The following is a 139,540-nucleotide window of genomic DNA, read 5'->3' on the forward strand; positions in this document are numbered from 1 at the left end:
GAAACTGAGCCCTATCTTGTCCATCTCTGGCATCATCAGATATGGACACATATTTCTCTGTGCCTTAAAATAATGGAGATTTTAGTGTAAGGGTAAATGCAGGATAATAGTTGAAAATAGATACATAATTGAAATGAATAAACTACTTGGCAACTCAGAGGAAATGCTTGAGCTATGCTGTCAATACAGCAGCCACTAGTCACATATGGATATCAAGTACTCCAAGTGTGGCTACTCCAAGTTGTGACATGCCATACGTATGAAAAATGCACACTGGATTTTGAAAACTGAGTGCAAAATAAAATGTAAATACTCATCAATACACTGTATTTTGATTATATGTTGAAATGATAATATTTTAGATACCCTGGAGTAAATACAGTCTTAAAATTAATTTTACTTAGTTTTTTTTAAACTTTTTTCTCATGGCTATTAGAAATGTAAGGATTATGTGATTTTTATTTATTCCATTGCTATTGGACAGTGCTGTGTTAGACTATTCCTTGTCCTCTACCTTAGCAATGTGAACAGCGTGGGCCAATAGGAATCTTAGGGCTGATCCTGTAGGTTTAAACTAAATGGTGCTAACTGTTACACAACAGATGAAAACTTTAATTCACTTGAAGGCTTTTAAATAGACCACAAGTTTCTTGAGAGCAAAGTTTCATGTACTGTCATAACCTTTTCTTTTCCCTAGTGACACACGCAGTCCCTCAGTTAGCTCAATGATTTTTACCAGTTGAATGAATTTTAAGGAAATCTAGAAAAAAAGAAATATTGCAAGTGTAGTGGTTCAGTATATGAAGAGATTGTACGTGTTAATTCTGAACAAGATGCCCGTGTACCGTTTTTCTTAGCAGTCATTTATATTCTTCATTTAAGAATGCAGTCTCACTGTGCAATTTATCTTCCAATAGGTCTCACTGCCTCTCTAGAGATCTAGGCTGGAAATGCTTATTTTTCCAACACATATCTTCTTCATTTAGAACACACAGAGCAGTCATGGGGGTTAATCAAAGAGGGAATCACTTGTGCACAGCTGAGTAAGTCGGTAGATACATAGGCCATGGAGTTTTCAAATTATCTGGAGATCATGGCCTTAAAAAAGCATTCAATATTTTGTGTGTGCAGAGACAAAGAAAGTCCTAATAGAAAGGACAGAGCCAGCAGAATCTCCACAATGTCTGTGCAGTCTCCACATTATCACTTCATCGGATGGTAGGGAGTGTGATACAGTGAACAGGGAGAGATGTCCCCAGAACGTAAGGTCCATGACCATTATTAGCACTCATGCCTGTTGCAGCAGAAATGAATCACTGGTATATGAAACTGACAGGAATAAAGGAACCAGCAGTATTCTAAGACATACAAAGGATGCTTCGTGTGTATTTTATTAGGTACAATTAATATTGATGCCGATAGATGAAGGATGATTGCCACATATTGCTCACATTATAACTAATAATATAGTGTACTTACCCTGTGTTAGGTAATTTTTATTGTAAATTACAGAAACTTTGAAGGGGAGGTGTTATCTTTGTTTTATAATTTCAAATAAACTAAGTTTGAGAGAGTTGCCTAGGGATAACATAATGCTCGTCAGTGGAAGAGCCAGAACTTGAACCCAAGTGTAGTCTAACTCCAAAATCCACCTCTTTCTATTAAACCAATGCCACCTTCTCTCCAATGTAACAGTGGCATTAGGATGATAATGAGAGAGGAAGAACAGAGGTTTAGCAGCCTTGTCCTTACTATCCTTCTGTCTTTCCTGCCTTCCTCCATCTCTCCTTATTTCTTCATCCTTCCTTTACTTCTATTGTGCCCCCATCCGCCTTCCCCTCACTCTTTTCTTTCTTTCTCTCTGTTACAGCTCTTCCTTTCTTTTCTTAGTTCTACTTATTTTTCCTCTCCTCTTGTCCAGTTTATTACCTAAGCTGCAGTCCTGCCAATGCCCTCGGAGAAAACTGCTACGTGATAAAGTCTGGCTATTGGAGAAATGTAAAGGCAACTGCAATAGCTGAAGAGCCAAACCAAGCCCAAAGTTTCTTTAGACTCGAAGATAATTCTTCAACCAAATACCACAAATATTCCACTAGCTTAGAATATCAGAATGGTGGAGCTGGAAGGAAACCTAATGCTTCCCTAGCCTGACAGCCTCATTGTGTGCTGAAGGGAACTCTAGCCAAGAGCAGCTAAGGGGCTTCCCAAAGTGACCAAGATTAGTGGGGAAGCCAGAACTGGGATCCTGGAATTCTTTCTTTAGTTTCTAGGAGGGTGCGTGGAAAATGAAGTAGGAATGTGAAAGTGCAAACCTATTGACTCACATTGAGTGAGTTCTGAAAAGGTGAAGTTCATTTCCTCTACACAAAGTTGTTGAGAAGATACGTGAGACAATGCCTGTAAAAGTGCTCAGAGCTCTGAAAGAGAAAGGACTGACTTAAATGTGAGGCAACACTTATTGGCTGAATACTAAAGAACAACCTTTCATAGCGTAAAGCAAAGCCTGAAGAAAGGGATTGTTGGACCATAGACCATTTTATGCTGCTGAACCCAATATGACAAGATCTTTCTTTATAAGTAAGCAAGTACTGAATGGATGCCAAAGAGTTGTGTGTCTTACCATTGTTCCTGTTAAAAACAGAAACAAAGCCAAAAAAAAACCTCTTCTAGGTAAGTATATAGGGTAGTACCTGGTTCCCTGCAAATACAGTAGACAGACGCATTATTTCTCTTCCTCTATCTGGTTCCGCAGCTGGCCCTAAAATAAAGCTTATTGCTGCAATCTAATTGGACTCACTTTAGGTTCATCTTTTTATTCCCATGTGCACTTTGCTTGAGGGAGTAGCTCATTTCAGAAGAAAGAAGTCTGGACTAAGAGACTCCTGTCTCTTCGCAGATCTTATACTTGGTTGTAACTCTAACTAGCCAAGTGATTTGTACAAAATGTAGAACCATTTGCTTCTCCACTTTCTCATCTGTAAGATGAGGATTTTTATTATAAATGAGAGAAACTTTGGAGGGGAGAAGTTATCGATCTTCAGAAGTAACTATTATCTGAGATAATACACATGTATTAGTTTGCTCAGAGTCTGGAACATTGTGAGGTTCTATAAATAGCAGCTATTATTATTTTTATTTGGATAAAAGTTTGTCTTGAGGTGTTAGGATTTAGACTGTCAATATTTCTGCCTTTTAAAAAGAAGCCTCAGAAAATTGTGTTTATCACTCAGCAGATCAAAGCTCTGTGAACTGGAATTGTGTTTCACAAGAACAGATTGATGCCTCACACACAGATGTCTTTCCCCATCCCCAAACCAACAGGGTAAAATGTTTTACAGATTGGATGTTTGGCACAGAGCAGAATTCTGAAATAAAACTACTTTTGTTTTCCCTTTTTTTTTTTTTAAAGTATTTAAAGAGAATTGCAACCTTGGTTATTTATTTTCTTCCATGTGAAGAAAAAAAAAGAGCACATCTGTTTGCAATAGTGGACTGAAAGGTTTAAAAATAAATATGCTTTAAAGAAAAGAAATGAAACTTTGTTGGCACTCTAAATCCAATCGACAGAGGGAAAATGTTTGTTCTAGAGATGTTTGGCTTCTTTTAAAAAAGGAAAAAAAGAGCAAATAATGTAGAATTATACAGTTCCAGTTAAGTGGTTCACCACATAAAAATGTGTTATTTTTACTCATCTGGTAAATAGTTTTAACCGTGACATAATGTCTTAACATTTACATTTCAATTCTGAATATACCCTGCATCTGTCATTTTCTCTAAGAAGAGGCTGATGAGATATAAAAATGATTTCCGTACTTTCATAATCTGTAATTAGAAAGCAAAAAGCCAAAGTACAAGTAAAATATCTGTAATTTGTGTTGGCTGTGATCTTAGGAAATTCAGTTGCCCACTATGGTGAAAAGTACTATATTTAGATAGATGTTTTGGATTGTGTTGTCCATTTTTTCACTTCATATAAAAAATAAAAATCATCCATCATGCTTATAAATACTGCTGTGACCATTTCATAGAGAAAGGAACAATCCTGCCAAAAGACTTACATGGCAGTTGTCTGTTGGGAAGCCCAGATAAACTAAGACTAGGGAGGGGACAGTGGCAGGGGAGTGATTAGGGTTGACAAGTAAAAAGGAGCTTAGAAGAACTGGAATAGAAAACAGAAGGAGTTGATAAATATGGAAGGGCTGCTGGGGTATCTTGAAAGACAAACATTGGTTGCTCAGAAGCAGTTGAGCCAGAAAATCCTTGAAAATGAGCTACTGAAAGGAATTTGTTTAGGCCAAAAGGAGCCCCTGTTAAGAGAGTTAGGTTAAGGAGGATTTGTATAGGTGAGAACACTGGCTTGCTAGTTACAATCCATCCCAAAAAAGGACATTCACAGGAAAAAAAGCAGTGTCTGGCCTCCTGGGTGAGTCCAGGAAGTCAGACAGACTATTCTATGGGAATCAAAGGCGTACCTTAAATGTTGACTTGGGGTTAAATCTAAATAACTGATTACTATGTTAAACAAATGACTACTGAATGTAGTTTGAACCTGAGATTTTTATATACTTAGTTAAACAGATAGTATTCACGCTGGAAATGGTGTTTTGAGTAATGTCAGTATGAAATGTCAGTAAGATAAATATAAAAATTGAGCCATTGAGTAGTGGACTTAAGTCAGACTTTATACTTTCATTTTACCTATCTGGAAATGGGCAAACGCATTATATTTCATACACATTGCATATATAAATATGCCTGAGAATACAAAGCCTTTGTCTTACAGAGTACCTGAGGAAGTCTTATAAATAGCTCTTGGCATTGCCTGATATTCCACTTTTCTACTTTCTTCACTAATTGAAATTTACAGGTGTCATATTCCCTTGATCTTGCAATATGATAAACAAGATACTTAAAAATATTATTTGTGAAACTGTGTCCCATAGGGTTATCAGAAGCTCATAACAAACTGAAATTATTAAACTTGCCTTAAAGAACAACAGATAAGGGAACAGTTTGTTAAAATCACTTTGCTTGTAAACTGCCCTCACCGATTAAAGTTTGCTTTTTTTGCTTTCTTTTTCCCTCTCTTTAAGTACATACCTTCCCAGCTTCATGCAACCCAGTTGTTTCACAGGAACATGGAGTCAGCTCCAGCTCAGAACCGATGGCTAAGGCTGGTTGGGACCAAGGAATAAGCCGGTTGACATCAGAGGTGCGGAAGACTTCACCCTCAGATTACGCCAAGTGCCTCCGTTTCCAACGTGCAGAAATGTAACCAAGATGTACCTGAGCAGAACACAAATTACCTCACCTTTTTCCCTCCTTCCAATCACTTTCCCTGCGCCTAAGACACCCTGCTTACCCCATAAATATCCTAACCCCCTTGCCTTCCAGGAGGAAGATCTGAGTCTTGTTCTTTCTTGGCTGCATTGTGAATGAACTCCTTTTTGGCTGTAAACCTTGGCATCTCAGGGTTTGGCCTGCTGTGCATCAAATGGACCTGGCTCGGTAATGTTTGGAGTAGGTCAGTGCCCTCCCTCAAGGCCATGAGTTTCTTCCTTTTGATTCTGGAAATCAATCTTTATTTGTTTCACTTCTACCCCTTTGATTCCTTCTTCTCAGTATGTTCTGGGGAGAATCTACTCAGCTGTAACATATCTACTCTAATTAAATGGTCGAATAGCGTTCTGTCTGATTCCCACCTGGGAAATGGCACCAGCGTTAGCTGCTTGCTCCTGCCAGACACCTGGGTGCCAGCTTTGTAACCCCTTTCTTCTCCATATTTACCCAATCACCAAAGCCTGTTAAGGATCTTCCAGTATAGACCCTGAATCTGTCAATTTTTCCTTTTTATCTGCTGCTGCTTCCTTAATCTAAGCTACCAAGATTTCTTATCCTGATTTCTTCAAGAACCTCCTAATGGTATAACTTCACTTTTTTTCTGCTTCTAGTCTATTCCCCAAAAGTAGAAAACTTTCTTAAAAAGACAAATCTAATCTGATTAGTCTGTCACTTAAAACTCTTCTATATTTCCCCCGGCTCTTAGATGACAGTTCTATTGGATTTACTATAAAACTAACAGTCCTTATTGTGGTTCTAAAGCCCTGAGTGACCTCTTCCTAGTTTACCTTGCAGCCCTCATATCCAGAATCTCCCACTTTCTCACTAGTGTTTCATCCTTAGGGATCAATTTTTGATTGTTCAAATCTCCAGGTTCTTCTTGCATTATACGAATGACTCATGTTTAACCCTCTGCTTCTACCTGTTTGCCCTTAACATGACAAATTCCTCCCCTTTCTTTATAGTTAATTTTAAAGATAACTTTCTCAGAGAAACTTCACTGTCCATCCACACCAATTTAAGGTTTTATTTTTTCAGTATAGCTAAGTAGTTAGCATCATTCCTTATATAATAATTATATTGAAATAATTAACTGGAATAATTTGTTTAATTTCTGTCTCCCTCACTAGAGTCTGCATTAAGAATTTAGTCCCCGATTTCCTAAATTCTGTATCTCTCTTTATCTCTACTATATACTCAGTATTCCATTTTCATTACTATATCTGGCATCATAGCTTTTTGTAGAAGGTCTCAATAAACGACTTTTAAATTAGTAGATGAATGTATAAATGAATGCATGAATGAGTAAAACTATCCTCAGAATGCCTAAAAACACGATAGGCTGAGAGTTTCAAAACACAGAGTCTTACTCATTCCTAAGTGTGAATAACCAGGGTAATGGAATCACATTCATTGTATTGTTTGGTTACCTGTAAGATCAAAAAAAGTCTTTGACATTTCTCCAAAGAAGACATACCAATGGCTGATAGGCACATGAAAAAGTGCTCAGTATCACTAATTATCAGAGAAATGCAAATCAAAACTGCAATGAGGTATCACCTCACACCAGTCAGAATGGTCATCATTAAAAAGTCCACAAAAGACAAATGTTGGAGAGGGTATGGAGCAAAGGGAACCCTCCTACACTCTTGGTGGGAATGTAATTTGGTGCAGTCACTATGGGAAATAGTATGGAGATTCCTTAAAAAATTAAAAATAAAGTTACCATAACATCCAGCAATCCCACTCCTGGGCATACATCCAGAAAAAACTCTAATTGGAAAAGATACATGCCCCTAATGTTCACAGCAGCACTATTTACAATAGCGAAGACATGGAAACAACCTAAGTGTCCATCGACAGATGGCTGGATAAAGAAGTTGTGATATACACACACACACACACAAACAATGGAATACTTCTCAGCTGTAAAGAAAATGAAATAAAGCCACTTGTAGCAACATAGATGGACCTAGAGATTATACTAAGTTACATAATTCAGAAAAATACCACATGATATTACTTACATGTGAAATCTAACAAAAAATGATACAAATGAACTTATTTACAAATCAGAAAGAGATTCACAGACATAAAAATCAAACTTATGGTCACCGAGGGGTGGGGAGGGATAAATAAGCAGTGTGGGATTAGCAGATACAAACTACTATATATAAAATAGATAAAACAACAAGGTCCTACTGTATAGCACAGGAAACTATACTCAGTATCTTGTAATAACCTATAAAGAAAAAGAATATGAAAAAGAATATATATGTATAACTCAATCACTACACTGTACACAGGAAACTAAATCAGCTATACTTCAAAAAAAATTTTTGATTATCAACTAAATTAGTACTCTCTTACTTTATCAGCAACAGAGGAACACAACCTTTGGAAAGTAATTTGGCAATAAGTATTAAGAAATGTGCAAATAAAACACAGGCACAATAACCCTACTGATAAGCCTCCTTATAAGAATGAAATAGATCATGGCACATTTATCAATCCCATGAAATGAAAATAAATAATTCAAACACATGTATATATACACACACATGTGCTGTGATTATAAATTTAGAAAATATGCATATAAAACATGCACAAATATGTTTACACAAAGAATTATAGTTGATTGATTAAGATGGCGAAGAGGTTATGGGAAATTATTTCATCCCATTTGCTGAACTGCAATATTATTTTATTTCTACAATTAGGTCTCTTTTCTAATTTTTTGTTTACCTTTTCACTTGGTAGTTCAGTATTATCTGTCTTCAACTTTAATTTCTTTCAACTTCTTAAGTCACATGGCAGAAAAGGGAATTTATTAATTGGTCTCTATTCTAACAAGCATCATCTACTGCAATTCACTGATACCACAGCACGCACTACCCTACAGTGTAGTAAATTCTTGTGAAAGCATGTGGAGACACACTAAAAAGGAATGTTTTGTGCCCTCTACATAATAAGAATAAAAAAAAATTGTCAGATAGGAAACTTTTTTACAAGGATTAAGGATCTTGGCTAAGATGGCAGAAGATTTTCTAAGGAATTTTGAGTATCTTCATTTTACATTTTCTTTTTTCTTAATATCAACGCTTTTCAGGATATTTTTTGAAAAAGTTGAGAATTTGATGAGTCCATACAATGTGATGGATTAGGACTGACATAATAAGGACACATGAGACAGAACTGCCCAGAACTTTTCATTTCCCTTTAAGTGGGAAATTTTTTTCCTCCAAACTCAGAAATACTCTTGTCCCCCTTTAACAGAAAATTGAAGCCAACTCTGAGATTTAAATCCAAATGCTTATACTAACACAGGAACCAGGAAAAAAAGCATTTAAAAATTCAAGACAGAGGAATGTCTTTCACTTGCTTCCTAGACATTGATGACTCAGGCAGAATTTTGCATTAAGAAAATTTAAAGGTCATGTTTAGCATTCTGATTTAACAGGGCAGTTTCTCTTTAGAGATACTTTTTAACAAACATTTGAATCGAAACTTCTTGCTTAAAATCTTCTATTAAATTCTGATGGCAATTTTCACAAAAGTGAGAGATTGATAACTATTTTGGTTTTGCTTTTTATGGTTTGCTTTTTCACTGACATAATTTCCAGGAAATATCAGGCTCTTGTCCTTCTCATTTTTCAGTCTGCCCCAAGGTAGATTTTTGTTGTTGTTGTTCTTTAAGTATTCATCAGCTTAAAATGTTAAGAAAATTATTCATAGCTTCTTGGAAATTTTTTTCTCTTCTTATTCTCATCAGATACAGCCAGGAATTCTTGGGAAGTGCCTGCTGCAGCCAGATTGGCTCTAAAGGGGGCACATTTGCTGCTGTGGTGGGCCTCCAGTCTCCCGAATAGTTTGTTTAGGACAAGTTTATCCACTCTCAGCCCAACAGCTGTTACCAAGAGGAGGAGCGTAACATTTATGTACTTAGCGTATGTAAGAGCAGGAGCTCGCTGGTGTATGTGAGACTTTAATGGAACACATTTATTTGGATTTACAGTGACATATTTTCTTAAACGGCCGGTTCAGCACACTCAGTAGAGTCCTAGTTCTGCAGTGCACAGCACAGGTTCCATCCTCCAGCACAGTGCCTGGAGCACACGGGGCTCTTACTGACACTCCTAAGGTGAACAGCGGGATTTTATAAAATTCAGAGCTGACACTTCTCAAGCAGAGGCACAATGATTCTTTACACGGAGAGAGTCTATGATTACCCACAGCGGTGAAATTTCTGGATTTAGATTAGAAATTGTATTATGAACTGCCTCCAGACAGGTGAAGCAGCTTTAATCAGTCAGGCCAGATGCTTCCCTCCCAGGGGAATAGCTGCTGAACAAGTGACAAAAAGTTCATTTCCCAGGCTAGCGTCTTCTGTGTCATATGAACCTCAATATATGTTTTTTCATTATCTAGTTGTGTAGCGAACAAGAGTGCTACTGAGGGAATATACCAAAGCTAAGCCCAAGAACAAAAGGTTATTTGGCAGCATTCGGTATCATAAACATAAATTCTTTATCAAAAAAAAAAAGTTTAAAAATAATTTCTGTGAGAAAATTTGTGAATTCAAATGACTTTATAATTACTTTTCAACATAAAAAAATAACTTTTTAGCATGACAATTGAATCTGTCCTTAAACCAGTGACATATTTTATATATTTTCTTGAGACATTTTACAAATTTTCAGACTTTTTCTTATATAGTCAGAACTCTAATAAAAACACAAACACTCCAGGTGTCCCAGTATTTGCTTACAAATTATAAATGGGGAAAAATTATAAACAAAAGAACAATGAGGCTAACTGGTACTTGCATAAAATAGTTTCACATGACAAAGGCCTCAGAAGATTTCAAAGCCTGCTTTCTGTGCTTATATGTGAACATTTTGAAACAAAACTTTCTAAATAAAGTAGAAATGTTTTTCTTTTTAAAAATGTTAAGTTACAGTTTTGTGTGAGGAAAATCACTATATATTTTTCCAACTCACAGGCAAAACATCAAAGTTAAGTTTTGTTTTTCCCCTTGACCCTTAAACATGTGGGTATAGTTTTGGGGTATGAAATTTCTCATCCTCAAAGTCAGATACAAGGTCTCCTAAGATGGAAGGAAAGGAATAACCAATGTTGGTGTATATTTTATGACCTTAATGTAGGGTTTTGTTTGTTTATTGTATTTTACTTTGTTTTTCCAATTTTATCACTAGAGTATACATTTGCAGTAAGGAGGTATCTGAACTCTGAACCACTCTGGTAGTATATGTTAACCACTTGTTAATTATACAGAAAATTGAAAGGAACAGTTGAGAAATATGTTTTAAATTAATGCTTAGAATTTAGAATAATACATCCTTTACTTCATCTCTCAATAGCTAGCACACACTCTTAAATGTACAGATTTCTTTCTCACCCTTTTCTCAAGATTTTCCACCACTAGACAAGGACACACTCAGAAGGAACAATAGCTTGTACATTTAGCAAGCTAACCCAATGAGGTTAAAACTGCTTTAAACACAATTCTGAGAAAAACAAAAAGTTGTCAGTTTTGATCTACTGTTCATATTCTGCCATCAAGTAGCTGTGTCATTTTAGGCAAGCTACTTAGATGTTCTGGGACTTAGTTTTTTCATCTGCGAGTAGGGTGCTGGACTAAATAACTTTTTTCAAAACTTCATATTTTCAGGGAAGGAAGTAGAGTTATACAATATACAACTGGCCAAATCAGGATTTTCACCATTGGAAGGATTCCATGGGTTGGGAGGTATAAAATGCAGCTTTTTAAATCTTTCAGTTCTCCAGTCACTGTGACTTGAGGGATTTCTTTGGATTCTAATTTGAAAAATACTGGACCAGACAGTCTCCAAGACCCTTTGTACCTCTAATATTTTGTCATTATAGATGCTGTTCTGGAGGGATTTAAGAATTTAGAATTTTGAGCTCAAGTAGATTTTAGGATTTATTTAGTTCAATGTCCTCATTTTGAAGATATTAAAACTAAGAGACATCTTACCAAGTTTCCAGAAGGTATACTGCTAACCTGGGCATCTTCAAACTACACGGCACTCATATGAACCACAACTGGTTCCCTAGGAAAACTGGACTGTGGCTGAAAGTGACTGTGCTCACTTACCTACAGAAACCGTTCAAGCTGGTTTCCCTAGGCTTGCATTTAGAATTATGTTGAGGTCTTTAACATGGAGGGTAAGTCTGAGAGATCTGATCAGGACAGGGGTATCCCCCCTGAAAAACTTGAAGAAAGATTTATCCTGTGGCTCCTCTGAGATTTTGGCTCAGTTTATTAGACAGGCTGGGACCTGGGAGCCGGGACTCTTTGCTGCAGTGCTTACACCTGGACAAATGTCTCCTCCAACAGTAGAATACAAAGAAACTATAAGGGACTAAAAATAACAGTGTGTATGCAGTTGAGGCAAATTATGAACAACAAGATACAAAAAGACTGAAACCAAACTGCCACTTCTGAGGTGTTGGGAACAAAAGCAAGGTACTGGGGGGTAAGTTACAGCTCAGTGGTAGAGTGTGTGCTTAGCATGCACAAGGTCCTGGGTTCAATCCCCACGACCTCCATTAAAAATAAATAAATAAATGAACAAAACAAACAAACAAACCTAGTTACCTCCTCCCCTCAAAAAAAACCCAACCAACCAACAAACCAAAAACCCGAAAACAAAAGCAGGGTACTAAGCATGACCCCTGCACACAGCACTACCAAGGGGGTGGGCAGACCACCGATGCCACCCCTCCAGCCTGGCCCATGGATCCGCCCCTACCCTCACCCCTTTAAGGGACCAGCTCGCCCCCACCCCCTGGGAGAGAGCAAGGGTACTTGTTACAGCACGAACCCCAGTTTAGCACTGGCCGAATTTCTTGTTTAGGGGTAAAGGGTTAGGTCTCCAGACTGAACTGGGACCCAGAATAATCTTGAGGCTTTATTATCCAAATCACATTCTATACACATTTGAATCCTTCCTAACAAAGGTCATTATTGAAATCATTATTTTTAATTAAGAGCAGTGATCTTCTTATTCCAGAATATTCTATATGTCTAACAGGTACATTTCCCTTTTAGACTTTCTAAATATGGCACTATTTTCTTGGAAAGAACAAAATCTGAGACTTTACAGATAAAGAAGTACCTGTGAGAATTTCTATTCTGAGGAGCTACAGCAAAAAACAGAAAGCAGTTATATTGGTGGATTTCCTAGAAAGTTGTCCAGTGCTTGAGATAGTTCTGCAGCCCATGTACTACTTGTAAACTATGTATGTGTGAGGTCTTCGTTCTAGTACACAATGCTTTAAACTGGAAGCTAAAAAACAAGGTTCTAATCTCAGTCCTAACCTACACATGGTGTGTGGCCCTAGGCAAATCAATTAACTTTTGTCAGCTTATTTACACTTAAAATCAATATGCTAAAACCCACTATCTGCTAGCCCTAAAATAATTCTGCGAGAATAAAAATAGATGGACATTTTAAAGAGATTTGAACACAATAGCCAAAAAAAGACATTACTTTAGAGAAATCATATGTGTAAAGAATTTCATGATTACTGGCAAGAAATGATGAATTTCATTTGTCATGACTGCCAGTAAGCAGGCATTTTCTGTTTTTATTTTTTGGGAGGACATGATAAGATGTAACAATAAACATGGCCCCAGGGAAAAAACTGCATTGACAATAGCTCCTTCTGGACTCGCTAACGATAAGCAAATATTATTTCAGTGGAGACTGACTAAAAACCTAGAGGGAATTTGAAAAACATTTAACCCTCAAGAAGGATAAATTTATTACATTTCTTGGAGTGTTCTAGGAAATTCTGTAATCAAAATACTGAAAGGCTGGTATCCCTTTTCTCTTTGTCCCACTATGCTTATGTCTTACTAGGTCTCTTTAAGAAAAAGGACTCAGTCATCTTCATCCTGCAGATTCTTTTTATACATAGACCATGCCAAGCACTTAACAGGTACTCAATCCATGCTAACTCATTGGAATTCTGACATATTATATTAACTCGATTGTGGTGAGGTAGTGAGGGGAAGAACAGAGCCATTTGCTATGTTTGGGAAGAGCATGGGTTAGAAAGTAGAGCTCTGCTCTTTGAGCAATAATAGAATTATCTAGTCCTTCAGAAAGGGAAAAGGGAAGGAAGAAAATGTATCCTTGGGCTATTACAAACATTATTTTCTTAGGTAATTTATTATAAAAGCTTCTTTCTCAAGTCATAATGTACAAGAATTCTACTGTTGCAAATCTATAGAGGGACTAGTACTTATTTTACTTATTTCTAGCCTCTTTGAGAATCAGCCATATTTCTAACACTCTGGTTACCACTTTATATCCTTACAATAAATACAATCCCCTTCGTTAACCCTGTCATTTTCTCAAATTACCATGTTTGTTCATTAAAATCAATTTTCAAATCTAAGGATTCTAAAATTTTTGCTCGTTTATTAGTGTCAGTCCTCGTAGAATTTAAGTTCCAAGAGATCAGAGACCTAGCTTATCTTATACTGATATGTATGCATGTATAGATGTGTATACATGACATGTATACATAAATGTGTGCTTTTTGAATAAATAAAAGAAGAAAGGGGAAATTGGAGTAATTAGCTGATTTCCTCAATTATACATAGCAAGCCAGTATAACAGCTAGACCTAGAACCATGTTCCCTAGTTTGTAGTCCTGTGCTCTTTCTACTATATTATATACTGCTTCTCTTTTGGATGTCTGTATCTATCTATGTTTAGACCTGAATATCAATATCTACATTTATGTATTTGTTTCTATGTCTATCAGGTAAGAGGCCAAAAACATACGTTTCCTTCTCAATGAAGCTCTGAAACAGTACATTCAAGGCTGGCCACCTCTTATTTAAAACAAAACAATTTTAAAAGAAAGAAAGAAACAAATCTGGAGTGAACTCAGAAGAGAAACAAGAGCCTCTGGAGGCTGGAGAGAATGATTTACGAGAAGAGGCCAAAAGAACAAAAAAGAGCAGAGGAATAGAGTATAGTTCCTCAATGATTATCTCAGAACGCAGACAAAACACAGAGGAGAACAGGAAAAAAAGAGGAAGGAAGGAAAGAAAGAAAGAAAGGAAGGAAGAAAACCAAAAACAGTATAACATGAAATAGAACAGTAGAACACTATTAATCCACATATATAAACACAAAATCCTTGCAATATTAGAGATTTCTTAGCACCAAATTCATAGTAAATATGAATATTTATGCTGAAGTTGACCACCACCATTGAGACAAAGGAAAATAACAATGACTAAAAATAATTTCTGGTATAATGGTTTTTATTTCCATGTTGAATTTTTTCAAATAGTATTTAATTTTCACAGCACTTCCCATTCCCTATAGGGTGCCTCACAAAATAAAAAAGAGCTACTGTAACTAAATCCAATACAAATGGGGGAAAAAAAAAAAAAAACGCGAACTAGGCTTAACACCAAGACAATTTTTCTGGAGTGAATTTACCAAGTTGTGAAATAATCCTCCAAATGAAGTAATTTTGCTTAATTTTCAAAAGAACAAAGCTGACCCTTAGTGACTTCAGAACATTTTACTTCTTTGAAAATTTTCAAAAATTTTCAAACTAATGTCTTCTTTGAACCAATGAATTCTAATGAGAACTTTTACCTTTCTTAATTTCAAGGATAAAAGAATTTGAAGAGGAAATAATGAAGCAAAGAGCTGGTTTCAAAAATCATTTCCTCTCTTCTAGCAGAGAAGGCCATTGATCTTTTGGGAAGGGAGTTTTTAAGTGAAAAAGACATGTATCTTTGATTTAAAAGGTTTAGTCACATTTAAGATTTAAAAAATATTATTCATTTTTATTGTTTACTTAGAAAAATGAAATTAGGGAGCTGTATATATACTACAGTGGGAGAATCAGGATTGCTAATTTTATGTACATTATTTTCACTGTACTCCTTATAGAAAGGTACTAAGCAATGTAGAACCTGATTTGTAGATAATTTTCAAAAGTATTTATGACAGCCATTTTAAAACTATTTTAATTTCAGCAGTCCCTGCTTATATTTTGTCAAACATTTTTAGATGAGAGAACTAAAAAGTTATAATATTTGAAAATCTTAAGAGATTTATTTAAATTATTATTTCATTCACAACTGTTCATTTAAAAAATATTTATTACAAAGAAAAAGTAAAATAATGTCCTATGTGAGTAATTTGGAAAATTTTCGTGTGACAATGAATATATGTATCTTCATGTATAATTGAAAAATTGTGCTCTACACTGGAATTTGACACAACATTGCAGAATGCCTGTAACTTGGTAGAAAAATGTTAAAGAAAAATAAAAAAATTAAAAAATAAAAAATAAAAAGGAGAAAACATTTCTCAAAAAAAAAAAAAAAAGAAAAGAAAAAATTTTCTTCTTTGTTTACAGAACATGGAGACAAGCTGGTGCTCATTCAAGTATCTTCAGCCCTTTTGGACATTCCAATTTCTGCTTCTCATTTTCTCACTTTATCAAAAAAATTATCCACTAATGTTTTTTTGCACATCTACTCCATCCTAGTCATTGTCCCAGCTTGTTGCTACGTGGCAACCAGCCTCCAGGATAGTTCCCAATGATTCCTGCCTCCTAGCATTCATGCCCTAGATAGTCCTTCCCACATTTTGTCAGTCTGTTTCTGTGAACGATGGAGTATGGCAGAGCGAAAGTGTGTGACTTCCAAGCTTAGGTCATGAAATACATTGTGATTTCTGCCTTATTCTCTCTTGGGCCATTTGTTCAGTGTAAGGGCAACAACTACCTAAGGAGGATACTCAAGGCATCCAGTGGAGAGGTCCACGTAGTGAAGAACTAAGTCTTCCTGCAGACAGCCAGCACCGACTTGCCAGCTATGAGAGTCGGGTATCTTGGCTTGAAGCCTTCCTTGCCTAGTTAAATGTACAGATGACTACAATCCCAGCCAACACCTTGGCTGCAACCTCTTAAGAGCGACCTCAAAATAGAATCTCCCATCTATGTTGCTCCCAAAGTCCTGACCCAGAAAAACTATCAGAGAAGAAACGTTTATTCTTGTCTTAAGCTATTAAATTATAATTTTTTGACACAGCAACAGATAATGGACACAGCCTATGTTATCACATGAGAAAAAAATTAATGTGTTAAATAATTAGTGTTTTGAAAGATAACAAAGAAAAGTATGTACTAGAAGGACCTTAGCCTATCACCTTGTGTTTAGATCCAGGAAAAAAAAAATGGATTCTCAAACTTTGCAACATTCTCATCAGAAAACAATAAAGTTTTCATTGTTTAGTTACTGTAAACAATTATCAAAATGAAGAATTTTACTGTTGTTTTGCTATTATTAATAATTTGCTTTGAACAATATTAAGACCTTAAACTGCCTGTATGTTTTCAAAGTACTGAAATATATCTCTTAGATAGTCTAAGAAAGGAATGAACCCAAACTGACAGCAATATTACTTCCCCTAAGAGTTGCAACTGATTGCAGCCAGACTCTATGAGGAGGGTATCAAGGTCTGATTTCTACTCAGTTATTTTCTGTGGAAGGGGATGTGCTAGCAGTAAAATGGATGCAAAAAAAAAAAAAAAAAGAGGCAGACTTTCTTAATCAAACCTATACTTGTTACCTGTTCTGCAAGAGTCTATGAAAAATCCCCAAATGGGGCCTGAGTCTCTGTATCAGCAACAAACTTTGTTGCTCATTAAGTGACGGTTCTACAAAATTCCTGTCTCCTTCTGAGATAGGCTCGGTGTCTGCACTAAGACAGAATATGTAATATCTATACATCCTCTGCTTAAAAAAGCTCTTTGTTTAGAAATCACATTGGCTAATTGTTTAACGTTTCTGTAAATGAGTAAGAAGACACTCCTCCTCAGTGTCTCAAATGAGTAATAAAGCTGTCACAGAATGTCCTGTGGAAAGTGTTAAAAGGGTCAGAACACCCACTTAGAGTGGCCACCTGGTCTGGCTGTCAGATCTCAGCTACATCATAGTCAATCCCTTCGGCATGCACATTCATCTCTGTAACTCTTCATGTCAGGCCTATTTATAAAGAGTCCCACCTTGTGGAGGAGGGGAGGCAGGGAGAGGCACATCTGGTAATAATGGCTATTGCTAAGTTTTTCATCTTAGTCATAAATTTAGAGAGAATCAAGACCCTCCTAAATGGTCTCTTTATCATTGCATTCTTTAATTTCTTCCTCAGTTAAATAAAAAACAGTACTGTTTTCCCCAGAGCTAACAAGTCACACAACATTTAATTCATTTGTTAGGCTTTTCTTTAAAGTGCAAATACTGACTTCATCGGTTAGGTCCATCAATAACTTACATTCTGGGTAAATTACTATGACCAGAATATGAATATGTGTTCTAACAAGTTAGAAGAGGATAGATATTCTGCCCCCCGGGGAGACTTAGAGGAGCACTGTGTCGCACCGTGGGAGGAGAGGCGAGTGTGCGCTGTCTCTGTGGAAGCTTCAGGACAGTCACAAACCACATGAGGACAGTGAACATTTGGGTGTGGGAGGTGAGAGGAGAGAAGGCCCCAAGCTGTGAGAGAAGTAGGCAGAACAAAGTTAGTTAAGGAAAGGTAAATTGCACCAGCTTGAAAACTGTGCCCAAGATTCAGGTGGTGGTAATTGCTATAAAAAGGTTTTAAATGACAGAGGAGAAATTCTAACTGAATCTTGCTTTGGGCATCAAGAGTACAAGAAAGGGACTGTACTATCTTCACTTTGTCATTTCCCTGTTACCTCTCTGAACCATCAGAATGTGGATACTCAGAACCAAAGGCATTCTAGCAGTCTTCCACTTGTTCAGGCATACCTGGGTGGAGTTTTAATGAAATATGAAATAGTCATTCTACCTGCCCTTGGGAGTGTCCTCAGGAATCAGAGGAATAAAGAGATGAGAAGCCAGAAAACAGGGCCTTAAAGTTGGAATTTGTTCAAATCCAGGCCACCCTCTGGGCTAATATGCCTATCAAAGCAAATTTTCTCACTAATATGGTTTCAAAACTAGTCTTAAAAGCCCTTGTTAGGGACCTGGTCATTGTTTTACTAGGTCCTCAGTCAGTGTGAAGCGCTGAGGTTGACATGTCAGCAATGCATGAAGAATGGAGAAAATTCACTCCTGGTGCATCCCGAGTATTGTTAAGCATTCCTGCTTGCATTCTGGCTTACTTAGCGATAAAAATTTATTTACTCTATCCATAAAACTTGTCTCTGGCTACCCAGGGAAGTCTCCATTCAGGCTGGCTCTGTGAGAGGAATACTGAAGGAATACTTGATGAGCAGTGCCTTTCCCTTTTCTGGAGAGCTACTTCAGTGGGCAATGAAGTCATTTTGTTCAATTGCCCTCTGCTTCCTTCACATGAAGAAATCTCCCCAAATCCCAGGGGAAAAATAACCTTTAAAAAGCATTTGTCTAGATTTACATTCAATTCATATTCATACATTCATTTCAGAAATGCTTATGGAGTACCTCCTAGGTACCAGACACCATTCTAGCACTGCGGATATAATACTGAATAAAATCTATGGTATTAAGGAGGATAAATTCTAATGAGAGAAACAGAATGTATGTGTGTATATACACACATGTTATTTATGTAAATGCAAGTATATGTACAGAAAAACACATATACTCCTAAGTAGTAAGTAGGCTCTACAGGAAAAAAGTAAAGAAAAATGGAATTAGGAGTGCTGATGGTATGATGAGAAAAGAGTTTTATTTTAATTTCTTTAGACTGGTCACAGAAGGCTGGCATTTGAGCTAAAAGAAGTAAGAGAACATGTAAGAAAGGTATCTAGTGGAAGAAACTTCTAGGTAGAAGAAAGAAAAACGAAGACCCTAAGAGGAGAGCACACTTGGTTTGTTTCAGCAACAGCAAGGAACCCAGTGTGGCTGACAGTGCGTAGGGAAGAGAGAAGTCAGGAGCGGAAGAAGGCAGATCTTATAGGACCTTACAGGCCGTCGTGGACTCTGGCTTTTCCTTTGATTGAATTGGGAGAGTTCTTAGTGGGAGAGTTCATGATCTGACTTACACCCGAAAACATCTCTCTGGCTACTGCGGAGATCGCAATTTGAGTACGTGTGAAAGAAGAAGGGAGGGGAGGACTGAAGCAGGGAGACAGTTTTAATTATCTGAAGGAGAGATGGTGAACTAGGACTGTGATGGTGGAGAGGGTGAGAACTCATTGGTTCTAGATGTATCTTGGAGGCAGAGCTAATAGAATTTGCTGACATACTGGCTGTAGGGTTGGAGAAAAAGTGAGTAAAGGATGACTCTTTAGTATTTATCCTGAGCAACAGCAGGATTAACAATCTATTAACAAGATGGAGAATACTGAGCACTTACCGTGTGCCAGGCATACTGTGAAACTAGTGAATGATTGAGGTAGAACTGAAACCATTGTAACAGACACTTTTTTTGGTGCCCAACAGGCACTAACTGCTCTCACCTCTAATTACAAGGAAAGAATATGTGATGCTTGGGGCAAAATGGACTATTTTGTGACGATGAGGTGACGTATCAGTCAGAGTTTAGGCAAGTATCATATGGCACATGCAAATGTGGTAATTGAAAGTTGAATAAAATATGAGCAAGATAAAAGAGAATTGTAAGGAATAGCTAGCATCTTGGGCTTGCGGTTGCTGGGCGCCATTACCATTAGTGGGCTTGAAGATGCAAGAGGAGGACGTGTTCATCAGAACACAAAGGGGTTGTTAACGATAGCCTGAGGGGAGAAGGTACCCTACAGGAGCTGTCATCAGGGACATGGGTGGAGGAACTCAGGCTCTTACAAAGCTTAGCCTAAAATGGAAAGACCCAGGTGAATAAAAACCATAACCTCCCACTCTTCTTGCACTTAGAACTCCTGCTGGCATTACTCAACTGGAAGCCAAAGGGCAGGGAGATCCAGTTGGTGTCATCCATAGAAAGTATCTTGCCCAGGAACAGAACAGGAAGGAAATATGTTGATATGAGGTGCAGTAGAGAATACCCAATACTAAGCTTAGAGAAAAGAAGAGAACATGGAAGATTACGAACGGAAAAGTAGAAACAAATCTTAAGTCCTTGATGATGTTCTTGTGCTACCACACAGCATCTGAACAGGTGAACTACATCTCTGGCACCTTTTTTCTTTTGATATAATTTTATATTTATAGAGAAATTACAAAAATAGCAGAGAGTTCCTGTGTACCCTTCACCCAGCTCTTCCCAATGTTAACATCTTGCATACCCATAATAAAGTTACCAAATTAAGAATTAATGTTGGTATAATACTATTAATTACACTGTAGATTGTATTTAGATTTTTCCAGTTTTTCTGCAATTGTCTTTCTTTTTTTTTCCAGGATCCACTGCAAGTTACTATATTGAATTTAATTATTATGTCTCTTAGTCTCCTTCAATGTGTGACAATTTCTCAAGTCTTTCCTTGCTTTTTGTAACCTTCACACTTTGGAAGACTACGAGTCAACTATTTAGTAGAATGTCCTACAATTTAAATTTATTGGATGTTTTCTCATAATTAGACTATACATTTTTGGCCAGAAAAACCGAGTCCCTTACAGTGTATTATATCAGAGGGTACAAGATGTTAATGTTTTACTACCTAATTACTAATATGTCAATGCATATTATAGTGACTTTGATCTCTTAGTTTGCACAGTCTCAGACAGGTATAGACTTCTTTTATGTGAAATGATTAAATATTTGTATTATTTAAACCCCTGTCAGTTGTTAATATCTTACTTGCAGATGGATACATCCTAACAAATACACCAATCCTCCTACCTATTTTCGTATTCCCAAGGGTACTTCATCTACTGACTGACAAAGTGAGTAACAATCAAGAGTCCTTGAATTATATGTTTAAGACCTGTGCATACAGTCAATTTATGGAAAACCAAAGTAGCAGAATTGCCTTTTCATCTCCTTGACTTTAAATTTCTTAAAACTAAATGGTAAATGTATGATTTATACACGAAAATATTTAATGATGAAATTAAAAAACCAAAAGTTAGGAAGAATTCGAGTAATTATTAATCTAATAGAGTAATTAACCTCGTGTATAATTACAGAATTTTCTTTGCCAATTTTAATGATGACTATCTGTTACTTCAACACTTTGTAGCGAGCACAGTACATTGCAAGTAACTCTGTTTGGGCAGCTATCTCTATTTCATTTTTAACTCTTCTTCATGCTGAGCTAAAATCTGTCTCACTATTATTTGTTCCAATAACTCTATCCACTTGGACCTTTGGGAAAAAAAATCCAAAACTACTCTTCCAAAGGCAGCCTTAAAACATTTTAAATAGCTAACTGTGTCTCATAAAACTAGTTATTAGGATGAGACCAAGGAAAGAACTCTGTGGTACTACACCTCTTCCACTCATGTTGGCATCAACTGATTAACCAACCCTGTTTCTGTACAGTTATCTCTAAATCCACTTAAGTATTGTTATGCATACCCACCGCCTTATCTTTTTCAAGAAGACATCTTAAGAGTGAATTAGAGAACCACTAAAGAACAAATTCCCCAAGTTTCAGTAATGTAAAATAGAATTTTACTTTTTACTGAAAAAAGAAATCTAAAACTGGTGTTTTCTGTAGGCAGATGACTCCCTTCCATCTGCAATCCAGGGATCCAGGGTACTTATATTTTGTGGCTCTGTCATCCGCTAGGGCCTGCTGGGTAAAGTGCATAGAAGAAAGAATTCCTGCTTCTTAAAAGCTCTCTCTGGAAATTATATATAAATATAAATATATACAATTTTCAGTCATATGTCATTGACAAAAACTTGTCACATGGCCACATCAAGAAGAAAGGAGCATGGGAAATAAAATCACAGTGGGCAGGCACCTCCTAGGGATATGTCCAGAATATAGAGGCAAAGTTCTTATGTTTGTCCAAGCGTTAGCTGCCTTTCACAGGTGGCTTTGTTAAGCATTTTCTGAAATACAGATATACTGTATCTGGGGTATTTCTCTGACCTAATGTTCTAATGCAGGGGTCTGCAAACTTTTTTTGTAAAGAGCCCAACAGAAAACATTTTAGCTGCAGCTCATGTGATCTCTATTGCAACTAGTCAACCATGTCACCTTGGGAAAGCTGCCTTAGACATAACGCAATGTGGCTGTGTCTCAATTAAATTTTATTTATGGACATGGAAATTTGATTTTATATAATTTTCAGAGGGTATAAAATATCTTTTTTGATTTTTTTCCAACCATTTAAAAATGTAAAAATTTTCTTGGTTCTCAGGGCATGTACAACAATGGGCTACAGGCAGATGTAACCCATAAGCTTTAGATGGCTGACCCTCAATCTAGCATTACTCTTTATAAAGAAAGTGACTTTGACATATTATGATTTGATTTTAGTGAATACTTGCTAAGTCTTAATACTCACTTATTTTCCCCCAAAGTTCTGATAAATCATTTACTCATCAGAATGTATTCTGGAAATCACATGGTATTTAATTCAACTCAGCAAGGGGATTTCATACTGTATTACTTGTAGCTGCAATTTATGAAGCACCTATGAAGTACAATCACTTTACATATATTATTTTAGCTCTTCAAAAATACCCCACTACACAGCAGTCACCACTCCCACTTTATCATTGAAGATATCAAGGCTCAAAATAGCTAAGAAGTATTTTGATCGTATTTCACACAACAAGAAATGGAAAAGCCAGGTTTCAAACCCAAGCTGGATAACCAACCTGTGTTCTTCTCATCACACCAAATTCTCCTGGCCTGACAGGTGTCAGCTCATTAAAAGCTGATAGCTTTTTTTTTTTAATTCTCTCTTCACCTTTATTTGGGCTCTATTGCACCTTTTTATGTATATTTTATTTTTTGAACTTGAAAATATTTTTCCTTCAATGGAGCCAAATAGCACAGCTAATGTCAAATGACAGTAACTAGTTCAGTATGAGGAAAGTTTCTTATTGTGAGAATGGCTCTGAACTCACAGTGCCCACTATTGACAGGGTGAGCGGGAGAAAAGGCTCACAAGAAAGAACACACTCTCTGAAGAGGATAACAGCAAGAAGGGCTTTAGTCGTTCTGCCCCTGAGCCCTGCAGAAGTGCAATAAGCCTTGCTCTATTACGAACTAGTATGTATGACCTTAGCTAATACACTTAACCTCTCAGTTTCCTAATCTCAAAATTGCTTATTGAATTTTATACTCCGACCTTTTTACAGAGGGACTTGAGGTAACATTAGTGAATCAGATTTAACACTCACTTTGAAAAACTCACAAGGTTGCTAATCGGCATAAATTACAAGTTAGGGTGTGTGAAAATGCTTTTCAAATTGCACGTACCTGACAAATAAAAGCTATTGTTATGACTGTTCTACATTTCATGACTGGTTATTTTCATTTAAGGTGACACTATACTGATGCTCATTCTATCGAATACAGAATTTTTAGCGGGAGTAATGCTATTTGCCCTTTCCTTCAATATATAGATTGTAAACTGATGAATCCATTAATCTCTGTTTATATTTGCCCTTTGGATGAAATTTTTCCTTAATAAAAGTATATGCCTTCCCTAAGTGCAAAGATTACATTTCATAATAAATCTATGTCCTTGAAATACTGTATGAGTTTCTAAACATAGACATTAGTGAAATATTATTTTGGAGGATAAAAGTAACCATTTTACAGCTCATTGACCCTTCAATGATGTTTTCATGGGGATGTTACAGGCAAGATGAGACGGTGCAGCATCAGCAGAATAGATGAAATCAATATCTGTCTACCATAGCCTCTCCCCCATCTCATGCAGCAAAACTCAGTAAAAAGAAAATTGATATGCACAGTATTAAATAACTTAACAACAAAGAGCTGGAGAAATTCTCTGTAGCAACACATCCTGCAATACACAAGTCTCTCCTTGGCAGACTATTTCCTTTTAACTATTTGAGGCCTCTCACATTTCCGCTGCAGCTGGAGCCCATCCCAAGGCACTTCCTGCCTCTTAGGATTTTTGGCACAGGGCCTCGCTTCTGTTCCACTTGGCTCTCCTCAAGGCATCTGATTTGTGGCATTGAAGATCAGTTCTGTCTCTATTGTCTTCATCATAAGTGAAAGACGTCTGGACTACTTTTCAGAGACAGCCCTATCCCACCTTTGATGTGTGCGGGGGCAAAGGGAGCAGCAGATGCCATTCTTCTTTATCTTTTGACAGTAAACAGTTTAACTTTGCACTTAGGGAGAACATAACCAAAGCCAATTTTCTTATTAAGTAAAAATGCCACATTACATTTAGGGAGACTTCACAAGATCTAATCATATCTACACTTCACCTAAATATCAGAGGGAAGCCATTAGCATTTAGCAATGTTAAAGCAGTAACAATAATTGACTTAGTGTTCAGCTGCACCAATCAGAAGTTAAAATGCACATTTATTTTGACCCAGGAGTACAACGTCTAGGAATGTATCCCACAGACTGACAAATGTGCACCAAGAAGCACACACAAAGATTCACAATGCTTGCTCACAATGGCCCTATGGCAGCAACAGCCTGAGGCTAAGGAACACTTACTCACTTTAGATAGAGAACCTGTTCTTTCCACATCAGTCTCGGCTCAGCCCTCTTTATTCACTGCTGATACCTTCTTGTTCCCTACAGGTCCTTATATGTGTGACACACATATATGCTTTTCAAAAGGCACCCGTCTCTACAACTACAGGAGCACATGGAAATGAAGGAAAATGCAGACTACCAAAGAAGCAAGAAATTCTGCCAAGATTACTCCAAGATTTCGTGTCATTGACCTGTTTAATTTTAATAAAGCAAGTACTACAAAATATATATAGAAATATGAAGAAAGAATACATAGAATGATAAAATTAGAAATCCTCTTTTATCTCTGCCACAAATTCTCCATCCCCACATTTCCCAGCTGCAAGTATTAGCAGTTTCATAAATATCTTTCCAGTGTACATTTCTAAGTGTGTGTGTGCAGGTGCACGTGCATGTGTGCACAGTTCTCATAAACGCAGCAAAATACACATCGCGATCCATGACTTTTTGTTTTTTGACATAAAAATAGAGCCTTCTCCATATAAGTACATATAGGTCTACCTCACCATTTTGATTGCATCATAACATCCAGAATACAAATTACATTATTTAATCATTCCATCATTGGTACACATTTAGGCTACTTGAGGAATAAGAAACTGGAAACAGCCTCAATGATTAAAACTGTCAATCTTAACTTCATAAAGTTTGTATTATATAACAATAGCTATACTGAATGTATTTTTCATTTCTGTCTCTCACTTGCCCTCTCCCTAAGATTCAGAATTGCCATATAGTGAAGTGTGCTTTGTTCTATTGAAAATCTTCTCTATTAAGACAAACAACAATTTTCAGTAGCAGAAAATATCCTCATAGATAAATAAAGGGATTTATTTGTTTCTGCTGAGTTTCAGGAATTCCAGATCTTTCTCTCCCTCCACACCCTTCACCAAACTCTCCCTTCCTCCCATCACTCAGTTTTGTTTTTCTCTTTATATTAGCCTCATTCTGTTGAAAACATTACCTAAAAAGGTTTCAGGTTTACACTGTCTCCCTGTGGTGATCCACGAAGAAAGTGAGAAATCCTCTCTACTAGTTTTAATATATAAAATCCTCCAGGAATCTGATTGGCTAACGTTGGAACCCGAAGGCTGAGTACTGTGCTTGGTCATCCCACTGTACTGCGTTGAACAGTGTCTCCCAAGAATTTAGGTCTTCCTGGAACCTCAGCATGTGTTATTATTTCGGAAAAAAGATCATGGTAGATATAATTAGTTAAGATGAGGTCACACTGAAGTAGGGTAGGCCCTTAATCCAATACGACTGGTATCCTTATGAGAAGAAGGGAAGAGACACAGAGACAGATACACAGAAAGGAAAGGCAATGTGAAGGTACACCGGGAGGACACCATATGATGATGGAGGCAGAGGCTGGGTTAACGTATCTACAAGCCAAGAATCGCCAGCAACTACTGGGCTTCAGGAGGAAGGCCTACAGGAGACCCATAGGAGAACTAGATACTGTAGTTATCAGAAATCCTAAAATAACTGTGCTTAATAGGCTTCAAGATACTAATAACCAGATGGAGAGTTTCAGGTAAACACAACAGTTAGACCTTTAGAAATTTACAAAAAAAAAAAAAAAAGGAAACTCAGGGTAGTGATTGTACCTTTTCAGAAGGAGGATGGAGTCCAGGTGGGATTGCAATGGAGCGTGTCAGAGGTGCTGGTATTGTTCACTTTCCTGAACTAGCTGATGAGTCCATGCATGTGTTTTCTTTTTGAAAAATTAATAGAGTGGTGCATCTTCTGTGTGTGTATGTGTCTATGTGTGTGTGTGTGTATGTGTATATGTGTGTGTATATATATCCTCAATTAGAATTTTTTAAAAAAATATACAAACTGGTGAAGGTCTGAAATAAAAGGACAGAAGGAATTAAGCCTATAGTTGTCAGTGATTTCTAGCTGTGAATGATTTAAGGAGGGAAGCTCAGTGTTTTGCTCAAGGATAAATTCAGAATTGGTAAAAAAGGCAGAGATTACAGCCTAGAGCAGTAACTCAATAAATATTAAAAGAACAAATGAACTGCCTATTCATTTTGCCTACTGAAAAAGATGGTATAAATACAGGATTGAATAAAGAAATATAAACATTTATTTTTCAGATCTCTTTAGGGTGGCCAGTTGTTTTACACATGGGGACAGAACAAATTATTATATTTAAATTAGAAGAAAAGAAGTAATTTTTCTATATTAGGCCCTGTCTTTGGTTTACTAATTTACTATGTGATTTTTTTTTTTGAAAATGTTTGTCTTGCTTCTCTGAAAAGAGTGCTATTATTATACACATTCCCTGGCTTCTAGCTACATAGAGATCAGCTAACAGGAATATTCTATTTAGGATCATGCAGACAGTGAACCTGTCGGCATGTTGAGCATTGTTCTCAACATTCCATGTTAATGTCTAAACCAGTTAACACTAAATGTGTGATTTAACAGATTTTCAAGAGTGAACAGGTTCTATTTATATTGTTTTTTTAAGGCAAGCCAGAACAATCTCTTACTCTGATAGAGCGACATAAATATTGACAGAAGGAAAGTCTAATGGCCTATTTGAGAACCACAGAGTTGGGTGAAATTTCCCTTTCACCATTTTAAATGAAGGACTCCTTTTAGAGTTTAACGTACATTTCCAGTGTGGTTAAAGTGAGTATTTCGATAACATTTTAAAGGAAAAATCAACACTCTGTTATTCCACTTCATAAAGAATTCACACAAAGGGGTCAGAATTAGAGAAAATAGAGATTAAATAATTGTGGCTGGGTTGTATGCCAGGAAAATGGGTCACTTATGCATACACGAACAATCATTCATTCAACAAATGTAAGGAGTCCCTGCTGTTTGTATGGCTTTCCCTACTGCTTAGTTTAATGGGATAGGAAGATTCAGACAGCACTAAGCTAGTAACAGTACAGAGGCCTGTAGAAAAAATACTAGAGGAAATCACAAAGTGTATGTTTAAAAGTACCAACTGGATGCTAACAGGGGAAGTTTATGGAGGAGGCCCACTCTCGCCATTTTTATTCAACATAGTTTTGGAAGTCCTAGCCACAGCAATCAATGAAGAAAAGGAAATAAAATAAATCCAAATAGGAAAGGAAGAAATAAAACCGTCACTTGTGCAGATGACATGATGCTATACATAAAAAAGCCTAAAGACGCCACCAGAAAACTTCTAGTGCTCATCAATGGATTTGGTAAAGTTGTAGGGTACAATATTAACATACAGAAATCTGTTGCATTTCTATATATTTCAATGAAATAAAATGCCAGAAAGAGAAATTAAGGGAATAATCCCATTTACCATTGTGTCAAAGAGAATAAATGAAACACCTAGGAATAAATCTACCTAAGGAAGCAAAAGACCTGTACTCTGAAAACTATCAGATGCTGATGAAAGAAACTGAAGATGACATAAACAGATGGAAAAATATACTGTGTTCTTGGATTGGAAAAATCAATATTGTTAAAATGGCTGTAATACTCAAGGCAATCTACAGATTCAATGGAATCCCTAACAAATTACCAGGGGTATTTTTCACAGAATTGGAACCAATTTTTTTTTTTTAAATTTACATGGCAACACAAATGACTCTGAATAGCCCAAACAATCTTGAGAAAGAAGAATGAAGCTGGAGAAATCATGCTCCCTGACTTCAGACTATAGTACAAAGCTACAGTAATCAAAATAGTATCATACTGGCACAAAACAGACACAGAATCTTAAAAAAATGATACAAATGGACTTATTTACAAAACTGAAATAGATTCACAGACATAGAAAACAAATTTATGATTATCAAAGGGGAAAGGTTGGGGATAAATTTGGAATTTGGGATTAATAGATACACATTACTGTATATAAAACAGATAAACAACAAGGACCTATTATATAGCACAGGGAACTATATTTAATATCTTGTAATTATGGGGAAGAATCTGAAAAAAGAATATATATATATATATATATATATATATACATACACACACACACACACACACACACACACACGTATACATGTTAACTGAATTACTTTGCTGTACATCTGGAACATTGTAAATTAACTGCACATCAGTTTAAAAAAAGAAAGAAAGAAAAAAAGGACCTTGGAAGATGGCAAGGAGCTGGATAGGAAGAGTAAAGACCTTTGATTTTTCTTTCTTTTTCTTAGGTAAGGAGGCAACAAAAGAAAATGTACGTGCATGGGAAGTTTTGGGGTGAATAAAAAAATAACTCCAGCTGGAACAGTGCCTATAAAAAGAGAGTCATGGAAGACAAAAAGTCAAGCAGATATACCAGAAAAATAGTGTTAGAAACCTGGAAAAGAGAATTTGAAGAAAAGGCTGTCAATTGTGTCAAATGCAGCAGGGAAGTCACCTGAAATGAGGAAGTCATTGCGCATTAGTCATTTTCCTAAACAGATCTTTAAAGTAATGTTACAATGTTAAGGTTGTATGTAAAGATGTTTAGATTGTGTTCTAGAAAAGGTTTCGTGCAGAATCTTTTCTACCTTAGAAAGCCCTTCAAGAGATCAATAATCATCATAAATGTGAATCCCTTAGGCAGTTCATTTATTTTATGTGCTTTGTACTCTCCTCATCACAGTAGACTGCGATTCAAATCTTAGAATCTGACAATCTCATCCAGTTCAGACTAGATTAGAGGTTGAAGATCGCCAAGAATTGAATAATTTATAATCTCAAAACTTAGCGCTTTAGGGATAATGATGAGACAAATCAATTTTTGTTGTTACAGAAGCAGCTTAAATACTCAGAGCTGTTACCCACCCTTCTGCTTTAGTCAAACTGAAACAACAAAATTTTAAAAAATAACCTCCAGAAAATCGATTATTATAATTGTTGGGTTAAAAAAACAATGCATATTACTCTCATTTTTTTTTAAACTACTAAAACTTCAAACATACGGTAAAGCCACTGCGTCAGAAGGAAGTACTTATAATATAGTCACTCTGCCTGACTCTCATGCCATTTTTCAAACAGGTAAATTTCATGAACAGTCAGCAGGAGGTCTAGGGGAAGGAAGCAAGCACTAAACTAGAATTCAGGTCTGCTTCCACTGCTTTTCCTTTGTGACTTGTGTAAGTGATCTCCGTTCTATGCATCTCAGTTGGTCTGTCTGTAAAGAGGTATGGACAGCATCTCCCCAACCCAGTCTGCCACTCTGGGCTTCAGTGTGATAATTTATGATAAGTAGGCAAGTGTATCTTTCTTTGCAAACTTAATGTGAGGATTATACTTGATAGCACCTACACTATGCGCTTAGCATGCGGTAGGCATTCAACGGGATCAGTTGGAGTTCTTTCCATCATTGTCTTCTACCATAGGGATCTTTTGGAACAATCAAATATGTAAGCCGCTATGTAGTACTTTAGGCATTCATATGCAATAAATGAGAGGACGGGAGAGATGAAGGAGAGATAAAGAGATACGTCTTATTAGGAGGTCGTATTGAAAGCCTACAGAGAGGCCTGGGCTTAATAGCAGATGATGAATAGAAAAAAAGTTTGCCAACTCTGCAGCTCCAGAAATGGATATTAGATTTAGAGGGTTGAATTTCATATGTGAAAGGACCACACAGTCTTTAAGACTGAGATAGCCACAGCGGGGATATACCTATCTTGTCCAAAACTATCTTCCACAGAAATGATAAACAAAAATGGCAGTAAAAGTGACATTTAACTATTTAAAATATCCTGATTTTCTAATAAGTAAGGCTAAATTTTCCCTTTAGATAAGATTATAAGGGGATATATATGCCAGAGAACACTTTTTTTTGGGGCCAGGCAGTCTACTACAGTGGTTTTCAAATGTTTCTGAGTCTGATTCACATATTTAAAGAGCATAAAATAATGAGCCATTTTATGTGCAATACACTGATATTTTCTATTCTAAATGGCTTTCTCAACCTGCTAATGAGTCATGATCTGTACTTTTAAACAAAACAAGAAACCCAACTTCTTTAGCAGTTACTTCTACATATCAACACTAAATGGAATGTATCAGAAATGAATCCTAGTTTTTTAAAATCTGTGAATAAGTAGACATTTATGAATGATGATCCATTTTAGATGGTACTTTGGTATCTATTCTATTCAAGTCATACAACCAGGTATGGATTTCTTACTGAGGCTGGATGGTATCAGTGTAATCATAATCCCTGCAGCAACCCAGACTCAACATTCTACCAAGGTAGGTCATTTGTTATGAAAGGTATCAGGTGAGAGTGATGGGTATGTGTCAAAGATTATACCTCCACTCAGGAAAAACAAAGAAACAAACAAATAAACAAATACCCCCAAACCTCAAAGTGTATGAATTCTGATTTTGTTTACTAAAAGAGAGGCCATCACATGAGGCTCTACTTTGGAGTCCCCTTAAACTCCAGTGTTCTATGTCAATTTTGTTAATTTAGTTTGTGGTAACGAATAGAAGTGTATTTGAAATGAATTTAAATTGGAGGTGCTTTATTATTATCAAGGATTCTTAGTTTGTAAAGCTCTCTTTAGAGAAGCTTTGATCTAATCTAGAGATTCTGATACTAATGTGTGAAAGATGTAAACCACTAAACACAAAAAATAATACCAGTGAGTGGCATTAATAAAAGGAAAGTACAATCATCCCTTGGTATCCATGGATTTTGGTACCCACAGGGGCTCAAATTCCTTATATAAAATGATATAGTACAAGTACTGTAAGCCCCTTGTACCAATGGATGTGAAACCTACGGATATGCGGCATTGACTGTAGTACCATATAATCAAATGAAGGAACACACTGCATCGCGTGCTCATAAAGGAATTGGAATTACGGGCTGAATGAGCATCTCAGATTTTCCTGAACATCATTTCCAATATTCTGTCCATTTGTCAGATGATTCTCAGAGTGCATACCCTGAATTTTGATTCAAGAAAATTGGCATGATGTTTGTGGGTTTACAGGAGTAGGAACTCGTGCCTATTCTTTTCCGTTTCACCAAACCTGTGGAGTAGACTAAGCAAAGAGTGATACTGAATTTAAGAAAGGAGAAAGCTTGGAGTGCAGGACTACAGCCCTAACCAAAACGATGAAGTAAGGGGATTCTGTCCGGTGAGTAACTTCCTTTCCTTTTCTGTACCTCTTGCCCACTTTATAGGGAAGTTTGAACCCAAAATTCCCACCAGTACAGAATCTGAGGTGATAAGCCAGTGTTTGAGTTCAAAGTTGATCATTTACTAGCTACTCGAACTTGAACGAACTACAAATTCTCCTCAAGTTTGTAAGTTCTGATTGAAGGAGTATATACACACACACTAATATATGCATATGTATGTCTATATATTAAATCTCCTAGTATAGAGTTGCTAGACTTTATATGTAATATACATTATGTATATATTATATATAATCCCCTAGACAGATACTATGATATATATATATATATATATATATATACGCATATATCCTAGCATAGAGTTGCCAGATGAAATACAATGCACCCATTTATTTTATACATCTATGTCCCAATTACTGCATGAGACATGCCTATACTAAACAATTATTTATTATTTATCTGAAATTCAAATTTAACTGGGCATCCTGTATTTTTATTTGCTAAATCTGGCCAACTCCTCACCAAGCATGATACATGGCGTATCAGAGGAGCTGTAAAATACCTCCAGGAGCAGAAAGTGGTGGCACAGAGCAAAGACATTTGTAGATAAATCTGGATTCAAATTCTGCTTCTATCAGGATTTTTATTTTGGAAAAGGTTTTCATGAGCTCTTAGTCTGACCTCCCCAAGGCAGTATCACGTGCTCTGAATCTCTGCTTTTTCTTCACCATCAATATTACTCTGCTCTCAACTGGTCTTGCTTTAGAAATGAACACATTTACATTATAACAGGAGACACTAAGATCCCTGTATTTAAACTCTTAGAAGGGAAGGGCTTTCAATTCTCACTTTTTTGAGAGCTTCTTATCTACTCTGCCTCTTGCCCTAGATAAAGACAACTAAGAGAAGGCTCATCTCCACAACACCTGCCTTTTTTTAACGTGTAGAAGGGAAAATCCCCTGGAGCATGGATGGTGACAGGCAAAAACTCAATAAACTACCATTAGTACTAACATGCCTACCATGTACATTTATGCTGGGTAGACAGAAATCTGAACACGAAGGAAACTTACATACTAACTTTTGCTTATGGTTTGATCAATGATTTTGCATGGTATGTTCCACAGGTGCTCCCTCATTAGCAATGCATAGGTCTACATGCTGTGTGAAATTGCAACAAAGCTAGAGCTTTTACACAGCATTTCCAACCTCCAGAAAATAGTCTGATACACTGCCATGATGATATATATCTCAAATCTATTCTAAACAAATCTGTACCTTTAGCATACCCCAGAAAAAGTAATTAAGGGAGTTAAAATCTGGTGAGTGTATAACCCATTCCACATGGCCACATTTGCCAATGCAGATTTGAAATTATTATCCAATTAGTCTCTCTCCACTTTAGAATAATGGGGTGGTACACCATCCTATGAGAACTCTTTTAAGTGCCCTTCCCCTAGCTTATCAAATGTAGGCATTAATTGATCACTTAACATGTTGGTTTTGTATGGTAAACATTCATTTATGTTTTCAGACTTTATGACCAAATTGTAGCTATTTATTATTAATCTATAAAAATACGCTTTGTCATTTAAACTTTAAACAATCCCACAAGATATCACTATTATCTCCATTTTACAGATGAGAAAACTGGAGAAGAGGTTATATAACTTGTCCAGGATTGCGCAGTTAGTAATTGATGGAGTCTGCAATTCATCTCAGGCAAACTGAATTTAGAGTCCATATTCTGAACTCCTAAGCAATGTTGCTGGGTAATATTAGAGTAATACATGGTAGTAATGAAACCATTTCCTAGTGCAAGTATCACTTCCATAGAATGAAGTCATCATATACAGAGAGTTGTATCTTTATTTGTAATGGAATCTAAGCCAGAGAATTTCATTTTCAGACACACAATTCATCACCTCAGGCTAAGAGTTAGCTGGATACCTCTGCCAAATGTCAGCGATTCAATTATATTCCAACTGAGGTTTTATTCAGCCATTATTTTCGATTTGTTTTCAAAGCTGTACTCCTACTTGCAAGCTATCTTAGTTTTTGTTGTTGTCGTTGTTGTTACAAAGGTCCTAACACAGTGGATACTTCAAAGTTAAAATCTTAAGACTAACCACAGAAACTTGATTTGGAAGCTAAGATCAAACATCCCTCAAAAACTTTCTTTATAAGATTTAAACCCTCAAATTCTCACTTCAATTTGCAAAAAAGAAGCTATTTAGTAAGAAGGCTTTACTGATTTTTAACCGAGTTTTTAAAAATTATATGCTACCAAAAAAAAAAAAACAAAGAAAGAAGAAAAATTGTTCTTGCTGTTGTACATTATGTGGTCAAAGGGGCAACTCCCTTAACTGACAGGAGGAAGTTAGCTGTTGGTTTCAAAATCACTCTTTCCAGAGAAGTAAGGTGTGTGACTCAGATTTCCACAACAAGGTGGTCCTTGAGAGAAGACTTTAGATGCAGAAGGGTTATGTTAAATTCTTTGGTATAACTTATTATTTCCTTCATGCAAACCACATGTCAGAGAATCTCATCTGAAAATGACACAAATTACATGTGCTTCTTCCTTTTCATTTTAAAATGGTTTTTATGTCTTTGGGTTTTCATGTGTTCTCTTGATAGGTATCTTTCTATAAATAAATGTACTTAGAATGAAAAAGTCATTCCAATCCTCAGTTGGGAGATCTTTTATATCCAACTCCCAGAGAGATGAGATGAGATGTGATTTGAAACTGAACATATACAAACTGGCATATGGATTTCCACACTTTTCGAAGGTCTTGAACTGGTCAAAATGATAAAAAAAAAAAAAAAATGAGGACGAAAAATAAGAGAACAAGAATTATCATTATCTGGGAACCCAGTGTACCCCTCATTCCACGGCAGGTATCTGTCACACAGTATTAGTCTTACTCCATTTTATTGATGAGGCATGTGATGTGTGGAGATTGAAAATAACTCTTCCCAAATTATGTATATATTGTAAGTACAGACACCAGGATTCAAAGGTAAAATAAAAGCTCAGGATCTGTGTTGTTTCTATGGCTCTACTTTTAGGAATTTAGACCTAGAGTAGAGTGCTAACACTCTGAGGGTGGTTAATGCAGTGCAGACACCCCCCTCCACCTCCAGAAAGTTGAAATTTTAAAAAATCTTAATTAAAAAAATGTTTTCAAAGTTAATGTTCCAACAGTAGTTTGGGTACCCACAAAAGACAAATTTAATTGGGAAAGTACATCATTGACCTTTGATACGTGAGATTTCTGAAGAATTTCACACGTATTTAGGGTCAAGTGTCAAGCACTTTGTTTCAAATATAAGATATATGCTTGGAAATTAGTTTGCCTGACCCTGGAACTTAGGTATTATATTAGCCCAGGGACTTTTGGATTGTAATCCATTTGGCATTATGCCATCTTTCATAATTGTGTTTTTTTTTCCCCTTCATCAGTATCATAGTTTCCTATTAAACAGGAAGTGACTGATTACTGTAATCCATATAGAAGCTACCTGTCAGTATGATGCTTTTTCATTAGCATTTACTGCAATACAGAAGCCTTAGGTGTGCCCTAATCATGGGATTTCTTTTTAATGTTTCATATACATGAGAACTGAGCCTCTTGATTAGTTAATTCACTCAATTAATATTTACTTTATTGAGTGCTTTATCAAGATCTAGTCTTGTACACAGCATCAAAGATATAATGGTGAACAAACGCAGTCCAGTGGGGGAGATACCAATCAAATAATCAGCAGTGACTGTAAAACTGCAGTTGTGTAAGTGCTAAAATGTATGGTGCTCTGAGATGGAGTAGTAAGGAAATTAACCCATGCAGAGAGATTGGGAAAGGTTTCCCTAGGGAAGTGAAAATTAATCTGAAATCTGAAGGACAAATATAAGTAAATTAGGACTGAGGGGAAGGAAAAAGAGTTCTTTCTTTTGAATCCTGGTTGCGGGGGTGGGTGCTGAGGAAGCAAGCCCAGGGGCACACTGGGCTGCAGCTGGGTAAGCAAGGGTAAGCAAGGCAGGGCAATGGGGAGCGAGAGTGAGGGCCAGTAAAAGAGGCTGAGTGGAAGATGAAAGGATTACAAGGCAGGGAAGAAAGGGAATTCAGGAAGGAGTGACAAAACCAGATCTGCGATGAAATGATTGCACAGGCTTCTGTAGATGCACTGGGGAAAACGCATGAGAGGGGATAAGAATGGATGTCAGCAGACTGCTTAAGAGGTGTCTGTAGCAGTCCAGTCTAGGGGAGTTGGCAGCCTGGCTAGGGTGGTAGTGAGGATGGAGGTATAGATAGAGAGCACATTGGAGAGGTGTGTCTAGATTATCTATGAGCAGACACTGGTACTGAATCAGGAATAAAAAGACAGGAGGTGAAGAAGAGTACTTGTTTAAAATGACTTGAATTTCTCACTCTCTGTGCTCCCAAACTGCGATGGCAGTAAAGAAAGATACTGAATCCAGTTTTGTACATACTGAGACTGGGGTAGCTTACAGGTTTGTGTAAACCGTTTTTTGGTTTTTTTTTTTTTTTTTGTAATTAAATTTGTATTTTATCAAATACTTATACATTCCTAATTGACTTGGCAAAATAGCTGTATCTTTAATTTGCGTGCCTTAGACATTATATTTCCTAAATGAAGTCACTGCTTTTAAATGCTTCCCAGAAAACAAGTTAACTTAAGAAAATGAGTAACTTGTATTATTAAGAAATACAGATTGCAGGTGACAGAGGAAATGCAGCCTGTTCAGAGTTCTTAAGGCCATGAAACTTTGGAATGTTAATTAGAAAGCAAATCACAGATCCCCTTAAATTAGGGTCTATCTGTATTGTGATGAGGGGAAGTCACCTCAAATTCAGGTATCTGTTTCCTTTCTGTATTTCTCCTCTATGTACCTTTTATGGAAAACAACAAAACTGCAACACAATTCTCTAGCAGTTTTTCTCCTGTAGGTTTTGCTTCCTTTTCATTAAGTAAAGACAACAATTCAATGTCAAATGAATTTTGTCATCATGAACTTTTATTCAATGAGCAGTCACTTGCCACTGGGTACAGTGGAGGTAGAGCGATTTAACCATCTCTCCTTCTTTTATTTGTATAATTAAAAGAAACTTTATCTTTTCCAAGTCTGAGTACCTCTATGTATCTCCCTCCTCTGAGTTTAAGGTTCACAGTTGGTGTTTCTTCCCTATGTGTCTAGAGGTATATCAGTGAACTAACCTGATCCTCCCACCTATGAACTGCGGTAGACAAATATGAAAACAAAAATTAAAAATTTAGCTGGAACAGCACTTGTGGGAAATCTCAAGTAATCACCAACTGCTGTACAAAACAAAATTCATATATATATTTGTTTAGATGAATCCAGATGTATTTAACTGTATTTAGGCAATCTTGCAGATATTACAACTTATTCTACTTTGCAGAAGAAAAGCAAAAGTTTAGGAATGGGGAATATTTATATTGCAGGTGATAGGGTGAGATAAAATCACTACTTATCCAAAAGTTGAAAGAAAAGAAAAAAATAGACTTTTATGTTCGGGAGGAAAGTCTGAAGAGTGCTGTAGATAAAGTTTGAGATTTTGTGACGACTTCTTGTTAGATGTCATGTTTGAATTTTCTTGAAATCTACAAATGTAGTCAAATCTATCTTTCTTTAGGATATTCATATGCATCCAGCTTTTAAAAGAAGGATCATTTAATAATGCAGTAAATAAAAGCAACACTTTTCAGCCTCAAAATGGTATGGTCAGTAAGATAAGTCTATAAAGTTAAGACAACATGAAAGATAGATTTTTCCCCCCTTTTAAAAAAATGCCAATGACTGCCAAGGGCCACATCCCCAGAGGTCATGGTTCAATTACTAGGGAACGGGGCCTGGGAATCAATATTTTTAATGCTGTCAGGTGATAGTGGTATGTAGTCTAGCTTGAGAATCACCTATGTCAGAGATAGTTATGCTAGCTATAAGCCACATGTAAAATGAATCAAACATCTCTGTATGGCTATCAGTCTATTGCTAAAGCTTCCTGGATATGGTGGGGCTATACAGAGTCTTTGTTTTGATGAAACTGGATAGCATATTTGAAAATTGATTTGACAAAAATGTTTTTTGTTTTTGGCTTTTTTTGTTGTTGTTGTTGTTTATTTGCATGGGGGCAGTAAGTAGGTCTACCTTTTAATTATTTTTTTAATGGAGGTACTGGGGATTGGACCCAGGACCTCATGCATGCTAAGCATGCACTCTACCACTTGAGCTATACCCTCCCCTCAAGAGTTTTTTGTTTTAAATTCCTCCTATTATAATAACCTTAAAAATAAGCCTATGACATTGGTATTAGTATTCTCCCTGTTGTAAAGATAATAGGCAAAAGGCTAGAGGACAGAGATAAGGCAAAAGAGCCTATCTAATTTTCAGATTCATGTACCTCAAAAGTGGTGGGTTTGGGACCAATCTCCCTGCTGCTGATGGCCAGACCTGCAAGTTTTCCTATAAGGTTATGCTGTCTGCCCTTTGCAGGTACATCTTAAAGCACTATTCTTGTCTCAAAATGACAGCACTCTTCTAGAGAGAAGAGAAATAGAAACCAAGAGAAAAACAAAGATTGGGAGGATTCAGAAACTGATATATTTGTAGAGTACAGTGTTCCACATTTTCAAAGCAATTTTTCTTTGTAATTGCCAAGGGAGAGAGGGCAACTGCAATTTTCTTCCATAAAGTCAAAGGGTAGTCTTTATAGAAGAAAAGAACACTTATGAGAAACTTCAAGAAGAGGTAGATTTGAAGGCCTCTCCCATGTGATTTCTTTTATTCAACATGTGAACCTATTAATTTAAATAAAAGGCACATAAATCTGATATTCTTACATATGGACTAAAGTCTGGACTTGGAGTTTGGTATCAGAAGAATTTAGTTGCCTTTCGGTTTATGATCCCAGCCATTAAAACTAAGTCTCAAGTCCCTTATTCCCATAAAAAGATTCAAAGATTGAGACTAATTAGTTAATAACCACATTTAAAAACTTGAAAAATGCTGCTTATGCTTTGTATCATCATTAATGTTGTACTGTAGCACCCAGCACGATGTGATGCCCACACAGGCACTTCACAAATGTTCGCAGGAGGTTTGATGATTTTGTATGACTAAAAACCTTAGCACAAAAATTGGCTTTTATTACCTGGAATTTAGGGGAATATAATATCTTGCAAATAAAAGGCATATCTTCTTACTCTCCTTAAGTGTTTTAACTTTCATAGAACATGGTTTGTTTCCTTTTTAATCATTTTAAAACCATGCAGAATCTAAAGACAGGCTAAAATTTACCATCATGCTCAATTCCAAATGGAATAAGAAATAACACTCGCAGCATCACAATTGCTAAAACTTACTGAGAACATAAAATGCTACAGTATATAATCCATCTGATTGCATGAGTTCTCTTAAAGGCCACGACGACTCATGAGGTAAGTACAACTATCACTTACACATACCCAATAAGGAAGTGGAAGATTTAAGAGACATGTCCAGGGTCACACATTTAGTTAAATGGCAAGGCTGGAATTCAACTGGCTTCGGTAGTTTTCATCTGTTTATACAGAAGGCAGACAGACACAATTACAAGAATGGTTTGAAATAACTCCAGGTTTTTCCTACTCACTGACCATGCAGAATTCAAATCCTTAATGTGCATAATGGAGCCATTACTTCACTCTGCTTTATAATTTCTCCTTAAACGTAGACAAATAAACTATTAGTTCATTCAAAACAGTCTGAGATAGAAATAGCAACTGATGTTTAAATCTTATAACCAAGCCAGAAAACTATCTGTGTAAAAGGCTATACTGCCTTATTACTGTCTTATTTTGATTATATCAGCAAGTGAGAATCAATAGGTCAAGCAAGACCTGTGAATTAACGTTTATTTGTACACATGCTTTCTAATTGAAAGCAGTAATGTTGTGACTACTGGGAATGATACTTGTCATTAAGTAATTGATAACAGAAGCTAAAATGTTTTGAATTCTCACTAAGTACTGATTACTAGTTAACATGTTCCATATGGATTATCTCACAGGAACCCTACGGGAAGGGAGAGGTTATTGATCCCATTTTACAGGTGAGCTAATACATCTTGCCCAGTGGTGCATAGCTAGCAATTGACATTCTTACTTCAGAGCTCACTCTGAACTTTTAAATGATCTTGGTATGAAATTCTATTAATTTTGGAAGTCAAATGGAATGATTACATTATCAGCAATCTGATTTTGATTTGATTGTTTTAAAACCGGAAGTCCTGCATTCTACTTCTCATGCTACCACTCATTGACTGGTATCCTTAGATCAGTTAATTACCTCAAACTTAAGATAACAGCAATACCTCCCTCATACGATGGTGTAAGGTTTAGATAAACTAATCCATATAAGTCCTTTTAGCACAGAGGTAGGAAAATAGTGAGGGCCTATATTTATTATTTAATTTATCTGAATTCTGGTTCCATGAGTTGATTCAGGCTCTGAAAATAAGCAACAAATGCATTAGGCACCTTTGACTGCTTTCTTTGACTTTAGACTTAGCATCTTCACATTATGGAACAATCTAGTATAATTTGGCATTTGTAGAGTTCCCTATCTCACAGGATAATTAATATCACCAATAATCAGTCAACTTGTAAGCTGGCACAAAATTAGAAAACCCACAAGTTTCACATGAAGAAACAGGCAAGCAAGTGGCAAGTCTTGCTGCAGGATACACTAGGACGCACTGAAATCAAGACGGACTGAGGACTAGCACTGAGGCATGCTACCTAACCAGAGGAACCACTTATCTTCCCTGAAAGTTCTTGACAACCTGACTACTCAAAGAAGCAAAGACTCAATGACTCTAGGAAGATAGAAAAGACATCTAAGAAAGGAAATCTGACTACTCTTAGAGCCTGATACAGACCCTTGTTTGGTTCTGGATATTTTCTAACCACATTAAAGTTCTCTACACTGGACTTCTTCAGTTGTCTTGGCAAACTCTGCCTTAGATGAAACAGCAAGTAAGCTCTGCACAGGGGAGAGGAGAAAAAAAGTAACTGGCTGTGTTTCATTAACCCAATGTCTTCAAGAAAAAGCAAAGTTTTTCTTGGTTTGTGTGATGATCTAAAAACTTCAGAAAGGAAAATTTCTTCATTGGCTTATTTTTTACCAAGGCCATTATAGTATGTAAGCTGATAGCCATACTTGCATAAAAATAAATCCATATATACGTTTCTGTGGTACAGAGGCCTCACTGCAAGATGCTTTGTTTGATTACTAAAAGTATTCATCACATTAGGCCTGGCCTTTCCCCCATCCCCCTCATCTCTAACCTCTCCTTACACACACTAAAAACACTTGCTCTTATCACTTCACTGGGAATAAAAACAGAATGATTTCAGTCTCATGAGTTAATTAAGATGAATAAAGTGGAAAAAAATTTAATACAATCCAAAGGTATGTATACACACATATATTCTTTCCTATACTTTGGAGGAAGCTAGAAAGTAAGAGGTAATCAAATATATAAACTTGGTCATTTGATTTCACTTAAAATGCGACTAAAAGCCATTTGCACTAATCAAGACATTCATTGAGGTTAGGATCTGGGGATAGACAGTATACTACATGTTCTGATGGGATTTCAAATCACATTTTCTAGTCCAACTCTAAGATTTCCCTGATTTTTAAGGCAGAATGTTCTTTCTAAAGGGCATGGAGTAAATGAACTCTTAGTAAAAATGTTCTAGTAAAATTACAAATGTAAAGGCTTTGGGCAGAATGTTTGTGTCCCTCCAAAATTCATACCTTGATGCCCTAACCCCTAAAATGACAGTATTTGGAAGTGAGGCCTCTAGGATTAATTAGGGTTAGAATGACTCATCAGGGTGGGGTCTTCATTATGGGATGAGTGCCATTACAAAAAGAGTAACAGACAGTAAGCGACAGGAAATCTCTTTCTCGAGTGCATGTGAGGATGTAATGAGAAGATGGCCATTTGCAAACGAAGAGAGCATAACTAGACACCAAATCTGTCTCCTTGATCTTAGACTTCAGAACTGTGAGAAATAAATGTTTATTGTTTCAGCCATCCAGTCTATGGTATTTTGTTATAGCAGCTTAACAGGAAGTATGGCCTGTCTTAGGCAACATAATAACCAAAGTAAAGTTTCTCTTTGCTAGGTGCCCATTTACTGTTCTCAGGACAGCTGCTCCCTTCTCATATTCCCCTCTTCCTTCCTACCTTCCCTAATTCTTGTCAAAGGTTTAACTGAGAGAGAAAATGTTAGGCAGACAAACTTAAGGTTTTTGCTTTTCAAAAGATATTTCCTCAAATTTACAGAAAATAAAGAGTTTCAGAGGGGGCCATTGAGATCTGAAACTTTACATAGCTCAGGGTCAGTAATTTAGGTTTTGAAATAAAATCATGTTTAAATCCCAGTTTTGATACTTCTTAGTTTTATTAACATGGGCAAATAATTTAAACTTCTGTTGAGCTTAGTTTCCTCATGTGCGTAAAAAAAAAAAAAAAAGAACAGCAATAGCTGTTACCTCAAGTTGAGAATTATGTGAGAATACCACAAAGCTCTGATTATAATGTCTAGTCCCTAACAAGAAATTAACAGCCAGCAAGGTGGATACTTTGCAGAAAATATAAGTAGTACCCCTTCAAATAATATCTATGACCAAAAACACAGCTTTCTGGCGGGACCGCTTACCATTGCTAGTCACAGATTGTCAGAACTTGATGGCATCTTAGAGATCATCCACTTGAAGCCACCTGGGGACAGAGATGCAGAAGGATGTACCAGTTTGTCTTGGCTCAGGGGCTTTTGCTGCAGTTCTAGTTCTGTCCACTTTTAATTCTCTTCATGTCACTGAGAATTCTTGAGTCTCCAGGGAGCTGAAGATAGGAAATTTCATTTTGAACTAAAATATGTATGATCATTAAATATGTGTATTTTGCATAAGATTTAAGATTGAGACTTAAATTCTCCATTTCCTTTAACCATTCATTGCTCATTAAGCAACATTTCTGTTAATATCAAAATATCATTTATAGTAAACAAAATAAGTTTATGAAATGATTTTCTGTCTTCTTTAAGCCCGCAAGGTGAGGTTCAATTCTATAGACACACCAACCTCCCCACCCCCCCACCCCCACAACAGCACACAGATATCCCAATGCTAAAAGGCATGCCAAGTTGTATATTGCTACATAACTTCAGAAAACAGAGCAATATAAATTTTTATGATTGTTGTTGTTTTTAAACATCCTGAAGTACATTCTGAAGTCCAAGCAGAAAACCTCTTTTGAGTGAAACCAACCTCTGGACAGGGAACTGGCAAACATTTTCTATAAAGGAACAGATATAAATAGTCAAAGCTTTGTGAACCAAAGCCTTCTATTATGTTCTTTTGCTTTTAGAATATATATTCATTATCATCCAAATTTTCCCTTTAATCCAGGATTAAAAAGGACTTCCAAACTAACAACATAATAAAGTTTCTGGAAGCAATTATGTTACAAGGTCAAGCTTGAAAAAGAATGTTATCTAAGTTTAATATTTGGGGACCGAGAAGATCCGTCAGAAAACATAACTGTTTTTAAACTTCATGTGGTAGCTTGTGTATGAAGAGGATCAGAATACGGCGTTCTAAAATATGCACCTTTGTCATACGGATTATTTTGAGCTAAAGGCAATTAAGAACAAACAGACCCAGGAAGAGCTCTCTGACCTCCCCCATCTCCCTAAAAGCAGGGAGTAAATTCCCCTGGTGAAGGGGTGAAGGTGTGAAGGTGTCATAACTTCCCACTTCAAACTACCAAAAAGAGGAAAACAACACCATCACCAGAAATGGAGACGGAACCAAGATGAGTTGAATAAAATAACTTTACTGTATAACCCTGATCTAGCATTAGCTCCCCTCATATGTTTACTTTCCCCTAATCTACCATTACTAGAAGACCTAAAACTTTCTCCTTTGGTCATTTTTCCATAATTTATTGCCCTTTATTAAATAAAATGGTACATAAGCCCCCAGATCAAACTGCTTTTTGGGACTTTTTTTTTCCTTCCCTGTGCAGCCCCTGTGCACATAACATTAAAAATAAAATTTGTGTTTCTTTTCTCCTGTTAAACTGTCCTTTGTTAAGTTTAATTTGTAGGCTTCAGTAACAGAATATAAGAAGACAGAGGAAAGGTTTTTTCCCTCTCTACATATACTTGTAAGTAATACACAAAACAGAGCAGAATCAAGGATAATACCTATGAAAAACCTCTTGCACTACTGGAACATGAAGGCTGAGGGCAAAGAGCCATCTCTGCAGGATGAGGATCAAATTTTTAAGAGATGACCATGAAACACCTTGATTTTGCCACAGATTGAATCGTCTAGTCTCTTGGTTGTCTGCACGTTCCTTTCCTAGCTTTCTTTTCCATCAACTTTTTTTGTTAATCTGAGTAACTAAAACCATTTTGTGTCCCCTAACACTAAATTTTTAAGCAAAGTGTTTCCAACTACAGTCTCATTAAGACAGTATGATTCCCAAATATACATATGTCATATTTTTCACTTTTTTAAAATGTATCATCATGTAGTGATCAAGCCTTGGATCTTTTTCTACACAAAGCTGGTTGTGAATCTTGGATTCATCACTGATTTGCTGAGTATCCTTTAACAACTTTTTCAACTTCTTTCTGATTTAAAAAGAGAAAAAAAAAACTAATGTGAGGTCTTAACTTCTAGGGTTATTGTAATTAAACAAGATCAGGTGTGTAATATATAATAAAATTGAATGTACAGGCAATTTTGAAGATAAGAAAAATGTAATTTTCATTTTATACAATGGATTATTGTTTTACATAAATTATAACACTGTAAAATAAAGACATTCTAAAATCAAATATTAAAAATTAGAGTCATTCTGATACAGGACTATGGCAGTCATTTGCTCAAAAATATCCTAGATTTAATTTATTTTTCCATTGAATCTGCCACATAAGAAATACTGACAATTCCAAGAGCCTCTCTGTCTATTACTTCATAAAGAGAAAATTAATTATCTCTGGTGGCATATATACAGTTTTTGTTAAAGGGAAAAGTCATAAAGTAAAATTTGTTCTCACTAATTCTACTATTTAATTAATTATACAAAGCAATGACATAACTATAAGAAAGAGGAAAAAACTGGAGAAATTACACTCTTTAATTTCAAACTATATTACAAAGCTATAGTAATCAAAATAGTAAGTAGTTGGCATAAAAACAAACAAATCAAGGAAACAGAATAGAGATCCCAGAAATAAACCCATGCATATATGGTTAATTAATTTATTATGAAGGTGCCCAGAAGGGAAAAGGATAGTCTCTTCAATAAATGGTGGTGGGAAAACTGGAAAAGCCGCATGCAAAAGAATGATACTGGACCTCTATCTTATACCATACACAAAAATCAACTCAAAATGTACTGAAGATTTGAATATAATACCTGAAACTATAAAACTTCTAGAATAAAATATAGAGGGTAAACTCCTTGTTGATGATTTTTTTTTTTTTTTTTGCATTTGACTCCAAAAGCAAAGGCAACAAAAGCAAAATAAACAAGTGGGATTACATTGATCTAAAATGCTTATGCACAGCAAAGGAAATGATTAACAACATGAAAAGACAATCTACAGAATGGGAGAACATCTCTGCAAATTATATATCTGATAAGGGGTTAATATCTAAAATATATAGAGAACTCATACAACTCAATAGCAAAAAAAAAAAAAAAATTGATTTAAAAATGGGCAGAAGAACTGAATAGACATTTTTCCAAAGAAGACATACAAATGGCCAACAGATACTAGAAAACATACTCAACATCACTTAATCATCAAGGAAATGCAAATCAAAACCACAATGAGATAATACCTCACACCTGTTAAATGGCTGTCGTCAAAAAGAGATAAAAAGTGTTGGCAAGGATGTAGAGAAAAGAGAACTCTATAGCACTATTGGTGGGAATGTAAATTGTTACAGCCAGCATGGAAAACAGTACGGAAGTTCTTCAAAATATTAAAAATAGAACTACTGTATGATTCAGAAATTCTGTTTCTGGGTATATATCCCAAGGAAACAAAATCACAATCTTGAACAGATATCTGCACTCCCATGTTTATCACAGCATTATGTACAATAGCCAAGGTTTGGAAATATACAGTTAAGTATCCACTGGCTGATGAATGGATGAAGAAAATGTGATACATCTATCATATATATACACAATGGACTATTATTCAGCCATCAAAAGATAGAAATCCTGCCATTTGTGTCAACATAAATGGACTTTGAGGGCATTATGCTAAGTAAAAAAACTTAAACAGAGAAAGACAAATACTGTATGACTCACTTATATGCAGAATCTTAAAAAAGCAAACTCACGTAAACAGAGAACAGAGTAGGGGCTGGGGGTGGGAGAAATGAGTATAGGTGGTCAAAAGGCACAAACTTCCAGTTAAAAGATAAATAAGTTCTGGGGATGTAATGTACAGCATGGTTATTCTAGTTAACAATACTCTGTTGTACATTTGAAAGTTGCTGAAAGAATAGATCTTAAAAGTTCTCATCACACACAAAAAATGTGCAATTATGTCCAGTGATGGATATTATCTAAACTTACTGTGCTAGTCATTTCCTAGTATATGCATATATCAAATCATTATGTTGTATACCTTAAATTAATACAAGTTTATATACCAATTATATCTTAATAAAACTGGAAAGAGCATAATATAATTAGTGAAGAAGGAAGAACAGTTATTTGGGTGATCATTCTTAAACTACTGTTCGCATTTGATCTATTAGTGCTAGTTTAAAAGGTGGAAGTGAGTACAAGAAAATCCACGGTACATTGGAATGTGCAATTCATATTTCCACTTTTATTTCACAGTTGTGGTTGGCCTTGCATAATTTGTGTTGCTAAATGGTTACTTTAGAGTGAGAAAAACACTGACCACCTCCTAACATCTCTAGAACTTTTGTGCACTTGGGAGATGATGGTCAAGATCAGAGTTACTATGTAGATTCTAAGCATCAACATTATGAAAGACAGGACTTTCTTCTCTCTTTCCTTTCAATCAGCCATTTAAAACTAAAAAAAAAAAAAAAAAAAAAAAAAAAAATTCTTACCTTGCTAACTACCAAGTTCCTTTCAAATTATTTAGCAGTTCTTATTACTTACTATTTCTTTGTTCGGTGTTTGTTTTTATTTTAACATAACAATTTAATAAAGCTTTATTTCCTCCAGGCACTATTAAAAATTTGCCTATTTTTCCCTGCAAATCTTTGAATTCACTTAGGTGGAGTGAGCTTTTTATGAGCTCTATTAAATCTAAGAGAAAAAAATCCTTGCCCCAAATATATAGCAGCATTGGCAAGGGTTGGTAAACACTAAAGGAAACAAACTAACTCTAAAGTTTATTCTGTTATAACAAACGTAGATACAGAAGCTCATGGGACGTGTGCACTGAAGGTTGCCCTGGTTGTGGTGGGTGTGGGGAAGTGATGAAAAACTAAACTTTTTTCAGACTAAAATTCTCTATTCAGATATGGACCAAAAGATCCTTTAAGGCAGACCAAAAGATCTTAAGGCAGAACTATCTGTAATTTTAGCTTCAAATAGAAATTCTGTGTGTTTCTTTATTTCCCGAAAATAACATGAAGTTAACTCAAGATAATATGGGAGATACAACAGAGAGGGAAGTGTTTTATCCTTAATGACAAGTCTATGCAGTCCTGAAATATCAGAGCTCTTTTCACCCTGGGTCTTGGTTCACACGGTCCCCTCCGTCTAGGCTTCATCTCACGTCTCACCTCTCCCTCAACATTGCTTCTATAGAGCGAGTAGAAGGCTAATCAGGCAAAATTCTGGAAAGCTTTCTCAGGTTTCTTCTCCTACCTCGACTTCAACCTCCTTCTGTCCTTTACGACTATCATCTCTTATTTCCGCAGGTACCTGTGTAACTGCATAGTGACTGCATCATGTGAACCCATAGAATCAGGCATTTCTTTATGTAGCAAATAGTTATTAAGTGCCTGCTAGGTGTAAGTAATTAGCAGAACTTGAATATTCTGACAACATTAACTATGTTTTTTCCATAGGAACAAAAGGCTACTACTAATACTCAATGGGACCAGTGCTCGAGGTTTTGATTGAAATCATGTGGGACCAACAAACATTTTTGCCCCATCACCTCATACTTACAAGATGGCAAGCTGAAGTCAGAGGAGTGTCTGCAAAACAGGTTTTCTACTCTTCGTGCAAAACTTAGTCACCCATACAAATATCACACCAGCAACCTTTGATGCATTACCACAGAGGTCTCATCAGTTGATTCAACTAGCACAGATATTTTTATACATTAATCTGTCAATCTGAAGCCCTTAGCTTCATTTAGACCATCCATCTCCCATTTTCTTATTTCTCTGCTATTCTCCTCATCAAATATATTTACATGAAAATAGGATTTATATCCTCTGGAATCTTGGCTTTGCTCCTGACAGAATTTCTCCCTTGTGAAGCAATAATTCTCTTCTAGTATGTTGATATAATTTTAAAGACATTGTCTGAAACAACTGAAATTCCATGACGATGGAAATAATGATTTAAGCCAATGCACTGGAGAATTCAAGCTTGGATTAATAAACAGTAAAGTCATTTTATCATTACCAAAAATTCAGTGTATTTTTTCCATGTTGTGCCATTTAGACTAAAGGAGTAGCAGCAAAAGTTTAACAGTACAATACTAACAGATCAAGTAATTTACCAGTGCAAAAAATGCTTTATAATCACCCAGATTTTAAAAAAGAAACCATGGATGAGAGAACACTCTAAAATGAATACAAAATAGCTTACGTCTTATTTTTAAAATTTCATAGTTTTTCACACTTCAGAAGCTGAGCTTAGCAAAGTAATTGTGGTATGAGTTACATTCTGTTAGCAATAACTGTACTCAGTTCTTTTCATGGGGAAAAATGGGGACTACGACTACTAAAAGTCTACGCCAGTGACTAACGTGCATGTTTCTGCTGAATTACCACACTTAAGCACATTTTATTAGGGGCACTTACTCCCCAGTTATTGTAACATGAAAGGTAAAGATTTACCAGAGAGAAAACAGGAAAGAAATGATGTTTTTATGTTACTTATCCCACTGGAACAGGAGGCAGTTAAAATGTACAAATGTGAAGCACTGCTTTGAAGCCAGTGATCAGTAATTGCTCCTGTCTTTAAGTAACGGACTATTTAAAGTGCAACAGTCATGTACTCACTGGTCTAATTTGTGCTGCGAGGTATTATAAATACATTAGTCTCCTAGAGTCGAAAATTCAGTCAGTAGGCCTTGAGGATCTAATGCAGAGAGAGAGGTTATGGGGCAATTGCCCAAGGTGGGGATGCACACTTGCCCCCCACATTTGCTCTAATGGACTGAGATTCAAGACAGCGATTATATGAAAAAGGGTGGGAAACATGTTTGTTAATAGTCTAGCAGAAACATACATTTACAACCTCAGTCACAGGTACAGGCACAGGAGGAGACAAGAACCAAAAACTCCATCTGAAAAACACTAAAATTCTCTTTGCTATAGGGATGCTACAAATCCGTTGGTGGGGCAGGGGGGAAACACCTCCTCAGATACCCCCAACAGGGCAAAAGCAAGTGAATGGTTACAGGGTAGACTGGCTTTAATGCTGCTGAAAATGTACATACTCCAAACCTGTCTTGAGTTTTAAAAATGTACATACTCCAAACCTGTCTTGAGTTTTAAGTTGTATTAAAGAAAAATAAGTAAAGCAGCTAATAAAGGAAAGCAGAAAGAATTGTTTTGTTGTTAGTGGTTCTTTTCGTTTGTAAAGCATAGGCAGCTTCAGTTACCTCTGAGAACAGGGTTTTATGGTAAAAAGCACAAGAAATAGAGGAAACAAATCTGTCAGAAGATGGGGAGATGTGGACACTGTTCATGTTCCCCGAGCTGCCTTACCATCAGCAACTTGGGAGTTCAACGTTTTCTACATTCAGATTTGTACTGCCTCCGCCTCCCTCCACTTCTGCTTATTTTTCAACTTTGTGTTTCTCCACTGCTCCACCTCTGCTTTATTATTAGTGCTGCTGCCTCCTGGCCTCTGCCGGGTCCCCCTCAACCATCCTGCTCTACTCAATCTTCTTTGTGTGTGCTGTGGTTAGACTCTCCCTTAGAAGACCTGCTTGGGTGGGTCAGTCCCATCCTAGTATAGAACATCTCCACTCTGCAGAATTTTCCTGTAAAGACACTCATCAAATATATTTTTGGTTCAGGCAATAATTTCTGACCCCAAGAGTTTTGCCTGAGATGGCAGCGTGACGTGGTACAGAGCGCCCTTACCTCAATGTAAAGGAATCTTTGTATTGTGATTCATTTTGCCTAGAGAGCTTTCCAGATACTCGTGTGGCTCACTCCTTCATGCCCTTCCGGTCTTTGCTCAACTACCCCCTTCTCAGTGAGATCTTCCCTGCCTATCTTGCTTAAAATGTACCTGTCTACCTTTCCAACACTTCTCCATTCATAGGCAATCCCTACCCTTCCTGTCTTTCTTCTATTTCTTTGTTTTCTTTCTAAATATCTATCAACATCAAACTATATAGTCTTCTCATTTACTTTGTATATTGTCTGTCTCCCTCTACTAGAATATAAGTTTCACAACTACAGGGATTTTTGCTTTTATTTTTCACTACTGGATACCAAGAGCTTAGGACACTCCCTGCCACATGGTAGCCACCCAACAAATACTTATTGACTAAACATAACTAGACTGAAGAGGTGATGTGACAAAAATTAAAGATGGAACGTAGAAAAATAGTGAATAAAAATCCTAGAATGTTATCCCAAACCTAGAGACTGACTAATCCAAATAGGAGCAGGAGGTAGAAGGTCCCCAAGAAGACGATCTCTGGAAAGAAAAACTCAATGCAATATTTGATTGGATATCACTTTTTCAGGTGAAGAACGAGTTTATGATAAAGATAGATGGTACCTCCCCCAAAAAGAAAAAAATTAGAAACTTTGGGAAAAGTTATAAAAGAAAAGGACATAATCAAATACATTAGTAGGCTCTGCAAAGAACAGTAATTATATAATCTGTGGTGGAAAAACTCTAAGAGGGTCCACAATTATCCTTGCCTCCTGGTACTCTTGATCTTGTGTAATCATATCCCATTAAATCAAGAATTATGAATTGCTTCTAACCAGTGTAAAAGGATGTCATTTCATTGATTACATGAATTTGTAATTATGTTTGCTAACCTACCCTCTCCCACCTTGGCTTTGGGTGATGTAAGCTGCTATGATGTGAGGTACTCTATGAAGAGTCTCCTACGGTACAGAATTAAGGTTAGTCACTGCCCAGACCCTGGCAAGAAACTGAAACTCCTGATTCCTAGCAGCCTTCAAGGAACTGAATTCTGCCAACAACCATGTGAACCTGGAAGCTGATTCTTCCACAGCCCTGGCCAATGCCTTGACTGCAGTCATGTGAGACAGTGACGCAGAGAGCCCAGCTAATCTGTCCCAAACTCCTGGCCCACAGAAACTGTGAGTTAACAGTGTATGTCACTGGAAATTGACACAACATTGTAAATGACTATAACTCAATAGAAAAATGTTAAAAAAAAAAAAACAGTGTATGTTATTGTAAACCACTAAGTCTGTGGTAATTTGTTATGAAGCAATAGATTACTGATGCATAGTTACAACAACTTAAACATTTTTCATTTATTTCTGTATTTGAGTCAGCCTAAAGACAAAGCATAAAAAAGAATGGATGTGATTTCCAACAGCATTTAAATCTTTTCAAGCTTGACATTGTAAAATTAAGAGACTGGGATGTGGAATAGATGTGGAACAGGGAAAATGGTAGTTAAGAGTATTCATAATTTCATCCTACGAGAAGCCTGATTTATAAAACAAGGAATAAAGGTTTAAACATGTTACATAAATTTACAAAAAAAAACTAAATAGGGAAATGAAAATATTATTATAATAATATTGGCCAGATGAAAAAGAGAATACGAGATTCTCTGAGTGACTTAAATTCTAATTTATCCTGGGAAGATCTCTACAGGATAAATAAATCAGTATAGTAAAAGCATATTATTTAGATATCTGATGGTAACTAATAGTAGAAACAACTAAAAGAGCAGAAAGTAGTTACTTCTTGCCATAACAGTGAAGCAATGGAATGTTGATTTTTATTTTCCCTCCAAATTATTTCATTTAAAACTCTTTGTGTTTTTAGTTGAAAAAATATACAATGAAAGATAAATACATAGAATATGAGTGATATTCTTTAAATCATAATAATGAGCATTTAAAAATTCTTTTCTAAATATCAACTCTTGCTCACTAAAACCTTCAGAAGTTTCCACTTCTTTCTAAAATTTTGTTTTGATTTGTTATCCAATTTTGCTGATAATAGAAGTGATGCATGTCTATCTTAAATAATTTGAATAAGTATAAAAGTATTGTAACTAATAGAGTATCTGAAATTCTACCACCCTGGGGTAACTACCATTGGTATTTTGGTGAATCGTTTACTTCTCTTTCTGCATAATTAAAACACACATACTTACCTTCCTCCCTCACTTATAGCCTTAACATTTCTTAAATGGGATTATATCATAAAATTTCTCTTAATATTAGATGGGATATTCCTCCATAGTCTGTATTTTCCCTCTTTGCTTGTATTTTTATTTTACTTTGTTGAGAAAAGTAGACATAGACATACTGTGTGTGTGTGTTTCTCTATTAAATGTTTCATGTCTTCTTGAGTTTGTAACTGAGATAATACATAAGGATAGTTTTATGGATGTGAAAAATTTATTAAACGAGTGAATTAAACTAAATACATAACACATATATCTACATATAATTCCATGTAAATTGAATTCGTGGTTAAGAGAAATTACTCAAAATATGTATGTGCATTAACATATACAGGCCTTCTTACATATATACCATCTGGCAATCTCAACAACCTGAAAGATAGCAAACAATCAGGAAGGAAGCAATTATGATTCCTCATCTATCTCAATAAATGTCATAAAACCCATGTGCTTTTTCCAGAGTCAATTAAGTTGTGTTTTATCTACATTCATTTTAGTCACAATTCTAATAAACTTGGTTATCTGATTTTAAGCAGATTAAAAGCAAAATCTTAGGGGTGGTCATGACAGAATCCTATAATGAGCAGCTAAAATCAGATTAGAAATTTGACTCTAATTAGAATTATGGCTTAAATATTTCACCTCTGAAAATATGAGAGCCCATTAAAAAGAAATGATGTTCAAATGATGACCCTAAGTCATCAGTGAAAAATCATTTTCAGCTTCCTTTGCTTAAAAAAAAATTATGACATGTCTAAAAAGTTTTCAGAAGGATTTTAATTCAAAGGACTAGCACTTTAACCAAAGTTCTTGTTGCTTTAATGTGTAACTATCTGGTCAGTGGAAATAAAATCACCACCACCACCACCAGTCCCCATCAGCAGCATCCCTATTTCTACCACTTATTAAACTTTCAGTTGCAAGACACATGGAAGCTACTTCACATGGTGACTTAATTAATCCAACAACCACCCTAGGAAGACATGCTCATTTTCAAATAAGGAAAATAAAGTTTAGAAAAGAACAAAACTAAAAAAGAAAGAGAGAGAGGTGACTTGCCCACGTTCTCACTATCTTAAAACCCATGGTAAGTTTCCAAGGTATGTTTCCCTTCCAAGCCTAGGCTTGATCCTCTTCTCACTCTTCATGCTTTCACAGCTGTAGGTTCAGTGAGCATCTTTATTCAGATAATTTAGGCATTTAAATTTTTATGTAAGACTGCTCCTCTAAACTCTAGATTCATAAATCTAATGCCTATGGAAATCTCTTGAATATCTGTTTAAGACATCTCGAACTCACTGTATCCTAAACCAAACTTACCATCTTTCACTGGTTTCTGGTCCTCTTTTAGTGTCCATTACCTCAGTGACTGACTTCACTATCCACCCTGTACACAAGCCAGGAGACCAGGAGTCGGTCTGACAGTCCTAACAGGTCCCTCTCCCTCAGATTTCTTATTCAGCCTACCACCTAGTTCCATCTGATATTACCTTCTTAGTACATTCTCTCCATCTCCACCATCACTGGTCACTAAAACTACCATAATAAATTCCTTGCTCAATTACAATCACCTTTTAACTAGTGTTACCTTATTATCTTTTACTACTCTAGATACTCTTGAATTAACTCTTGAGATTTTACCAGAATGATCTTTTTCTTTTTCTTTTTTTAAAGTGTTATTTAATCATGTCATATCTCTGAATAAGCAAAGCTGTCCATTGCTCTTTGGATAAAGACAAAGCTTGTCCTCACAGTCTATCAGGCCCTGCATCGTGTTGGCCCTGTCTATATCTCTAGTCTTAACTTCCTCTTTGTTCTCCAGGCATGTGGCTCTCTCTGTACCATTTCTTTATCTCTCTTTCTTTCACCACAGGATATTTTCCCTTCGAGGTGGCAAAAATCTCTCTTCTTTTCTTATCTAGTTAACTCTTCTCCTTTTTCAATTTCAGCACAATAAGTTTTTCTTCATGGAAGCCTTTCTTGATCTTTCTAAACAGGATAAATTCCTCTTTCATAGAAATTCATAATACCACATACCTCTCCTTTGTTCCTCCTGCCCATTTGAATTTTTACATTTATTTGTATTATTATTTTATGTTTGTCATCTCTTCTAGGCTGTGAATCTATGAAAGAGGAATACTATTTTTACTCACCATTTACTATGGTCTGAATGTTTGTGCCCAACTCCCACCCTCAAACTTACATGTTGTAATTCTAATGCCATGTACGATAGTATTAGAAACTGGAGCTTCGGGGAGGCAATTAAGTCATGAGGGGAGAGTCCTCGTGAATGAAATTAATGCTCTAATAATAAAGGCTCCGGAGAGCTAGCTCACCCCTTCCACAGAGAGGGCACAGAGAGGTCAGCAGTCTGCAACTTGGAGGAGGGTCTTCACCAGAATCTGAACTTTCCAGCACCATAATCTTGGACTGTCCAGCCTTCAAGACTGTGAGAAATAAATTTCTGCTGTTTATAAGCCTCAAAGTCTATGGTGTTTTGTCATAAGCAGCTTCAATGGACTACTAAGACATCATTGCCTCCTCAGTGCCTTTTTAACAGTACCTAGCACAAAGAAGGTGCTTAATAATGACTCAAGTGCTGTTGAAAGAATCAAACTTTGACAAGGCTACACTGCTTATTATAAACCCTTTGTTCCCTGAGTATTTCAAGACGACAGGTTAAGTGAAAGTATACACCTGATTACAGATACAGGTAATACTGATGAATTTTTATGAGGACTGCCCACATCAAAGAAGTACTGAAAAAAATTTGACCATAGAGAAGGCAGGAAATGAGAATCTCATCTCCTAGGATTATACATGTCCTTCTTTCTTTACTTTTTTTTACAAATTCTTAGTCTATTTTTAAGATCAGTTTCCAAGTCAGATACTCAGAAGAACATGTGCCTTTCTTGGCTGCTTCCTCAAAACATCATGTTTCAATTGGGAATCAGGGAAATTAAAGGCATCTGAAGGTTTTGATTTGATTATTCCTAATTGTTTTATAAATAGTTGTATAAAATCATAACAAGCAAACAAAAATAAATAAAAATAAAACATAAATCTTTGGAAGCATAGTGTTTGTTTATCCAAACTAGGTTGGTTGAAGAGAAAACTTTACAAGAATTTGACTCAACTCTACAAAGTTCTTGTAAAAGCATGTGTGACTTATTTTTGTCCAAGGACATAAACAAAAATATCTACTTTGATTTAAAATAAAGTTTACAACCAGTCTGTCTTTTTTCACATTTGCTATCAAATGCTACAAATGTTACTGATTCATGAGCTCTGACTTGAGCAAATGTTAAAGGAGGTGGATTGACCTAAATTTAATAACACAAAGATGCTCATGTTAGTTTAGAATATCCAGCTCGTGATTAAAGAAAACTTATAAGCTGTAGTCAAAGTGGAAAAAAATAATGTAAGTTTGATAAATTGCTTTAATTTACTAGAAACAAAAACGAAAACAAAACTTCCTCTCTTTTTGAGATGACTTTTAAATCTTCAGATGATTTTGGCAAACATGAAAAACATAACAATTCATGTCTCCTGCATGTCCCAAACAATGCAGTTGTCAAAGTCTCAGTTCTAAACTGTCTCTATGCAACTGAAAGTTGGCCCAGTAGGCCTGGAACACTCATCAATTAAAATTCATCCATACATTCTGTGTCTTAGAGTACTGTAATGGACACTCTTGCAGAGTGTCTAGGCAGATCCTCTAGACTGGTGAGAACAACTTAATCTCTAACTTGTGAACTTGAAAAGTTAGAAAAAGAGTACATTTATCATTGCATGAATGAGCAGATTAAATAATAAATCACTTTGAGAAAATATCTGGCATCCATTAGAAATTCAATAAAAATCAGTTTCTTTTTTCTCAGTCTTTGAAGGATGATGGTATTAAAATGTGGGTTAGATAACAACTTCTTTCACGTATGATTATGAGTCAAAATTAGAAACAACACTTCATAGAAGTTAACCAAAAGATCTTTTCCAAATAAATATATACAAAGTATTACTGCTGTAATCAATTAATTCCTGTTACACTAAGAAAAATGCTATTTTTTTAAAGCATTATGAAGAACTAAAATTAGAGCAATCATTTTCTCAATCTGGATTCATATTTTTTACAGCCAAACCAGTAGTTCTCCTGGAGATTAAGGAAAAAAAAATTGTATAGTAGGCATAAAGGAAGGAAGAAAGAAAGGAAAGAGATATGAGATGTTAAGCGGTTTTATTCACAGTTCATCCACTCGTTTTCTCAGTGACATCATAGCACTCATTTCCTAATTTAAAGTCAGTGATATCCTGTATTTCATAACATTTGTGAGGTGAAAAAGAAAAAACAAAATTATTTCTACAGTATTAAAGGTGTCCTCAAAATAAAAAAGACCGTTGTTACATTCTCCTTGCTGCTCATTTTATTTCATAAGAAAGTAATCATTGTTATATGAAGTTTTCTGTTAGCCTTTGCTTTAAGACTTCAAGTTGAGTATCTATGTGCATCACTCGGTACATGTGAGAGTTCTAAACTCCTCTCTCAATATAATTCAGTATCAACACTATTACATTTTGTTATGTGAATTTCAAAGTTAAGAATGAAACATTCTGTTTAGCATCTCTCTCTGATTCTCTTTTATCTGTAAAAGAAGGCCATCAAAGAGATAAAGAAAACAAGAGAAGAAAAATTTAAAAAATAGTATGTTAAACTAGAGACTGAGATACATAGTCAGAATTTGATTTGGCTATAATGAGAATGAAAGAACTGTGAATATAGAAAGAAACAAAACTTCAAGAGACATCCAGACAGAAATCAAAACACATGCACCAAAGGTAACACAGAAACTGCACCTGTATACTGAGAAAATAATTTTTATTAAAAAACAAAACAAAAATTTAGGAACATACTTACATCTCTAACTAGAGAAGATTTGACCTTGTAAACTTTTAGAATGTAATTCACATTTTAAACTGCAATTCTGCAAATAGAAGCTTATCTTCTTTTGTACTTGTTTGTTCTGATGTCAAACAGAATTTGATCAAGGGTCAAATCTACCTGGTAGATCCCCACATTTCCAACCCAAGCTTATAAATGCAGTCTTATATTTAAACATCAGTATTAAAAATGGATTTCTGTTGAATTTTAGCATAAGTATGTGCTTATTTTAAGTAAAATGAAATCAGATATATTCACGTGTTTTTCCACCCATGACAGGAAACTACTGTGGCTTACTCTCTGGCCCTTTACCATCCTTACTAGTTATATAACTCTACGGTTTAACTAGTTAAATGCTCTTGGGTTGTAAGGAACAGCTGCTTTCTCAGGCGATCTGTGATGATATGAGTTGCTTTATCAGTTACTCAGGGCACTACTTATCTCACTGCTTAAGTCATCCAGTCTCAGGGAAAAGTGGAATTTTATTACAGCCCCTACAGCAGCTCTAAGAGGCCTAACAGTCTCTATAGAACCCTGCCATTCTGGACACTTAGCTTTTCTCTGCCTCTGCTTCTGTGTTTGCATCTATTTCCTTTCCATCTTGTGGCTTCTGTCTAATCATGGCTTTTACTGTCTTGTAGCACCACATGCTCTCTTTTTCTTGTGTATTTTTTAATTTCTATGATATCCATAATAGGCCTTCACGTGTGTGTGTGTGTGTGTGTGTGTGTGTGTGTGTCTGTGTGTGTAATTTGTAACTTACAAAGTTAGAAGAAATGTTTTTATCAATCAATCATCATCTTGATAGGACGTGTACCAGCATCTAAAAATAGCTGCCTATAGCTCAGGCTCTCCTCTCAATTCCACTTGAGCCCATGATGACCAGGTTACTTGGTATCAGACATGGAGACGTGTGTGTGAAGAGTGATCTGCAGTTGTTTTACCAGAATGAATCTGAGCTTGTGGTTAGTGCTCGTGTTATGGCCTATTTAATATGGTAGCATTTATATATTTCACGAGGTCTAAACATTTTACAAGTTCATGTAACGATGCTATGTAAACTACATAATTCATGAAAAATTCTGCTTTGTCTCCTGGATGTCCTTGAAGTTAAAAGCACTTATGAAAGTGCTAGGTTGAATGCATTGCTAGTATTACCCTGAGAGGTGAGCTGTTACATACCTACTGATCCCATTCATATGAGTTAATGCAGCTTTCACTGGAAACTGAGTTCCTGATTAAGTTTGTTGCACTTGACATCATATTACACTGCCTTTGACCATTTTATTTAAGTACCGAATTAATGTGAAGAACTTTTTGTGCTTTGTGGAAAAAATAATAATAATACATTACACTGTGGTTAGTTCATTTACATCCTGAGGGAAAAAGTAAACAACTGAGCATATAAACAAAACACAATTATTTATAAAGCTTTAGTGAGCCTACAGTTTTAATTCTATATTTACCTGTGATTATAAATCTATAAATGTGATCTAAAGATTTTTAAAAAGTCCAGTAACAAAAAGACAAGCTTCTACAAGAGAAATACTGGATAATACAATTTTTTAAACCTGGAAAAGTAAAGGTTATGTTCATAAAAATAAGGCAGGGCAAACATAATGAATATGGACTAATTTGCCAAATCATAGCAATAGAACTAGTTCAAATGATGTTACTCAAATAAGAAATATAGAATAGAAAATATACATAAGTTTAAGGAAGTTTTAGTAATTTCCTGGAAAGTAAAATGTTTAGAGAAAATCTTAGATAATCTAAATATTTGTGTATATATATTTATATATGTATATGTATATATATGAAATGTATTACTAATCTTGATTGAAAATTTTTTTCCTAAGTATAAAAATAATATATTATCATTGTAAGAAATGTAGAAAATGTGGGAAACAGAAGAAAGAAAAATTGAAACAACTTACTCTCAAATCAGAAAGAGAAAAAAAATACCATATGATATCACTTATATGTGGAATCTAAAATATGATAAAAATGAACTTATTTACAAAATAGAAATAGACTCACAGACATAAAAAACAAACTTATGGTTATCAAAGAGGAAAGAAGGTGGGGAAGTGATAAATTAGGAGTTTGGGACTAGCAGATATAAACTAATATATACAAAGCAGGTAAGCAACAAGGTCCTACTGTATTGCACAGGGAACTGTATTCAATATCCTGTAAAAACCATAATGGAAAAGAATATGAAAAATAATATATATATTTAACTGAATCACTTTGCTGTATACAAAAAATTAATATAACATTGTAAATCAACTATACTTTTAAAAAAAAGGACAAAACACAATCTACTCTCAGGTGCAATCACTTCCAGATTGTGTGTTGTGCACGTGCATATATATGAACATATAAAAGAATATATATACACACACATACATATATATATAACATGGACATTTATTTCAGTGACCAATATTTAGGCAAGGGAAAAAAAATGAAACTTTCTGCCTCACTACTGTGCTCAGGCTGTGTTGGGCAATCATCAAAACACTCTTTAGTGTCAATTTCCTTCCTGGTCATTTTAGCAGAAGCTGATGGTGCCCTGTCCATATTTTCTTATCTCTCTAGAGCTTCCATAAACACTATCAGTTTTTGTGTCTCTCTCTGTATGAGGACTTCTCTCACATAAAATGATGCGGATTCAGATCCATTAATTCCTAATGAGCAACCAACCCTCAGCCAACAAGAGATAAGAGTCAGTGTGCAATGTCCCCGCTTCCTTTCCCTTAGTGATACAATTCTGTTTTGCTCCATATATTCTCTAGAAGATCCTACCATGGGGATCCACATATGGACCAAGGCTAACCCCATTCATTAATGCATTCTTTATTGGTCCTCTTTCCTTCTCTGTCTCACTTCTCTGCCCTCTCACTGTACTTCCCTCTCCAATAAATCACTAGCTCTGAAAACCTTGTCTAGGAGTCTTGCTTTTGTAGAAACCAAACTATTATGATAGAAAACAACAAAAGACAGTGGGTTTTCAGAATAGGTCTTCAGAGAGAATTGGAAGTTTTAGATCACTAAATTTAATGCAAAAAGAAAACTATATGCAGCTTTATTATTGTTTTGTCAGCTGTTTTAGCCAGGACTTCTTTTTCACTGTTTATCCCACCTTGGGTTCTGATGTAGTGGGACAGCCTGGTGTTCAGGGAAGAGCCTTAGAAGAGACACACGCATATATATACTCATGCCTTGGCTCCACCACTAGTCAGTCAACTAACCTCTCAGAGCCTCAGTTTCTCCACCTGTAAAATTGGGGTAAAACACTTGCTTTTCCAACCTCATAGGCTTTTTACAAGCCTTTAATGAGATTCTTTGGAGCAGAGTGTTTTCTGTGTAATAGTGTAGGAAATAACAAGAACTGGGTATCTAATTCATGCCAGAGCTTTGATCTCCACCTTGCACTTCCTTTGCTGTTACTATGTTTCTGTACTTGATAACTTTGCCTGACAAGGTCTTCAGAGTTCCATGTGCTGACTTCAGGACTTGAACCTTATGAATGTTACTTATTCAGCACTGGATGCACAAAGGCTGACACTTAACAGTCATTTGTGGTGCTGAGGGAAAAATAAAGTTAGTATTTTCCTCATAGAGATGTCTGCAGCGGCAAAAGCCCCAGCTACCGTTCCCCCCCAAAGGAACCTGCCCCAATGCCAGACGTCCTCTCATAATTCCTGATCATTCAGGAAGTTCAAAGCATACAGTTCTCCCACTTAAGAGCATTTGTGGGGAGGTCTCTGTTATCACATCATTTTGGAGTTAGAAAGTCTTGCCTCCTCTAGAAGCAGCCATCTGGAATCTCTATTAGTAAAGCAGAGAGATCCAATTACAAGCATCTATTTGTAGGGGAAACTCCTGTCAGCTCTTAAAGGAAACTATTCTATGGTGCCAAGGCCTGGCTGGTTCACCTATGGGAAATAAACTCAGGCACAAAGATGGGCTCTCTAGCAGAGAAAAATGAAAAGGAAGGAGAAATGGAAACAAATCAAGCCTTGCAATTTTTTTCATGATTCAAAACATTTTAAAATGAGATTTTTATAACTTCTTTTTTAAAGATTACAGAATACGGTTTTCTTCCACAGCAGAAAGGGAGCAATCAAGCTCAAGTTACAAAGCGAGCAAAAAGATGAAAGTTTAGAAAGCCTTAGAACTTTGCTGACTTACAGGCAGAAGGCAGGGGAAAGGCTGAAAGACAGGAAATAATGATTACTATTTGTGCTCTATTTCAGTTTCCACTTTGGTTAAGCTAACTGGAAGGAAACGAGTGATTAGGTTACTTGTGTCATCACTTACATCAGTAGCTTTATTTTTGAAAAAAAACATCATTACCCTTTCTTATTCAAGGAGAATGAGAATCATTGCCCGATCTTACGCTAATGTCTCAAGCTAAACATTTTTTGTTACAAAGATAGGAGAATATTGAAATCTGCATTGGTACATTCGGTACTTTGATCACAGAGGTGGCTGTAAATGTAGCATTACAGACCAGAGGTTACAGATCACAGTAAACAAAATATCATCTGTGGAAATCTATCTTCATGCAGGGTTTTAACCATTTCTGTTCTCCTGCATGAACTTTAACAGAATATCTTTACCAATACAAAATCTCTCATACAGAACTTTCCTTTTTCCCCTATGTAAATTTAATTCTGTGTCCCTTTAAAAAGTGCTCTGATCAGGTTCCTTTTTAAAAACAATAAAACAAAGTGGTGAGCTCCTGCCACTGTGCTCACCATTGGACTGAATGTCATACATTAACTCACATGCATGTATAGCAGAGGTGATTACCTGGTTATGCAGATGAAGAAACCATTTTCTCTCCCCTTGAATTCCTCCACCACTTAAACAGTTGGCCACAAAAAAAGCTGGCAGTTAACTGTAGCATCTGTATTGTTTAATCATTGTTTTTAATGGATTTATCTTTGAACCCAAACAGGGTATTTAAGTCTTTTGCAGACTGAGACATTGTAGAATATTGAGTAGACACTCAATAAATGCTTCTAGATGGTTACATCTCAGGTTTATCCCATAATTCAACGGGACTTCAGTCTGCTCTTAAGATCAAGGAAGCTTGATTTTCAGTGACTAGAAAGTAAAAAAGCCATAGACTAACATAAAACCTCAATGTCAGCTGTATGACTTCAGTGTAAAATATAATCTCATTGCTTACCTGTCCAGTATTATTAGACCAATGGAAAGGAAAGGTTGTGGCATACAAATGAAAGAAATTCTGTGTCACAGCTGTGTAAAGAAGCAAACTATGGAATTACTCTTAAAGATACCTATGTAAGGTATAATCCAGTGTGTCTCAAACCATCTGTAGTGAAAGGCTAGCCCTGCCCTGGCACCCCCAGTCTATTCTGGAGTATTAATTTTATAAGAACACATTAAAAATGAATTAGCAAAAAATGAATCACTAAATAAGAGAAACAAAATATAAGTACCTTTTTTTAACTCTCAGATTTATTAGATAAAAATGATCTTGCCCAATTGTCATGAATGTTTACTTTAAATTTCTAAATGACAGTCACTGATCAGTATGTAGCGTTTGTGAACCAACCACATTCTGCAGACCCACATTTAGAGAAGGACTGCTATAAATTGTAATCCTATCTAAGGGTCAACTTGCTTCTTAAATACAAGCAATAAAAAAAATCCCAAAACAACAAACAAAGAAAGAAAAACTACATTAGTTTTACTTGGGAAACTTTCTTGCTGGTCAGAGACATAGACTTTGGGCAGCATGCCGGTGCAGACTTGAACAACTGATTCTCTCTGCTCTTCCTTTTTGTTTTTTCTTCACATGTTTTGTACAATATTAGTGATCCTCTTTTTCCCTTACATCCCACTTTGTCAATGATATTCAAAACTTGTGAATATAAGTATCACAAAACTTTTTCATAGTTCTCTGTGGTATTCTTTAAAAAATTTTTTTTTTACTTAAGTGTAGTTGATTTACAATGTTAGTTTCAGGTGCACAGCAAAGTGATTCAGTTATACATATATACATATATTTTCTTTTCAGATTCTTTTCCATTATATGTTATTACAAGAAATTGAATATAGTTCCCTGTGCTGTATAGTAGGTCCTCGTTGTTTATCTATTTTGTATATACTGGTAATGTGTATGTTAGTCCCCCTCCCTAGAAGTCAAAGAGAGACAAATGTCATATGATATCACTTCTATGTGGAATCTAAAAAATAAATGATACAAATTCTATTTATAAACCCAAAACAGACTCACAGACATAGAAAACAAACTATGTTTCTGGTATCCTTAATAAGCAATTTCTAATTAGCTTCCATGTTTTGATTTTCCTAAGTATTGTAAGACAGCAGGTAAATCTTATTTTATATTCAGCATTTCATAATGTTTTCAAGAATTAGTTTAAAAGAGCTTTATGACTACCAGTAACAATGAAATTAAGTTATTTCCTTAGTATAACAAATATCACTTTCTTTGAAATTAATGCCAAACTTAATTTTAAAAATGATATAAACGTGTGAATTCAACAAAGGGAGACTGAAATAAATGTTATTAATAAATACTTGAAGTTTGTTTAGAAATCATTTCTCTGATACATATGCACATCTACAATCAATCAAATAATAACTTAAATCTTCACATTGCCATCTGGTGGGAATATCAGTGCAATGATTATAGTAGAGGTAATACATGATGACTTAACAGCAGCCAGCATCACAGAGAAGAATATGTTTTACATAATTTTTTTTCACTATATAACACCTAGTTTGATCAACTCATTTTCTTTCAAAAAAGTCTGAACTAAAGGAGAAGAAAGGTAATAAAATTTTGTTCAATTATTTCTAGGTATTATAGACATATTTATATATAGTCTGTCACCTTGGTTTCATTCTTTTGAGACTGATACAGAATTTTTCTTCATGCATTACTTAAGAGGAACTAAGTTCAGATAGGTTGCCTTACCTTCTCAGATGCTACAGGAAGATGTGAACAGTGCAGAAAAAAGTCAAGAGTTGTCTTTGCATGTGATTCCGACTAAATATTTTATTACTACTCATATATATTAACAGTTAAGAATTTATTATGATAAGGACTCTAATATTTCCTGGCAAGTGTTAACTGCCTAAGGAGAATATGGAACATGCAGTCCGTAACAGTAAGCAATTAAAATTGTAAAGGTAGTTGTTTCACTATTGTCAGGCGATAAAAATAATCACACCTTTGACTTTTATTGGATTTGTAAACATGCAAGATTTCAAAGTCATAAAACAAACCAAATGTATTGAAATTTACATATATTGAATGAATGTACTGCCCTAGGACAGGCTTTAGAGATCACTGGAGATAGTCAAAGACTTGTACAAGGGACAAAGAAACTGGGGATATGGAAAATCTAACAACGTTAACAATACTCCTGAATTCATGACTTTAGAATTCAATTGTGAGCATTCAATTCATATCTTACTGAATATTAACCCTTATATAAGCCTTGTTATTCAGTGATCGAAGATCACATTGCATTTTGTTAGAAGGTTAGCAAGTGGGAACCAGGTATCTTAAAAAAAAAAAAAAAAAAAAAAAGCCTGTCCCTTCAGTCAGGTAGAAAGGCAAGCAGAGTGGGGAACTGCTCTTTTGTTTTCTTCTCATGCTTTGAGCGTCAGCAGGAGCAAGGCCTTTCAACGACTGAGAAATGTCAATTAGTCAACAGGGGATGAACAGAAACAAGAACGTAAAAGAAAGTTATAACAACATGAATTTCAGATGTCTCTGGTGAAGCATTTAAACATACTGCAATATGCTGGGAATTTCCAATTTGCTAATATTTTCCCTAGTTTAACCATTTTCTTCTATAACACCACATCAATAAGAATTTAGTGTCGATTAACAAAGAGAGTCAAAAACAATAAAATTCAGAGGTGAGTACAACTGACATTTATCTTCCCATGAGAGATATAGTGAGAATTCTCTTGTGGTGATACTAAGAGTCATCTTTGTGCTCTTTATATGAAGATTAAGATTACATCAGAGTAGAAGTTATTTCCTCTCTACCAATATTCTCTGTAGTCTTGTACTTACCAAAGATTTTTGGGGAAAAGAGGCTACTGCTACTGGTATAGATCTTCAGTTTTGAAGACCATCTTGTCACAATTTGGAACACAAAAGCTGTTCTAGTTGACTTTTTAAGGATATTTCTGACTTTGGTTCTAGAAATAAAAGCTATAAATTAGTTTTTCTTCTATAACAAACAAACATACAAATCACAATCCAAATATCTTACTCAATTTCCAGGAATGATTCTTGTTACAAATATTTAGTTGTTGAAAGTAAGCATGTTTTTTGAAACCTTTGTAAAATCAGAGTTTGAAAAAGAAGCTACCTTTACAAAGGAAAAGTAACACAGACATATGATTTATATATGTAAATGGTTAACAACTGTTTTGAGTATAGTGTGCTAGTTACAATGACAAATTCATAATTTTCTACATGATATATGCCATTCTGAGTAGTGTCATTTCAATATATATGTTAAAGCTGTGTCAAAGAAAGAGAAAGGACAATATTGAATACCTTTGCCTTTCAAAATTGAGACTGGAGGGTAGGTTCATATGGATTATAAAGTTATATGTGGCTTTTCAACTGTGAGGGGTTGCCACCTCTAGCCCTTGCATTGTTCAAGGGGCAACTGTACTGTTTCTCCAATTAAAATTCTCTTTGTTTTGAGCTGGTATTTGGGATACATATACATTTCCACTATATTTATGCCTCAAATACTCAGGGTTAATGAGTATTTCTGTCTTTCATGCCTGCATTTATTCTGGAGGATAGAACATTAAATCCAAGGAAAAGAAATATTTCATATCCTCTTCAGAAAAATGGTACTGCCCCTTTATAGAAAAGACCTATTAAACATTGCTTTATAAGTTTCTTAAGAATTAGAACTTGTAGTGATAAATCCAATTATCTTTTCCTAGGTGAAGAAGAAAAAAGAAAGAACCAAAATCGAGGGTAGAAAGGAGAGGAAGAAATAGAACTGAAGTACAATTTCCTCATTACTTTGTCCAGGGGAGAGACTTCTAGAACTCACAGATATATCTCCCTTTGTTGAGATACAAAAGGGATTTTTTTTTTCAATTTATAAGCCAATCAACTTTAAGTATACCTAATAGCACCTTGTAAAATCTAAGCAGTTTAAACAGCAGGCCCTGTTCTGATGTGACTGGTTTTCTAAGTCATTGCTTCTTTAAAAGGCTGAATTGATCTTTTCTATCTTGACTCTGGCTGAAATCTGAGCGGTATTTTTTGACCAAATAACAAGTCATCTGCCTATTAAACTATTTTCTTTGATTTCTGAGGATAGAGAGGGCCTTCTCCTTTGTCTTTTACATTGAAGTTTGAAAAATATATTGAAATTTTTTTCAAGAATGATTCATATCAAAACCTTTAAAGATAGCCATTAAATTTTATTGTACTGCTAGTCCTGCCATAAAATGAATTTGAATTTGATTCTCTTCTGCCTTCATGTTAATACATAGTATTAAACCTGAGACACTCACAGAAGAAGAATTTACAAATGAGAGGCCATCAAACTTCTTGACCAATTTTTAACCTTAAATTTTACTTGTTTTCAGTGGATTTTGTCTTCTTAATCAATGATTATAAGCACTGGATGGAAAGAGAAGTTCTCTGTGTAAGAAGTATGTAATAGTTGGGACTTAAAGAGAAATTACAACAATAGTTTTATTTTCTGTTTTTCCCACTACCAAAGTAATGAAACCAATAAAGAGTTTCTCAGTAGTATGTGGTATTGCTCTCAAATTATTTCTATGTACAAATTATTTAGTTTCTGACTTATTTCTTGTCTATTTATGAGAGAAATTTTATAGAGCAAGTAACCAAAAAAATTTATTAAACTCTAAAAAGATCAGGAATTTAGCTGGAGAAGGTGCTGGGAAGGGTCAATGAGAAGACACAATGCTTCTGAATTTAACATGTACTCAGATCAGCAATGCTATTCATTAATGCTATTCTTAAATCTGTAGAAGATTAATCTATAGATTTCCCAATTATTGTATAATATAAAGATGAGAAAACATGACATTGCTATGGCTAATATACCTTCTCTTTCATTTTATGCTTATTTTTAGCAGCTATCATGGGGATGAGTAAAAAATAGTGATTTTTTTTCATTGCACTTAGAGTCATGGGTGACATAGTAACTTTAAGGTGAGTTCTACCTAGATATACGTGCATGCACAAATATCTTCTTTAAAAAAAATCTCCTTTGCTTTGTCATTCAATTTAATGTATTTGTATCATAGTCACTATGTGTGAAGGAATTCAAAGTAACAAGGCTTCAGAAAAGGAAGCTCAAAGAGTTTAACTAAAGTAGGGTGAGGAATTAAAATGCTATTGTTGCAGAAAGAGGCAAACTTCCTATTTGTCCATCTTCATCCCTGGTGAAGATGAGGTCTGTTGTATAAGAAAACAGTAAGATGATGCTATGAGAGGTGTTAAGTTAATGAAGCAAGGAGGCCATTAGACTGATGTGACTCTAATGCCAAGATGGTCTATGCAAGCAAACTGATACTCCAGCCTATAATTGCCTCAAGTTTACAAAATAAAAAAATGCTAAGGAGAACCAACCACAACCAGCCAACTAGCCTTCAAACTACAGCCAATCAAATAATTTCCTTTCTTTGCTTCACACTTTTTTTCTATTTATCTTTTCCCTAGGCTCCTAACTACTTTGGGTTTGGTGCTGCCCTATTCCAATGGACAGATGCTCAAATAAACTGTTAAACTGTTTCATATGCCTCAGTTTACCTTTAAACAGAGGTAATCAGCTTTAGAAAAATTGAGATTTATCTTCTTTGTACTCAACATTGAAGAATGGAACCCTTCTTATTATTTTTTTTTTTTTTTTTTACTTTTTAAAGGATATATTCTTTTTTTTCTTTTTCATTTTATTAGGTAGAATTATTATAGTTTGACTGCACATATACATCATATTGCATGTAAATACATATATACAGTACACTGCACTTTTTTTTAGTTTACATATATGTACTGATCATTGTTTCTAAGAACAGATTAGAGCTTTAGCTTCTTAAACTTACATAGTTATCAAAGGAATAAAGCCAACTACAAAGTAAGAATCAACAGAATGCGGTAACCCAATCATAAAGTACAGTCAAATGTGATTACGCTTTTCAAGAAATCAACCATCTAAGTTATAAATAATAAGTAGTTCATTTGTGTCATTATTATTATTATATTATTATTATTTAGATTCCTCATATAAGTGATGTCATATGAGCCCTTCTAAAATAGAGTGAGAGTCTGACAGCCCCAAGGTTCAAGCAGAGGTTTAAGAGATTCCACAAGGTGGGATACCGGGGGCTGAACCAGGATGAAGCCTGGAAGCTGCACAGAAAGTAGGCAGAAAGGGAAGGAGGGAGGCAGACCATGTGAGAAAGACTTCTGGTTTTCCATTCTAGATGATTCTGAATGGACAAAAAAATCAATGTAAAGAGAAAGTAAAGAAAGGCATTCTCTGAATCTAGTCTTTGGATTCCAAGTGTGTCCATGATCAGCAGTTGCTACCCTTGAATGTTCTTCAGAATTTGCATCTTGTAACTACTGTTTTACAGTGGTATTTTATGCAGCATTCTGTACTAAGACCCAGAAAGTGACCTATCATGAGGCAAATGTATAATACACTCAACTAATAGCACTTTATAAGATATGGTCTGAATGGAACTTTGTTGTTTTCTGCATTTTTTTTTTCTATTGGACCTGTGTTGTAGCTCTGTTCTGATTCTCCCATTTCCCATCTGCTACAGAGTATCTTTAGCCTCAACACCCAAGCAAACTCTTTCTTCGGCCACTTATGGCTCAGTTCCATGGTTGAGTGTTTGTATCCTCCTTGCTGGTGGAGCATCTGCTCCCTGAGCTCTTTGGTTTCTCTTCAGGGACCGCATCTGTTAAGTACCCTTGTGATGACCCAGGTCCTGTTGTGCCCGTGGCTCTGACAGAAAGAGTTCTTTGAAGCCATACAGCTAACAAAATTCTTCACGAGGAAGATATTTGAATAGCACTAAATGAGATAAATTCAAAAGGGAGTATATAAATATGAAAGCTCTATTATTCATTCTCTCTCAACTTGTCCAAGGAATGGGAACCCAGATAATTCAATACACTGGGTTCTGATCTCCCAGGATCAGCATAATGGAACTGGCTCCACAGGAGAACACAATGTCTAAAAACTCTCATCTTACCAATTGAGTTTGAGCTCCAAAGCTTGCATGGGCAAGTTCTTTCAAATCCTTGAAGACCCAATATTGCTTATATGTCTAGAACACTGAGAACAAAATAAAGGTCTCACCAGAACTAAGGAATTGTGCTGAACCTGTTAAGAAATCACAGAAACAGCAAATTATAAAATAAAAATGTGAAAGAACTAAAAAATACATTGCCAGACTTAATCTTACAGAATATTGATAGAATAATAGCAAATGGGATTTATTCAGGAATGTAGGGATGAACAACCAAACAATCAATTAAAATAATACAACATAGTAATTCACCAAAAAGAAAAAAATCAAGAGATTTTGCAATAAATGCCGTAAAGCATTGGATAAAATTCAATATGTATTTCTGGTTTTCTAATCTTAGCAAAATAGGGAGAAAGAGCACCCTTTAACAAGACAAACATACATTTTAAACTAGCCAGCATCATATTTCAGTGCTAAATACTGGAAGAATTCTCACTCAAGTAAGAAAAATGAGTAGGGCATATGACAGCATCACTATCATTTATCGTATTTATAAAATTTTGAGATAACGCAATTGACTTTTGAAAGGCAAGAAACATAAACATTAGAAAAAAGCCAACAAAATTATTACTTACCTTTAATTTGATAGTCTACATGCAGATCATAAAAAAATCTAGTGGAAAAGATTAAAAATAGACAATTAAGAAAGATGTTTCATTTACCAAATTACTTTTTTTTAATCCATTAGCTTTTCATATGCCAAATAAATTAGAGAAATATAATGAAAATCATCCCATTAAAACATCAGCAAAAAACATAAAATAAATTGTTTGGAATGATCTTAAGAAAAACGTATAAGAACTATTAAAAAAAAACTTTAAAATCCTATTAAGGGACAAACAGTAGCATTTAAAAACACAAATCACTCTAATAAAATAAAAAATATATATTGGAAAAACCATAAGGGTGCAGTTTAAAGAATTTTCACACAATGTACACATTTACATAAGCGCCAAAGAAATAAAGAAATCGAACATTACATTTAAGAGTTATAACTACAACTTGAATGAAACTGATTATTATATACAGGGTACCATTGGGGCCAAGATACTGTTTAAAGTATTGTAACCACCACTGTGGTCATGATATAAAATATTTCCATCACTTTGAAAAGTTCCCTCAATCATCTTTACAGAAAAATACCTTTCCTTCATTTTTAGCTCCTGCCAACTAATGATCTATTTTCTGTGAACAGAATTCATGCAAATGGAATCATACAATGCTAATCTTTTTGTCTCTGACTTATTTTATATAGTGCAATGCCTTTGGGATTTGGTAATTTGTTCCATGTATCAATAATTAATTCCTGGTTTTGCTAATTGGTAATATTACATTGAGTGGATGTATATTCTTTATTCTTTCTACTTATTTATTCTACTTATTTATTTTTTCATGGTAGATGGAAATTTGGGTTGTTTCCAGTTTTTGGCCATTTTAAATACAGCTGCTATGAAAATTCCTATAAAGTCTTGTGTGGATACTTTTTAAATTTTCTTGAGTACAAAGTAATTTTGAAACTAACTACCCAGAGTCAGATCAAACTTTACAGGCTAAAAGCATGTCTTCCACAAGACTGCCCTTATACCAGCAGCAAATTGAGGGGTCCCAGGCCACATACACTTTTGACCAACTGACGACAAATTCAGGTTTCTGGTGCCCCTGCAGGGTAATTTTTTATAACAACTCACAGAACTCAGGAAAGTGCTATACTTTTATTACAGCAAAAAGATACAAGTCAAAATCAAAAGAAGAGACACACAGGGAGCGGTATGGGAGGGTCCCAAACAAAGCTTCCATGTCCTCAAGATGCATCACCTTTCCAGTACATCGATATATTTCACTAGCTAGAGAAACTCACCCGAGCTTCAGGTGTCCAGTGTTTTTGCTGGGGTTTCACTATGTACGCTTATTGACTGAATCACTGGCTACATGCTTAAACTCAATCTTCAGCCTCCCTCCCCTCCCTGGAGTTTGGGAAGCTGGGCTGCTATCACGTGGCTCTCAAACCCCAACGCTTTAATTACATCATTGGTCTTTCTGACAAGGTTAGCCTCTATTCTGATATCATCTAGGGACCCACAATGAGTCACCTCATTAGCATGATCTTAGAAGGTGTAATAATAGGAGGGGCCCATCATGAATAACAAAGACACTCCTCTTACCACGGAAACCCAATATTTAGAGGATCTGTCCCTGAAACCAAGGACAAGGGCCAAGTAATTTCTTTATTATACAATGTTTAAAATCTAGGAGAGGAGTTGTATGTTTCGCTACAAATGAAACTGACAAAAATTTTTCCAAAGTGGCTATAAAATTTTTCCTCTGATAAGCAGTACATGAGACTGCCAGTTACTCTTCATCTTTGCTGCAACTTGGTACTGTCAGTCTTTAAACTTCAGCAATTTTACTTTGTGTACAGTGGTATCACATAATAAATTTGACTTAAAATCTTCCTAATAATGGTTTTTATTCATTTCTCATTTTAATCTTTTATAGAATCACTCTGAAGTGTACAACTGAATGATTTTCAGAATAGTCAATGGTATGCAACCATCACTACTGTTAACAAGTTGAATTGCGTTCCTGCTCTGCAATTCATGTTTCAGTCCTAACTGCTAGCATCTCAGAATGTGACTTCATTTAGATATAGGGCCTTTACAGAGATAATTAAGTTGAAGTGAGGCACTTGTTGTAGGCTCTAATCCAGTATGACTTATGTCCTTATAAAAAGTGGAATTTTGAACACAGAGATATGCATAGAGGGAAAATGATGTGAAGAGACCAAAAGGGAAGATGACCATCTATAAACCAAGGATAGAGGCCTGAAACAGATCCTTCCTTCACAACCCTCAGAAGGAACCAAGGCTGCTGACACCTTGATCTCAGAATTGTCAAAAAATAAATTTCTTGTTTTAGCCATTCAGTGTGTGGTACTTTGTTACAGGAACCCTAGCAAACTAACACAACTACAATACATTGTATTACCCTCAAAAGAAACCATGTAGCCATTAGCAGTCACTCCAGATTTCCTACAAAAACCCTTGTCTCCAAGCATAGGCAACTGCTTTCTGTCTACTTTCTGTCTCTACAGATTTGTCAATACTGAATATTTCTATATTTAATGTATTGAGGAACTGGCTGTTTTCCACACTGTTTGCACACATTCCTCCCAGTAGTGTATGAGGGTTCCAATTCTCCACATCGTTACCAACATTTGCTATTATGTCTTTTTGATTACAATTATCTTTGTGAGTGTGAAGTAATGTCTCATTGTGATTTGCATTTTCTTGATAGCTATTACTGTTGATTATCTCTTCAAGTGCTTATTGGTTGTTTATATATTGTTATTGAAGAACTGTCTATTGTACATTAACTTGCCTTCTTATCTTTGTTGAAAATCCATTGATCACTAATACATGGCGTTATTTTTCTACTCTCTATTCTGTCCTATTAATATACTTGTGTCTTTCAATGCAGTAACTGCACTGCCTTTATCTATCTGTTGATATTGTTGTCAATTCTACACTGTTTTGATCAGGGCTGGGACTGAGGTAAAGCACGATGCCTAAATTTAAGGCATAAAATTTAAGGGGTAACTCACTCTCAGCTTTGTTCAAGTATCATCCTTGGATTTGTATGATGCCAAGAGTGGATGGTTCTTTAAATTTTTTTTCATAAGCACCTTCCCTGCCTCACTTGATCTGGGTTCTGTCTTGATTACTATAGACTCATAGAAAGCCTTAAAGCAAAATAGTGTAAGTCCTCAAACTCTGTTCTTCTTTTTCAAAGTAGCTTAATAGATTTTTCCTCTGTACTTCTTAAGATGATCATATGGTTTTTATTTTTGCTTTAAAAAAATTTTAATAGGATGAATCACACAGATTTATTTTTGAATGTTAGACCATATTTGCATTCTTTAGTTAATTCCTTTGATCAAGATGTGTTATCCTTTTAAATATTTTTTGGACATGATTTACTAAAAGTCTGCAAGGTATTCTTGCATCAGTATTCATAGGGATATTTGTATGTAAATTTTCTTTTTTTTTTTTATGGCAATGCTGGCTTTTAAAATGAGTTGGAATGTATTCATTTTCCCCTATTTTTTCATGTAATAGAAGATTTTCTGTAGACTTTATATTATTTCTCCTTAAATGTTTGGCAAATTTCATAGGCAAACCCATTCGGGTCTAGTGCCTTACGTGGCCAACAAGTTTTTTAACAAAAATTTAACGTATCTAAGAGCTATCTACTTAGGCACTGATTTTTTTTAATATAATGAGCTTTGACTCTTGGTATATTTTAAGGAATTTGTCCATTTCACTTAAGCTGTAGAACTTGTTGGCATAAGTTGTCCTGACCCTGGCCTCAGACAGCTTTCTCACACACATACACTGATCAGTACTCGGCTGAAAATTCCAGAGGGACCCCCTCTGAAGATCACTAGAGTCCTCTTTATGTATAGCTCTTTTCTCCAGGTCTCTTCTCTAGAACACTGCCCGGAGAACTCTAGCTGCCCTGGCTGCTCAGTACCATCACTTCATCGACCCTAGCAGCTCCCGGATTCCACCAGGGTTCCTTTTCCCTGCTGTCTGCTTTGAGCTTTCCTCCGCCCAGGAAGATCAGCATCATAGTGCTTGCATTGCTTGTTTACTTTCTCTCATGCATCACTGCCCCTACTTGTCTGAAGTCTATACTGTAAAGAACTGTTATTTCATCTATATTGTCTGATATTTGGTTTCAGAAATAAAGGTTTTTTTAGGTCCTTGTTTCTTCTTTTTGTCTGAAAGCAGAAATATTCTCCAATATACTATTAAGTTAAAAAAAAGCAGCATTCGAAGTACATATATAGTATGACATGTATAGCACAGTATGACATACAATTTGTGAACATGTAGAGAAAAAAGCTAAAAAGACCAGTACCAAAATATTTATGATACATAGTTTCAAGTATTTATATTGCAGATTTCTCCATTTTTTTCTATTTTCTAAATTTTTCCATAGAGACCATATATTGATTATATAATAAAAATAAAGCATTGATATTATAACAATAGAAAAACAGAACTAAATTGGGGGCTTAGAAATGAACACAACTTCAAACACGGAATTTTCAATGCAGGTAGTGTAGGACATTTTCCCCCCTGTTTATTCATCATATTTCTATGAATGAAAGCCTGAGATTGCATTTGTTCTTTTTGCAGAAACAGTATCTCATTATTGACTTACTTTGAGCTTACAGTCAACAAAAACTCCCAGGTCTTTTCTCAGGAATTGCTTTCCAGCCCCAATTTTCTGCTTCCATTCCTTTTTATTATTTGAGGAAAGTTTAAGCTCCTTCTGTACAATAAGAACCGTATTATAATTACTTGACAAAAATAAAAACCAATTAAAATAATACAACAGATGCATCACATAGTTTAAAAAGCTAAACAGTTACAAAAAGACTCCTGCTCCATGTACTACTCTTTAGTGGCAATCACTTTCACGTATTTTAGCTGATCTTAAGATTTTGTCTCCATATTAAAACATGTGCACACATACTGCTATTTCTTGATTTTTCAGTTTTAAGAATTGTCTACAATGGAAAGTAAGATTCTAATAAGACATCCCTGAACCCTGTCTCCTGGCGTCCACACCTCTGTGTGACCATGCCCCTCCCCACTTTTGAATTTCAGTTTAGGAAGGATGTACAATTTGCTTCTAATCAATAGAACATGGCAAAGTTCAAAGAATACTACTCCTGTGATTATATTACATTATATGGCAAAAGTATAGGGTGCTTTTTTTTTTTTTTTTGTAATTAAGCCCCCTAATAGTTGGTTTTAAGTTCTCCAAAAAGGAAATTATCCTGTGTGGGCCTGATCTAATCAGGAAAGTCTTAAAAGACAGTCTTGAGGCATGTGACTGGAACATTTCTTCCCCACCACCGCACGCGCGTGCGTGTGTGTGTTGCTAGATTTGAAGAACCAAGCTGCCATGACTCTGCAGCTGCAAGAAAATGAATTCTGCTAACAACCTGAGGGAACTGGGCTGTGGATCTTTTGATAGTTGAGCCTCCAGATGAGAATGCAGCACAGCCACCAACTTGATTTCAGCCCTGGAGACCGTTAGCACTGGACCCACCCAGCCAAGGGGTGCCCTGACTTCTAACTTTCAGAAACTGTATGCTAATAAAAAGCACTATGGTAATGTTTTATTACAGTGCAGAAATTGGGTAAATGATGCAGAAATGATCAGTGTGTGGTAATTTCATACACAGCAATTAAAAAAACTAATGTATCTACTTACTTCCTGTTAGGAAATAGCTATCTTTCACCATTCATTCTCCCAACTATATCTTTGCTCCCACCACTACATATGTGCATACCTCTCATCTTTCTATCCTTTGAATATAAATGTATAACAATTTGGGAAAGGTAGGTATTTAGTGTTTATATAATACAGATTATACTACTCACAACTGAGCCATGAAACATATTGTTTCTCTGAATAATTGTCATTTTTTTTTTTGCTGTTTTGTGTTCTTCACAACTTTGAATATTGACTTAAAATTTTTTATGTTTATAGGCTGATTTTGCTGAAGTTCCAGAATTCTAATCACTTACCCCAAAAGACTACTTTTCATACTCCATCCATTCCCTCCCTTTAGGATTAGAATTGTATCATATGTCACCTCACAGGTGTTCTCCTAGAAAGAGGATGATCAGCGGACCTGCTGGCATTTAGAGGGACCACAGCTTGATTCTTTTCTTTCATGACTTGCTCATAGGATGACATGGTACAAATTATCTTCAAAATCGGAAAAACTGCTTCACTCAGGGTAACTGTGACTAATTTTTCCTCACAACACAACCCCTCCCAGATTAGTGGGTCTCTGCTTATTTCTAGATTTAACTCTCTTCACTGGACTATGTTGCTGGCAGTACTAGTATATCTTGATTCAAAGTCTGGCTTTGCTAAGACGAGGGTCAAAGTCGGATCTCTGCAGAATATCCAATGACTTTTCTTTAAAAAGAGAGTTATTTCTTCAAACATTTTTGGACATGGCTGTGCCTGTTAGTTGATTTAAAATCACAGTCTTTAGGTCTTTAAACACGTCTAAAATTAAAATAAAATAATAGTGAACTCAAAGAGGGCAGATAACTGTCAAGTTGTAGTCTCTCACCCATTACTGGGAAAAGGCTTTTTAAGGCAGAATGTCTCTGAGGGGCCACATATCTGAATTTCCTTTTTCTTTGCTTCTTGGCTGGTTGAGTTCAAATACCTACATAAAACACACACAGGTCTCTGGATTCCTTTTGTATAAAAGGCATGAAATTATTTTAAAGGAAATATAAATTTAGGAGGATTGAGATTTTAATGGAGTGCCAAGATGTAAAAACATTTATTCGCCAATGCTGCAGGGTCAGATGTTGAAGATCACAAAGATGAGATGGGTATAGGGTTCATGCATACAAGACAGGTTGTGGTTGAAAATTATGGTAATATAGTGGGAGAAGAATGGAACTGGTGGGAGGGATTTTTTTTTTTTTTTTTTCTTTTTTTGGATCTTGAAGTATCTTTGCGAAAGCCTCTTTCTGAGTTAGGCTTGGCCTGAGTCATTGCCAGTCAATGGGTCTCTACGCTAATGAGTTAGCTGATTATCTGAGAGTCCACAAATACAAAGTGAGGTTGGTATCAGTACATGGTTACCTGTATTAGTAGCAAACATCTGAAAATCCTACCCAATTGTAAACTTTAAGCATCTTACACTTTAATTTTTTCTCCCGATTTTATCAATTAAGAGTATGCTCTTTTGCTAACAGGTTAAACCATCCATATTGTAACTGAAGAGAAACCTAGTCTCTACAAAATCATTTTCCCATTATTTTTAAAGCAAATTTTCTATTGCCTAGGCATGAGATCTCAGATAGAACTTTATTTCATAAATATATATGGTAATTAAGAATCCTAAAATGTATTAATAGGTGCTGTGTTAACATAAATACAACCACTGTTCTTACTATTACTACTTTTGGCTAACATTTTTTGTGCTTTTATGTGCTATTTACGATTAGTGCCATTTTACAAATTATCTCATTTTATAGTCTCAACAAACCTCTCTGGTATTCTTATCCACACATTTTTACAGAAAGGAGACTGATGCTAATGGAGGTAGCTTAACTTCAATGAATGAATAAATGGTGGAGCTGAGATTTTGATCCAGTTTTGATTGTGCTCTTCCTACCTCTATGCCAGGAGATATGGGAATATTTCTAACTTTCATTCCAGATTCATGCTATCTGGCAAGCTGGGGGAGTTATATAGAGAAGTTAAATCTTTGACAGACTTGACAAAATTCAGAGTGGAAGTGTACAGGGGTTTCATGCTATAGGACTAAGTCCTTGGGAATGCTTCCCAAGGACAGAGGAGGCAAAACGAGACATCACCTCTAAATGAGGCAGAAATTAGCATCTGTTTGCCCATATGCACACATCATCATGAATAAATATGGTAGCAAGACAAACATATACAGCAAGGGGAAGACATTAGCAAACTAATGAAATGGAGCTTAGTTTTCATTCTATTGTGAAGAACAATCATTTGTTGTCTAGTCTCATGATCAAAGTCACTCACTTCTGTCCCCACACAAGATCCCATTTCCTCTATGAACTACACTTGATTATTCTCTGTATTGAAATTCCAGTGGGTGTCCCTCTCCTAAAATTCTTCCTCCAAATCCATTCTTCACACTGTCACCAAAATAATCTTCCTGTGACTTAGATTTGATACCACTATCCAGTTTGGAAACAGGAATTTTTTTTTCATTATTCATTAACAGACTAATCCTCATCTTTTATAAGGATATCCAGCCTCCTTTAGAAACTCCTGACCTTTTTTTTTTTTTTCATCTTTTTTTCTCATTAAAAATCTGCCCTCCCCCAAGACCATATCTATATTTTCAGGGCTCAACGGGGAAACTGTGGTAATTATCAGCTCTCAGATTCAAGCAGCCTGTCTACAGACTTACGAATCATCTCTCCAGAGACTGTTATCAAGTTGGCTCTGGATTTGTTCATTTCATGGGCGCTGACTACAGCTTTAGACTGAGAAAGGCTTCATTAAACGGAATGATGGGGGGGCTTATTAATGAACAGATACAAAGCGATGAAGGACCTAATTATAAAGAGAACATGCAATGCTCTTAAGATTGAAGAAGAGAAAAATTCAATAAATTTATTGTAAACTCAAAGATTGAAAAAGCAATTTAAAAGGTCTAGAATTAAAACACATTATTTAGGAATCAAGCTTGCTCAGAAAATCAAGGAGATTTGGGATTGTTTTTTTTAAAGACCCTTTATTATTACTTTCAAATTAGAAGGAAGAGATTTTTTTTAAAGAAAAGAAAGATCCACTGACTTAGCTGCAAGAAAAGACAAGGGGGAAAAAAAAAAAGCCTGCAAGATAAGGCTTAATGTATTAGAGAACAGCTAGTTAGAAAGTTATGAAAGGGAAAGATGTCCCCAAGTTAGCCTGCTGCTTTTTCCTTTATCTCCGCCTCTCCCATTCTTTTACTTTTAAATATTTTAACTATTTATTTTATTGTTATTTTGAAATAATTTCAGACTTACAGAGAAGTTTCAAAAATAGGACAATTCTCAGATACCCATTACTCAGATCCCTAAAGTATTATTTTACCACATTAACATTCACTCTCTCTCTGAATCATTTAAGAGCAAGTTGCTGCTATGATGCCTTTTTAATTATAAGTTCCATATTATTTCTTCAAAACAGACATCTTTTTTCATGCCACAATAGAATTATTAAAATCATGAAGATGACATTGATAAAATCATTGTGATTTAGATACCTTATTCAAATTTCACCAATTGTCCTATGAATGTCCATTATAGCAAAAGAAAAAGACATTTTTTTTTTCTGGCCCAGTATTACCTTTTGCATTTATTTATTTTATATTTTTAATCTACTTTAATCCCAACCCATCTTTCTTGACCGTGACATTTTTGAAGAGTATAAGCTCCTTACTTTGCAAAATGTCCTCATTCTCTCTTGAAACCATCCTAATGGCTTTTGCCTCCACCTAAACTGTTCTTCTCAAGCCCACCAGTGACCTCCATGCTATATCTAATGGTCCATTCTTCGTTCTATTTTTGTGTGACCTAAATTCAACATTTTACACAGTAGATCACTCACTAGCTCTCATTAGCTCTTTTCTTCTCTTGTCTTCTATGACACCACATTCTCCTAGATTTCCTTCTCCCTCACTGGACAATCCTCAGCCTCCTTTTCTGCTTTCCTTTCACTATACCTATTCCTTTCACCTTAAATACCACGTATACTTTACAACAACCAATTTTTATCTTCAATTTGGATCTCTCCTCTGAACCCCAGAACTGTTACATTCCCACTCTGCTGGCCAATTGGCATTTCAGACTTAAAAATATTTAAAATCAAATTTGTGATGTTCCCTGTCTTCACTTCAAAACATGCTCTCTCTTCAGTCTTCCCAATAGTAGGAAATAGTGCCTTATTTTCCCAGTAAATAGATTAAATCTTTGTCATTTTTCCAGTTAATCAAAAAAAAAAAAAATCTGGGTCATAGTTGACCTCTCTCTTTCTTTCACACTCTTCACAAAAGTGGTCAAATTTCTCATTTGCCTGACCATTAAAATATACCTAGAATCTCATGATTGTTGTTCACCTCAGTTCCAAGTATAATGTTCTCTTATCTAGATAATGGAGGCAGCTTCTGAAGTTGTCTCCCTGTTTCTGCCATTGTCCCCTAAGATCTATTTCCAATAAGGCAACAAAAGTCCTCCTTTTAAAGTGTAAACCACATCATGTCACTCCTGCTCAAATCTCTCCAATATTTCCCCTTCTCCTTCAGAGTAAGAGCCAAAAAATTATCAGTGCTCTATGGAGACTACTATAATTTCAATTCACTTTCTCGCCCTTACTTTTCATGTCTGTCCTCATCTTCTATTATTTCTTTTTCTCCTTTTGCTCCATGGACATTGGCTTCTTTGTTGCTCCTTAACACACCAGTTGCTCTGTCATCAACTGTATAGCAACTGCGGTGTTCATCTACCTGGCTGGCTCCTCCCTGATGTCTGCTCGGTCTACCACCGTGTCTCCTTCAGGTCTTCATTTAAATGCCAACAATGAGGCACTAAAATTAGCACTGAGGCTGGCCCTGACACACAATTTAAAATTACAGGTACTAACCACTAGCCATCTGTACTTTATTTTATTCTACAGGATTTACTGCCATCTACCATACTATATATTATACTTCTTTATTATTGTTGGTCTCTTTCTACTAGGATATTAACTCTAATTTTTAATCTTTTGTTTACTGCTATACTCCCAATGTCTGATGAAGATTAGGTATTTGATAAATATTTGAGGAAAGAAAAGATAGACAAAATATGTCTGTGTTTCTCCTGGTTTTCTTGCTTCTTCCTTCACCACTGGCATTTAGTTTAATCTTCACTTTGCAGCCAGTATGGCCATTTAAAATTGTTTAAATTGAAGACCAGATCTCTTAAAAAGTAAATCTAATCATCCACTTTTCTTCTCAGAATTTTCCCTCTGGCTTCAGGGTAAAATTCAAAGTTATCAAGATCTGTAAGGCCCAGCAGGGTCTATTCTTTCATCCTGTCCTTCCCTGCCTGGTTTTGCTGTTTCTAGAGCACAATAAGCACATGCTCCATTAAAAAAGAAAGAAAGAAAGAGAGAAAGGGAGAAAGAGAGGAACAGAGAGTGGGAGAGAGGAAGAGAGAGGGGGAGAGAGAAGAAAGGAATGAAAGAAAAAGTCTTCTCAATGCCAGTACATGCCACAGACTCTAATATGTTTTTTCTGGTTCTATTTTCACTTATCACCACTTAGCTCTATATCTCTATCTATGTATCTATCTGAACATGCATGTATGTAATATGTATGCATGTAACTCTCTTTCTTTATGTATAATCTATCAATCATGTAACTAAACTCTATTCATCTAGTTATCTACCATTTATTGCCTGTCTTCTACTAGAAATGTAAACTCTTGTGAGGATAAAAAAATTCTAGGAGCATTCCAGGTACATACTAGATACTCACTAATAATCACTGTTTAAAGTAAATAAATATTTTATAAAAATACTTTATTTTCCTTTAATAGTATTTTTTAAGAGCATTAACTGTTCTCTTTCAATTTAATTTTAAAATTCATATAGTCATTCATTTTTTGGATAAATCATTTACTCAAGCAAGTTGCTATTCTTGGACATTAGAGTTTTCTTCTCCCCCTCCATTTTTTTGATATCACAGCAGTGGCATAGAAATGTAAATAGCCAAATCTCTGTACATATCTATGCTATTTCATTAGAACAAATCCTCATAATAATCAAACTATTGGGTCAATGGGTTTTGCACATTTTAAAGCTTTCCTAGTCCTTGAGAAATTGAATTGATCTAAAAAAAATTACATCCCTACCAGCAGGGTTGATAATGATCTTTATGCCACATCCTCACCAGTACTGTTATATCATTTAAAATTTTTTTTATTTTTCTCATTTTAAAATATTTGTGTCATTAATATTATTTTTCCATGTTTCCTGATAATTTTTGCATAAGAGTGCCTTTTTTAGGAATGATCTATCCCCGTTCTTTCCATATTTTTAAAACAGTAAGCATGATTTTTCTCATTAACCTTTCAATTTATACTTTTAAAAGCAATAATAATTTCATTTATATATTTAACTTTTTCCACAATTAGTGGAATTTAAATTTGTTGTTATTTGATGTAACAATTTAATTTTTATGCAGTCAAATATTTTTTCTATTAATCCCATATATAGAAAATATTTTTCTTACTCAATAATATGGAAACACTTAAGAATATTTTTATTCATTTTTTTCCTACTATGACACTGTTTTAATGGCTGTATTCTATTTTGTCCTGTTTATGTGCTATGAAGTTTCAACAAATGTAGGGTTTAATTTGTAAAGTCAGCAATTTAGAAAGTAAGACAAAAATCACTAAGGGTCAAATTTACATCTGATTGCTGTTTCTTTGAATGAACACCAGATGAATTAGTTGGATTAAGTTTAGAATGTTCATACGCCAGTTATCATTTAAGATGATCCCACCAAGTGGTGAAGTGAAGGGATGAGTGGCAGAATTGTCTCCCAAATATTTTTTCTGGGACCTAAACTTCTGAGGGAAGGCTTTGTGTTGGGTTACATGGACATCACTATTTAAATAATTTCTCTTTCTGTCGTAAAAGCACTTAGTCTAAATAAATGTGCATACAATGGCATTAGAAATTAAGATGACTTATTTCTGTGTTGTATTTAAGTTATTTTCAATTTTCCATTGTCATATATAATATTGTGACTTACAATGTTGTGCACGTTTCTCTTTACACCTTTACCATTTTCTAAAAGTGGATCAAAATTTACAAATATTTTTTAGGATCTTAAATGCTGTATGCTGGCCAATAGGTTTCTGGAAAGATTGTAACAATTTACATTTATATGAGATGTTTGGCAATTTGTCTTAAGACAGGTAGGAGTTTTATCATTACAAATGGAAGAAAAAGCACTTTATGCTTAATGAGTAGCATAAACAAAGACAATGAAATATGATAATGCAGGAATAGTTAGTGAAAGGCAAGCTATCTGATCCATGGAAAGGGCTTTAACTCGTGATTGAATCTGGATTCATGTGAAAAATTGATAGATGTTTTACTGTCATAATTCTCCAAGACTAGATTGGTTACTTACTGCAGTTATAGTAGTTTACATATTATATTGTAAAACCATAGGCAAATTCATATTATATTAATATTTGTGCTATAATAATAGTTGTTTCCAAATTACCTATTATAAGCTTGGAACATAAGTGATGCTCAAAAATAATTATTGAATGAAAAAGTTGGTATTGCATAAAAATGGGGGAAAATTAAATGTTAACTGTCTTTTGCTTTTGATACTGAATTCCTGGTTGCCTGTATAATTGATTTGGTAATTAGTAATAAGTACAATGTCTTTTGGCATTTTAAAATGTTTTGAATTATTTCTGTAACATTATTTAACGTTTTAGGTAATTGGTTTTTTTTTTTCCATATCTTAATTGCAAATATTTTGAGATCAAGAATGATGTTTAATTTATTTCAGCATCACTGCTTTCCATTATAACCTAAATATATTCCTAAAATGTATAAAGGGAATATTCAAATGAAGGCAAGAGATCACATAAACAGTTTACATGACAATACTAACCTGTCTGTATTTTTCTCTGTGTTTAGAATCACAAAAAAATAAAAGGTTACCAAACTCACTGGCTCTGGCCATAGTTTGCTCTGTGACTTTGGATCTGTTATTTTTATCTATTGCTGTATGTGAAAAATTGGGGTAGTAGTATCTATTTTTATGACTACTGTAAATATTAAATGAAATATTAAGTGTTATATAGCACCTAGTAATAACTGAAATTTATTAAAACTCTAAAAATAAGATGGAAGCTTTCTACCCCCATCCACACCTCTGGAATTTCCAGTGTTCCTAGGGTCTGGGATGGACTTATCCTGACCTGTAGATCTTGAGGCCATAAGAGTATCTTCTTCAGAGTGACTTCCACCAGTAGAGTCACAGTACCTACTGTCTACATACATACATTTAACTTTCCTTTAATTTTGTATATTTCATGGTGGCAGGGATCTATGAAGGAAAGTGGTTTCTCCTTGGCAGGCTGTCCTGAAAGAAAGCAAATGGATTTTGTTTTTTGAAAAATTAAGTGGTGTGTGTATGTGTCTATCTCCCACATAATACTGAAGACCACAAAATAAAATACCAAAAGGAACCTAGATGACCTTAAGGCTAAGTTGTAATTCTTTAGATTCTGAGTTCCTCAATTCTACAATTGAGTGTGTCTTGTTCATAAGCTTGTGAAACATTTAGATTAAGCGTAGTGGTTGAACAGATCTTAGAGGAATGAGGTAAATGGAAATGCAGTGGCTTGAATTCACAGAAGAGTTAATATGCAGGTTATTTTTTAAGAAAAATGAAGACAGATTTTTATAGTGAGGATGTGGGCAGTGGGTGAATAAACTGGATGAAAAGGTGCCCTCTACACCTTTTAAATTGCTTTTTCTCAACTCTTTAAGTAAATACCTCCGGAAATGGGTATCAATCTTTGCTTACTGAATAGAGCCAAAGACATTCATCAAAGAGGCAGATAGAAGACTAATTTTTTATTGTTATATAAACAAGGAGAATTAGGAGTAGAGGGCTTATTTCCATGTTCTTAGTGTTTGCCCATGTATTTAGCATTAAGAAAACAGAAAAACATTTCCACTTTTCATTGTATTTAAAATGATATATCCTTGCACTTGAAAAGCCATTTTTCAAGGAGATATATATATATATATATATATATATATGTGTGTGTGTGTGTGTGTGTGTGTATATATACACACACACACACATCTATACACACACACAACGTGCATACAGATTATGATTATGTATGGGCGAGTATGTGTGTATATGTATGGATACTGTGTTTATCATGTTAGTATTATGTATTTTACTAAGAGAAAAATACAGAAAAGGATAACTGCAATATTTTTTAGCTATCTTTCTGGGTCAGGTATTGTTCTATTACGTTCTTCTTTAATACTTTTTTTAAGCTTTATTTGACTTAGGTTGCTGGGGTTCTAGCTAGAATAAATTATAGTGTAAGAAATTCTTGCTTCACACCTTTACCCAATAAACCAACAGCTTTGTGAGTTTCCTTCCTCCAAGTTACCATTGTCCTGGGAACTGAGACCTTTTGTGTATCTCCCTGTCTCCCTGGCTGGTGTCAAGTCAAGACTGCCTCAGAAGGTTAAAAAACAAAAACAAAAAAAACAATGTGGAAGTAAACCACAGATTGCCGGTTGTAGATTTATATGCCCGATGATGCCAGCAAATTAAAAGAATTAGCAATAAATCTACAATAAACACACTAAGTACCCAAATGCTTTTGCATTTAGCATTCATTCTAGAAAGGTGTCACATACTTTTCCAAGACTCCTCATTAAATAAGCAGCAAGAAAGGTAAAAGAAACAAGTCACAGCAGGGGCTCACTTAACTAGAAGACTTCACACTGGGAAAAGTGTTTAAATTCAGGGCACTAGCATACTATTTATGCTGCACTTAAATTCCCATTTTCCAAATATATCATGATTTCTATGTCTTACATCCTTATTTAAACTGTTCAGATTACCTGGCACCCTTCCCCTTTAGGACTTAAGCAATCTACACACATCTCACATCTGACAGGGTTTGTATGCCCTTCTCCACCCATCTGACCTTTTGTATTCTTCAGCAAAGTAGTTTGTCGTCATAATCATAATACATAATAAAGAATATGATAGAGATCTGAATTGGGAGAGAGGATGTCCCTTAATCTCTATACCTTCCATAGTTGCTGTAATAACATGACTGTTAACATGACTCAGATTACTCTTAGGTGAAAAGCTTTGTCTAGGTTTTAATTATGACTCCACCAAGGTCCCTCCCAAACATGTGAGGGAAGGAAGAATTGGGAAAGGTAAGGATTCTTTTTTATAAAAAAAAAAAAAAAGCTTATTAATTGTCTGTCACAAAGTATTACATATTTAGTATAGAAAATGTTGAGTTATACAAAAAGGAAAAAAAGTCATATAGAATAGACCACTGATTTTTAATGCATTTTTTGTTGTCTTTTCCTCAATATATCAAATACAGTAATTTTTAGTTATAATGACAATTTTTCTTCACTAACTTTATATTATAGCACCTTATCCTACTATGATGAGTTCTCTGTAAGCGTTATTTGAGTCACTGGCATGTTAAGCAGATGTTCTCATGTCTGTAGATCTTCAAATTTTCTACTTTTTTTCAGTCTTCATATCTCTCAAGTATTCATCAAAGTTTTCTATTTCCTTGTGTTTCATTTCCACAAGTGCTCTCTGTATGGCTATCACATCAGTAGCAACATAACAGAGGGTAGGCTTGGTTTGGACCATTTCTCTTGCCATCAAATACACAGATACCATGGCATGGTCTGTTGGAAACAATGCTCTAATGCAGTTCTTTAGAATCCTGTGGTTTACAGAGGTGCCCCCTGGGCAGCTGGGGAGGGAGTAGGAGTTGGTGTGGATCATTTGCAAATAAGTGTAAGAAAGGATGGGTCTGACCGACTCACCTCAGTTTGATTTATCTTACATATTAGAGTTCATGTCATATCACTACCCTAACTAAAAGCAGTAAATCAAATACTGGAGTTTAAAGCGATAGCAGGATAGGATAGCTGCTTTTCTGGAGGTAAGAATGTTACGGTCTCTTAAAATACATTGGATACCATCTACTCTTATAGGGGACAAACATGTCTTCCACTGCACACGGAGATACTGTCATCCTAAGTTTAAAACTAGGTTTTAGCTAAACTTGGAATTAAAAAAGAAATGACTTAGTAAACTAAACTATCCTAACCATGATTGGTACTCATATGGCCTCAGACTGTTTTTAATAACAGGCCTGCTATGAATACACAATGACATGAAGCTGAATGTGCAGGGAAGTGGCATTTTCAAAAAGCTGTTTTAAATGACATCATCTTTGGTGCAGATGCTGGAGACAGTTATGAAACACTTCAAGCTGCAAGCACATTCCCCTAACATATTTGCCTGTCCAATCATTTTCATCTCATCTTACTTCAATTCCAGATCAAGGATATTTTGTTTGCCTGTGATATAAAATGTACTAGTGTCACGTTAAACGTCACTCCCAAAAAAGGCAATATGCAAAACTGAAAAGGATATGGGAAAATTTCAGAGTATACTTACTTGTACTGTCACATCAAATAAAAAAGGAAAATAAAAGACTATGGTTCTTTTTAATTTTAAAAATATACATAGATCTGTACAAAAGAATTGTTTTTAGAATCTGGTTGGTATCCTTATAAATCTGAATGGTAGTATTATTCAGACTTCTATGCCTAATTCTTATCCTTCTCCCTAAGCTTTATAATACAAAGATTCTAAGAATAATTTAAAAGTATATTTAAGGACATAACGAAACAGAGAGGCAAATAATAGAAGAAAACAGTTTTTAAATTAATGGGAAGGTAATTGCATATTTTCATAATTTGCTACAAATTTGATAAATTTTAATCCAACACATAAAGGAAAGCTCTCAAATTATATAATAGTATGTGTATAACCATGTGTGTTGAGGGTACACACACGTGCAGTGAACTCAGCTTGTCTATAGATTGAACTAATTACCATAATTGAAGCTCTAGGGAAGCTGGAGTCTGTGATTTCCATCAATAGGCATGGATATAATTAACCAATAACTATGGAGGATGTGGTTCTACAAAGTAACAGTTTTTTTTAGCATCTGCCAGAAGCACATCTGTTGTGTTATATTTTATTGGCACACTATGATTAACAATCCAATACATTTTAAAATATTCACATGATTTAACTTTTATATGTTTACATTCTTATAAAATCACCATGATTTTCCCTCCCTTGCTTCGGGAAGTATTTCCTTTGCTCTAACCTATCCAGTTGCTTATATCACTTTATCTACACACAGGCATACTCTCGTCTCTCTCCCCCAACTGTACATCATCACTCATTAATAATAAACATCAGGCTAGATTTTATAGACTTTGGGATCCCTCAGATTTGTGAGGGCTTACATGTATATACAAAACTCTCTTGTGAACATCATCAGTCATTATCTATGTTCAGTATACCTGTCATACATATTCTTAGCCCTAAACAAAACTTTCATGTCTGAGCCTAATATTCCGTATCCTGATCCTGTAGGAATCTGGGTGAAGTGGGTGGTCTGACTCTTCTCCCTTCCCTTCCCCCTCCCAGACCTGAAACATGCACTGCTGCTGCTCTGGGTGCTACTACTACAACTAAGCTAAGAAGCTGAGTGTTAGAGTCAGTTCTGTCCTTTCCCAGTGCTAAGTGAATGAACAAAGTTCCTCCGCCCAAGACACAGCACACCAAATGTTGAGATGTAGAGGTCTGTGGCAGAGAAGAGGTTTATTCACAAGGCAGCCAAGTGAGGAGATGGGAGAACAAATCTCAAATTCACCTTCCCTAAGGCGGGGGTCTCTGGATATTTGTGGGCTAAATCTGAGGTGTGGGGAGCTTGGGGGAAGGTGACAGCAGGTAAGAAAATGCTGAGGTAACTGTCATTCTGCTCAGGCACAACTAAGCTTCTTCCTGGGGTGCTTGTTTCAAAATGGCATCTCTGAGGGTGGCGTTTTTGACCCTCTGATGTCACCGATTGGACACATGCGTGTGCCCTGATAGAGAGTCAGTGGCCCCAACCAGTCTTAACTGGCTTGAGCTCACACCGGACACAGCCGACTCCAAGTTGTTTGACTTGGGCAAACAACTTATTGGTTAGGCCACGTGATGCTCGGAGGACATGCAAGTTTTTGTAAAAAAAAAAAAAAAAAAAAAACAAAGTGAGCTTGAGTAATGAAGCCAGGTTACAGTTTATTATTTATTAAGCAAGTTATAGTTTAATGGATCTAACTAGAGATTACCCTTGATTTCACCAGTAATAAGGAAAATTATTTTAATACTTATTAAATTTTAATATTTTAACATTTTTATTTCTTAGATTCCAAATTATTCTGAACATCAGTGTAATTTTACTGAGCCAAATCTATTTAGACAAGTATATTTCCTTTCCAGATCAAAGTTAAGAACTGGTTGGAAAAATAAGAGGAAAAAGGCATAATTTCATGCATACACAGTTAAATTTTTGGTATGTAGATATGATCAAGACTAAGTTCATGGATTTTTGATTGGATGGAAGCCTATGATAAAATAATAATTATCAGTAGCTCAATGTATTATGCTTTTTACAGTCAATAATAAAATTGTCAATGTGGATGAGGAGATCAAAAGAATATTCTTATTGAATTACTGATAAAATCACGTTGAGGAGGATGTTTGGAACCTTAAAGGTTTAATCTGTGGGGATGTGGTCATAAATGATTTAATAATTAGACAAATTTAAATGTATATAGATATAAATAAATAAATAGGATAATATTGCCTTTATTTTATTAATTGAGGGAAAGCATATTTACGAAAAACTCTTAAGAAGAGTGGATGCCTCTGGGAAGGAAAAAGTCCCTTTTAGGACTGAAACTTGAATGCCCTCCTAGTTCAATGGGATGGAAGGTGAGAGTTGAATTTAAGTAGCTATAATGCAAATAAAGAAAGTAATAATTTTTACATTTCTTACATGACTGAGTTTGAGGACTGAGACTAACATTAATTTTAATTTTAATTTATTAAACGAGCTTCAGTGGGGCAAACCACAGGAGGAAAGAGAGAGAGAATACAGCCATGCATCAAGAGATTTCCAAAACTACTGAGTGAAAGCAAACTTTTAAAATATCATTTCTACAGCTCCTGTTCTTAAGGTAAAAATTCTTAATCAGGTGAAGATTAATAAGCATAGAGTGAGGGATTTCTCTCACCATACAAAGGGCTCTTTCAGAAAAATATGTCTATCATTTTACTAAAAGTTTAAGATTAATAATAACATGAAACACATAGAGAATGATCAGCTCAATCTGGTATTTCAAGAATAAAGATGTTATGAGTAAAGATCATACCATCCTATGTAAAAGATTTCTTTTACCATGACTCTTTAAGGAATTTTCATTGGTTTTTTTAGTGAGGTCCACTTAGAAAAACTTGCACTTTACCATACAGAAATTAATATAAATACTATTATGTTTCTACCTTGTGGTATGGATTTAGTGATTCTAATTATTATTACTACCATTAAACAACTATCTTTACAAAATCCTGTCATAAAGAAGGTTATTTCTATTCCACTGCATCATATTTCACATTCTTTTCTAAAGCCAATCTCTCTACCTGGTTAAGTCCAATCTCCTCTCACCCAAAAAAACACTGCTCCAACAATTCTCCCTTTCTCTCTTACATCATTCACTTTCTCCCTTCTCCACTGGATTATTGAGTTAAGAAACCAGCCTTAAAAAACCAAACAAATAAACAAAAAGCAAAATGAAAAAATTCTCCTGAGCTTACATCCCCCTATTTCTCCCCATGAACTGTATTAATTTTCACTTTCTACCTGCTGCAAAATTCCTTGAATTTGTCATCTCCGCTGTTTTTAATTACTTTTCTCCCACTCTCTCTTAAACCCACTCCAACTTAATTTTTGCCCCTACAACTCTTTGCTCCTGCAAGATCACCAAGAATTTATGTAATGCTAAATTTATTGATCAATTCTCAGTCTTTATTTCACTTGGCCAGCTTATAGGCCAAGGATTTGACACAGATGATCACTTCTCCCTCTTTTTTTTTCTTTTTGCTTTTGCCTCTTTGCTTCCGGGATACCACCTTCTCAGTCTCTCTTCCTATCTCATTGCCATTCCTTCTCAGTCCTCTGCCTTTTTTTTTTTTTTTTTTTTTGTCTTTTTTTTAAACATGCCAGGCATTGTCTTATTTTAAGACTTTCGTGGTGTCTTTCCACCTAATCAGATTGTTCTTGCCCCAGATATTCACACAGCACTAATACCCTTAACTTCTTGGTCTCCTAGTCTAAATCTTATCTCAATGAAGGAAACTGACTACCTTTTTAAAAATTGTGATCCCTTGTACTGCATTCTCAATCTACTTAACCTCCTCTGTTTTCTGTTCCATATCTGTTACTACCTAACTGTATAATTTACCTAATTATCATTTTTATTTTCTCTTATCTGCGTCCCTTCATCAGAACGTAAGTTCTATAAGGGCAAAATCCGGTGCCTTGCATACTCTTCTGGCCCTGCTGGTACACGTGGGCCAACTCTTGCAGCTCATTTGGAGATAAACTTCTTTTCCTCTCATATTAGACTGCATTTGTCAGGGTTTTTCAGACAGACAGAACCAAGAGTATATATAATATGTATATTATACCTATAGAAGAGAGATATTATATCCATAGATATATATTATACATATAGATAGATATACATGTAGATAGATATAAATGTTATAAACAGACTTATTATAAGAGATTGGATCATGTGATTATGGAAGCTGAGAAGTCCCACTCAGGAAAGCTGGTGATGTATTTCCATCTAAGCCTGAAGGCCTGAGAACCAGGCAAATCGATGGTGTAAGTTCGTCTGAGGACAGAAGACTGATGTCCCAGCTTAATCAATCAGGCAGAGAGACAGAGTACACTCTCCTTTTCTTTGCCTTCTTGTTCTATTCAGGCCCTCAACAGATTGTCTGAAGCCTGCCCACCAATTGGGGAGGGCAATCTGCTTTACTCAGTCTACTGATTCAGATTCTAATCTCATTCAGAAAAATTCTTTAGTCAACTGTCTGGGCAAATGTCTTTCCTGCAATGCAGGGAACTTGACACATAAAATTAACCATCTCATAAACTAACACTTCTCCAGTCAGGTTATGTTGGCCTACATGGCAGGGTTGAGGGCAGATTCCAAGGGGGAGAGGGTGCTTGTTGTTTTGCAAGGAAAAATGAGGCTTCCATATTTTCAGGTGCATCAACCTAGGTGTAACCATTCTACACGTCAAGTTCGCAACTTTCTCAGCCGTTAGCGCAGACGTGCCTTGGCCACAAGTTTGACTTTCCTAGGAGTTCTGGTATTTTTATGTTTAAGCTCTTGGTCTCATACTAGCTTTCCCTACCCACCATGTATAACAGATGAGAGCCTTTTTATATGCCACAAAGGAGGCACTGTAGCTTTCACAATTAACTCTCAGTCTTTTGTTATCTTTTCCAAAGGTTAACTGAGTTTAGCAACAGCCACTCAATTTGACAGCCATTATATTTTCTATTTTCTTCATATTTTCGATTATCTGAATAGTGGGCAGTGAAAATTCATGTTCTCTGGCCTAGCATCCCATTTGACCTTTAATAAAAAATTAATAATCATATTGCTACCAGTGCCAAAGGTTATCTGAGCTCCACTTACCAATGACGGGATACTCACTGCCACTAGGTGGTAGATGACTTAAGTTACAAAATCCTACCATCATCTCTGTTTTCTCAGACCATGTCCAGTGCCAACTGTTACAGCTTGTGGGTTATGGGAGGATGTCCCTTGGAAGCAGGTGAGTTGAAAACGAGCATGCAGGAGCATTATTAGGCAGTGCTCCTGGAATCACCATCTGAAAAAGGGAAGAGAAAGAAGGAGGCTTGAACTGAGGGAGAAGTTAGGTTGCATGCAGTCTCAAAGGCCTTAGTCAATGTTACAAAGAGTTCTGAAACTGGAATAGTACTGTTAATATCACTAACTAGGATGAGGGGGCCTAGCTTTATGTCCCTTTGTCAGGGAGTCACTGGACGAGGATTATCCCACGAAGAGGACATGACCTTGGGTGATACTAGCTAAAGCAACTGAGAGGAAAAGTGATGTTTGGGAGCCGTCTGCTGACTGCACTCTGAGAAACTGGAGGAATGAATCATTTGATCTTGAAGATGGATCTGTAATACCTTCTATTTCAGTTTTTCTGAGGGTTAATAGATATTGACCAAACAGTCCTGCATGGTATGTCTGGTATATTGCATTTCCTCAATGACTTGCTGTTGAATATGTGAATAATGATATATATGTTTTAGGAATTCAGTATTTGGCTAAACTCAGTCAGTGTGCTCGTCCGAGTTAGATCAGCATATCCTCTATAAAATGATAACTTGCAACTAGTGCACACCTTGAAAATAGTATAAAGAATAGAAACATGATCAGTGTTTTGATGGCCAAAGAAAAAGCTGAAGCAAATTCCTAATACTTAGTGGGATTACACACTAACTAAAATCTTGAATTATAGAATTAGTATCAATTTTGGCAAAAGGTATAGTATTATTAGAAAAAAAAAACCAGCTAAAATTAGAGTTTTTAATGATACCAAGAAACTACCTAATAATTCCATTAAGACAAAGTTCAACAAACAGCAGGGTGCAGGAGTATGGATCTGAAATACAATTGAAGAGTTCTATTAAGAGATTAAGAAGACACAAGACAGGAAGAGAAAGTTGATCACAGCCAAGAAAGTTGACCCTAAGAGAGGGTTCAGTAAATTAGAATGACAGATTTAACATGTTCTACTAGTTCCATGATATGACAATTGTTGTTCTATAAGAAAAGAATTCTACGTTTAGGAAAATTAAAACTAAACTGATTTAAATAAAAGTGATTTTCTTAACTATAGAGTGCTCAGGATCAAAGATTTTAATGTACTTGTGTTAGTTTGAGGTCTTTGAGAAACAGATGCCGAGATGGGATTAAATTATAAAACAGATAATTCCGGTTAAAAAAATAAAGAGCTGTAAAAGCTAAATAGAGGGAGGGACCAGGATAAAAGTGGGAAGTGCCTTCATGTCAGGGTGGAGGTATGTTGCCTATGAGAGGTGAGAGGGAAGGAAGCAGGACTGGGTAGGAAGAGCTTCAGACTATAGCACAGTTCAGAGAAAATCTTCACCTGACAACAGAACGGTCCTGGAGCAAGACCGTCGCTCAGAAGAGTCTTACACGGGGTCACAATGGCCTGTCTCTAGAACTCCTGCCATGCTCAGCCACTGGCTGGGTCCAGCCCCGGGGGAAGTGCGACTTTGATGTGAACACTGCAACGGATATGAAGGTGTGGTAGCTGGGAGCTGTCAGTTGATTGTTTTTGCTATTGCTGGTTCTACTGAAAGGAGATCTGAGTGGCCACACTTCCGTGACCACCACACATGCTAATAATATGTGAATATGTTGTGAATTTAAAACAAAGGGATATAGAAAGCTGTTTCCAAATTTTTGTTTGGCAGCATAGCCCTTATAAAACCAGTGTTCTGTGACTTGGGCATCTGGTGTAGAGAAGATAAAAGTGAATTATTTCTCTTTAAAATAACATATAAGAAAATTTACTAGTCTGATTTTTACTGGCAACAGAACAAAATAAAAAGTGATTTTGTCAACAAAGTAAAAATTTATATTATGGATCAGGAATATCATCTGATATAATATGTGGTGAAAAGGCAAAAAGATTTACCAAATGTATTTTAGAATTTCAAATCCTGCATAAGATGACTACATCTATCTTCCTAAAACTCTTTTTCTCCCCAAATTTTCAAATGCATCCCTTTCTCTTACTGTCTTTTTCTTCTCAGAATCTTTGATTCCCTAGTCTGTCACTGTGGCAGCCACAAAAATGCACTCTCAGATCTCCTGCTGTGGAGTGGATGGTTGGCTGAAAGCCCCAGCTGCTCCCTCTGCTTACTCTCTAGCCCTCCCACCCCTGCCTGACTGATTCCCTCCCCCAACCCCCTTGATAAACAGGACCCATTATTCTAGCAGGATTCTTTGTCTCAGGGATTTTCCATCACCTTAGAACAGAACTATAGTCTGAAACTCTGACTACTAATCCTGCTTTCCCCTTTATCCTTCAAAGGCATTTGTCCCAATACGTTTCTGGCATATCTAATCCCATACTGGTGTCTGCTTCTCAGAGGATCCAAAATAATAGTCACTTATATATTTCTATTCTCTAGCATTTTGTCATGGGTTCTCTACATTTCTCATTCTGTTATTTCATTATTTTCTCATTATTTTATACCAAAGAATTCCAAACCTATTGTTTAGGATCCTTGGGAGCTAATTCTGTCTTTGTCTCTGTTTCTATCTGTTAACTCGGTTTAAAAATAACCTGGGGAAATACTTCAGTAGCTCAGAGATGCTCTCTGACATGTGCCTCCATTCTCAATCCTGCTGCTTTGGCACAGTGTGCTTGTACTTGGATTCAGCCCCTCTGCTGGGCCCCTTGGATTGATGTCTTGGTTGGACTGCATGCTTACATTTTGATATTTTTATTCTTTTTTTTTTTTTTTTCATTCCTAGGCACTAACCCTTTGATAGCCCTGAGCTCCAAACTTCAGAATTAGTGGTCCAGTTTCTCTCACCCACACACACCCTGAATACCTAAGACCCAGCCAGGATCAAAAGCTCAGACATACTCATGGGTGGAAGAGGAAGACTAAAACAAACTCCAAACTCTGTCCTGAACTAAAGCCCTGTATATCTAATAACGTATTAAATTGCTCCACCTAAATATTCCACTGGACCAAATTCTCTAGCTCTAAAAATGAACTTGTCATTGCTTTTGACACAAATATGCCTCATCATTATCTTGAGCAATGTCAATGACAGTGATGCCATTAACTAAGTAAGAAATCTGGGAGTTCCTATGACTCCTTCTACAAGCTTGTTTCTCATTTCCCATCACTCACCATTTCTGTCAATGACCTTTGCATTCATTATTTAGTTTTCTCTTATCTGTCCCCACAACCAGTGCCTCAGGTCCAGTCTTCATCGTTACTCACCTGTACCATTGTAAGAGCCTCCTTGTTTGTGCAATGGCCTGCATTTGTTTCCTTCCATCTACTGTCTACATTTCTGCAAGACTGATTTTTTTTTTCAGGATACAAATTGAAACTGTTTATTCTTGGGTTTAAAAATCTTTTGATGGCTTTCCTTTACCTAATGACATGGTCCAAACCCTTTGTTACAGCATTTAAACTCATTATAACCAAACTGTTATGAATTTTTCTGCTTTATTATTTATCCTTCCTCCATTCACTTTACGCTTGAGTGGTCTAGCTGAACTCTGGTCACCCATGGAACATGACCTGGTCTGTCATGCTACTGAACTTTTCTGGGCATGATGTTCCTTAAGTGTGAAGTGCCTTTCTCCTTCCTACGTCCTGGAAAAGTATTAAGAATTCAAGGCTCAATTAAACATTATCACCTTTTTGAAGCATTTTTATACTCTCTCTTATCCATTAAATTTACAACCACCTCTCTCCCTCTTTGCTCACTTCACAGAGCTAGGCACTTCTACTGCACCCTGTTCTTGCCTCTATATAAAGCCCTTTATAATGTACACTTATTCACTAGTCTGCTTTCTTTACTAGGCTGTGAGTTTTTTGAAGGTAAGCTCAAGATACTTATTTTGGCATCAAAAATGTCAAGGGCTATGTCTGGCACTTAGAAGATGCTTTAAAAAGTGTGTTGAGTAGACTACCCCTTCCATTGGATCGTTATGCCAAGCAAGACAATGTTTTTAATTCAAGAAAGTTCAGTGTCCAACATGAGAAGAAGAGCACAATGCTTACTGATGAGTCTTAATGAGAAGAAAAGAAGAAAGAAAAGAAAAGAAAAGTCTAACAAAAAGAACAAACAGTTCTGAAAAAATAGGGAATTATAGACATTAACTTTTAACTAATGTTGAATCAAATTACAGAATGCCCCTGGGGAGTAATGCCTGTAAGATTTTCAACTTCATTTCCCATAAAGTCAAAGCATTCTTATTTATTCTCAAATAATGGGAAACCTAAAGGATGTGGCTTGTTTTAAAATACATTTCCATGCTTTGATGAGAGGTCTAGCTTTGGCAGGCTGACCTGTGTAATAAATTTTCCACAAGTAGTTGTGGGTCTACTCATAGCAACCCAATAATAACTAACCAGAAAGTATTCGATTACAATGGATTTTCAAAGGGAAAAAATGAGCATACTAATTTTCCCCTGGAATGTTCACTGAATACAAAGTTAGAACAAAGATACATTAGAAAATAAACTTAGTAGAGGTGTTTCAGAGCATGTAAGTCAAAAGTAAATAGTGGAAAAATGAGTGTAAATAGGACAGTAAATAGGATATAGGTGGGTGAAGACAAATGTATAACAACAGTGTTAGCATTAAAGAACTGTGAGAATATGGCCTCTGCATTCAGGATGGGGGATGGGGGTAGGGAGAGGTCCATGGATGATCAGAGTTAGGACTGAAGCAAGCATTCCTTCCCACATTTTTTTTTCATGGGTAAGAAGAGTTTCGAGATTCCCATTATGAGAATGTCTTAGGTTTCTATTTTTTCTTAATTGAAGTAAAATTCACATAACATAAAATTAACTATTCTAAAGTGAACAATTCAGTGGCATTTAGTACATTCACAACACTCCACAACTTTATCTATTTCCAAAACATTTTTATCACCCTTAAAGAAATCCTGTATCATTAGGCAGTTCTCCCATTTCTCCCTTTCCCCCACACCTAGCAACCACCGATTTGGGTGTGTCTCTGTGGATTCTTCTCATTCTGGATATTTCTTATAAATTGTAGCATGTGACTTTTTGTGTTTGACTTCTTTCACTTAGGATATGTTTTCTAGATCCAATCATGTTGCAGCAGTATTTCATTCCTTTTTTATGGGTGAATACTATTTTATTGTATTTATATACAGTAACACAGTTTGTTTATCCCTTCATATGTTGATGGACATTTGGGCTGTTTTAACCTTTTGACTTTTGTGAACTACACTGCTATGAACATGTTTGTACATGCACTTCTTAGATTTGACCATTACTTTTCATTTATTTACTCATTCGACACATATTTTTAAGACTTTAATTATGTGCTGGGATCTGTGTTAGACCCCAGGTATAAAATGATGAATGAGACATGGTTCCTGCCTTGAAGGAATTCATTGTCTAGTGGTGGGAATGGCCATGAAAGTTGGCAAATTTCAACACCATTGGTTATCTCTACAAATGGAAAATAAATGATATCCTTCAGGGAGCTATGGGATACAGAGAGAACTGTTTGGGGCTTACTTCCTTCATACTCTTCCATTTTGGTACCTGTCTGCTTTCACAGCCACTTTTATATAAATTCCATCAGAGTTTTCCTATCACTCAAATATAAGTGATCTCTTTCTTTCATTTTTGAGAAGCAAGTTATATCAGTACCTTAATGTTTGATTTATATATTAACTACTAGAAACTAAGGCATTTCTTTTTCTGGAATAATCAGGAGGATCATGGAAATAGAGGCTCTGAAGAGTATTTTCAGTCAAGATGCCAACAGGAAGGAGAAGGTACTCTTGAAGATAAGTCAATGAAGGGACTGTTTACAGAGGTGTGGGCATGATTAAAGTAATCAAAAAAGAATGTGAGGTACCCACGAACTAGCAAAACAAAAAGAAACTAACCACCTGCAGGAGGAAAAGAAATTACCAGGATGTAGTGCGAGTCAGAGCCATGGGAGGATAGCCTTCTAAAAAGAGTTGTGTGAACGCGATGTAGCCTCTGCCCAAACCACAAAGCTGAGGCAGAGGAATCAGAGATTGACATTCTTCAATCTCTCACTTTTTGAACTCTCCCACATGTTAATATTGGTCAACTCTAATCAGAATCCAGGAAGGGTGGATAATTCTAAGGGCACCAGTAGGGCAGAGAGGGGTAGAAACAGATGAAGGCAGGCAGAGGGTAGGAGAACAGCCATCACAGAAACACACTGGTAGGGAACAATGGAAGCCAATTGTGCCACTACTCAAAGCCATCTAGAGTCTTGTTCCCAAAAGAAAGACACATGGCTTTATTCAAGAGACTAGCCAAACTAGTTCCTAAGGAAAAGAGAATAAAGATCAACCTTAGGAGTATAGTAAGGGCATAATCATACAAACAGCAGCAAAGGCAGTGGCATGAAATTTAGGCAAAACTGGAACAACTGCAAAGGATATGACAGTCCAGTAGTTTAACACCCAGTCATAAATTGGAAGTGTGCTTATCACAGTCTGTTGTATGTGGCGGAATGTGAAAAAGCTTTCCTATAAATGCTACTAACATAGGATGGTCAGGAAGTTAAGAACAGCTATGTTCAACCAACATCTCGGGCATCACTAGATGAATCCTTAAACTGGCTAAGGGTGATCTCTCAGTGTGGAAGCCAATACTCTTCACCTTTGCAAGCCACACTAACTGGGAAGAAACATGTCAAGCTCATTGTTTATGTTCTCTGGGAGGAGGGTAGAAGTAGTGTAACCATTTCATAGGACAGGATCACCCATAAGATAACGTGATAGAACCGATTTTCTAGAAGTCTGTATAGGAATCACAGCAGATTCCAAGGCTATTTTCAATATTTCTAATATATTTATGTGTAGTGCCCACTATCTTAGTAAAAAGAAAGCGTAGTTACCTTAATATCAATTTGTATTTTGGGAGTTTCTCAACTGAAGTCCTTTCTTCTCTGTAATTCTGTGTTCCATTTTTTCTTGCAAATAAATTAGCAGTGTGGCTCTCAACCTCCTCTTGTTACTTGGCATTGGGATGCCCAGAGGAAGGATATAAGGATATAAAAGCCTTGCATACAAGAGCCTTTGGAGGTCATGCAATCCCCACTCACCAACTCAGGAATAATTTATTTCATGTCCTCCTTGTCCATTGCATATTCGGCTTGTTTGAAAGTTTCTTCTAACAGAACATCCACCATCTAATGTAGCAACCTCTTGAATAGCTTTAATGTTCTTATTCAGTTCCTCCTTATATTTTTATTGAGGTAAACCTGATGTACAATATTATATAAGTTACAGGTGTAATACATAATGTTTCACAATTTTGAAAGGTTATATACTCTGTTTATAGTTATTATAAAATGCTGACTGCATTCCCTTGGTTGTACAATATCTGTTGATGGACATTTAGGTTGCTTCCATACCTTGGTAATTGTAAATAGTGTTACTATGAACATTGCGTAGCATGTATCTTTTCAAATTAGTGTTTTTGTTTTCTTTGGATATATACCCAGGAGTGGAATTGCTGGATCATGTGATAGTTCTATTTTTAGTTTATTGAGGAACCTCCTTACTGTTCTCCCTAGTGGCTGCATCAGCTTACATTCTTACCAACAGTGCACAAGGGCTCCCTTTTCTCTACATTCTTGCCAACATTTGTTATTTGTGGTCTTTTTGGTGACAGGCATTCTGCCAAGTGTGAGGTGATATTTCATTCTGATTTTCATTTACATTCATTGGTGAGTGTTTGGCAGTGTTGAGTGTTTTCAAGTACCTGTTGTCTGTCTGTTTCTTTTTTGAAAAAATGTCTATTCCAGTCTTCTTCCCATTTTTAATGGGGTTTGTTTTTTGATATTGAATTGTATAAGCTGTTCATGTAACCTGAATAAATATACACAAAAAAAAGAGAAAGGAATCCTAACATAACGTTAAAGGTAGTCATCAAATCAGAAAGGCAGATGGCAATAGAAGAAGAAAGGAACAAAAAAGAACCACAAAAAAATTCAAAACAATTAATAAAAGAATATAAGTGATTACCCTACTTCTACCATCCTCCCAGAGAACATAAGAAATAATTACTTTACACATAAATGAACTAAATGCTCCAATCAAAAGATGTAGAGTGGCTGAACACAAAAATAAGACCCATATATACCCTGCCTACAAAAGACTCCCTTAAGATCTAAAGATACACACAGACTGAAAATGAGAGGATGGAAAAAAGGATTCCATGCAAATAGAAATTAAAAGAAAGCTGGAGTAGCAATACTTATATTAGACAAAACAGAATTTAAAATAAAAACTAATGAGACAAAGAAGGACATTACACAATGATCAAGAAATCAATCCAAGAAGATATAACAACTGTAAATATATATGCTTCCAACATAGAAGCACCTAAATACATACATAAATAAATGTTAACAGACATAAAAGGAGAAATTGTCAGTAACAATACTTGTGGTGGACTTTAACACCCCACTTACATCAATGGATAGATCATTCAGACAGAAAATCAATTAAAAAAACACTGTCCATAAATGACATATTAGATCAGATGAAGTTAATAGATATATAGAGAACATTCCACTCAAAAGCAGCAGAATACATATTCTTTTCAAGTGCGTGTGGAACATTCTCCAAAGTAGATCACATGATAGGCCAGAAAACAAGTCTTGGTAAATTACAGAAAATTGAAATTATATCAAGCATCTTTTCCAACTACAGTGCTATGAGACTAGAAAACAACTACAGGAAAAAAAAACTGCAAAAAACACAAACACATGGAGGCTGAACAATATGCTACAAACAACCAATGGGATCACTAAAGTAATTGAAGAAGAAATAAAAAAAAAAAAACTGAAGACAAATTAAAAAAACACAACTATCAAAAGTCTATGGGATGCAGCAAAAGCAGTTGTAACAGGGAAATTTACAGGAAAGAAACAAACAAAAATCTTAAATTAACAACCTAACCTTACACCTAAACAAACAAAACCCCTTAATAGAAGGAAATAAATCAAAAAGTTCAAAACAGAAATAAATGAAATAGAGGCTAAAAAAAAGAAAAAAGAAAAAACAATGAAACTAAGAGCTGGTTCTTTGAAAAGATAAAATTAATAAACTTTTCACTAGACTCATTAAGAAAAAAAGAGACAGGACCCAAATCAGTAAAATTAGAAATTAAAAAGGAGATGTTAAAACTGACATCATGGAAATACAAAGGATAATAAGATATGTATTTTTAAAATATCAAAGCACATGTTTGGCTTGTTTTATTTGTTTTTTTTTTTTTAATAAGGGGGTGGTAATTGGGTTTATTTCTATTTGGAGGAGGTGCTGGAGATTGAACCTGGGACCTCGTGCATGTCAAGCATGCGCTCTTACCACTCAAGCTATACCCTCCCCCCCAAGGATAGTAAGATATTACTACAAACAACCATATATTAATAAAATGGACAACCTAGAAGAAATGGACAAATTCCTATAATCTTCCAAGACTGAATTATAATAGACAGAAAATATGAGCAGAAAAATTACCAGTAATAAAATTAAATCAGTAACTTAAAAAACCTCCCAATAAACAAAAGTCCAGGACCAGACAGCTTCACAGGAGAATTCTATCCCACGTTTAAAGAATAAAAACCATATGCTCATCTCAACAGATGCAGAAAAAGCTTTTGACAAAATTAAATATTGATTTATGATAAAAACTCGCCACAAAGTAGATAAAGAGGAAGCATAGCTCAACATAATAAAGGCTGTATCTGATAAGCCCATAGCTTTCATCATACTCAATAGTGAAAAGCTGAAAGCATTTCCTCTGAGATCAGGAACAAGACAAGGATGCCCACTCTTGTCACTTTTATTCAATATAGTATTGGAAGTCCTAGCCACAGCAATCAGACCAGAAAAAGAAAGAAAAGACATCCAAATTAGAATGGAAGAGGTAAAATAGTCACTGTTTGCAGATGACATGATACTCTATATAGAATATCCTTAAAATGTCACCAAAAAAATGATTACAGCTTATGAATGAATTTGGTAAAGTTGCAGGATACAAAATTGATATTCAGAAATCTATTGCATTTCTGTACACTAAGAACAAAATATCACAAAGAGAAATTTAGGAAACAATCCCATTTACCATCACATCAGAAATAATAAAATACCTAGGAATAAATCTAATTAAGGAGGTAGAAGACTTATATTCAGAAACTAATGACACTGATGAAATAAATTGAAAATGACATTAATGGTTGGAAAGATATACCATGTTCTTGGATTGTAAGAATTAAGAATTAATATTGTTAAAATGACCATACTATCCAAGGCAATTTATAGAGTCAATGCAATCTCTATCAAAATACCAATGGCATTTTTCATACAACTAGCATAAATAATTTTAAAATTTGTAGAAACCCAAAAAACCCCAAGCAGTCAAAATAATCTTGAGAAAGAAGAACTGAGCAGGAAGTTTCATGCTCCCTGACTTCAGACTATTCTACAAAGCCACAATCATCAAAACAGCATGGCACTGGCACAAAAACAGACACATAGATCAATGGAACAGAATAGAGTATCTAGAAATAAACCCACGCACTTATGGTCAATTACTATACAACAAAGGAGGCAAGAATATACAATGGAGAAAAGACAGTCTCTTCAATAAGTGGTGCTGGGAAAACTGGACAGCTACAAGTAAAATAACAAAATTAGAATATTTCACTTCACATTTCACACCACACACAAAAATAAATGCAAAGTTGATCACAAATCTAAAAGTAACATCAGAAACCATAAAACTCCTAGAAGAAAACATAAGCAGAACACTCTGACATAAATTGTAGCAGGATTATTTTGGATCTCTCTCCTAAGGCAAAGGAAACAAATGCAAAAATAAACAAATGGGACCTAACTAAATTTACAAGCTGTTGCACAGCAAAGGAAACCATATGCAAAACAAAAAGGCAACCTACTGAATGGGAGAAAATAATTTGCAAATTATGTGATCATGTGACAAATAAAGAGTTAATATCCTCTCTATAATTATTTCTAAAAACAAATAAATATACAAAAATATTATAGAACCTAAGGCTATTAAAACCTTAAGGGAAGAGAAAGTTCAGGTTTTGTTTGTTTGTTTGTTTTTTACTCTTTAGGGTAGCTCTTTTTCTGGAGTTTTCTTTTGTTCTTTTTTTAAAGCATCTAGTAGTTACAGGATGCATCCTCTGCTTGGAAAGTGAGCCTTATGCAGCTTGGAGCAGGAGGAGAGCTGTCTCCTGATGCTGGGCTCACCAGGTTGTCTTGTTTTCACCAATCAACCTGCAGTGCCCAGAGGCAGATATCTGCATATGTTTATGCCCTCTCACTCAGACAAACCAACTCTTAAATATTTGGATCAAATCCATCTTCTTTAAATTTGGAGATTTTGATTCATTTAAGCAAATATTAAAACATCAGATTAGGGATAAAGCACATTATTTGAAAATAATTTTCTGATTACATTTACTGGTTTCATTTAATTTGAAAATAATATTTGCCAACAATAGCTTAATGCTAATGCTAACAGATGCATTTATAAACAGCATGACAAAATGTTTTCAAGATGTTCTCACACTTTGATCTTTATCTTTTTTTTCACGCTAACTGAACAAACTTATTCTAAAACATCTCTGTTTAAGAGTTAGTAGAACATTTCATACAAGAGCAACTGGATATTTATGGTATTTGGTAATATAAATAGATTTTAATAGTTTTCAAAATGTTTCCATAAACATAAAAAAATCATACATAATCCTACAATTCTGATGGTTCAGTTTTAATTCATGCCAAGATTCTGAGAAAAAACTTTCTATGCAGTAATATACTTGAATATCACATACAAACTGCTCATATACTCATATAAATCTATGATATGTGGTTTAAAAGTATATAGAAGCTGATCATCAATATTTGGAATATTTGCTTCCTAGAGATATGTATTATAATTGCCAAACTTGTTCCATCATTGAAAATAAAAATATCAATTAAAATTTAAAAATGAAGCCCTGGCCATTCATTTTACTTTATTTAGCCTAAGATTTAAGATTGACAAAATAATGAGGTTTGGTTAGATAAGCCCTAAAACCTTCTTCAGCTCTAACATTCTATATTTTATCTTCCACAGTAAATAGCATGAATGAGTATTTTGTTTCCTTTGTCTGAAAACTTTTCTAACAGTGATGAAACCAAAATTCACTGTTTTCCCTTTACATCAGTTGTCACAGTTCACAATGATAAATTTTTAAATTATTTAAATAACACTGTTAGGTAATAGTCATAAGAGCAAAGAACATGTCTATCTTATTTATCATTCATCCACAGTACATAATACCATGCCTGGCACATTGCAGGTACCCTAAAAGTATTAATATAAGGTGAATGAATCAACAAATGAATGGTTGAAACAGATTCGCTTCTCCCTGCAGAAAGAAAGACCCTTGGATGTAGAAGAGGCAGCCTGGGTCCCAAATACCCTACCCATCCTCAATCCTGGTCTCCAGAGCCTTCTGCTGTCTTGATCCAGATATTTGGGGGTCACTCCTGGGTCCTAAAAATGTTCCTAGGGGTTTGCCTATATGATCACAACACTGTAATGAAATGTGCAACCACTTACAGAATATGTCCATGTATTAGTAGTTGCTTATCAGTAACTAGTGCTGCACTGACTGCCTTTTTAAATGACTCCTCCCAATCTTTTGAATTGTGTTTTTCCAACAGGCACTGAGTCTGTGATAGCATCACCCTGAGGTCGCTAGCCTGGCAGTCTCAGCTCTTTTCATCTGAGTCTCCTGATTCATCTACCAGGCCCTGGAGGAAAGTTTTTGCTATCCTGGCAATCATCATGAACAAATAATTCTAGCCTTAATCCTCTTAAAATAAAGTTCCTTCTTATCTGTGGCTATAAGCTAAGATCTTCTATGAAAGGCTTTGCTGAGAATAACCCACCCTGTGCATATGGCTTGGGCATTGGCTCTCTGAATACCTGAACTCTCTATGACCCTCTTAAGTAACGACAGTATTGGTTTGGCTGTTGCTCTGGATGCCAGATGGGCAGGAAGCCCATCTCCTTTACAACTGGATACTTTAAAAATACACATAATTTTACTATTACTTTTAGCTGCCATGCATTTTTAATTTTATTAGCAGGAACATCCTATGTAACATCCTTAATCAATCTTTTAAGAAAAAAAAGTCACAGTGAACTTGAATTAGATTCTTTGAAAGGCAAGCAAAACAGCAACAAACATACTATCACCAGTCCATTCTGTGCTGGACACTATGCTAGGCATTTCACATTCTCTGCAGCAAGAAGAATCCTACTGTTTAGGCAGTGACATCCTAGTGTTCTATTAAATTTTTAGTCACATTAATTCAAATAGACTATTTCTCTTTTCATAAGTCTAGAGATAGTACTTAAGAGTAACTAACTGATGTTGTTACTGACGGGTTTAACTCTGTCTTAAAGAGAACAACTAACGAACTGCACAGTGTCATGCCACATGTACAATTATGAGGCTACTGTTCCACCACCAGAGGGTTAAACCCCTGGGGGCTATTTATCTGCTACTGCCATTGATTTTCATTAATCCCTCACTATGTGTTTACCTTTTTATTCCCTGTGATGTATTTTCAACACAAATATTACTACTAGGCTATATGATTCCTTTTTGAGATTCAGTTTAATAGCCTACCAAATGAAAGAAATATCAAAGCTTAGATCACTGTATTGAGAATTTTGAAAGCAACTAGGAAGTAATCATGAAAAAACTCTGAGACTGATTAACAGTATCTGCCGCTTGGACAAGAGGAGAGTAATGATGTATGCTAGGTACCTGCCATCCAGGTGAAAGACAGTTGTGACAAAATCAATCTTTGCCTCCTTAAAAAAAATGTGTCCTAAAGTCATCCTGGTACTCAATAAAAAGGTACACATTCTATTACTTGTCTTCTTCACTATCCCCAGGAAGGAAGATCTGTTTCTTAAGATAAATGTGTTACATAAGCTTCTTTTTGATACACTATACATCACTGAAACTGACTTTTGTAAACTAGATCAAAAACCTCACTACCATGCACAGTATTGTTTCTATAGATAAATGCAATCTTTACTCCAAACTGCTGACTTAAAAGGGCATTATTAGGAACATGATTATATTTCTTATAATTCCTCTTTAAGAGGGTTAACTTGCACTTTCTGTGACGCAAAAGAAATTCTGCCATAATCTGAGGACAGCAGACATTAAAATGGATGACATCATCACGCTATTTATTGATAAACCTTTTCCTCAACATGTATTGAAAGGGATTCAAAGAAAGAAAAAAATTTAAAAACCAACCAAACAAAATAAACCTAGGACAGAGGAATGAGACACTCTCACTGAAACCCTGAGAGCATTAATTCTCAAAATTTACTGCTAAATATGAGCTATAAACATAGCCTCCATCTTTAGCATCTAGAAATAATCTTTAGTTGTTATATACCCTTAATGCACTTCATGATTCAGGACCCAAATCTGAGTCTCAGAGAGAATTCACTTATGTCTAAAGTACAGAGAGTTAAAAATTTTCCCCCAAAGCAATCATACACATGGTTTACAGAACATCAAAGCCAAGAGAGTAGCACCATATAATAAGCTTTCTATCAGAGCTCTCTGTAGGTACTGAAGTCAGGTCAAACATCCAAGGTGTCCAATAGTGATAATAAGACAGGAACACAAAATAAAAGTTGCTACCACTTAAAGTTGTACCAGCGTGGACAGCCTCACAAGTAAGTCAAAACATCAAAAGGATCCAGCTAACCCTCTACACCACTAGCTATTTTTACCACTTAATACTATGGGAAGGTGCATTTTTTCATTCTGTGAGTTATCATTTGGAAACAAATTTCCTAGAGAGATAGGAAAAAAGAAAAAGAGAATGGGCATTTAGGTAAGTATACAGGAAAAATGAAGGAGAATACATAGTTGTTAAAACATTTACACAACATAGTTTTTAAAGATGAGGGTCACTTCTTCTTTAAGGGATGGTAACCTTTTAGAGAATGACCAGATTGATGAATAAATATAACACATATTTGTAGCTTGGAACTTCAGCACTGTTTATAATCTGAGAAAGATGGAGCATAAATAAGTGAGACATTTTGGTTCAGAGAAACAAACTGTCCTTTATATGTCCTTAATTTTTAGATCATTCTGCAGACCTAAAATGGTCTTTCCAATAAGATAAAGTAATATGTTAATTATTTGTTAATTAAATTTTAGAGGTTTTAATTTCAAACGTAAGTGTAGTTCTAAGATTAAGTTATAAAATATTCAGTAACTGTTATTGGTTAGGGTATTGTGAAGGATTCAGTGGTAGAAGGTATCATGTTTGTTGTCAAAGCACCAGCACATTTGTTGTAGAGAAAAGAGATACCTACGATGGAACAGTGTAAAAGAACGACTAAAGTGCAAGGTTCAATGCCACATTTAATGGCATGAATTCTAAAATTAAGAATTCAGTATAGAGTGTGGAAAGTTCAGGAGTTCTTAGAAATGGCTGCGACTTTAATTTCTACTATTAAAAATAAATAACTATTAAAATAGTGTTCATTTAAACATGAATTTATTTGCAAGCCTTCCAGTTCACATGGAATGAGCAGGTACAGGGATTATTAGAGGCGAGATAAGCATGATGACAGCTCTTTCGCTTAATGGTTTATCCGTCAGCTGAAACTCTGGCCACTCAGATGATTTTGACTGTTACAAAGTCTATAATTGCTCTAGTCATAAATGCGTAATGTAAGTTTCTACCGGATCATGAATTACAGAGAAAGCACAAGGAACACTATGCTGAAAAACAAGTGTATCCTAATTGACAAGTGACCTCTGATTTGCAAGAAATACCACCTCATAGTGTTCCCTGGAATCATATGAGAGGTTGGGTAAAAGTGGAGAGCACTGACCCAGTCTTATTAAGTGAAATTACTTCGAGGTAGAGACCAGAAATCTGCAAACTTAACATCCTATTTAGATGTTTTTCATGAATGTTAAATGTGAGGACCACTGTAGAAATCAGCTGAGAGGACTGATTCTCAGGTGCCATTATTTTCTAAGTAAATCACTTCGAATTTCAGTCTCCTGTTTTGCAAAACAAAGAAAAGTATTATCAGTAGTAGCTACACCAAAGATTTTAGAGGATAAACAAATGAAAGATGAATATGAAAGCACTTTCAAACTTGAAGTTTGACACAATACACATGACTGTTGTTGTGGTCCTTACCACCATTACCCCTCAATTCTTCACTCAGGTTTTAGATTCCTTCTCCTACTCTGTGTAATGCATATCCTGTGGGCACCCAGGCTCAGCAGTCACTGATCTTTATAAGAGTTCGTGTTCCAGTCAAAGAAAGTATCAAATGGAGGACATTTCAGCGTATTTTTTTTGACATGTCTAATTCAATGTTTTACATGTGAAAATATTGAGGCCTACAGATTTGGAGTTACTTTGTCAAGTCTTTTTCATATCAGAACACTAAGGATGATAGTTCTGATTTTTTAAAAAAAGTTTATCATATGTCAGATATGCACTCGTGAGAATGTTGTTTCTAAACTCTGTCTGCTCTTTCTTTCGTACTTGTGAACAAACATGTCAAAAAAGGGTTATTAGAAAGCCTGAGTCACAGTTCCAGATTGGTATGATTGCTCCTGTTGCAAGGGGAGTGTCTGCTGTCTGGGTGGGTTTTTAGAGCTTAATCCCAAAGCCCTACCTTACATTTGTTTGAGATAGCCCTGACCTTTTTACTTTCTGCAAACACACTAGGCTTCAACAAAAATTGCCATATACAAGTCAAGAAATCTGCTCAACACTGATAGAATATTTTGGCTGGTAATCTGTAATCACAGAGGGTATTCATTGCTGTATCTAAATCTAATCAACCACAGAATGAAAGGAAAGACCTTAAGACCTAAGAAAACCTTAGAATAATATAAACTATGTCTTCCATTTTACAGAAACACAAATTGAGACCAAGAAATATTATTTTGCCCCAAGGAAGTTTGAAATTATGGTAAAATATCACCCTCATCTACTAATGCATAATGCAAATCAGTTTTTACTTCATATGCTCCTAATTAAAAAAAAAAAAAAGGCTTCCCTACAAAGTACACTTTCATATTCAAAGCCAGCTTTGCACAAAGAGAAGTTAACAGGCTGCTAAATCCCTCCTCTAATGTGCATTAGCAGACTGACAAGACATCTGAAGGAACTGAGCAGGATCTGATGTGAGTGTTCTGAGGCAGTCTTTCACTTTACTCAGAACTCAACCTTAACCCTATTTCTCAGGAAACTAGTCAAATTGCTTTTAGATCCACACCCTAATTATTATGCTAATTTAGGTTTCTGTTTTATTTATACTACCCATTTCTTAATGTCAAAAAATAAAAAGAAAGTTCAGATTTCACCATATTCTGTATTTCAAAATAATAAGATTATTGTATCAAGTGACTTAAATGCCATGAATGAAAACAGGTTTTCCAGGGTATTATTTTGTATTACTTTCAGTGGAATTTTCTTTAACATGATGCATGCTACAAAGACCTGCTCTTAGGTCACAAATAAAATATACAGTGGATTATTAAACAGTCAAAGAAGGAACAATGCACAAAGGTATTGCATATGGGAAATCAGCAAACAAATAAAATGTCAGCTCTGCCAGCAGCCAACACATAGATAAAGACAAGTGTTCACTAGGAGGAAAAATAGTTTTGAATCATGACAATTGTGTAAAAATTCAATAATGCAAGAGCCTTTCTCCAAATAAGAAGTAGATGTGATTTGTCATGCTTTTTACCTTTAAAGCTATTTTTTGGCACACTGTAGAAAAATAAATATATTTCAAAAATGAAAGTGATCAACCATCAAATGTATTTTCTGATACGAAAGTGTACACAAGAACTTTTTTTGTAGTGGAGGATAAGCATTATGATCTGGATTTTACTTTATGCCTAAAGAAAACCCATTTTAGTAAATCAGCAGTGAATGATGCTTGGTTTGTTACATTTTTAAGTGAAATTAAATAATATTCATAATAATGAAATCTTCATATGAAAGGCTTTGCAATAGTGGAACTTATTTTATACGTTATGAGGAAAAAAAGAAATATGTAGTCAACATAAAAATAGTTCTTAGTATTAACAATATTGAGGTATCATCATATATCTTTTTTACTTTTTTTCTTCCTTCCTCATCCTCTTGTAGATAGGTACTTAAGCCTATTAAAAAAATACATATTTCTTTTTTTATATGGTGTTTACAACAAATACACATATTATTTTCAAAAGTCATATTATTTTATACCCAGTAAAGCCTAATTAACAGGATAAAAATGTGAGATTCCTTGTCAGCCAAAGATCATTTTCCACATTCTTCCTATATAATTACTATGATAAGCAAATCTTGTAAAATTTTAAAAATGCATGAAGGTGTATCAAACTAGGAGTTTATAACTAGGTGTCTATAACAAGTTGCACAGATGCCAGAATACAGGCCTGGTGAATTAACACTATTAGCAACCTTAATTAGAGAAAACTAAATTTAGTGCCCAAATATACAACTCAAGAAAAAGAAGGTAAAAATGAACATTCCCAGACTTTTTCTCACTCTTGAAACCAATGAGAGCAAAGGTTATTTTGATTCCTATCTGAACCAGAGAGCTTACATTTTGTTCATTAAACCACACTGAATATAATATTTCATTAGCTCTTTGACACCAAGGATATTACAGAGTTGGGGAGTTGAGATTTACTACTAAATAATATATAGGGTTAAATACTACTAATACAAATGTTGCAACAGGTACACAAGTTAACTACTAAATACAAATTACTAACTTCATAGGACAGGTTTCTCCCTTGGGCACCCATCATCTGGGGAGCCCAGGGATGTGGTGGACTTAATCAGGGACTGCAAGGATGGAAATCCTGGAACAGGGGAAAAGGGTAGGAGACGGCAAAGGGAACAAACTGGGCAAACAGTGGAATATGAAGTGGCTTCGATTCTAGCCATTTGGTGCCAGTAATTAGAGAACAATGAAGGAGATACAGTTAAAAAGATCATTTGGGCAAGAATGAGACTGATTAATTCAATGCCTGATCACTAAAGGCTTGATGAATTCAACTGATGATTATTTCACCCTAAACGTGCATTCCGTACACAAGCAGAAAATGTATCTAGAGATCTCCCTTAACATTTTTCATGTATTTCCTTCTTAGTGGGGCTAAATTATTCAATGGCTACAAGTTATAATTCTCAACTATCATAACCAAGTTTCCTACTAGTGAACAGTGTGTGTTCTTGTTTTTCTTTCCACAATACAAGGAGTTTCAAATCCCAGCACCATCTGCACTGTTTAGAAAGATTTTATTTTCCTTTTTACCAGGTGATCAGGATAGCTTTGTTATTGCAATTCGTCATGCATTTTCTGCTTTCAATACTTGGTCCCCACTGCGCTGAAGTCTTAGCTCCCTGAGCCCAAAGCCTAACTTTAACACAAATGACATGTTAATGATTAGTGAAAACACAAAGCGGGGGGTTAATGACCATAACTGAAATTATGGACTTCACTTCCATCAGCTCAGCAGAGTCTGAAACATCCAAAGAAAGCTCAGGAAAGAGGTTCTGCTAATGCAGCTGCTCCTAAACATGAGGGCAGCTTAGCATTAACTTTCAATGAACCACAGCTCTCGTGGGGAAACTCACCACTCTTAAGTCCACTGGGATGTGCTGCTCCCTGTGGACTTCAGACAATTCCCTATTACTCAGATACCAGCTGGGTGCCTAATAAACAGTTAGGTTTTCATTTACGAGATGCTTGGAAGATAACAGAGGACAGAGCCCAGTAAAGATTCTTATTTGTATCTGTGAGGTGATTACAGTCACTTCAGAAGGAGATAAGTGGTGATTTGGAGCAGGGAGATGGCACCTTTCTATCTACTCCCTACTCTAGGCCTCCTCAGAAATACCTTATTTCTAACAGAATCGTGATCATACCACTCTCTTTCTTAAAACTATTCAATGGCTCATTATTGCTCTTAAGATAAAGACTGAGTTTCTTAATGTGTTCTTGTCTCCTGCCTGGTTTGGCCCCAGATGACCTCTCCAGCGTCAAGTCACATTGAGATTCCCACATCTGTTCTCTACACTCCAGGCAGAGTGACCTTGCTGGGTCCTGCCACAGGGCCTTTGCACTTATTGCTCCAGCTTTCTGAAATGCTCTTCCTCTTTCCTCAGATATCTTAGCTCACATTTATCCTTAGGAAAGTTCTGATCCAGTTAAATTAAATTAAATGCTTCCTAGAGATGCAATTAGAACATCATATAATTCATTTACATGTATTTGCATAATTATTTTTTAATGACTGTCTCCCTCTCTAGATGATAAGTTCTAAGAAATCAGGTGGGTAAGAAATGCTCACCTTTGGATAACCAATCATTGATAGGCAAACAGACGACACATTAAACATTTATGAAATGAAAAGATATATAGGAGAAATAGAAGCATAGCACTGAAAATTGCTATACACAGAGAGATACATTGGTATGTGTAAACACACACACATACAGTAGTTTTACAACTCTGAAGGCTATTAGAACACAGAAATGAAGCACAGGACTGTAAAAGGTCAGTAGGTCTTTCATGAAGACAGATAAAAAAGCCAAGGAAAGAGAACTGAACAGAAAGAAAAACACATAGGAAAAAAAATCCAGAATTATACAAAATTCTTTTACACTGACCATACAGCCTACGTTTACACAAAATAAAATAATAAACACACTAATTACTAAATTATACTGTTATAGCTAAACCTGTGAAATGGAAATAGCATCATGATACAAAGACTTAATGCACCCTGTGCTTGAAGATTACTTAAAAAAAAAAAGTCTGTTAGCTTTCTTTGACAGAAGAAAGTAAAACTGTGCTTTCTCCTGACTGTAGATAAACTTAAGAATTATTTGCAGCTAAAAATTCTTAAGTGTTCTTACAAGTAGATAAGCCACCAACATCACAGGTGATGATAATTTGAGGTTATGATCATAATCTTGGTCTTTTTTTTCCCCAGGGAAAGATTCATGACAGCTGTGTGCTAGCATATAGCAGGTATGTGCTGCATCTCAAACACCCCTACTTCACTTTCTTCTAGCGTCAAGGACAAATTTAATTTGTAGACCCTGTCCTCTTCACCTCTAAGCTGACGGGAATAAAAGAGCCAATTTCAAATGGATTTTCAGCTTTCAAAATATGAAAGCATATAAGATATACTCTAAAAAACTTGATTTCAGAATATTGCTTCATACTAACAATACTTAATATTTTTAAATGTCAAATCGTTTTCTACTTCTCACTAAATATAAATAGACAGCCAACAGAAAAGGAAAATCACCATTAAAATGTGTGCTCTGCAGTATCAGACATTCACAAGATACTATGAACACAGGCATAGGCGTTTAAATAAATATTAGTAGCAATGGAAAGACTATTTGATTTTCTTAGGTTGAAACTGAGTTATATTTACAAAGTAAAAACAAGGATTTCCACTGATAAATTTCAAAAGGCTTAATTACTCCCTGTATCATATTATTGATATACATATATAGTTTTGATTGACATGTAGAACACAGAATTTTTGTCATTTTCAATTTTGAGAATTACTCAGGTTACTAGAATAGTAAATCAGAACTTAGAATATGTTTTGTTTTTTTTTTTAAACTGTATACCTAGACTTTGGGCTGCTCAAGTGTAGTTAGAGTCTTACTTAACTTTTACGTCACATCTCTAAATAAAGTAAGTGGCGCTAACAGCTGTAACAAACAACATCAAAATCTCAGAGCCTTACCAAAACACAAGTTTGTTTCTTGCTTACAAAAACCCAGCGCAGATGCTGCTGGGTTGGCAGATGCTGGGGTGACACTGAAGGGTGGGCCTCCTCTCCTGTAAGGGGTGACCTAGGGATCCTGTTCTTGGTATCAGCACCCCAAGTGACCTCCAAGATGGCTGCAAAAAGAGAAGAGCAGATGAAGAGTTGTGTGTGGGTACATGAGAGATTTCAATGAATCATATCTGGAAGTGGCACATATCATCTTCCTGGCCAGAATTTAGTCCTAGAGCCTCGCCCAAATACAAGGGGCTTGGAAATGTAATTTAGCTTTGCGACCAGACCCTAAAAAGAGGAGGGGAAAAATGCTGATGAGCAGTCTCGGAAATTTCAGTCTCCCTTCCTTCCTCCCTTCCTTCCTTCGGAAATAAGAAATTATTCACGTAAATTTGTGGACAGAAGGGAAAACATTCGAATACCATTTAATTTTACATTTTCTTCCCTTCTAGCCCCTGGAACTTTTTTTTTTTCTATAGTAAATAAATGTAACTGCACCCTCACTTTCTTCACAGGATACTTCTTTCGTTTCTTGCCTTACATGAAATCAGACTGTCTTTTGAGGATATCACTTCCCTGGAGCCTTCTTGAGTGGAGGCTACTAGTTCTTCTCTGTCCCACCCATCCATGAGTCCCAAGTTAGGAACTTCCACCTCTCTGATTTCTTATGCCACGTTTAAACCACTGCTTCTCCAATTTCCAATGAAAACTCTTCTTTTAAAGTCCCATCACCAGGCTATGCCACCGCCTTTCCTCAAGTTAACAAAATCCTAAGCCACTCTACCTTTACTACGGTCTTCCTCCCAAGTCTTCAGGAGACTCCAGCATCCCTGTCATAGAGTTTATGAGCCTCGATGTCTTTCCCTTCATAATCCGGAAGCCCCTTCTCTCTACTCTGAACCAGGGTCTCATTATCTATAGTCACACTTGAAATTGCTTCACCCCTGAAACCTTTAAGAGCAGTTAATACCCCGTTCTTCCTTTGGCCTAGTGTCCTCACTTCCGATTCCACTCTGCCCATGCACTGACTTCTGGAGCTCCTCAGTACTTTTCAAAATACCATTTTTTCTTGCCTCTCTATAATCCCACTTTTTACTCCCATTCTTTCTCTAACCACCCTAAACTCCATTAACCTATCCAGCTTCTTGATCCCTTTACCTTTTTCCTCCTTCCTTTTCACCAATTCTACTTCCCAAACTCTGAACCAATCCAGCTGTCCACTGTTTCTGATTTGTGGTTAGTGATCGTGGAGGAAACCCATTTGTTCGAGGTGAGCATAGATCCATGGCCTTCAGCTTAGGAACAATTTAACATGGCTGTAACCGTTTTCTATTGCTGTGTAATGGAGTAATACAGCTAAGAACCATACACAATACCCATTTATTATCTCAAAGTTCTCAGGGTCATAAAAGTTTAGGCAGGCTTGGTTAAGTTCTCTGTGTAAAGTCTCACAAAGCTGCAACTAGGTGATGACCAGGATGGGCTCTGATCTGAAGGCTCTGGGGGAAGAATTTTCTTCCAAGCTCATTCAGATCAATGGGAGGACGCCACTCCTCTCAGTTGTAGGACTGAGGGCCCTATTTCCTTGCAGGGTGTTAGCGCAAGGCTGCTTGCAGCTATTAGAGGCCACATGCATTTCTCATTAAATAGCTCCATCTTCAAAGCCAGCTATGGCTTGTTGAATTCTTCTCGTACTTCAGATCCCTGTGAGTCTTGTGCACCAGCCTAGGAAACACTCCAGGTGAAAAAGGCTCACCTTTTAAGGCCTATCCAGATCATCTCTGTATCTTAGTCAACTGACTCAGGCCTTTAATTATGTCTTCAAAATCCCCTGACAGCAGTACCTAAACTAGTGTTGGACTGAGTGACCAGGGAACAGTCATGGTGCCTTGAGGGACAGTGTTTGGAGTTCGGCTTACCACCATAGCTCTGGTTGGCTCCAAAAACTCTGCTCCCAGATAGCTCTTCCAACCTGCCCAATGCCCCTATCTACCAGTGCGCCTCCTTATTCTCAGAACTAACCTTTTGCCTCTCCTTTTTCTGTACAGAGGAAATAGAAGTCAGTAGTTGAAGAGATGCCTACCAAAATTCTTGCCTAGTACTTGAAAACTACATAAATTATTTTTTCAGGGTTCAAAATATCCTAACCCCAACCAACCAGACTCTTATCCCTTCACGTTCTCCCTGAGTGGTAACACTCTACCTACTAAGCTCCCTCTCAATTAAATGCTTTCACCTGCGCGCTCTACCTCTTCTTTTTACCAAGTTTCCCCTTTATTTCCTTTCTGTTTATAAACATATTCAACTTTCACATAAATAAAAACAAAGATAAAACAAAACAAATCCTTTTTATCTTTTCATCTCTCTCCAGCTATTGCTCCTTTTCTCTCCCTCCTTTCTTTGTCTGCATTCTCTGTTTCAATGTCTGCAGTATTGCCTAAGTTACTATTTCTTCTCCTGTAATTTCACTACTGCCTGGATCACTTCCCCCTCTTTGGTGAAGAAGTTCTTTATAAGGCTGTTAATACCCCTTTAGTCCACAACTAGTGGCTGCCCTTTAATACTTTTCATGGAAGACTTCTCTATGGCACTTGAAAATATCGATTATTCCTTGCCTTCTGAAACACTCTTTTCTGTAGTTTCCAGGATGAAGTTTGCTACTTTCCTCTTTATACTGTGGAGAGGCATCAAACAAAACAAATAATTAGGGATAGGATACAATCTGACAAGTCAGGGATTTCTTCTAGTGAATATACTTACAATATAACTCTCTCTTTAGTTGACCCTGATACAAAACTTGGAATGTTTATGGTATCAAAGATCGAAATAAACAACATCTTTTACAGTTAACAAAGCTAATTTCCTAGATGACTATGTTTCCTGTTTGATCAACTTTCAGACTTTTATTATTCCTGAGTCTTCTGGATACTGAATTGTCATGATGCTGCAGTGTCAAGAACGTGACCTCATGCAAGGCACATTATGATTGGAGGGTAGGGAATGACTCCCAGGACCTCATCTCCGAATCTTTGTCACTGAGCCTCTGGTCAGGCCACTCTTACTTGGTTATTTTCATGGGCAGCTCTTCAGCATTCTCTGTCATTGTTTCTAGAGGTCCTTTCCTAGGCCCTCATATCTCTTTTTACTTAAAAACAATTTTGTAAGATGATCTCACTCACTTCCATGGGTTTTTAACTATCCCTATATCATTGAAATTTCTAATATCAGTATCTCTCTTTTGAGTTCAAAATCCCTATAATTCCTACTCATGCTGGACACATTCACATAAATATCCCACATATGACTACAATTAAACAGTCTTGAAGTTGAACATTGTCTCCTCTGGGTCCTGTGGTCTCTCTTTTGGTGAATGCCATTCCCATCTATGAAGTTTACCAAGCTACAAACCTGGAAGACTTTCCTGGTTCCTTCGCGTCATCACCTGGATCACCCCAATCACCAAGTCCTCTTGATTCTTACCCTTACATAGCACCCAGATTCATATTCTCCTCTCTGTTTGCACGGCCCCTGAATTGATCTGGACCTTCACCACTTCTGGCCCTGACTACCTTCACTTGTCATTGCTGGTCTCACCCCCAGGACTCTCCAACCAAGTCTCCTCTCAGCACTAAAGGGTCATTTCCAAAGGGCAATCTTCTCAAGTCACTCATTTTCTTAAAAATGTTCAGTGTTTCTTCAACGGCCTTCAAGGTAAGCCCTTCATTTGTAGCCAACATACAGCCTATCCTGACCTGCCCCTGATCATGATCCAGTCTCACCCCTCACCAGCGCCTCCCTCAGGAATACTGCTGTCTCTCTGACAGTGACTTGGAAGAGACATAGTATTCTCTCACATCTCTGGGCTTTTTCACTCATTTCTCCCCTTGGAGGCTAGATTGTACCCTCTCTTTAAGATCCCATAGCATTTGACAGAGTTGGCTTTTTCAAACATTTTCTTCCCTTGCCCTTGGGGCACCACACTTTATTTTCTTCTTGGTATTTACCACTATGTGACACTGTAGGACACATTTGTAGTTTTACTTACTTATTGTTTACCTATCCCACTGGAATTTTTGATTCATGAAGGCAGAAACTTTAATTTGTTCACTGCTTTCAGCTCAATGCCTAGAATAGTACCTGGAACACAGTAACACCCTTCCCTCCTCCCAGACATGTAGGGCACACAGACAGGAGCGCAAGGAAGAAGGCAGGGAGTTGGACAAGTGCATCTGCCTCTGGAAGCCAGCACACATTGTTCAGCTGAGAAGCCAGGGAACAGTTTCAAAGAACTTTAGATAATAATGTCTAAGTTTTCAAAATTCTAGGAATAGAGATTCAGTAAGAAGAATAACTGTGTTCTCTCTGCCCTAAAATATCATTTAGCTCCATTGCTTCATTAGCTTCACACTTATGATCTCTCCACCCAAGTATGGTCCTTGTAGAAATTGTGAAGTGGATACTTTTGTTGTTTGACATCCTCCCCCCAACTTCTCTGTCTGTGCTCTATTCCTGCTCTACCTGCCCTCAGACACCGGCCTTGAGGAGTGTTCCCCAGGAATTATCCTCAGCCAGGTGTCATGGTTGAAAAGAATCTGATAAATTGATGTTTCTACTTCTACTAGCATTTGTATTTGAATGTAGAATGTAGGACTTTTAAAGACCCAAAATCTATCAAGTATCAAAGGAATCATAATGGAAAATATGCAATCTTTAAAATGGTGTTACAATTACTGGCAATGAAAACAGTTCATAGTATACTGCTAAGGGAAAAAGTGTTTCAAAAGAATATGTACAGTACATTATTGTTTCCATCTTTTCTTTAAATGTAGTTTATATAAGTGTTTAACTGAAGTATCTAGGAAATGACTAGGTCAAATAACTAATATTTCCCTCATTAAAGCATTTTAATTCCAAAGAACTTATTTAACAAAGACATTCTAGTACAAAAGAAAATGTGCATATATTATAGGAAAACTTTTTTTTAATATAAATACAATGAGATGCAACTGAGGAATATGTTACGTATTTGTCATAGTTTGTATTAGTCAAAACCATCTGGTTGTAATTGAGTATTTTATTTAGTGATATAAACACAAAACACTCATTTTTGTAAAGGGGAAAATTACCAAAGGTCACACACATACACAAAAAAAGACCTTTACAAATGGAGCAAGTAAATGGAAGAGCTGGTAAGGGGAAAAAATGTAATCCTCTCAAAATTAATCTACAAGGTCAATATGCTTACAACCAATATTATAACTAGATTTTTCATGAAATAAATATGACAAGCTCTATCAAAATTCATACTGATGAATTAATGTCCAAAAATAGCTAATATAATTCTGAAAAGTGTAAGAAGGGGAGTTTGCCCTATCATATTTCCAAAATTATTATTAAGCTAAAGGAATATAACAATGTAACCATTTCATTTTCTGTATAAGAAAAAATAAGAAAATAATTATTTTTCTGTGGTAGACTTTTAGAATAATTGACACACGGGAAAGGGAAGGTGACAGGTCTCTGCATGCCCCCTTTTATTACACTCTATGACCAAAGTATGTTACATTTCATTCCAAATGCCTGAACTATCAAACAAACATATCACTGGCTTTTATATATTTGGTTTGGGGCCTGTCCCTGTACTTGCCTACATCTTCTAATAACTTGGAGGCTATTGGGGAATATGTGAAATTCACTTAAAAAGTGCTCAATCCAAATATATTAATAACAACAAAATAATGATTTACCTATTTTTGAAGAAACCATATAAATGAGTGTCCCAGAGTATACAGGTTTTATTATACTCTCCCTATTTTCCAAAGATGATGTATTTCTTGATGGTTCAACTGCTTTCTAGCTAGCAATATTCCTTTAATATAGCCACTGCCAAAATCCCGGACAAGGTGCCTCCCACCCTCCCCCACCCCTGGCCGCAGTTCTGTTACCGCCACCTGAACCCTACATCTTCCTAGCACTCTGGGTTACATCCCCAGTGAGAGCTGGTGGCAGGAGGGAAAGGAGCGGAAGGAGGGGGTCAACATCTCAGTATCCCTCCACTCTCCATCTCTCTACCACAGACCTGAGACTTTTAGGCAGCGCCTGAAGCTCACCTATCTCTTCATCCCATTTCCTCACCAACTTCACTCTGACTTGCTTTTCTTTACAAAAATGCCCCAAGGGTCTAAATACGATTTTCCCCTGAGAAGAATTTTAGTTTGTTTCTTTGTGTACTGTAGGTATGACATCTAGGTGAAAAATACAGAGAAGAGTTAAGAGTCACACAGAGGCCCTCTTACTGGTTGTATGTTTTGTATTTTTTTCCCTAGCGGTAAAATAAACACGATAAAACAGCAAAGCTAAGAAAACCTCTAGAAGGTATTCTCTTGGGGGAGGGTATAGCTCAAGTGGTAGAGCAGATGCTTAGCATGCAGGAGGTCCTGGGTTCACTTCCCAGTGCCCGCTTGAAAAATAAATAAATCTAATTACCTCCCCACCCAAGTAAAATACACAAATAACACAGTAATAAATAAAGTTTAAAAAAATTCCCTTACTTTCTTTAAGAGTGTTCTCTTTTCATTAGTGATGAAAAGTCAGGAAAAGGTTTATGAAATTGTGTACAAAAAGGAGAACCTCCCATTGGAAGCAACAGGTGGAGACAGAGGCACATTATCTTACCTTTCTGGAGGTGGGAAAGGAGTCAAAGGAAACATTAGAGCAATTATATCATGAACAGTGATGTGAACAGAGTCTCTTTTTATTTGAGTTAATTTTCTTGGAAATGTGACCTGGTAGAATCTCGCAAATGAATTGATTCAGGCAAACAATATTAATAGTACTATTCTTCTATTTTATGGGAACATTGTTTCCTATAGATTAACTATGGAAACAGAAAGAATTACTACGGGAACTACTTTGTTGATAATGTTGTATTGGGAATGTGTGGTAGAGGCAGGATATTATCCTGCTCACTATCAGGGAAATGGGGAGCATTTTATTTTTTGTTTCCAGTTGAATTGTCTACAATATCTATAATGCTACTTGAACTACTTTGATTTCTTATTTTTTCACCTGAACAGATTTCCTGTCGTGCTGTTTATATTTATCTTTAATTTTTGGTTATTTGTTTCTAACCCATATTCTCTACCTTCATTTCTATTGTTATGATTACAGGATCATGTCTCCTATCAAAGGGCCGGACAACCAGTGTGCTGGACTTCATTCCCTTTTCCCTTCTCCAAGAACTATCTGTCTCTTTTTCTGTTAAAAATTTCTCTCTCACTTTGGAGATTATTCCCATGACCATACACATATATCCTCATTACTCTTCTGTTAACACACAACACACACACACATTCTCTCTCTCTCTCTCTCTCCCCCCACACCTGCCTTGGCCCCGTATCCCCATCCAATTATTTTTCCATTTTTTTAATACACTGTTACAGCAAAACTTATTTCACCATCTAATTTTACATCTCACTTACATCTTCAAATCACATTAAAGCTTCTATTTCCACCACTTGAGAAAATCCCCAAAGACTTCCATGTTGCCACAAATCACTGGTCACATTTCTGTCTTCATCTTAATCAATCTCATGCCAAAGTTTTATAGAGTTGACCCTATTCCTTCTATTTTAGAGTCTTTCAATATTTGGCTTCAGTGACATCCTATTCCTGGTTTTTTTTCCCCCTTTAATCTCTATAATCACTTCCTCCTGGGCTCCTTTGCTGGAGCCTGTTTGACCTCTACCTGTGGTGCCCAAGGCCTTCGTGATGCACACCCTTCACTTCTTTGGCCACATCTATTTCTGTATCATCTTATCAAATCTTATGACCTTAAATACAATTTATATTCTTCATAATGTCAACATAGTATTTCTAACACTAATCTTTCCTGAGAATGCCAGATTAAAATACCCAGCTATTTACTTAAAAAGCTTTAATTTGTTGTCCAATTCAGTGCTTCTCAAACTTTCTGTGTCAAATTTTTTTTAATTTAAAATTTTTTTTTAAATTTCTAAATTCATTATAGACCAATAGTTTTGTAAAAGTCAATGAAAATAAACTAGAAAAATAAAATAAAGAAAAAGCACATAAAAAATACAAGCCACCCCCCTTTTAAAATTACATCCAAAAGACCTAAGATTACATTTCAATAAGTGTAATTAGAACAAGAAAAGCATAGGAAAAAAGAATTCCAAAAACTATACATTGTATTTATCAAATGTGTGCAGATAGGTGATTAATAGACAGTTGCTTCAACACTCGTGATTTTTACTCTGAAATTATCATAATCAAAAATTAAGAGTGAAATAGTGATTCCTCACATTAAATTTCCTACTAGTAGACTTTGAACATACAAGTATATCACTATTTAAAATTTTTAACTTGACAAATAAGCTTGCCTCTTAACTAGTTTATTTTAGATTGACGACAATTCTGTCAGCAGATTATATATATGTTATATATTATATTAGTACTATATATACATTTTATTGTCTGCTTTAATAATATTCAATATAGAAACCAGTCTCACAGACATAGGCTGATGAAAATGGAAAAAGATAACTTAAAAGTGATTTCAGAAAGCTCACAATATTTACTTTTAACTTTCATTCAAAATAATGCTAGTGATGATATAGTTTCAAAATTCATCTTCAATCTTTCATCAGTAGCCAATTCCAATAATTTGTCCTACAAAGCAATAACATTCAAATTCTTCTGGCAAAAAAATGGATTTCAAATTTGTACCTTTCTGGGTTACAACCAAGTTTAAACTATCACATGTTGTCATGTGTTCTTACAGTGCATAATCAGTATGTAGCTGGTGACCTGGGCAACTCACTATGTGAATTTGACAGCAGAAAAGCTGGCCAACACACAGTTAAATGTGACAGGTTTACTTACCACATGATTGGATATCACAGCACTGTCAAGTTGCTATAAACGTATCTAAATTCTTCCTTCTGATTTCTGTACTTATCCTGTCACTAACTGATAAGTAATTCATGGGCCAGTTTTGATCTAATATACATCTCAAACTTAATATAGCCAAAAACGAACTCATGATTTACCAAACCACAGTAGCTTTTATCCCCACCATTCCCATTTATTAAATAGTATCACTGTCCACCCAGTTGAAAGTATTAACACCAAAATTATAGATGTTATTCTTTTTCTTATTTTTAAAGTAAAAATTACAAGAAGTAGCATGCCTTGGGAAGAGACATTAAGGAACAGATTAAACATAGGTCAGTAAACCATCTATCTGATAAAGACTGTAGCTACAGCAGTATTTTTTGATCATACAGCTCTTAAGAAAAGTCTTATTTTCAGAATAACGTACTGTATTAGTTTCTTACTGCTCCTTTAACAAATTACCACCAACTTAGTGTCTTAAAACAATACAAAATTAGTATCTTACAGTTTTGAGGTCAAAGGTCCAAAACTGGTCTTCACTGATCTAAAATCAACGGATTAACAGGGCTGCATTCTTTCTGAAGGCTCTAGGGGAGAATAAATTTCTGTTTTTTCCATCTTCTAGGGGCTGCTTACATTCCTTCCTTGGATTATGGTTCCTTCTTCCATCTCCAAAGCCATCAGTTTAGCATCATCAATCCCCTCTCTGCCTCTGATTTGGTTGTCACATCATCCTTCCCTCTTTCACCCTTTTGTCTCCCTCTTGTAAGGACTCTTGTGGTTACATTGGTCTTACCCTAGATAATCCACCATAATCTCTTCATCTCAATATGCTTAATTTAATTGCATCTGCAAAGTCCCTTTTGTCATGTAAACTAATATATTCACAGGCTCTGGGGATAAGGACAGATATCTTTGGGACCATTATTCCATCTACCACACATAGTTTAACTAAAACTCTACCAAAGCCTGCCCAAAAAATTCCACCAAAAGTTTAGCATCTGCAAAAAGAAAAATCAGAAAATTTTCTCTTTGGTAAATCTTCTACTAAAATCAGAGAAACCCAAAAATGTTCATTTCAAATATTAATGGATATATCAGTTTTTACTAAATGATTTATTAGTAATGCTCAGTTTTATTAAAACATTTTATATAATAATCTATAATATAATTACTTCTACGTGAAGGTACAACAATACGTATTGAAATAAAAATAAAATCAATTAGGCTGCTATTTCTGAAAAACTGTGAAAAACTTAAACAAACCCAAGACAAAGTATTCAAGATAAAATAGGTATATTCCCATACATTCAAAAAGAGAGTGCAACTACCATGTTTTATGAATAAACACCTACATTTTGGCAACATAGGGGCTTGAGAACATTAACTCTATTTCCAGTACAATTTATTTCATTGCTAATAAAACTCATGAGTTATACTGGATGCTGGAAATATGATCTGTGGAGTGGGCATGGTTAACTGATTCTGTAGGGAATCATTTATTTTTTGGAGCTTTACAAATAAACTGGTGCACTTTCAGGTCCTCGTATTTAAGCATCTTCTCACTCCCAGAGGCAGCTGCAGTGCTCCCCCCACCTAAGTTCCTGGTGACTGACACAAATCAAAGGACCCTAGGAGCTGGGTTGCCACTGTTTCTGAAGCAACCTGCCAGAAAACCAGCACAGAGCCACCTAGGAATTATTCTCGATTTTACTCCCTCCACCCAAGCTATCTATCAGCATTCTATTTCCAAATCATATTGACATTCTGAGTCCATCTGTTTCTCTCCATTGCTACTTTTACTATTCTTGTGAAATCATCATCATTCCTGACCATGATTACTGCAATAGTCCTTAGTACTCACCCCCCTTCCATTTTTGCCTTTCTAAAGTTCGTTCTCTACACAGCATCCATATGAAGCTTTTAAAAAAGCAAATCAAACACAAAACTATAAAACTCCCAGAAAATAACATAGGAGAAAATCTCAATGACCTTAATTAGGACAATGCCTTCTTAGATACAGTACCAAAGCCATGACACATGAAAGAAATCATTGATAAACTGGACTTCTTTAAAATTAAAAATTTCTGCTCTGCAAAAGGCACTGTCAAGGAAATGAGAAGACAAGCCACAAACGGGGAAAAAAAAAAACACTTGCAAAGAAATATCTGGTAAGGACTTTAATGAAAATATACTTTCCTAAAATTCAACAATAAGAAAATGAAAAGCCTGATTAAAAAGTGGGCAAAGACCTCAATAGATACCTCATCAAAAAAGGTACACAGATGGCAAACAAGACTATGAAAAGATGTTCCACATCACATGCCACTAGGGAATTGCAAATTGACACAAAAATGAGATACTACTACAAACCTATCTGAATGGCCCAAATCCAAAACCCTGGCAACACCAAGGCTAGAGAGGATGTGGAGCCAACAGAAATTCTCATTCATTGCTGGTGGGAATGCAAAATGGTAGATACTCTGGAAGGCAGTTTGGCAGTTTTTTTTTTTTTTTTTACAAATCAAACATAACTCTCACCATACAACCCATCAATTATGCTCCTTGGTATTTGCCCAAATAAATTGAAAACATATGTCCACACAAAAGCCTGCATATGAATGTTTTTAGCCACTTCTTCATAATTGTCACAACTTGGAAGCCAGATGTCTTTCAGTAGGTGAATGGATAAATAAACTATGGGGCATCCAGACAATGGAGTGTTATTCATGGCTAGAAAGTGAGCTATCAAGCCATGAAGAGGCATGGAAGAAACTTGAAATACATGTTATCAAGTGAAAATAGCCAATCTGAAAAAGAATTATACTGTATAATTATAACTATATGACATTCTGGAATAGGCAACACTACGAAGACAGTAAAAGATTATCGATTGTCAGGGGCTGGAGGGGAAGAAGGGATGAGTTCGTGGGGCACGGGGGACTTTTAGGGCAGTGAAACTATTTTGCATGATACTATAATGGTAAATATATGTCATTACACGTTTGTCAGAATCCATAGACTCTGTAACACCAGGAGTGAACCCTAATGTAAACTATGGACTTTGGCTGATAATGATGTATCAACCTAGGTTCACTGATTGTAACAAATGTAGCATGCTGGTGAGAGACGCTGTTATCTGGAGAGGCTGTGTATGTATCAGGGTAGGACGTATATGGGAACTCTGTACTTTCCACTCAATTTTGCTGTGAATGTAAAGCCGCTCTAAAAACTGAAATATATTTCTTAAAAAAATAGCAGTAATAAAATTTTAAATACAAAAAATAAAAAATTAAAATAATTAAAATAAAATTGTAAAATAAAATGAAATGTATAAGATGAAAACGAAGTGAAAATAAAATAAAAATTGGAAAACCGAAATGGTAAAACTAAACAAATAAAGAAAAAATAAATCAAGTAATGACATTCTACTTCCTTAAAACAAGTCTTACCACCTACTCTTCAGTCCCTGGAAGGTGTTCCCACTGAACTGAGAATAAAATCTAAACCTTTCCTGGTTTTCCGGGTCCCCCATGATTTAGCCTATGCTTACTTCTCACCTTCTTCCAGGGACTCCAGTCATACTCTTTTCGTTCTCTTTCTGGCTCAAGCCAAAGACATGTGCAAATAAATAAAGACCACTGGAATGAGAAGAGAGGTTATGCATTCAGAGTTTGCAAGTGAGTCAGTCACCATCACTTGCATTTGGCAGAAACTCAAAGGTAGTCAGGGTAGTGGGAAATTTTATGGTGAACAAAGGGGAAGGCTTCAGGTGTGCTCTCATGGGAAGTCGGTGGCATGGGGAAGCTGGAAGGCGGCTAAATGGAAGCGGAGCATCTTATATGACTGGTGAACACATCTGGCTATCTCTTGGTCATGAGTGTGAAACAGGCAAAAATAGAGACCCTGGTTTGGCTTCTGGGGCTGTTGCTACAGACATTGTTGGTTAGAGTTACACTGTTGTATATGATCTGGCCATTGTTTGTATATTCAGTCTCTCAGACATTCTAACTGATGTTTGCCTTTGCAACTGGGTAGCGTTTGGAATGCTCTTTCCTTAACCATCATGTGGGAACTCTAAGGCATCCTAGACTATGATATAATACAAGCCCTAAGGTTGTGCTTTGGGACACCTCCATCCTGACTTTAGATACTATATTCAGTATCATCTACTCAAAGATACCTTCTTTGACCATATACCGGCACATCGATATATTTTAATTTTGGGCATACCATTCATCACAGTATTTTTTCCTATTTTTATTCTTTCTATTTCACTTATTTATTGAGCAAGTTCCACTTAAATACATACATACTTCAACAGAAGGGATTTTGCTTATCATCAGTACCTATAATAGTGCTTGGCACATAATAGCCTTTCAACAATATATTCTGAAAGAATAAGTGAATGAATGAATATTATAAAATATTCAACTGAGTTGACATCTAGGTTCTGTGTATACCTGTGTGTGGCCAATTTAAGGAAATACTTATAATAATAAAGTATAGATCAATTTTCGTATTTATAATCTTCATATACTTTTATATTTTATTTTTCCCCTGGTTCAGAAAAAAGCCTTTTTTTTTCTTTTTACACTTTTATCTTCTTAACTTTACCTACCTTCTCCCAAACTTTTATCTCTGCTCATTCTGCTCTTGAGTGATATTTCTCATTTCTGTTCCTCATATCTTTCTCACCAGCAATAGATTCAAACTCTGACAATTTATCTATGTCCAAAAATTTATTTAAATAACCAAGAGAAACTGATATTTATTGTTCTATGAGGGGTCATTTGAGTAGCCCAGATATTAAAGCTTTGTCTCAGGATTCAAGTTAATACCTTTTTTTCTGTTTTCTTTTTTCCCCCATTGGTTTAATAAAAAGCTGATTTACTACTTTTTATGTAAAATTGTTCAGTGGGGAAGAGATGCAAAAATGTGTCTAAGAATCCCATGAGTTTTTATGAAGGAAGGTATAAATAACCTAATCCAGTGTTTCTCAACCTTCATTTTTTTCATTATTGCTCTCCTAGGGAACCCTTTTAGATCATTTTTCCTATTTATTGCCCCTGTTCATGGAGTTTTAGTACCTCAGGTACACTGTATATCTGTTTCTGTACTTTGTGTATATATGTGAATTATACAAAAAGAGGGTGAGATTTTTTTCATCCCTCAAGAACCAGTTTTTGACCCCTTGGGGGGAAACAGACCCCACCCCACCTCTTTGAGAATGCATGAAGTCCCGAGCCATTTACCCTGCAGTTTCCTCCTGTAGCTCTCACAGTGAACTAGGTTAGTCTTAACAAGACTCAGAGAACAGTGAGGCTCCTGAAATAAAATTACTTTGAGGAGAAATTGATGACTCTGGAAAGGGCCTGAAGCTGATCAGCCTGTGACTGAGGCTCAGAAGTCCCCTGGACCTGGCCACAGTGCCACAATGTGTGTGCCACTGAAAACAATGCTTGACAGTGGGAGCACTGAGCCTTGGGACACAAGGCTTCTGACTGTTCTAAGAAGACTACCAAGATCTGTCCAGGACATCTCGTAAGAGCAGAAGATAAGCACAGACAAGACACAAGCTTGATAAGGACAAAGACTGTTTTGTTTCCTCCTCCAGTATTCAGAACTACGTACCTAATGTGTAGGGCCCAGTGCAAAAGGAAAATACAAGACCCCTTGTTAAAATATTAAGAATTTCAAGATGGTGACAGCAGAGCAGTAAACGCACTTCAAGGCCTTCTGAGTATGGGAACCTGTGCGTCTGCACTTGAAGCCGGCCTGACTCTATCTTCAGTGTGTAGAATAGCGTCTGGAATATTGTTGACTTGAGTAGAAGCTGTTGAATGTATTATTTGCTCTCCAAAAAATCAGAACCAACAGGATATACAGAAAGAGACCATGATATTTTATGGAGGGTAAGAAGTCCACCATCTGCCATCGGCAAGCAGGAGGCCCAGGGAAGCTGACAGAGTTCCTGTATGAGTCTGGAGGCTTGAGAAACAGGGGACACAAGGGTGTAAGTCCCAGTCCAAGTCCAGAGGCTGGAGAACCAGGGGCTCCCACATCTCAGGGCAAGAAAAGCTTTCTGTGCCTTTTTGCTCAATTCAGGCCCTCAGCAGATGGGATGACACTACTCATGTGCGTAAGAGTCGTCCTCTTTCCTCATTCTACCAATTCAAACCTTAATCTCTTCCAGAGACAACCTCCCAGACACACCAAGAAATAATGTTACACCAGTTATCCAGGCATCCCTTAGCCCAGTCAAGCTGACGGATAAAAATTAACCATCTTCATGAGTAAATGAAATCAGGAGGCTGGGCTGGGCCTCAGGGGAGGCAAGTAAGGCACACAGGGCACAAAGTTTCAGAAGGCACTCGCTCTCAGATTTGCACAGAGCCAATCCCGCACCTGCAGGGTCCTGGCAGAAGTGCACAACCTCCAAAGGGAGCTACACATGGCTCAGTGTTTTGTTATCACTACTTTAGAATTCTTAACAATTTTTTAACAAATGCCCCACATTTTCATTTTGCACTGGGTCCTACAAATTGTGTAGCAGGTCCTGCCTGAGAGTAAAAGCCTCCTTATGACTGAAGAGTCTAGGTCACAAAATTTATGAGATGCTCACTCTCAATTTTGTAAGAGTGCTCAGCCTGCACTTGCAGCAAGCTTAGAGCAGCGTCTCCAGACGTTCTGTACCCTAGGCACCTCACTTACTTCACACCAGTCTGGCCCTGAAGTGGAGACAAGCCACCTCCAATGTCACAGAGAACTGAAAAAGGACTGATGTCTGTACTGTCCCAGTTCTCAGTTTTTGGAAAATTTAGGAGTGGTGGTGATAGCAGTGACAAGAAGCCTCAGAAGAAGTCCCTACGAACGAAACGATGTGAATTTGAGAGATTAACCTGAAAAATTCAGAAGACACAGTCCCCCCTCCATGTTAATTATATCATGAATTCTAGACATCTCCTGGGAATGCTGTGATGTTGATGCTGCAGATGAAGAAGACTGAATGTCAAGAGTCAAGGCCTATTCTGGGCCTTCTCATGGATAATTCATGACACCGAGTTTTTGACTAGAGCTAGTCCCTGGTGTTAGGGCCTCTCAGGCCCTGCCCTGGCGTCCCAGATTCCCAGACTTGTTACTCATCATATTTAGAGCAGAATCATTACCATCCATCAATTTTCCAATCATAGCCAAGCTAAAAAAAATGATCTTCTCCCTTATTTCCACTCTTAGTTATAGGATTCTAAAAGCAACTATCTTTACCTCTAGTGTGACACTAATGTATTACTTACAAAAGCATCTCTAAAAATGCCTCATCATGAGATCTTACTTGTTAAAAAGTCAGTATCATTAGCTTATACCATCATCATTACCAGTGCTCAAAGGATATACAGCACTCTGAAACACTGGTCATTAGAATTCTCTCCAAAAACAGAAGTTAAATAAATTGAATCAATTTGATACCTTAAAATTTATTTTCATACTGAGTATCTTATTTGGATTAGTTTGTAGAAAGAACAACCATGACTTTAATTTAATTTTATTTTTTTCCTTCTACATTAGATGTTTTCATGTTTCATTCATAACCAGAGCACAGCAGAGTACAGCTGAAGCACAATCTGAAGTGCAAAGCTGGAAAAATACACAAGGAAATTACGGCAAATGATAGTGCGATGGTTTTTGTTAGGCTCATTGGGATACAGGGAGTGGGACTGCATGCTACTCTGTGTAATGAGGGTTTATTATGGGATATACATATACATACAATCTTGAAAAGCTGAACAACTAAGCCATACCTTTTTAATGGTGATTGGAACCAGAAGGTTCTTTAGTATTCAAGACAGCTCCAAGGCCCAGAGCCATGGGAATTAATGGCTATTTATTCTAACTGCCTGCCATTAGAGCAACCCAGCTACGTATGCTCTGTGAGTCAGCTTCTGTCTGTCTCTTAAATTCTCTCCCAACCGGTCTTTCACCTTCCACTCTCAGGGTCACAAATTGGCAGACTAGAGCAGAATATGCCCAGGAGACAATCTTTGTTAAAACAGCATGTGAGGTTGTTTTTTTTTTTAATTGAATGTGAATGTCTTTAAGGCAGTATTTGCATTTTCCAGTTTGCAGCAAACTGCTCACAGCTGCCCCGGCAGCTGAGGGGTGGGGAGTCTTCTCTAGGAGGGGTCTGAGCAGAGCAGACACACACAAACAGGTCCACTGTGCCCTGTCAGAGTGCAAAGGGCACCTAGTGGATGCACACTGACACTTACAAGCAATGCACGTGTAGGTGAGCTACTTTGCTGTCCTGTGCCTGTTTCTTTATATATAAAACCAGGATAACACCGCCTACCCCAAATAGCTATTTTTGGAATTAAACAGAAAAAAATAAAGTAGCAGAATGCTTCAGGGTCCAAGTTACACACTCACACAACCTGGGTTCAAAGACTGCCTCTGCCATGCAGTAGTTTCATAATTCTGATTTCACCTCTCTTAGCTTATATTCCCACTTCTATCAAATAATATTTTTTCCTATATGCTTATTTTGAGAATTAAGTAAGATAATTATAATATACCTAGGTAACATCATTTAATACAGTGATTTACATGCTGTGAAACAATAAATATTAGCTACTATTATTATCTACTGTGAAACTTGAGCATCACAAAATGAGCAGCCAGGTCAGTTAGATCTCTCTTCCTTGGAACTGTTCTTAACCATCTGAGCAGCAGGAATTTACCTCCTTAGTGGAATAATTAGAGATAGCATAGGTTTTCCTAGTCTACAAGTATTTTTCCTGATTATTCCATTCCATTCTGCCCTATTATTACTGTCCGTACCATACTTGCATTCTTCTAATTACAAAAAACAAAAAAACCCCCCAAAAAAAAACCTCAACTTTTTAATAGTTTTAAAGAATCTTTTATTCTCTCGGAGCACTTTAATTTTTAAAGCATAACTAAATTTTGGCAGAAGTCTTTAAAAAATACATCCTGTATTTAATTGTCTTCATAGTGAAGACGCTTTGAACATGGTTTGAGCCTTCAACCACGATGCCGGGTCACTGCCGTGAGCATCACTTACCCTGCTGTATCCTAACAAGGTGCTATGTTATTACTCTAGAGCCCCAAAGGCCCCGGCTGCCACTATGGTCAGTACTTCAGATGCTTCAAGTTCAAGTTGTTTTTTTCCCTATCTACTTCTTTGCCCTCATGCTGTTAGTGTATTTCCTGATTTGAGTCTTATGTCAATTTTAACAGAGCAAAGACCTGGTATTTGCCAAGAAAATCTGACTTTCTTAATTTATCACATGCTAGATCCCATTTCTCTCTTTGAAGTGCCTGGGCATTGTGAAAGACATTTTCTTGTTCCCAGGTGTGATTGTTTTTTGTTTTATTTTGTTTTTTTCCTCTTTTGTACTTATTTATTTGAGCTTAAGTAGTGAGTAGCACTATCCTTGTGCATAGAATGGAGAGGGTTACTATGTGCATTAGGTAACTTAAAAAGCACTGAAAAGCCCATTACTCTCTACCAAATTCGATTCCTCAATAGTTTCCTTACACACCTATCAAAGGGCCAGAAATTATAACATTAGAATGCTGTTTTAAGACTTTTAGGTTTAATATGGCAAAAACATTTCATCACACATAGTAATTCTAAAAAATTTAAATGATTAAGAGCTGGGCATTCAGATAGGTGTCTCTGAAACAAAAATATTACACTTTATTGTACTTTTGTTCCTGTTGTCAGGTAAAAGAATTTGAAATGGGAAAAATGATCACTGGGTACTTTACAATGGAATCTTGAACATTTATCGAAAGGAACTCTCTGGGATTATCTGATTTTATAAAGATATGTGCCTTTCATTGTCTTTGACTAACTCAAGGTAATCTGTGGCAAGATAATGGTAAATGAAAATGATTCCTGTTCATAGAAAAGCAAATAAATTTTGGATGACAGCGATGAAACTGATTTCTAGCCTATTGAAGACCCTAGTTTTGTAACCATTAGCAAATTTATCTCAGCATTCCTCAATATTCTTTGATACTCTTATGAACTGTTTTTTACATCACATGGATTTCCTAAATAATGAATGAGATAAAAATTAGTTAAATAAAATCTTTAATGTGTATCTATTTTATATTTTATGACTCATAATTTGACCTTTTAAAAAGTTATCCTTTAATAACTTCACTTAACCTATCTGAAGTGGCCTCTTCTTTCCTGTTTCTTCAATTGTCATTTATTCTTTTGCACTGAGCTCAACTGTACATCCTCTTAATGAAATTTTTCCTGATTTAGGAGTGTGCTTGGTACATGGTCCTTACCTACAGATCACAGTGGCCTTTGGGCAACCGTATTGAACAAAATAGCTCTATGAACTACGGAGAGCAAGCCTGGGAGTCTGCCTCTGCTCCTGTCCTCCCCTGTGTCTCAGGCCTGTCTCCCTAGCCTGCGGCTGGGCCTCCTGCTGTCTTGGGTCACCACCTACATTCTGGGACCTCAGCTGTTGGCAGCTGTCAATGGTAGAATCTGCCAAGTGGTAGAATCTCAGTTGGAGAATCAGCAGGTAAACGAGCCACTTTGCTCTGGCCGCCTGTCTCAGTTGAGATGGCTAAGCTCACTGGGAAGAGAGAAGAGAATACCAGGATCTGGGGCAGAGGGTCAATCAGATTCCAGCTGTCTCCTCACACTCCCCAACAGGCCGCTCCCCTCAGGCTGGACTCTCTCGGTCTGCAGAACACATCCAGGTGACTGCAGCTGCCCCTAAAGATGTCCCACCACCAATGATGCTCCCCACCAAGCAAATGCAACAGGGCAGGGGGAAGGGGAAGCAGCAAAAGTGTTTTCTCTTTTTCAACAACGGCTTGTACACTAGCCTCTGCTTTTCCTCTAGACCCACAAAGCCTTATATACTTATTCACCTTTCATAGAAAAAAAAAATTGCTGACTCTTGTTACAAATTATTAAGTTTAAATTTATGATTTATCTTATTGTATCCTAAATATCTGCAGAATGGAGCTCCAAGGAGTTACGCATGGTCATGTGAAAAGGCACATTTTTAAATAAATGTTAACTGTAAATATTCAGCTACATCCAATGTGCTTGGTAAGGAATAATTCTTATTGTCTAAATTATCACTGTTTTCACACAATTTTAAGAATTTTCAGGAGAGTTTGTTTAGTTGTTTGGAGCATGATACCAGGGGAAGCTGAGCCAGAGAAAAAGAGAGAGAGGAAGATCGATTATATATATATATATGAAAGGTAGCTTTGTGTGGGTAAAAATTCTGTGTCCCAAAAGATTATACATACTTCAGCCTCCTTCCAGTCTATATGGACAAGGCTTGTTGTCTGCAAAGCAAGAAGTGTGTATGGTTCAGAGCTTCCCATCACTGCTGCCATCTTCAAGTACAAAGGACTGAGCAAATTAGCAAAACTCTAATTTTACCCACCATGAAAGCTTCTTACAGTTTACATAAAATAAACTCCAGATATTTCTGTTCATCTAGAAATAAAAAGAATCTGTATGAACTCAGGACACATTTTTCAACCCTGTATACCACAGAAGACTTCCCATTGAGCTCATAGTCCTTTAGGAAAAGAGACAACAGACAAAAAGCAAACCAACAAACATGTTGTGAAACGATAAAGATGGACATTTAGCAGGAGAGCTAGAAGCACAGTTCCTAATACACCATTATCATCCATAGCATTTCATGTAGACTTCACCTTTCCTTTTCTGTGTATATGGGTGGAAGGGAAATTAAGCAAAATTGAAAAAACAAACTTTCTCTTTACTGTTTTTAAGAATGCACTTGGAAAAGTAAAGCAAAAAAAAAAAAATCATCTAAAAAATGGGATTAAATTTGAGAATGCCAGTCTTATCTGGAGGGGACAAGAAGTGGGAGTGTTGATATTGACCTGACCATCCTTCTTGAGCTGTGGCTGGTATCAACGTTCAGTGTCTTTGAAAAGAAGAACCAGATCTCTTGAGGGGGAAAAGGACTATATCAAACTTAAAATACATTTCACCATGTTTGTTTGATTTCATTTCACACTGAGCCACAAACAAATGGACAAGTGGGCTGGGATGTGAAAGCAAGCTGAGATTATTTCAAAGCAAGGTCCAGCAGGAGAGCACAAAGAAGGGAAATCAACATTCGTTGAGGACCTATCATATGCTGGAATCAGTGCTGGCCATCTTATATTCAAATGGCATTTAATAATCACAGTAATTCTACAAGATATATTTTATAATTTCTATTTGAGAAGAGGGAAAGTGTAAGTCATAAATGATTTACCCAAGGTCACATACCCAGTCCATCAGCCGTGGGGCTGGAATTCAAACCCAGGTCTGTATGGCTGCAAAGCTGATGGCCTTTAGGACATCGTGGCATGCCACAAGAGCATCCAGATAGACCTCAATAAATTTATATGACTTCCTTTAATACTGCAGAATCATAGATGGCAATTTATAGTAAGATAACCATTAGGGATTTTTTTTGCCTAATTTACTTTTCCCGTGTCTATTGGAAATAATATTCTTTCTACTCCAGAAATCTGAAAGAATTCTTGGCTGCTCCTGGGAGTCCAAGTAAGGTTTAGTTGAACACACTTATTTTGATCTTTCCAGGATTAATACAAATTACTCATCCTGAAAGATCAATAAGTACTGGCTTTCTTTGCAGTCTCCTGGTCTGTGTCTTATGATGAGCTGATGTGATATGTCAGCACAGAACAATGAAAATAATGTGAAGTGGCATCAGGGACTCATGAGTGATAGTCAGGTAACTAGCCAATTATGGAAAGATTTTTCTTCCTAGAAGTCAGGGAAAGAGATGTCACCTTACATGCCAGAAGAAAACACCATGTTTTTCCTGAAAGGAAGTCACCCTAACAAAGCATTATTGAGCCACAGACATCAGTTAAAAGCCTCATACATAGATCTAATACAATGTTCCTTGTCCTCTTCGTTTCAGGGAAAAGGACCTAAATACACCCCCCAAATCACAGTGCTGATAGAATTATGTATTCACACAGACTCTCCTGTTCTAAAGTTTTAGTCAGAATGTCAACAAATGTGACTCCTAGTGTCTTCTGGAAGAAACCATCACTTCTTCATAGACAAAGAGCACCTTTTCAATCACTTAAGTTTGCAAAGAGTATGTTTTTCCTGAAGGAAAATCTCATTCTTTTCTTCTCCTTCTCCAGGCTACATCCATGGCATGGCACACTCATTAAAACTGTCAATAAATACCTATACTCAGATTCAAAGGCAGTATGATCTTTATAGTATACATAACATTTAAAGGGGATAATGTGCTTCTTTCCCATAATCAATTAATATCTATTAATATCTAGTATCTACTTAGTTCTACTGACATCTCTAGCACTTTTCTTATTCAACCTATCCGATGACAGAAAAATAACAAGCTAATTTCATTTTCCATCCTTGACTAGTTTTATTTGTCACTTATTTCTGCCTTCATTCATTGAAAACATGACTACTAGGCCCCAGATATGTGCCAATCACTGTTTTAGTCCCTGGAAACTGAAACAAAATGAAGCCCTGCATGCCAGGATCCCACACTTGAACTAGAGACAGACACACAGACAATTACAAAGCACTGTGGAGGCACTCCACAAACCAATGACAGGCACCACAACTAGTTTTTCCAGAGGAGGTAACATACTGAATTTTGCTTAAATTAATGCTTAAATTTTTTATCCGGAAGTGAATTTCAATACATAGGGATTTCTAAGACCAGTTTTTTTTTTTTTAACCTCAGTTATTTATGGTGTGGTAAAGGACTAATGTTTTTGTTTGTTTACCTGCTCTGTTTATACAAATCTACTATGTGTTTCCGGTTTCATAAAATACAATAAAATGTCACATAAATGTCAAATTGCTACAACAATTTATGTGCTTATCTCATCAGGATTGGTAACCAACAGTTTTCTGACCAGCACTAGCCCACAGATCCAAATTTGAGTGCCACAGACTTAGCTTACCAGGCTCAGGAATATAAATCACAATACTTGGCTTTATTTCAGTGGTACCTAGATGACAAACTGAAGAATTTCCAGGGCTGTACCCTGCACTCCCATAAATAATATTATCTAATAATTCCATAGCTTTTGCTGAGACAGGTGCCCTACACAAGCTCTTAGGCAGGAATACTCTTGTCTCCACTTCACACATAAAGATACTGAGATCACATATCTAGGAGGTGTCAGAAGTGGGATACAAACCCTGAGAGTCCAGTTCTGAGTACCGAGCTAAACACAGGGTGAGGACATGGTCCCTGCCTTTTTGAGACAGGGTTCTTTTCTTCACGCGAGAAGTCTAATACTCCCTGATAGCTACAGAACGCGTGCGTTCCCATGAATGCGTGAGCAGTGGGCTCGGTAAGTGAAAAGGACAACGTCACAATAGTGAGTAGTTTTCTAAAACAAAAGATTTACTCTTAAATTCTGCTGATTTTCTGCTGAAAATCATTAAAATCAGATGCAGTCAGTTTCCTTCTCCAGGTATGTTCCTGAGTTGTGGGAGTGTAGCGCCCTCCTGGACACTGGAGAAGAGGCAAAATTCTTCCGTCTGTGAAACTTCTATGTGTCAACTTGGTGAGGCAGCAGCACCCAGTTATTTAATCAAACACTGCTCTAGATGTTGGTGTGGAGGTATTTTATAAATGTGTTTAATGTCTACAACTGATTGACTCGAAGTAAAGGAGATTACTTTCAGTAACGTGGGTGGGACTCATCCAATCAGCTGAAAGGCCCTGAGAGCAAAACTGAAGCATCCCTGAAGAAAAAATTCTTCTTCAAGACAGCATCATTAGGTCCTGCCCAAGAGTTTCCAGCCTACCAGCCTGACCTACAGATTCTGGAATTGGCAGTCATCACAAATACATAAGCCAACTCCTCAGAATAAATATTTTTATACATTTATATAAATTTATATAAGTACTACTGTGTCTGTTTTTCTGGAGAATCCTAACAGATACACCCTCTCACCTGGTTATAATTCAAATTATTTAATTTTTATTAAACACTCTAAAGATATCCATTTGAAAGTCTTCTATGTATATTTGTTAGAAAGTTCAGCTTGAAACTTTCCCTATTATGTATGTATTTTAAAATTATTTTACTTTATTTTTTTACCTTTTAACTTTTATTTTATTATTAATGATGAAACTTTCTTGCAAAGTCCGGAACAAAACATAGGATATATCATATGCTTGACATTCAGTTCTACATTGTAATCTATGCTGACAGTTTTGAAATATTCAATCTGCTCATTAATATTTTCATTTGGATAGTAAATAGAACCAATATGTCTGTATCGCTAAAGTTGGATTACCGTCTCTTAATTTGGTACCTCAATTTCC

At 35.9% G+C, this 139,540-nt stretch overlaps 1 long non-coding RNA gene across 1 annotated transcript; it reads right to left on the reverse strand.

Moving 5' to 3' along the window:
* Window positions 1–5,065: 5,065 nt before the first annotated feature.
* Window positions 5,066–115,481, reverse strand: LOC116663263. The gene is made up of 8 exons (XR_004319485.1): window positions 115,200–115,481; window positions 93,147–93,342; window positions 75,351–75,461; window positions 70,700–70,737; window positions 70,068–70,198; window positions 65,866–65,993; window positions 42,863–43,047; window positions 5,066–5,286 (listed from the first exon to the last, which is right to left on the reverse strand). It is a non-coding gene; the product is annotated as an uncharacterized LOC116663263 (long non-coding RNA).
* Window positions 115,482–139,540: the final 24,059 nt, after the last annotated feature.

This window comes from Camelus ferus, chromosome 1, assembly GCF_009834535.1.
Source record: "Camelus ferus isolate YT-003-E chromosome 1, BCGSAC_Cfer_1.0, whole genome shotgun sequence".
Lineage (NCBI taxonomy): Eukaryota > Metazoa > Chordata > Mammalia > Artiodactyla > Camelidae > Camelus > Camelus ferus.